Genomic DNA, 139590 nt, shown 5'->3' with positions numbered 1-139590 from the left:
AGCTTCCAAAAGCCCCACTGGTCACCTGTTCCCTGTCCTTCCTGGAAGCAGCCGCATTTCCCTGTATCCCTAGGGCTTCTCCTCCTCCAGGCCTGGCTGGCCAGGGAGATCCCCTCAACTGCTTTTCCCCCTAAATAACCTGGCAGGGTGCATTGGTTTATTGTTCATCGTGCCAGGGACAATCAGAACACAAGTATGGGCAAATGACCAAGTTTTGAGATTCTTAGATTCCCTGTGGGTCCGACTCCTTCTGGGGGTGGCAGCTCCTGGTCCTGACACTTGTGCCTGCGTGCTTTCCTTCCTCGGTGGGATCTCAGCCCAGCACACTCCTTTCCTTGTCCCTATTCCCTTCCAGGGAAAAGTGAGCTGTCCCCATCCTGCAGGAAGTCCTCCTGCCCTGGAAGCCTCCAACTGGGTACTGGGGCAGGACCTGGGTACCTTCTTGTTCTCAGGGAGGGGTTTGGGGTTCTGGTAACTCCTGGCCTAGGCCCCTCATCAACTTGACTTTGGGACAAATTCTCCTTCAAGTCTCTCCCAGTCCGTGGCAGGAAGGGAGGTAGATGGTTGGGTTGGGGAGTACGCTGAGAACCGCTCTAGTACCTGGGAAAACAGAGCAACTTCTCCCTTCCTCTCTCCTGTTCCCACCCCCCCCCCCACACACACACACCCAGCCAACTGCAGCTTCAGGCTGCGTGGGGTGACGCCTGCCCCTTTGCCCTTTCTCCAGGAGTAAATATTGGATCAGCTTCAGTCACCAGCTGTTTAAGAGAAGTCGTGAGTTCACAAAGGGCTGGGATCCTGGGGAAGAAGTGCTGAGCGGTATGAACACCCCAGAGGGACAGTGGGCAAGCTTATGGGGGCAAACAGGAGGCCTGGGGTGTTCAGACCGCTCACAATTCCTTTCCTTCCCCTGGCTCTGCCAGACACTGCTAGATACCAACCTGCAGGCAAGGCTGTCACCTGGAGCAGCTGGTCTGATGTGGGGCAGCCCGGGGTTTCCAGATAATGTACCTGGTCATACCTGTTCACTCGGTTAGACTTATCACCACTGCCTGGCCACTCAGGGAAATTTTTACCCGGTAGTACCTGACATAGTCAGATGCATTTTGATCGGACATACCTGTTCATTCAGGTATAGGGCCCCTGGACCTAGCCCATCATTCAGGTGTGTCTGACCAGAGCAGGCCTAGTGTCTGCTCCATCACTCAGACGGGCTGTGTTCCTGGGAGTCCCTGGTAATCCACACCACTCTGCTCACGGGCTCACCTCAGAGACAAAGGATTTTGAGTAAAACTCTCTACTTGTTTCTAGCTCCTGCACTTGTACCCTCAACCCTGGGCCTGTCCAGATTCCTTCTGCTTCCAGGAGCCCTCCTGACCCCTCCTATCTGCCTGGCCTCACTCACACCTGGCTGCCCCTCCCAGGCTGCAGGAAAAGGGGAAGTTGGTTTGGGAGGAGCCCCCAGGAAATTAGCTGTGACTCCAAGGCTTAGTTCACATGGTGCTGGTGTGGTGGCAAAGGGCTCCCTGCTGATCCCAGCAGGCCATAGGCATTTCTCAGGGCCCTGCTAGCCTCAGAGCCAGCGTGTGAGTCACCACTATAAGGCTGTCCTCTCCTCTCTTTCCTTCTCCAAATTGGGGGTGGCAGTGTTGACCTGAGGTCAACCACAGCCAGAATAACCACCAGGGGAGGTGGCAGGGGGACGAGGGGTTTCTGTGCACTTTTCTGACTGTGAGCAGGGTTAGTTCTCTGGGGTGCAGCTGGGCACTGGCCATCAACCCAGCTGCTCAGTTTTAACAATTAATGCCTTGCAAATGTATGCCAAACAGCATGCATGTTTTCTATCCATGCCCTGGTTTCAGAAGCTCTGGCCTCTGGGTCTCCTGGTCTCTGCTCCCAGTAAACTCGCCTTCTGGCTTGTGCAGAATGATTTGCTCTGTGGCTCTGTCCTCCATCAGGATCCAGCTGCTGGAGCCAGAGCTTGGAGCTTAGGGCATCGCGTCACTGAGGCACGAGCCACTCTGGCAGGGAACCAGATAACCCTGGAGGGGTGTAGGCACCTCATCCCCAGCCCCAGCCAGCTGCTTCTCTCTCACCTCCTTTCTCCTTTAGCTCTATCCTCACACTGCCCCTCCCACTCCCCCAGGGCAGCCTCACGTGGTCAGGTGCAGAAGCCCTGCGGCATCTTCTCTGCCCTTCAGATAGAGATCATGTTTGACAGCTGGAGACATATGGGTGCCCAGGATATCTCTTCAGTATTTGTTCAAAATGGATTTAGCAGAGAGGCCAAGAGCTTGGTGGGGGTGGGCACAGAAGACCCCTGTCTTTCCCAGTGTGTGCTCCCCATTGAGCAAAGCAAAAGCGCTACAGGTCACCAATCCCACAATCTTGTCACTAGAGCAGTGTTGACCATGAGGAGAGCTCACCTCTATCCTAAGAGGGCTTGTCACATGATTTCTCTTACACATGTCTTGTTATATTTCTTTTTTTAAAAAAATATTTTATTTATTTATTCATGAGAGACAGAGAGAGAGAGAGAGAGAGAGAGAGAGAGAGGCAGAGACACAGGCAGAGGGAGAAGCAGGCTCCATGCAGGAAGCCTGATGTGGGACTTGATTCCAGGACTCTGGGATCACACCCTGGGCCAAAGGCAGATGCTCAACTGCTGAGCTACCAGGCGTCCCACGTCTTGTTATATTTCCAGGGGGGGTCTGTGCGCCTGCCAGCTAGCCCACTCCCTCCTTTGGTTTTGGTTTTGGCTACAAAGGTCTCGGAGGCTGTCTTGTCAGACCCCTCCTCCCAGAATCCACCCCTGCCAGCCTCCTTCTGCTTAAGAACTAATAGTGTGTGTGTGTGTGTGTGTGTGTGTGTGTGTGTGTGTAGTGTATATGGTTTGTGTGTGTGATATGGATTGTGTGGTGGGGTGTGTGTATAGGTAGGGGTATGTGTATGTGGGGTGTGTGGGTGTGTGTGATGGGAGTGTGTGTACATGGGGGTGTGTATGTATGATGTGTGTGTATGTGTGTGTATGTGTGTGTATGTGGTGCGCATGTCTGTTTGCGATGGTGTGTGCATGTATATGTGGGGGTGTGTGGTAGGATGGATGTGTATGTGTGGCATGTGCGTATGGGTATGTGCCGTGCATGTCTATGTGTATGTGGGGTGTGTGTGTGTGTGTGTGTGTGTATGTGTGTGGTACGTGGGTGCTTAGATGTTCTCAGACAAACCTGGAGCAAAGACTTTCCACCACCTCTTTCTAGAACCTCACTTTCTAGGGCCCAGCTCAGAACCCCTGTAGAAGCCAGGGTGGTGCATTTGCCCTTCTGGGTCCTGGGGGTCAGGGTGGGGAGAAGGGGGGGTCCCTCCTCTCATTCCATGCGCTTTCACATCCTTTCCCTGAAAACTTCCCAAATCTCTCCGGCCTGGGGGAGGGTCCTGGGAGTCCCCACTCGGGGCTCACAGTCCTCTGTTTCCCCTCCCCCAGCAGGGTCAGAGCAAGGGCTCACCCTTGCCCAGCCCCTCCCCAACGCCTCCCTCCCCCCCCCCCCACAGGAGGGGCAGCCTGTGCCTTGCAGAGACGGGGATTTTGTGTTTAATTATGGAGCAGGCGCTTGGCAAGGCGGTGGCTCCGGGCGGGCGGCGGCGTCCAGCCACCCCCTGGCCCCAGCAGCCGCTCGGTGCCCGCCGCTGACAGAGGCAGCCTCTGCGGTCATTGCTGTGCAGGCTATTGCTTTTCCGGGCAATCAAGAGCAACGTCCTTCTTCCTCTTTTTCTCTCTAATCTTCCTAACTGGGAGGAATGGAGTTCTGGTCTCTCCCATCAACCGGGATCCTCCGTGGCTCCACCGCCTATGACGTCAGGGAGCTCAGCGACCCCAGAGGGCCTGCTGGACTCGGGGCTGCTCCAGGCCAGAACCCTCCAGGTGGAGGAGGCCTGAGCCCAGACACCTAAGGGGAGGAACTGCCTGTCACCTTGACCACCGGATACACAGTGCTTAATTAGTGTTTACTGAAGAAAGGGAAGACAGAAGCAAGGGATGCAGGGGGGGAGGGCATGACCCCAGCCTTTAAGAAGCTCAGAATCTAGCTGGTTGGACCAGAAACACAAACTGAAAGAGTTTAAATAACAGCTCTGAAGAAGAGTCCACCGGTAGTGGGAATCGTTGTGCTCGCTGGACAGACTGCGATGGGCACGGGGGACAGAAGGCCACCGGTGCTGTGGGCACTGGGGTGATGGGGACGGTCAGTCGGGTGATAGAGGCGGCAGCCTTGGAGCCCTTGGGGCTCATCAAGGTGTGCACGATGTTCTCGACGCCAGCCTTATTTGCTTTCTCTGCGGGGCAGTGGGGTCTGCACAGAGAGGCCGGCAGGCTGGTGCCATCAGTGGGGTCCTTCCTCCTGGTCTCCCACACCCATCCCCGCCCAGCCCCCCCCCCCCCCCCCCCCCCGTTCGGGCAAGAGTCACTCGTTCTCCCATTCGCCCCCCAGCCCAGTGCACGTAGGTTTCTCTGCCCCACTCCCGGGTCCAGAACTACCCTCATGAGGGTCAGTGGTCCAGGGTGACCAGCCAGCTCTGTTTGCCAGGGGCTTCCAATTCCAGAACTGCAAGAGCCCCAGGCAAACTGGGACAGTTGGTTACCCTATCAATGGCTTCCAAGTGCCAAATTCAGTGATGCTTCTCAGTCCTTAAGTATTTTTAGTATATGTGCTGCCGAAGCGAGCACTGCTTCTCAGTCCTTAAGTATTTTGACCCCCAGGCTTCTCCAGACACCTTGTTCCGCCTTGATACCCTCTTCTGCTGGCTCCTGTCCTAACCCCAGGACTGCGCATTCTCTTCCTCCTTTGTCAGCTGTTTCCTCTGCCAATTCAGTCCTGCCATTTGGGTTCTCCGGACCTATTAGATGCTAGGTACTAGGGATATAGAGACTAAAGATGTGGCATCTGGCCTCAGCAAAGCCCAGTAAAGAAGACAGATGTGGATCCTCCATGAATAGGAGACACGCAGTGGGAGGAGTTTTTCAGACTATGGAGTGATCAAGCCTGTCTGGCCAGCATCAAAGATTGTTGTGGGGTATTGACTCCTGAACAGGGTTTTGAAGAACGAACAGGGGTTTGTTAGGTAACAGGTGAAGGAAGAAGCCTCTCCAGTGGGTGGGAATAACATGCTCAAAGGCATGAAGCAGTGAGATATAGTGGTGGGTGCAGGGGAGTGCAGATCCCAACAGTGGGGGTGGGGGTGGGGAACCAAGTGAACTGATAAGGGAGGCAGAGGTCAGCCACATGGGGCTTTGTATGTCATGCCTCTCCAAGCGAGTCCATGGGTGAATTTGAAGAGGCTCATAGGTCCCTAAAATGAATGGGCATGTTATTTTATTTTATTTTATTTTACATGTTATGTTTTTGATTCTAGGCAGGGAATCTCTCAGCTTTTGTCACATTCTGAAGGAAGGGACGCTAGGCCACTGTTGGGGAGCTGTCAGAAGAAGCAGCTGGGTGGAGGAGCCCATCGTCAAATTTTCGTTTTGAATTAAGATCTCTCTGATAGCTGGCCAAGGGAGGATGATGAGGCATGGAAGCCAGAAGCCATTTTGCCAGGGAGGCCTGCAGGGTCTGAACTTCATTTGGCCCTCTTCCCTGGCCCTGAGCAAAGCCTCCTCAAGGCAGACTGTCACTCCCGTAGGCACCTGTCCCAGGTCCGTCCAACAGACCTCCCTGACGTTTTCAGAGATCTCCACTGACATGTCCACCTGGCCGCAGCTGACACCAGCATCGGCACCTGGCACACAGTAGATACCAAGGAAATGTTTTCACACTGAATTGGGGTCCACCCTTACAATGAGCTCATGAGCTGGGTTCTAGGGCCTTTCTGGGGATCAGCAACTTTCTTTTACCCAGAAGTCTCAAAATTCTTAAGGTTTTCTGAAAAGATAATCTATAGTTCCTATCTTTCTTCAGTAGTTGAAAAGGAATCACAATTCTGTAATACAAGTGCATTCTGTATACACACACTGAGCATGTACTATAATATAAGCAGGAGTCTTCGACCCCACCTACAAGCGAACAAACTGAGGCCCAGGACTACAAAGTGGACTTAGGAAGCCCAGATGAACCAACTCTCTTTTCCTTCCCTCCCTGCCTGGGGACCATCTCCCCATAGTGACTAGCCAGTGTGGCCTGCAGGCTCACCCCAATGGCTGGTCCGGTCTTGTTGCTAAGGGCCACTTTCCCATTTTCCCTGCTTTGTATGATGGTTTCGTTGCCATGGCAATGGAGGTTGTGTGTGTGCCTGTGGTGTGTTTGGGAGGCACTGCTGGACTTAGGGGTGGGGTTCTAATTGGTTTGATGGTTGCTAGGGTCAACAGGGCTGTGATTGGCTTATTCTGTTTATGTGTCCACCCTGTCCTAGGACCCTCTGGGGATGCAGCTGTTGCTCCATCTGAAGTCTGCAGTGCTTGTACATAGCCTCGGTGTGTGTGTGTATGTGTCTGTGTGTGTATTCACACATGCACAGGGACATACATTCCTGTACATTTAGCACAAGCAGCAAGGAGAGGATGTGACGCTCAGTGCAGTGACAATGTGGCAACTAGTGGAATCACACTAGAACCAGGTAAATAATATTTGTCGCCTAATCATCCCCACTCTCCATAAATCACTAGAAAACAATGGCTTGGATTTATTCAGAGGAGTAAGAATTGGCTGCATCCAGCCAAGTCCTGCTGTCCCTACTGACTAGTACACTTGTAAGGAGCTAGGCCACAGGGGTTTGGTCCACGGGCTAGGATCTCGGCTGCCATTCCCCTCCCAAGGTTCTTGGGGAGAGCTTCTTTTTGTTCTTACTTAGTTTCTCGTTTCTCTGGTCTTCACTTGTCTCCTAAGAACCCCAGAAAGGGGGGCACCTGGGTGGCTCAGTGGTTGAGCATCTGCCTTTGGCTCAGGTCATGAACACGAGGCCCTGGGATCAAGTTCTGCATCAGGGTCCCTGCGGCTCCCTTTGCCTATGTCCCTGTCTCTCCCTCTAAATGAATAAATAATGAATAATAAGTAAAATCTTAAAAAAAGAACCCCCAAGAAGGTCTCTTTAGCCAAACACCAATGATCTCATATACATACAGATCTTTTTAGAGTTTACAAAGTACCTTCACATTCACTCTCTCACTGACCCCTCCTGAGAGGCTGCATTCACATTATTCCCATTTTTCAGAGGAGGAAAACTGAGGCCCAGATAACTCCAATGGCTCTTGCACCTTCAGGGCAGAGTCAGATCTCCAGGCCTTTGAAGACTGTGCTGCCTGTGTGTGGGTAAGGTCAGAGGGAGGAGAGCCTGCAGCAATGTACAGAAAGAAGATTCTCTGTTGGCTGAACTCTCCCTGTCTGGATGCTGCACCTCCCAGGGAAAGTGGGGCGGGCTTGAACTTTGGTTTTTCAGAAGCTATTCGAGTCCACTGCCCACACAGTCTGTGAGGGAGAGCTGTTTCCAGCTTCCTCACTCAGCCCTCGGGCACCCAGGGACACCTGTCCTATCTGCAGAGCAATGGCATGTCATCAGCAGCAGGGAGGAGAGACAGGATCAGAGTGGGGGAGTGGGCTGGGCTGCAGCTGAGACCCCTATTGTCATCCTGCCAGCACTGCACTGCTAAGGTGACCAGGGTTACCCAGGGATGTCACTTAGGCTAGCAGAGGGGAAGGGGCCTACAGGGCCTATAGGGGAGGGGCCCCAGGAGCTGGTGTGCCAGGGGATATCCCTAGCTGAGAGTCTTAGGTCTGACCCTCTGCAAGTAGGCAGTTATCAGGCAGAGAAGAGAAACAAGCATTGAGTGGGTGCCAAGTTTACATCACATTGAAACCTCACAACAGCCCCCTGCGAAAGGGATTAGTACTATCTCCATGTTACCACAGGAAAATCAGAGAGGTAATAGTCTCTGTGGCTGTTAAGCCCAAGGTCTTGCTTGGTGGGGCAGCAGGGCAGGAGTCCTTCCTTCGTGGAGGACCTGGTAGGGCTGCTGCTTCTAAGCCGGGCTCGTTGAGAGATAGATGGAAAGAAAATTGGCATGGGAGGCAAGGCGGGGGACACCAAATGGTTTTGCAGGGAATTTTTAGAAGGACACAGACAGGGAGCAGAAACATTAGGATGGCCCAAAGAGCACACACATGTAGGCTGCATCTCCAGCCAGCAGGCTCTGCCCATGCGCGCTCTTTCCTGGTTCCCTTATTATTTTTTTTAAATCTTTTTTAAGCTTTATTTATTTATTAATGACAGAGAGAGAGAGAGAGAGAGAGAGACAGAAGCAGGCTCCATGCAGGGAGCCCGACGTGGGACTCGATCCCCGGTCTCCAGGATCACACCCTGGGCCGAAGGCGGCGCTAAACCGCTGGCCCACCGGGGCTGCCCTGGTTCCCTTCTTCTAACTAACTGCCCAGCTGCTCATGCCCTTCCTTGGGGCCGCCGAGGTTCTACACACCATGCCCTGGGTTCCATACAGATGCCCATCTGCAGTGCATCCCCTTCTCCCAACCCCAAGGAGCATGACAAATGCCTTCAAAATGAAACATTTCAGATTCTGAAACTCAATCCCATGTCAGGGAGTGGGGGAGGGAGGGCGTGATACGACAGTCTCTGAGCAGACAGCTGGCCCTACATTGTTTAAGCTGTCACCTCTCCTCTGTGAAGTTGTCCCTGATTTTTTGGGCACAGCTTCCTCCTCTGCCCCAGCCCAGATGGCTTTGTTATATGACTGTTCCTCTGCGTATCTCTTCCCTCCTGGATGGTGAGCTACATGAGAATAGGGGCTGAGACTTAAGTCCCAAAGATCTAGGACAGTCGGTGGCACGTATCAGATCTTTAACAAATGCTTGTAGAAAAGACAAACATCGGTAATTACATCTACTACTTATCGAATCCCTGTTAAGAGTTAAGCCCTATGCTTTGGCATATGTTATCTTTAATATATACAACCACACAAGACGGATTTTAGTATCTTTGTTTTACAGATTGCGAAACTAGGCTTAGAAAGGTTAGGTCGTTTACCCAAGGTCACACCACCAATCAAAGGAGGTTCAATGGATCAAAGCATCCCTAAGAAGCTTCCAGCTTGGTCTATCATCCCAGAGGTGCCAATCTTACCATTCTTTGCTCCCTTATCTTCTAGACTCAAACAGGCACAAAGCTCCCTGCTCCTGGCTCCTATCATGTCGGTTCCTTGCTCTTTCTCTGCTGCCACTGCCCCAGTCTAGGACTGCATCGTCCTTCACCAGGATCAGCCTATAGTTGGGGTTGCCATCTCCAGATGTGCCATCTCCTCTTGGCTGCCCAGAGATCATCCTACGTCACAGACCTGGTGATTTCTCTTTCTTTTGAAATGTCCCACATCACCCTCTAGTTTCAGGATACAGCAAATGTTAGAAGGGTCTTTAGAACAGCACCTGCCTCCCTCTATGATGTCACCTCTGGCCCCAGCCACTCTAAGCTCTGGCCTCTCACCCCTGATCTCTGCAAGGTGTTACCCTTCCTGGGAAAACAGAAGCCCCTTCCTGCCCTCCACTGTCCTCTCATACCGAGACCCTCAGCTCAAGCAGCAGAACACCGCCTCCAGGCAGCCACAGCCCTAACCTGGATCCTAGAACATCCTGACTCTTGTGCCCTATCCCATTAGACTGTGAGCTTCTTCTTTTTTTTTTTTTAAGATTTTATTTATTTATCCATGAGGGACAGAGAGAGAGAGAGAGGCAGAGACACAGGCAGAGGAGAAGCAGGCTCCATGCAGGGAGCCCGACGTGGGACCCGATCCCGGGTCTCCAGGATCAGGCCCAGGGCCGAAGGCAGCGCTAAACCGCTGAGCCCCCCGGGCTGCCCAGACTGTGAGCTTCTTGAGGGACTATGTTCCATCTAACTTTTGTGTCCAGCGTCCTGGCTATTGTTTGGGATGTAAGAGATGTTCAGAAAACTTTTGTTGAGACCTCTTGACCTCATCCATTGCCCTGGTTTCTTGAAACTCTACCATTTGGCCCTGTTCTCTCAAATCCTTTAGTACCCACAGTTCCTTAGCCATAACCCCCTCCCCCGCCCTCTCTGTCCCTTCCCTGCCTCTGTGTCCCCTGTGTTAATTATCATACACGTGGAGCTAGGCGTCTTGCTATCCTCAGAGCCTGGAGGCCCTGGATCCATCTACTCTTTGTAACTCTTCAACACTAGGCAGATTTCTTTTTCTAAAGTGCATGTGCCTGTATGCCCTAGCAGAGCAAACAGAGGTAGCGGAGTTGGGAGGCCCTTTGTATGGTGCCCCCACTGACTACCCACAAGTTGCACTCCTGCGAGGGCCCAAGGTCTTCCTTCTTTCGGCTATCTCCAGTCCTCCTGGAGTCTGGAGAGATCCTGTGTTGTAGGCTGGATGCAGGCTGGTGTCAGAGGACAGATGGTGGCCCTGAGAGTGGGACCTCAGGCCCAGGTCTTCCGGAAAGGAATCGCATCCACACCGTGGGCCACCCTCCTTAAAACACCCCCACCCACACAGACACCATGAGGGCCCCCAGCCTACAGAGGCATGCCCCATGGCAAGGCCGATGACACAGACCTCTCTGGTTTGATACCCATAGGATCAGAGATACCACCACCTGTCCTCATGGTCTTCACCAGGAGGCAGCGCTGGGCGGGGCCCAGATGGGGCCACTGTGCCCTTCACTGCTTCCCAATCTTCCTCGGATCCCTGAAGTTATAGGGTGTGACCATTGGCCTGGGTCCTAATCGTGGTTGGCCACTAACTCTTTGTGGGATGTTGGGCCAGTCCAGTCGCCTTCCTGGGCCTCAGTTTCCCCTTCTGTAAAATGAAAGCTGGACCAGCACTAGCTAATCTGTTAAGGCTTTTGTTGTTGTTTTATGATCCTCAGTTGGCCTGAGGGGTTGAATTCCAAAAGAACAAACTGAATTACCTTTCAGGGTAGTAAGTGGGGGTGATGGCTAAAAGTGAAGCTTCATGGAGGCCCCGAAGAGGTGGGGTCAACCAGGTGGGAGCTTTGTCCCAAAAGATAAGTGACAAGTCCCACCGGACAAGGCAGAGGGAGAGCCCCGGGGCTACTGTTGCCAAGAACCCTAAAGGGAAATATGGCCACAACAGGGCGAATCTGTGCGCATAAGCTCCTGGGGTGCCAGGTGCTGGGATCCAGGCTCAGACTCAGAAGGTGAGCAAGCTACCTTTGGAGAGAGGCACTGTCAGCGAATCACCCCTGGTGGTCTGGCTCCAGTCCTGGGGTGCTCCGATCCAGAGGGGCTCATCGCCTAGTCAAGGCTCTCCCGGCCAGCCCCACAAGGCTGGCAGAGGCCAGGCCTGGGAATGAAACCGGAAGAGGCACTTGGACCCTGGTTCCCAGAGTGGGAGAAAGGGGTGGGCACCCGGGCAGAGGGAGCCCTGGGGATTGGCAGCGGCTGTGGGCAGGGCTGGAGGGACGGGGGAGGAGTCAACTTGTACACGTGAAAAACTCTGGCGGGGGCCGGTTTTTCCCTTCCTCCTCCCCCTCCCTCCTCTTCCCCACCTTCTTGCACCCTCCCTTCCCCTCCTCCTCCTCCTCCTCCTCCTCCTCCTCCTCCTCCTCCTCCTCCTCCTCCCCTCCAGCTCAGGTTGCAGCTTCCCCGGGGAGCCGCTCACCTTTCCGGAGTGGGGGAGCCTCCCCGAGCCCCGGGCGCGGACCCGGCGCCCAGCCCCGCGGCCCCAGGACACGCGCGGTGAGTCCCGCGGGCGCCGGGCAGGGTCGGGAGGGCCGGGCGGGCGGCGCGCCCCGGGGAAGGGGCGGGGGGGCCGCGGCGCCGGGGAGCCCGAGCAAAGGTACGCGGGGCGGCTCTTAAAGGCGCCAGAGCGCTTGGCCCCGGGGCGGGCGGCTGGAGGGAAGAGCCGGGGCGCCGCGGGGAGACCCGGGACCCCGAGCCGCGTGGGCCCCCGCCGGGGGGATGCTCCGAGCGGCCCCTCGCGAGGTGCAGGTGCGCTGCTTTGCGTTCGCGCCCCCCCCCCCCGGGAGCCCCCGGGGGACTCCCTGGGCCCGCGGGCTCCGGCCTGAACCCCAGGAAGCAAAGTTTCCACCCAGGCTCCGGACGGGCGCGTTCTCATCGCCCTTCCTTCTGGGAAGGCCGAGGGTCGGGAGTCTCCGTGACAGCGGAACCCGCGCGAGCGTGGGGCGGGATCGCGCCCCCAGGGGCTCCCCGGGCTCCGGCGAACTTTGCGGAGCGGCGGGCGGGAGGGCGCGAGGCAGAGCCCGGGGTGGAGGGGGAAGGACACGTGAGCCGCGCCGCGCGGGCCGGGGCCTGGGGGTGGCAGCCGCCCCGGGCACCCCCTCCGGGACACGGGACCCCGCAGCAGCAGCAGCAGCAGCAGCGGGCAAAGGGTTAACCTGGCGCTGGGAGGCGGGCGGGGGCCTGTTGCGCCGTGTGGCTTGAGGATCCTGCTGTTTGGGGGGCGGGGGAAGGGGGAGAGGATCAGGAATCTGAAATCTGAAATCTGAAATCTGAAATCTGAAATGGGGTCTGGACCGGAGGCCTCTCCTCTCCCTCCCTGTTGGCTGCCGAGGCGGGGGTTCCCTGGAGCTGTCTGCAGGCCCTGTGGGCGTCGGGCTGTTGAGACAGTGCCTGATTTTCTGTGCTGTGGGGTCAGCACCCTCCTAGGCACCAGTGGCCTCTTTAATGCTCTCTGAACCCTTTCCTGACAGCAGGGGTAGGATAGTTAGGGCTGTGTTAGGGGTGGGGGTCAGCTCCCCAGGAATCTCCTTTCTACCCCCAGCCCAACCCTCAGCAGTTCCCCAGCTGCGGCCTGGGCACTGTGACTCACTCCCAGCACGAGCTTGCCCCTTATGGCCAGGACCTTATGAGATGGGCACACAGCACATTCCAGGCCACTGGGCTGGGGCAGCAGAATCCCGGAGGATGCTGACAGGCACCCTCACCCACGGAGATCCCCTACCTTTAGTCTGGCCTCGGGAGTGGGCTGGGAAACGTTGCTTAGCATTTGAGGGGAGGCAGGGATGGTCCCAGGCAACATTGGCTTCTGGGTTTGGGTCTGCATCTTGAAGGCGGTTTGGAGAGAGGGTCACCTTGCCACAGCAAAGCTACTGGCTCAGATTACTTTGCCCCAGCCGTCTCCCAGGCAGCCAGTGAGACTCGCCTCCCCTCAACCCTTGCAGCCTCACTGCCTGTTCGGTTCCTGGGACTCTCCCCGCTGGCTGCCCATGCCCCTCCAGGAGAATGGAGCCCTCGTTCTTCCCATATTTATGGGGGTTTCCAAAGTCAGAATAGACTTCAGTAAGTTACATCTGATTTCTGAATGCCTTAGTGGCTACCATTTATAGAATATCCACTGGGTGCCAAACAGTGGGTTACACTGCTTCATAAAGTGGGTATTACCATCCCGCTTGATAGGCAAGGAAAGAGAGACTCTGAGAGACCAACTTTCCCCAAGTCTCATATAAGTGGGATCTAGCCCACAGCTCCCTGCTCACAGTCCCTGCCCCATCAGGGGAGATCCTGGCCGGCTCTGGAGTTCTCTGGTTCAACATTGGTCCTCAGGAGAAAGGGGGATGGATGGGTGTGGTGCTCCACGTAAGGAGGCTCTCACTTGTTCTGTGCCAGGGTGGCAGGAGAGAAGACACCACATCCGAGGAACAAGTAGGTTCTTGGTCTGAGATCTCATCGGATCCAGCCGCCTCCTCTAAAGCCAACCCCTAGGTCCCAGGGGACATGATGCTGCCTTTAGGGCCGTACTTGTTTTCTCTATAGATCCAAACTCTGGCTTGGGGCCTTCCTGTTTCCCGGGGCAAACATGCCCTGTGCTGTAGCCCAGAGAGCCATGTTTGGTCTTCTCACCTTCTACCGCAACCATGCCTCTTCTTTCTGGGGTCACCCTGTTTAGGACTTTTATCCAGCATCTCTACCCATCCCTCCCAATTCCTTCCCTTCCCTGAGTTTGAGACCTAAAGAGGAGGGCAAACCAGGATCTTGTTGGAATCCAGGTCTAGAACATACTAGCTAACCCTCCTCTCCCCAGCAGACTTTCGAGCTTCTCTGAGCCTCAGTTTTGTGATCTGTGAAAGGGGGATCATTGTAGGTTGTTAGATGAACTAAATGAAATAACACCTAGCGCCTAGCATGTAGCAGATGCTCGATGACTGCTAGCTGAATTGTGCATGGTTATTTGGGAAGGAAATTTCCCAGTTATCACACTATGCCTGGCTCTGGGATAGAGACCGAGGCAAGCTTTCCTAATCCCAGCAGGCTGGGCCCTAAGCATCCTGGAAAGGATGGATGGAAACCTGCTAGAAGGGGACTAGGAATCTGTGCTGTGGGGACTCTGCCCTCTAGTTTCCAGCATGAGCCGGGTGGGCACTGGAAGTTGGAAAACCAACAGCCCTCGGCTCCTGGGGGCCTCCAGCAAGGCCTCTTTCCCCTGGGGGAAGAAGACCCTCACGGGCTACTTAATGAATTGCAGTTCCTGTTCTGCTCTGTCGTCTGTGAGGGAGTGGCTGGCCCCAGTCCAAACTCACCTGATTAGCTTCACCTTGTTCGTTCGTTGGGAACAAGTCACATTTCTCTTCTGTAGCCCTGTGTCCTGCCCTAACCCCTTCTCTCCCTGGCCCTGGACCCTGTCCCTTTGCCCTCCTGGCATTCGCTGCTGAGTGGGCGCTTTGCCATCCCCAGGGGGTGGGAGCTCCCTGTGGTTAGTCCCATCTTGTCCTGGTCCCCACGGCTACATGCATACCGGTGACCCCAGCTCTAAGGCCAGCTAACCGCGGTTCAGGCAGAGGGCCTGAGGCCCAGGATCACCGCAGAGCTAGGGCCGGGCCTGCCAAGAGCTGGCCAGTGGTGCCCCAGGAGATCAAGAAGAGGGAAAGCTGTAGGCAATTCTCAGCCAGGACTCCTGTTTGAAGGGAGCCCATCTGCTCCTGATATCTTACCAGTTTCATCTGCAGGGGAGGAGGGGTAGGGAAGCAAGTATGAGGTTTGGCTTGCAACCAAAAAGGGTCTTGAAGCTCCCTGTAGGCGTGAGTGTCCCTGGTAAGACAGGGTGCCCTGGTTTCAGACACATTGGCCAGAACTTATGAAGGGACGGGTGGGTGGTGAGACCCTCTTTCTTGGAACTGTGGATTGAGGTCTCACCCTGTGCCCCCACCCTACCTACTGACATTAAGTAAGTCTTCCCTGGAATTGAAAGCGAGGAGACAGACAAGGCAACTCTCTAATCAGCTGGTGCATTCATTCATTCTTCATATGCGAGCGCCTGTCCTCTGTTCAGCACAAGTGGGGGCAGTTTACCAACTTCAGGGTTGACTCTAATCCTGCCCCTGCTGGTGAGTAAATGCTGCCTCAGGCGCAGGACCCTGCTCACCCAAGCCTGTTTCCTCACTGAGACAATGGGGAGAGTGGGAGTATTATTTCTTGTGCTCGTGAGGATGTCAGGGAGACAGTGGCCGTGATACTCTTGGCTTTTTGCCTCACCTCATGTCATTAGCGAGGGGCAGTGGCCAATGGAGTCACTGGGCCACACTTGGTGGTTCTCAGTAGCCCGGCCTCTAGCCGGTCCCTGTAGAAACCACAATCAGGCCTCAGATGGGGAAGGGAGCTATTCCTAAAACGTTTCTACTCACCCTGGTTCCAAGGATCTTCTGCATTTTATTGTTATTATGGTAAGTTCTGAAAAAACTCCAGAATAATGTCTGCCCTTACACCTTTGCTTCCCTAAAGAAGCCTACCCTTTCTTGCCCATGGGGGTCCCTTCAGAAAGCAGGACTACTTATCTCCTCTAGCCCCTAAAGGAGATCCTTCCTGGGTGACCAGGCCCTGTTCTGTCTTTCCCCCATATCCTGGCAGGATTCGGTGCCTGAGAGCAGGTAGGAGATAAGTTCTGTGCCCAAGGGTATCCCTCATAATGTGAGCAGTGCTGGGTCTCCAGACCACCTCTGCCAGTAGGGCATGGGATGTAGGCCAGATGAGGGGTCCCAGAGCCCCCTGCCTGTACCTGGTGTGGAACCCAGCTGCCAGTACGCCCCACTGTGGCTAGGCTGGGTGCCATGTTCTGGGCTGAGGCCACACCCAACATTGGTTCTTCCCTAGGGCAGGGTGGTCCTTGAGTGGGCTGCCGATTGCCCGGTAACGCTGCCCCATGCAGGGACTGCTATCTTTGGGCAGGTCCTCGTAGCCCCCAGTGGAGCAAAAAGAGCATTGAAGTCACAGTCATTAGCCCTCACTTCTGATCTCAGCTCTGCTGCTCCAACCTGAGTGGCCTTGGGCAGGTCATTTCCCTTTCTGAGTCTTGAAAAATGAGGGCACAGACCAAGGGATTTCTAAAGCTCCATCCAAGACTACTGGTTTGTGGTTCCAGCTTTTGCCAATCCTGCTGCTAAGGTGAGCTGTGCTCTGAGACTGCAGGAAGGACCCCACCTCCATTCTTTCGAACTCCAGAGCACAGATGAGGGCTTTCCCCAGCTGAGGCCCGCAAAGCCAGTTCCTGCCACCTGGCTGGGGAAACCCTGGAAGGCCTCCCCACTGCCTGATAAGAGGAGAAAAAGCACCTCCCAAAGGAATGGGTGGGTGCTGGATTCAGATGCCCTTCAGGCAATGGATGCTCAGGGGCAAGTCTCAGTAAGGCAGGGCTCTCAGCCACATCCAGCCTGTTCTGATATAGCACGCAAGCTAAAAATGATCTTTACAGTTTTAAATGGTTGGGGAAAATTCAAAAGAAGAAAATGATACTCTGTGACATTGAAAATTACATGAAATTCAGATTTTAGCGTCCACGAGTAAAAGTTTACTGGAAGACAGCCTCACTCCCTTGTTTCCATCTTGTCCCTGGGTACCTGGGGGGTCATGTGATTGCAGCAGAGGCTGCATGACCCCCAAAGCTGAAAATATTGACTATCTGGCCTTTTACAGAAAAAGTTTGCCAATCCCTGTTTGAGATAATTATAGTTCTCCCAGGCTTGCACTAAAGAGTTTTGGAATCTCAATCTAAAAATACTTTCTTTTCATTTAAAAAGAAGTGTTACTTCTTTTAACATAAGCAACGAATGGCCATTATGGAAGTATTGGAGGATGCAAATTAGCAACAAGAAGATAGGAGAGTTTCTCACAGTATCTTGTATCTTTCTGGATTATCCGGGGTGTTCCTGTTTAATAAGTGCACGCATATAAGCGCATGTGTGTGGCATGTGTATGTGCAGCGCACATAGAGCTTGACAAGTTGTACACGTCTGTCTGCCCTTCTCACTTCAAAACACATGTCAAACGATTTGCTCCCTCCAGGCCCAGTGAGGTTTATTCTAGTGTGTGAGATGCCCCCCGCCCCGGGGCATCCAGAGGGCAGGGCCCTGCGGCAGGCAGTCGGACCCGCTCATTGAGATGCTGGGGCTTGCTGGGGCCAGAGCTGTGGGTCTGGAGTCATGGGCACGTGGCTGGTGGTTTCCACCACGGGAGAGGGTGAAATCACCAGGAAGAGTGTGTGGAGGGGAAGGACAGAGGGCTGGAGAGGGAACTCTGGAGAGGGCCAGCATTGAGTTGTCAGGTAGAGGAAGTGAGTCTGGCAGATGGGGGAGGGAGAGAGAAGCAGGAGGAGTCCAGCCAGGAGGCCAAGGGAGGGGAAGACAGGACGTGGAGCCTAGGATGGTGGCTGGCCCTGAGCAGGTACTCATGGAATGAGTGAGTGCCTAGGAGAAACCAGCACCAAAGATTTGGACCAGGTGAGATGTTCAGAGGTTTCTCAGAGGGGGCCCTGGAGGCAGGGAGGAGTGGGAGTGGTCTGGGCTGAGGGGCCTGCCTAGGCCCAACCTGGCGGGAGGGAAGCCATGGTGAGGTGAGGAGGCCAGCTTGCCTGAAGGTTGGAGAATATTGGCAGGGTGGGGGTCCTGTTGGAAGGTGGGCTCTACCGAAGGGGGCAGGGGAGGATGCTGGGAGTGGAATATAAATAGGAATACAGACTAGAGATGCTGGGAAAGCCTCCTGTCCTGCCCTCCCTGCTCCTGGGACTGAGAAGTCCCCAGGGATGCCACACTTGATGTTAACAAAGATCCCAAGACAGACCACCAGGAAAGCTGGGCTTCTTGTATGGACGAGGGAGATCTAGCAGGTGGGCAAACTTGATATGCCTTATTTCTCTTCTGTTTCATTGTTTGTTTGTTTTTTAAGATTTTTTTTTTTATTCATGAGAGACCGAGAGAGAGAGAGAGAGAGAGAGAGAGAGAGGCAGAGACACAGGCAGAGGGAGAAGCAGGCTCCATGCCAGGAGCCTGATGTGGGACTTGATCCCGGGTCTCCAGGATCATGCCCTGGGCTGAAGGCGGCGCTAAATCGCTGAGCCACTGGGGCTGCCCCTCCTCTGTTTCATTGTGTGGAAGATGGTGGGCACCAGCCTCTGCGCTTAAGCGCAGAGGAGAGGAGACAGGTGTGAGCTGGTTCCTTTGGGACTGAAGGAAGACCTCAGAAAAGGTTCCAGACTTTGGGGTTTTGAAAATGCTGGGCAAGGTGGCTGAGGGAACTTCCTTGAGGGTCTTATATGGAGCCTGCTAAAAGGAGCAGAGAAAGGGTCCCCTCTGCCTGGAAGGGGAGGCGCGCCTGGTCTGAAGGCAGGGCCATGTGGGGACAGGCCTTGCCTATACTGCCCCTTGCTGCAGCCTCTGGTCTGGGATGCTCTGCACGGCCAGGACCAGAGCTGGTGAAGGGCGCCTTGCTCAATCTTATCACTTTTGTAAATCCAGAGCCTCCCAAAAGGTCAAAAAGAAAAAGCAGAAGATGATACATGGGCCTCCATTCTTTGAGCCTTAGGAAGCCAAAAAGAGAGCAACAGAGTGAGCATCAGCAGGGTTGGTGTGGGGCTAGAGTGGGCAGTCAGGATGTGCAGGGGGGATCATCTGTAGGGGTCAAGGCCAAGGTCTAACCCACGTAGTGCACCTGACCTAGGAGGCCCTGGGAATCTGCCCCTGAGGGATGGGAGCCCATGAGGAAGGCCCTGACTCAACGGTGTTTGGTGGAAACCTAGCATTAGGACTTTCCCCATCCCCAGTCCATCCTCACTGTGGATCATCTGCCGTAGCAGAGATCTATGTAGACCTCGCTGAGAGAGTTGCTGCTGGGCAGGCAGCTTCCCCCTATGCCTCAGTGGCTCCCTGCTCCCCTACCGCCGTCAGAGCCGAGAGCTGGCCAGAGAAGGCAGGTTAGGTTAGAGCTGAGGCTTTGAGCCCAGTGGGTAACTGATCGTCTCCTGGCTGCTCTCTTGTCTCCACACAGGCCCTAGAACTCAGAACTCACAGCTTTCAGATATTCACTTGCTGTCCGTTTGAGGGTTCACTCAGGGCAAGGCCCTGGGGGTGTAATGATGAGTCAGACCCTGTCCTTGTTCTTAACAAGCTCACAGGCAAACCAGGGAGGAAGTAGACACATGAACAGGTACAGTCCAGGGAGCCAAACTCTCTGCTTGGGGATGTCCAGGATGCCATAGGCTGGGGCCAGTGGGCTTTCAGGCCAGAGGAGAAGTGGCAGTCATCACAGAAGGCCTCTTAGAAGACGTTATGCGTTTCTGAAGCCTTGAAGATGCGAGCACTAGGCTGGCTTCCCCTAGTCCCTGGCCCACCCATCCTGCTAATGTTCCTGCTCCCACCAAGAGTCAGGAGAACCAAGGAAGAACAATGTCTGGGGGCCTGGGGGCTGGTTGAGTAGACCACAGGCCTTGCTCTGGTGTGCCCAGAAAGAGGGCAGGGCCAGGCCCACCCCAGGTGTGCTCAAGACCTAGTACTCAGAGTGGAGCTGGCCTGGGGAGATAAACCTAAAAACACTGAGACCGTGTATGACAAGTGTACCTAGGCTGGTCTGGAAGCCACAAGGAGGAAGCCTCCCATTTTACCTATAGAAAGGAGGTGTGGTCATGTGTGGCTTTCCAGAGGAAGTGACACTTGAGTTTGGTAGTGGTCTTACCAATGAGGAAGGGCATCCCAGGCCAAATGAACGGCACATGCAAAGCCGTGGGGCACGAGTGTGGCTTACTCTGGGAATGCCAAGTACACCCCATAACACTGGACCCTCCAGGGAGGGAGGGGTGAGAGCCGAGACCCCAGAAGGAGACAGATCAAAATACAAGAGGCTCTGTCTGCTGAGCCCTGGAGTTTGGACTTTTGTCTGAGGGCAGTGTTCTATGGAAGGATTTTAAAGAGGGGAGTGACCCCATCAGAAAGTGACCAAGAAAGTTAAGTGTGGTAGCTTTTTGGCAGTTGGATCTGGGATTAGCTCTTATCCCCATCTAGCAGACAGGGAAATCAAGGCATGAGGTGTTTTCCCAGGTCACAGCGCTGGTAAGGGGGAGAGCTGGGATTTCTTCCATATTCCAAACAGCAGAGAATTTTGGGAAGCAGGCTTGGCCAGCATGTGGCCCTCATTATAGGACACTTCCATCAGGTGGCACTCTGCGGGGGTAAATGGCACATTTGCCCAAAGAGCAAGGGCAGCCCTGAGCCCCAGACAGTTCACCTCCCGACCACGCATCCTGCAGGTTAGCCCTGCAGGCTCCGGGAAGGCCATCCCCGCCTGCTTCCTGCATTCCAAAGAGAGGCTGTGGGAAGCATCTGCTTACTGGCAGGACGGCTGCAGGCCTCTGTGCTCCTAGGTTCTGGCCACCCAGAAGGCCCCAGGCTTGCAGCCTCTCATCCAGGCCGGAGCTGGGGCAGGGTGAGGTCAGTGATGAGGGCTCCGGGCTTCTGCTGACTGACTGCCCCTGAAGTTTGTCTCAAGGGAGGGAAATGGAAACCCCACGCTGTGGGCTGCTGTGCTGGGCAGGGTCAGCTGGAGGATGAAGGAAGAGATGGTATCTACAGGGCTCCCTGAGGCTCAGTCCTCACTGGGAGGAGGGAGTGTCTCTGAAGTCCCAGCTCATGACGTCTGCAAACTTGGTCAGCCGTGGCCTCTTGTTCTTTCGAATCCTGCCCAAAGGCCCAAAGTGGCAGAGTGACCGACGTGGTGGCAGGGAGCAGGCAACAGAGGGTGTCCTATGGTAAGGATCCTGGTCAGGGACTGGCCTTAGAGACGGAGGCTCAGACCCTCTGGGCTGCAGAGTGGGCAGCTGGGAGTTAGAGCCTTCACGTTCTACCCCTGGGCCCTGGGAGACAGATCTAAAAGAAAACAGTAAAAAAGCAGAAGAAGGACTCGGAAAAGTGGGTGACGTGTTCCTGGAACCCAGGAGGTGCTCACCACGTGCCTCTGCTGTATGTCCCCAGCACCAGGCAGAGGGAGCAGGGCACCCCCACCCCCCCTCCCAGAGACGTGCTTGAGAAGTCCTCCCTGTGGCCCTGTGAAATGATGCACTTCCTTGGACTGTGCCCGTTGGGGGGCCGCGCAGGGGCCCTGGGGGTTCAGGAAAGCCTTGGAAGACCCCAGGCCTGAGCTGGCCTGAACTGTGTGCAGGGATGCAAGTGCTGGAGCCGAGCTTGGGTTGTGGGGACTGGGGAGACCCAAGGCACTGGAGGTAGGGGGTTGGATCGAAGGACCTTGGGTGCAGGCTGTGAATTGAGGCTTTATTCAGGGAGAAGGCCAAAGGCTTGTCAGAGGGGTTTGCTGAGAAGCCTGGCTCCCTGGAGATTAAGGGAGGAAGCTGACCCCCGCCCTCTATACCAGTCTCACTTCTGTGGGGTGGAGGCTGCTGCCCTGCTTCCCTGGGTGCTCTGGCAACCTCCTTCTCTGCCTCTGTAGTCTCCCAGTCCGGGCCTGGCAGGTGGCCCAGACCCAGGGCAGGTGGCAGGTCTGGCACCTGGAGGAGGCTGTCCGGGCAGCAGGGAGGGGGCGTGCAGCAGGCTGTGTCTGTAGCTGGACACGGCGTGTGGGCTGACCTGGCCTGCCATGGGGGCTTTCTCCCCTCTGAGGACCGGGGCTGAGAGCAGTCAGCCAGGAGGCCGGGGGTCCCCGCCCTGTGTGGCCCCAGCAAGTCATGTCAGTCTGGTGGTGGTGGTGGGACCCTGCCCACCTAGTCTTTCCCTCTCAGTCAGGTGGTCAGGCCTGCTGGTGCCTGCCCCTTTTCCATCGGGGGTCTCAGAGCACTTCGTAGGCTGTAAGTGGAGCATGTTTGATGAGTTTTATCTGGGGCCTCTTTTCCGGTACATCTTTGCATCTGAGCAGGAGCTTGAGAGAGGAGGAGAGAAGGGCTAACATCTCTTGGCGCCGTCCTCGTGCTCCATGCATCGCATGAGCTTACCCAGTGTCTGCACCAAGACGTCTACTGGACGCCAAACACTTGCCCCAAACCTAGTTTCTGGTCTTCCCTCCCGGACCTCCGCTCCAGCGTTCCTCGTGCGGCCATCCTTCCAGCTGCTCCAGCCAAAGCGCTCCAGAGCCTGGCTTGACTCCTTTCTGACACCCCACATACAAATCCATCTCCATCTGCAAATCCCTTTGGCTTCTCCACCTGCAAAATATATCCCGAAACCAACCACCTCCACTGCTCCCACACGGTCTCGGCCACCACCATCTGTCACCTGGATCTCTACAGTAGCCTTCTGACTAGGCTTCCTTCCTTGCCCATACAGTCTGTTCTTAACACCATATCCAGAGGGAGCCTGTTAAAATCTAAGTGGGATCACATGACTCATCTGCTGAAACCCTCGTGTTCCCTGTGAGGGGCTGACACAGTCTCCTCTGGGTTCCCCTATGGCTGCCTCCACCGCCACACTGCTGTTCCCAGAGCATTCCAAACTCACTTCTGCCTCAGGACCTTTGCACCTCCCGTTCCTGCGCTGATCTGCTTCCCCTACATTCCGCATGACAAGCTCCCTTGCCTGCACCTTCTTGGAATTCTTCCTGAAATGTCACTTTCCCGTCCACCTGTTTAGGTGGTCCACTCCCTGACCACTCTGTTTATAATCGCAACATCCTGCCTTCCCACCCCACATTTTTCTTTGCTACTTTATTTTGCTCCATTGCACTTGGCACCACCTAACATCTTGTGCATTTTATATATTTATTTTCTTGTCTGTGCTGCTCCCCACCATTAAAATGTAAGTACCAGGAGGGCAGAAATCATGTCTGTTTTTTTTTTTTTTTAAAGATTTTCTTTATTTATTCATGAGAGACAGAGAGGCAGAGGCACAGGCAGAGGGAGAAGCAGGCTCCACGCAGGGAGCCCGATGTGGGATTCGATCCCGGGTCTCCAGGATCGCGCCCTGGGCCAAAGGCAGGTGCTAAACCGCTGCGCCACCGGGGCTGCCCACGTCTGTTTCTCTTGTCCGCGGGTTCCCGAGATCTACAGCAGTGCCCGCCCGGCATGTGTAGCTGTTAATAAATAATTGTCAAGTGAAGGATTCGAGCCGAAGCTAAGAGACATTATATAAGCCAAGTGGAACCTAAGTGTCACCATCCAGCCCTGCTACTGGTGGCACCAAAGTATGAATTTGGCTTTTTATTGGGGGTTCGGGGGGAAAGGCCTGGAACTGGAAATGGCTGTTGCAGCCAAGACCGGGGAGGGCAGGCTGGGGAGAGCGCGGTAGGAGAGGCAAGGAGGCATGTTTCGGTCCCCGAGGTCCCGGAGGTCCCGGAGGTCCCGGAGTTCGTGCGCTTGGTGACGCCCAGGAAATCGCTGCGGATGTTGAGCAGGTCAGGCGGTCCCTCGCGTCCCGTGGGCAGCAGGGGGCTGGAGGGCGGGTCTGTAAGGGCTTCTCCCGCTAACATTCCAGAAGTTCAGCCCTTCCCCACCGGGCACGCACGTAGTGGCCTCTGGGCAAGCGTGAGCTTCCTCCTGGCCTGGCTCCTCCCGCCGGCCCGCCCGCTCCTCTGGCACCAGCAGGAAGTTCTGGGCTGGTGGCCGTGTGCCCGGGAGGAAGCGGCAGGACGTGCGCTGAGACCTTCGGGCCTACCTGGCGGGGGCCGGGGCGGCAGGAGGGAAGGCCTGCCCATGGGGGACCTGCCCCCGGCTCCTGAGGGGCAGCCCTCTCGTCCAGCATCCCCCAGCCCGGCCTGGCCAGGCCAGTATCCCTGGATGCCCATCTCCTTCTTCCCCTGGCACCAGTTGCACGAGGACAGCCCCAGATGGCTCCCTGGCCCAGGGACAAAGGCCACACTGTGCCCAGCCTTGGGCTGGCCTCGGGCTGGGTCACACTGAGCCCTTCTGTCTCCAGATGGGGGTGAGGGGCAGACAGCAACAAGGTGACAGGCCTTTTTCCTGTCTCCCTTCTCCCTTGACCCCCAAATCTGAAGAGCTGATTCTCTCAAGAGAAAAGTGACAGAGCCATCTTATGTCTTGAGCTCGGGAACAACAGAGACCATTCACCACTCAGTCTGCCCTGTCACACCCAAGACCCTGGCGGGTTCAATGCCCCGATTGTCCCCAGCGGAGAGAGGCATCCACTCTCTGCTCTGGTCACCACCCCTGCCGCCTGCTCCTCTGTCACCATCAGAAAGTCCATCCTTACATCTGCCCTCCATCCCTCCTGCTACAGGGACAACCACTTCCTCTGGATTTCTTGAGTGGGTGGAGGACAGCTGGTCCCCATCCCTCCGCGTCGCTTGGCCCTACATTCCTGCTTGAGAAGCCGTCCTCAGCTTCAGCCTCCTTCCAGCTCCCCAGCCCACCCTCCATCTCACAGTAGGCCCAGGCTGGTGGCTTCTGGCTCCTAAGAGGAGCCAAGGGGACAGCAGGAGCAGGTGCCACTCAGGGCTGGTTCTCTTCTGTTTTGCAGAAACTGGGGGCTTCCCTCCTAGAAGGCTTTTAATGGGCCCCCCTCCCCCACAGGCAAGAGCAAGGATGTAAGATTTATGGCAGCTACTGGTGGATTCCTAAACACAAACCCAACATGCCATCCCATAAATCCTAGACTGCAGGATGGCTTTATGGGGGAGCCCTGTTTTTAGAAGGGGGCGTGACTAGTCCCTCTTGGCAGAGCTCAGACCCGAAGGAGCCAAGTGCCTGGCTCCCCTGCCTCCCCCCCCACCCCCCGCCACCCCCCACCCCCACCCCCGCCTTAGGAGAACCATGACCATGAGTCTGCAGGGCAGACATTTCTTCCCCTTCTGAGTGGTGGGGGTGGGGATGGGGGAGCTTCTGCTCCGCTCAGCATGCCTTCTCCCCTCCTGCATCTTCCCAGTTAGGAGGATTCCCCCTTTCAGCACAGGAGGGCAATCTGGAAACCTGGGTGGACTGTCATCCCTCACCTAGACCTCAGATGCTTCTCACCATGGCTCCAGGTCCAAATCACTGGGGATGCTTTTTTTAAAAATTCGTTTTCCCGGTCACCATCCTCAGTTCCAGAAACTGAGAGTGAGACCCAGGAATCTGAATTTTTAAAAATATTCCCTGGTGCTACGCATGTTCAGCCAACTTTGTAAACAACCGACCTGTCCAGTGGGGACATCTTCACTCTCTTGTCATGCTGGGAGATGTGAGGAACAGGTAAGGACATCTCTAGGTCCTCTTGTCCCTGGAACCCGTGTGCTGCCACTGTCACGAAGCTTCCATTATGGGATGCCCTCTGGCCTCTGGCTGGGTGCACACTACAGTGTTAGGCGGGGTGACTGCCCTCTGCGAGCTTCACGTCTATGAGTCCTACAGACATCAGGCCCGACCCCACAAAGGCCATGGAGGAGCCACTGAGGCTGGCTGGCAGGAATGAGCTTAGGGATGGAGAATCAGGAAAGTTGAAGGCTGCTGGGAAAGCCCAGCAAGGAAGCTGGAAGAAGAGCTTCTGATACCTTCTCATCAAAGGAGGCACCACCAGCCCCTGAGTTCCTGGAAAATAGGGAGTGCACTTCACTCCACTGTGAGTGCCTAGCACAGTGCTTGCCCCAGTAGCTACTTAGTCCTCACTTGCTGAGCTCAACTGACACTCCGGGGCCCACTGACAGAGATGGGTTCGGCTGGCAGTGCAGACCCGAGACCTCTACTCCGAGGGGCACTGGCCTGAGGAAGGAGGGCCTGGCCTTCCCCAGTCTCTGGCTCAGGGCCGCTGCAGGGCCCCAGCTCAGCTGCATTTGGGGGCAGCCGGGAGCCTGCAGGCCCAGGGAAGGGACCCTTTCCAGGCTGGCTGAGGACAGAAAGATGATCTTTAAGCAAAGCAAACATGTTCGCTGACCCATAATCCCTTCAGCTGGGAGGACTCAGGAGGGGTCTGGCGGCCCCCTCCTTTGGCAACAGGATACTGGCTAGTGATTGGGAATGGGCTGTGCCGGGGGTTCGGGTAAACGCTGGGAGAGGATGTAGGGTGGCCCCCTCACATCACAGGGCTGGCCCTGGATGCCTTCTGGGCTGGCGTCGGTGGGGCACTTGTGAGGCCTCTTGGTCTCTGCTCTCCTGGGAGCAGGGAGATATGGGCAGAGCAAGGTGAGGGGCTGCCATGGCGAGCTTACGAAATCATGGAGGGAGGTTGGGGGTGATTGGGGAAGGAGGTGGATTTTCAGGGCAAGATACAGAAGGAAGGGTCTGCGGGAAGAAGCAGTCTAACTGCGTGGCCAGCAGGGTATCCCCTCACTCAGAGGGCAAGGGGGCTGGGGGGCCTCAGGGAAGGAGCCCCTTCTGGCTAGGGAAGGGGCCTTGAGGGGACCAGAGTAGCCCACCCTTCTCCCTCACTGTGTACCCTGCCGACTGGACACCCTGCCCCATCAGGGCTCTGGCGTGAGAGGGGCTCGGCTTCCTGTCCCTGGGGCCCTCTTTTTCCAGCAAACTTCTGTGTTTCCCCTGAGACGAGCTCCCGACCTCCCATATTTCAGCTGGAGAGCTGGGGCTGGGCCAGCTCAGAGGCACACATCCCCTCCCTTTGTCCCCTCTCTTTTCCCGTCATCCAGGGACCTAGGGCCAGCCAGAGAGGGACCTCCAGGGGTCAGTATCAGGATGAAGTGGGGTTTGGACCAGATTACGTCAGAGGCTGTAGGCCAAGCTGATGCTCAGCTTCTGGGCGTCAATCAGTAAGGCTTACCAACTGTTGACATACTCAAGCTCTTACACACAAGTTAGTAAAGAGCTATTGGCCCAAGTTCTGGTCCACTCCCTGCCCCTCCAGGCCTCTTTTGAGAACTCTCTAGACCTCCAGCAGCTCACAGGTTACTGTCTAGTTTTGGTGAGGCCCTCAGGATGCTGCTGGCACATCATTATGAGCAGTACTTTGCTATACTGACCAATGCATAGTGTGACCACCTTCCCAGGGGCGGTGGAGGGGAGTGTCCGGGGGGAACGGGGTCCACAGGGAGGAGGAGGGCGAGGTCCTTGAACCTTGGTGAGGAAGATGCAACCCCAACTCCCGAATGCAGGGCCCCAGAGCTCAATGGGCGGTTGGAGACCAAGACCTCGGAATTCTCGCATCCAGTGTGGGCTGGCCTGACGCCTCGTTCTCACCTGCTCTTCTCTGCTCCCCCGCCTCAGGCCCCACTGCCTGGCCCCTGCTGACCATGAACAAGATGAAGAACTTCAAGCGCCGCCTCTCCCTGTCAGTGCCTCGCACCGAGACTATCGAGGAGTCCTTGACTGAGTTCACAGAGCAGTTCAACCAGCTACACAATCGACGCAATGAGGGTGAGGGTTCCGGCTGCCCCCCGCACCCCTTTGGCCGCCCCCTGCCCCTCTGGGCCCCCCCCCTGCCCTGCACAGGTCCCTGCCCCTTCCCTTCCCCCCCGGGGACAGAGGGGCTGGGTGGGCAGCTGACACCTGTCCCTCTCAGATCTGCAGCTCGGGCCTCTCAGCAGAGACCCCCAGCCAGAGACCAGCACCTTCTCCCCGACAGACAGCGGGGAGGACCCTGGGCAGCCGTCCCCTGGCATGCAGTACCGGCGGCAGAACCAGCGCCGCTTCTCCATGGAGGTGAGGGGCTCTGGGCTCTCCCCTGTGGGTGCAGCAGGACACGCCAGCCACGCGTGCCCAAGGAGGGCGGTGGCCTGCGAGCCAACTTCATGGGTTCAAATCCCAGCTCTGCTGTTGATCAGCTCTGTGACCTTGAGCAAGTTTCTCAACCTCCGCATACCAGTCTCGTTGTGTTAAAATGGTCATCATGAAGATTAAACAAGCTAATATACCCCAAGCACATAGAGCAGTCCTGGTATAGCGAGGGCTGGACAATTTGACCACTGTTCTTTTTTTTTTTTTAAACATTTTATTTATTTAATCATGAAAGACACACACAGAGACACAGGCAGAGGGAGAAGCAGGCTCCACGCAGGGAGCCCGACGTGGGACTCGATCCTGGGTCCTCAGCTAAACCGCTGAGCCACCCGGGCTGCCCTTGGCCACTGTTCTTATGGCTTGTAGGCATTGCCCATGTGTAAGAAAAATAGGCTCATGTCCGTAGGAATCTCATTCTATAGAGGGTTATACTGCAGCCCAGAGAGGGGAGGGGACCTCCTAAGGTCACACAGCAACTCCCGGGTGTTCACAGATGTCTCAGAATGTCTTTGAAGCAGCTGTGAGCCTAGGGTCTGGCCCTGCTAGGGTTGCTTCTATAGGGAATGCCAGCCCCAGGGTGAAAAGCAAGGGTCCTACAGCACCAGGTAACCCGGAGCAGACACTGGTGTCCCCGTCTCATCCCGGCTAATATAGGACATCAGTAAGAGGCTGTCTCTGCCCATGGACATCCGCCTACCCCAGGAATTCCTGCAGAAGCTACAGCTGGAGAGTCCAGACCTGCCCAAACCACTCAGCCGCATGTCCCGCCGAGCATCCCTGGTGAGTCCCAGGAGGGTCAGAGGTCACCAGGGTGGACCACCCTCTCTCCCCAGCATGGACACCTCAGTTTTGCCTGGTCCAGCTGAGGCCTGCAGCAGTTTGTGGGCCTCTGGTGCCACCTGCTGGCCTCAGCTGATTCACACGCTTGTGCTCCTTGGTCAACGTCCATTCCCTGGGTGAGCCCCCCCGCCCTCCCCAGGGCTGGAGCCCCACCGTGGTGAGACCCATAGAGCAGCTGGCATGTGCTTTCCGGTCGTGGCTGCTTATAATGTTTCCCTGGGAGCATCTTGCAGACATGGACTCTGGCTCCCACTCCAGATACCTACAGAATCAGAGTCCAGGTGGTGGGTCCCAGGAATCTGTATTGTTAAGGCTCGGGGACCACTTTTATCACGGGGTTAGGATTTGTGGCTGCCCTCATCCTTGCTAGCCTCTGTTGTTCCCTCCCCCTGACAGGGGGTCTCGTTCCCTTCCCTTCTGGAAGCTGATTGGGGGGTATCATGTATGTGGGGTTACTGGAGCCTTCCAGCTCATAGGACCCTATGTCTTTCCCTCTCAGTCAGATATTGGCTTTGGGAAACTGGAAACATACGTGAAGCTGGACAAACTGGGGGAGGTAAGAGACTGGGCAGGCCAGTTAGGAGCAGGGACAGGCTCTCCCCCTGCACACCCTGTCCTGTCTTCTCATTGCCCCCGCCCCGTATAGGCATACCATCTTGGCTGTCCAATCTGGCCCAGCCTTTTGCAGGTGTTGAGGGGTCTCAGGTCCTCAAGAAGGAGGACATGAGGATGGAATGGGGCCCGTGGGCTCTGGGGCATAATCCAGTCTTTTTTTTTTTTCTTTTTCTGCAAGTATTTCTCTGGATTCAAATCCCTACTTCACCATTTACTAGCACTGTGGCCTTGGGCAAGTTAGGTGACCTCTCTGTGCCTTAGTTTCTTCCTCTGTCAAATGGAGATGTAGTTGCTCTGCTTTCTGGAGTTGTCATGAGATCAGAATAGGTGACTATAATAACATTTATACATTTAGGCAGTGCCTGGCACATGGTAATAAACACTGTATGCCATTAGCGGTTTCTCTTACCACTGCACCCTGCTTCTGTGTTGGGGCCTTGGGGTGGGCAAAGGTTTATAGACAGGAGGAAGACACAGCCCTCTCCCTCTAGGAAGCCAGGAAGGAGACCTACCTGTAAACACCAACATGAGCAGAAACACAATGAGTGTTACAATAGAAGGGCACCTAGCCTGCTGGGGGCTCATGGGAAGGACAGTTCATTCTGAACAGGGAGGAGTGAAGGACAGAGTCACAGATGGGCCTTGGAGCAAACCCAGAATCTCCGTGAAAGGAGAAGAAGGGGGAAGGATACAGCCCAAGCAGAGGCCCAAGAGGAGGGCACTGGTTAGAGGAGCGTGGGCCCTGAGTGTGGCTGGTGCTGCTGGGGTTCTTGTCCCCAGGGTACCTATGCCACAGTCTTCAAAGGGCGCAGCAAACTGACGGAGAACCTGGTGGCCCTAAAGGAGATCCGGCTGGAGCATGAGGAGGGGGCGCCTTGCACTGCCATCCGAGAGGGTATAGCATCCCAGGGTCCTGCACCCCTGGGGGCTCCTGGGAGGAGGGCTTCATTAATCAGAGCCCCAGTGGGAGCCTGGGGGGCTGAGGGTCATTGCTGGCGTGGGGGCTCCTAGGACTGCTCCCAGGAGGAGAGTGTGTGAGGGGTATGTGGGGCCCCAGGGACCCAGGTGGGCCTGTCACCCCACAGTGTCTCTACTGAAGAACCTAAAGCACGCCAATATTGTGACTCTGCATGACCTCATCCATACGGAACGGTCTCTTACCCTGGTGTTTGAGTACCTGGTGAGTTGGGCTGGGACTAGCGGCTTCTCCCCTCTGTGGTGGGGGTGGGGGAAAAGGGTGGGGGCCGCCCAGGCCTTGTTTTAGAATCAGGTTCTCAGATGCTTCCATGGAAGAGTGGGCCAGGGAAGTTTAAGGACAGCTCAGAGCTTGGGCCCTGCCCAGGGAGGGGCTTCCGGCCAGGGGTCAGGACAGGTTAGGGCTGAGCCAGGCTCTGTGTTCCAGGATAGTGACCTGAAGCAGTATCTGGACCACTGCGGAAACCTCATGAGCATGCACAATGTCAAGGTGAGGGGCTCCGTAAGGGCCGCCTACCCTCAGGCGCCCCATCTCAGTACCCATCTGTTCTCAAGCTCAGCATGGGAACCCACTCTCACCACCAGGGTCCCAGCTGCTGAGGCTACTCAGACCTTCATGTGTATGAGGGCGTGCAAGGTCACTGCCATGCAGGGACTACCGGGAGCTGTGTTAAGCACCCTTCCCTATCAGTGCAGACACACACTCTCTTTCACCACCCAGCTGTTGATATAAAATCCCCTCAAAAAAGAAAATCCCCTCTCCAACTCTGAGCATCAGTTTTCCCATCTGTCAAATGGGCACAAGGATGACAGGAGGCTTCTGGAGAAGCTCGAAGGGATGAATGACCTCTTCTGGTCATTGTTAAAGAACCGAGTGCAGGGGCACCTGGGTGGCTCAGTGGTTAAGCATCTGCCTTTGGCTCAGGTCGTGATCCCAGGGTTCTGGGATCGAGTCCCGTGTCAGGCTCTCTGCATGGAGCCTGCTTCTCCCTCTGCCTGTGTCTCTGGCTCTCTCTCTGTGTCTCTCATGAATAAATAAAGTCTTAAAAAAAAAAAAAAAGAACCAAGTGCATAGCTCCACACACAGTAGGGCTTCCTGGCCCTTCCTGGCCCCCCCTCAGCTCCCGAGCTGGAGAGCTCTTCTCTACCACCCACCTGGTGCCCTCTCCTGTGAATGGGATTCCCTGGGATGGTTGGAGCCCATCCAGGATGGGGCACAGCGTGGGTGGAGAACCAAGGTAGCTCTCCAGGTACCCCACCACCCCTCCAAGCCATGGGCAGAGAGAAGGTCTCCCAGGTGGGACAAACTCACCTCTGCTCACCTTTCTCATCCCCTCCTCCCTCAGATTTTCATGTTCCAGCTGCTCCGGGGCCTTGCCTACTGCCACCGCCGCAAGATCCTGCACCGAGATCTGAAACCACAGAACCTGCTCATTAGTGAGAGGGGGGAGCTGAAGCTGGCTGACTTTGGTGAGAGCCAGAGCCCACCAGGGCTGGGGTGGGGGTGCGGCATCTCTGGCAGAGCCTCCTCAGGATATGGGTGCTGTGAGAGGGACATGGGAGGTTCAGTGGCATGTCTGTCCCCAGGACTGGCCCGGGCCAAGTCAGTACCCACGAAGACCTACTCCAATGAGGTGGTGACCCTGTGGTACAGGCCCCCGGATGTGCTGTTGGGGTCCACGGAGTACTCCACCCCCATTGACATGTGGTGAGTGAGCACCATGGGACCAAGGTGAGGGGGATTCCGTACCTTCCTAACCTCCTTTGACTAGAAGCCGTGTGACAACCTGCTGCAGGAACCGGATGTGAAAGAATTAAGTCTGAACTACGTTAGGGTTCTCCTGGCTCTAAACAGACCCCCCCCCCGAGGCTCTGCTTATGAAATATCCCCCCAGGGCTCCCCAGCAGGTTACGGGAGGGTCCAGGAGGGCTTCCACAGTAAATACGAGGAAGCATCGGTGCTACTGAGGATTTTGGAAAGGATAGACTGTATTTGTGTTACAACTGACGCGCCTATGATCTGGTATAGAACGAAAACGACGACAAATCAGCCCAATTTTAAAGCTAAAGCACAGGTTTCCGGTGAATGGCCAATGTGTTCTGTGCCAGGGGGTCCCCAAGGCCAGGGATTTCTGGACTTGGTCTTCCAGTTAGGGGGCACACAGGGACAGAGTTTGAGACAGCCTGGGTGCAGACCCAAACTCCACGGGGTGAGGAGGAGCTCAAGCGCCCTGGAGCCCAGAGAAAGCCCCAGAGAGAGAGGCCCTGTGGCCGACTGGGCCGCCCACCCCAGAGCCGGGACCCCTGGAGCCGCCAAGGCAGGGCATCCTGGGCGCCCCCCGGTAGAGCGCCCGAGGAAGGGCGGGTGCGGGGAGGCCCAGCCTGACGCCGCCCCTGCCCATTGCTCCCCGCAGGGGCGTGGGCTGCATCCACTACGAGATGGCCACGGGGAGGCCCCTCTTCCCCGGCTCCACGGTCAAGGAGGAGCTGCACCTCATCTTCCGACTCCTCGGTCAGTCTCCGGCCGCTCCCTCCCTCTCGCCACCACGGGGCGCCAGAACTCCGTCCAGCCCAGGCGCCCAACGGCCCGGGAAGAGGGGCTCCCCGTCCCCATCCCCGGTCCCCGCGGCCGCACCACGCTCCGCCCGCACCTCCTTCATTGCACCCCCCGAGTCCTCACTGTGCCCTTCCCACACGCTCTCCCCTCCCCAGGGACCCCGACGGAAGAGACGTGGCCCGGCGTGATGGCCCTGTCCGAGTTCAGAGCCTACAGCTTCCCTCAGTACCTGCCGCAGCCGCTCATCAGCCACGCTCCCAGGTAGCGCTGCCTCCCCGCGCCCTGGCGGCCCTGCTGCAGCTGGAGGTGCCCGCACTCGCCCTCCCCGAGCCCCCCCCCCCCCCCCCCCCGCCAGGCCCGGCCTGTGCCAGCTCCTTCCTCCTGCAGGTTGGACACTGACGGCCTCCACCTCCTGAGCAGCCTCCTCCTGGTGAGTGTGCTGGGCCCCCCACCCGGGCCGGCGCCGCCTCCCAATCACGGAGGCCTGAGACCCCGCCTGGGCCCTCCACCCGCCTGCCTCTGTGCTGCCCGCTCCCCCTCTCCCCGTGCCCCACCCTGCCACCCCACCCGCAGACCCAGGAGGAGCACTGCTTTGCACCCAGAGTGTGTCAGCGGACACACCCTGAACTCAATTCCCAGTTCAAACCCACGTGTGAGCTGCGTGGCCTTGGGCAAGTTGTAGAACTTTCCTGGGCTCCTGTTTCCTCGGTTGCAAAGAAGAATTAATGAATCTTGTTTCATAAGACGGTCATGAGGACACATTGAGATCGTGGCGCCTGGTATGGTGCCTGTCTTGAAGTGTGCGCACCGTAAAGGGTAGTTGTCGGCGTTACACGTTAATATTGCTGTCGTTAACGTTATGATCATGGTGGCTTTAGCCTCTCTATTTCCATCCCAAAAGGAGGTCACTCTCTGTAAGTCCCATTTCTGGTTTTCTCTGGGTGGCTGGAGGCCTGGGAGCTGAGCGGGGAGACGGCCTCAGGCTGGCTTGGAGGTGGAAGCTGGCAGCAGACCCTGGGGGCTCCTGGGTTAGACCTAGGCCCCTCTCATTCTGGCCATCTAACTTCATGTGGGAGTTGCACTGCGCAGAGGGGTCCCCAGGGTCCCCCAGCCAGGGCCCTATAGCCCACCCTGTGCCTTTCAGTACGAATCCAAGAGTCGCATGTCAGCCGAGGCGGCCCTGAGTCACCCCTACTTCCGGTCTCTGGGAGAGCGTGTGCACCAGCTTGAAGATAGTGAGTGTCTGCTGGAGGTTGGGGGAGGGGCCAGGGTCACCCCAGAACCAAAGAAAGGGGGCAGCAGGTGCGGGTGGCAGAGCGGGAACAAAGAGGCCAGTGGCCCTGGTCCGGCTGAGCAGCCTTGGGCACAGGACTTGCCTCCGTGTGTTCCCATCTGCAACAATGGGCAAAACTTGTAAGATCTAAGAAGCCTCCCGAAAGCCCAGTTAGGTGCTCCGGGGCCAGTCCTGAATGAAGGGGGTTGCCCGGCCAGGTGGGGTGCTCTGTGGGTGTGGGGGCACCCACCTGGCTCTCTGCCTGCCTGTCTCCTCTCTCACCACAGCGGCATCCATCTTCTCCCTGAAGGAGATCCAGCTCCAGAAGGACCCAGGCTACCGGGGCCTGGCCTTCCAGCAGCCAGGTAGGGGCTCGTGCCTTCCCCCTACATCCACCTCCCCCCCCCATGAGAGGAGCTAGGGCAGGCTGCTCCTCCCCCTTTAAGAACAGAGGTGGGGCCCCGCGGCCCCTCCTGCAGTGGGGAATCAGCAGGGCCTCCCCGACATTGGCCTCCCATGGGGCGCAGGGAAGGGGCTGGTTTCCCTATCTCCGACCCAGGCTTCCTCCTCCAGTGTGTCCCTCGTCAGCCCCCACCCTGACAAAGCCCTGGCGAAGGTGCATGCTCTCGTACATTCTCTCTGCAAACTCTGAATTCTCTCACATCCATCCTGGGAGAACCATACCTTGTCTCTAGAACAGCTGATGGCCTCAGATGTGACAAGTGCTTTATTTCATATAAAGTACCCTTGAAGTTGGTACTTTGTGTGTGTGTATGTGTGTGTGTGTGTGTGTGTGTGTATTTAAGTAATGTCTGCACCCAGCGTGGGGCTCAAACTCATGACCCCAAGATCAAGCATCACAGGCTCTCCTGATTGAGCCATCCAGGTGCCCTGAATAGGTACTATCGATGCTCCCCATTTCATAATCAGTGAGTCCGAGGTACAGGGGAGGTTAGGTCACAATTTCACACAGCTGGTAAGTAACAAAGATGGGATTTGAACCCAGGACCGACTGGCTTCCGAGAGCATACTTTCACTGGCCCTATCAGAATAGCACTGGAAAAAGCCCTTCCCTCCTGGCCCCCGGGGCACCGCCTGCCCAGCCTCCTCTCTGCAGCACACCCCCACCCCCACCCCTCTGTTCTCCAGGACGAGGGAAGAGCCGGAGGCAGAGCATCTTCTGAGCCGTGCCCACCCTGCTGCGGCCCCAGGGACGAGAGGTCACAGCAAGCACGACCGCAGGCAGGATGGGGTCTGCGTGGCTCTGGGCGGACAGAGGAGCCAGGGCTGGTGGCTGGCCCAGAAGACCTTTTGGCAGCTCTGCCGGCCACGGCTGTTTCTCTTCCACTTCGCACATGCCTCCCCTGCAGCCTTCACCCAGACATTAACCCCTCTGTCACCTGCCCTGGCACTGGGCATGAGCTGCTTTCCCAGGAGGAGAGAAGGGGGCAGGGAGGGACCTCAGACCCTTTCCCACCCTGAGGTGCTCGGGCAGCAGCGTGGGACCCACACAGACGGGAGAATCCAGGTGCCAGGCTGAGCACTGAGCCCTGAACATGGGCACCACCATGCCTCCCCACCCAGGAGCTGCCTGCCCACTCATCACTCACTTTCTTCCCCTCTGAGAGCAGGAAGTGACATGGCACCTTGTCCAGGACCCCGGAATCCTGGGTGCCAGTGTGTGTGCCAAAGCCCACCGCCCCACCCAAAGGGAGGGTGTCCCCAGAGCAACAGAGTAGGAGCCTATCCCTTCTTTGCCACTTCCTCATCCTGTCCCCAATTCCCCACTCTTGGCCAGAAGCCCCGTATGCTGCTGGGTACCCCACTGAGTCCAGATGTGGCTTGGTACCACCTGCTGCACTCCTGCCACCTCAGCTGGCTCCTGCCCATCTCCCCAGCGTGAACGGGATTGCCTTAAATTGACAGGTGGTAGATCACTCACTGACCCAAGCTCCTACCTGTCCACCCTTTCCCAAGAGTGGCCCTTGCTTATCTTGCCCAGGCACTGATAAGCCAGCCCTGGACTAGGGTCCTGGGGACAATGCCCAGATATGCAGGGTTACCCTGAAACTGGTGCCAGGCCAGCCTTGGCTCCTTGGGGCTAGCACAGCCTCCCCCCGCCCTTCCCTCTTTCTCAGCCACTATGGCCCAGTCCATGCTCTACCCAGTCCTGGCACCAGCCTCCCTGTGCCCCTGGCCTCCCCAGAGGGCAGGGTGTAAATGTCACAGTCTGAGGTAGAGGAAGGTGGGATAGGAGGCACAGGCTTTGATCCTGAGAACCCCGCCTTAGGGGGCTGGGAATATGAGGGCCGCAGCCCCAAAGAAGGCACCCCTCACCACCCCTGCCAAGCACGCCTGTTATATTCCCCAGGTCTCCTCAACACTTGGCTGAATCTCGAATGACAAGGCCAAGGGGAGGCCAGGCCCAGCTTTTCTACACAAGCCCCCTGCCCAGCCCAACCCCTCAGCCCCAGGAGCAGCCCTGGGGACTCTTGGTCTCCCTCAAGTCCCCCCCTTCCCCCACTGTACTGTGAATATCCCGTGACTCAGCACAAAGACAGATAATATATTTAATTCATGTACAGAAAAGAGTGAGCAGTCTGTACAGAAAAGCTGGTTTTGACAGATTGAGGCCAAAGAGGGAGGACCGAAGGCCCTTTCCCCGGCCTCATGAGTGCAGCTGGGGCTGCCTGTAGGTGTGTGTATATATGTAGAAAGAGGTCAGAGTTTGGTTTGTGTGTATCTCTGAATGCCCAGGGTGGCCTGGGCATGAGAGGGGCGCCCTGCACCCTTCCTGCTGTTTTCTGGATGTTGCTGCCTCCAGAGCCAGAAGTCAACCCTGGGTGTTGTGGGGAGGTGTGAAGGGGGCCTTCCCCCAGGATGGGGCCTGCGGGGTGGAGCCAGCCGGGAGAGCACAGAGGGAGTCCCGGGCGGAGTCTGGGGTGCTGGCTGATGTAGCTGCCCCACTTGCTCCCATAACCAAAGGCTCCCTGACTTCTTGGGAAGGAGGGCGGAGGGGTGTAGGTGTAGGAGAGGGCTGGCATGAGAGACGGCCACGGCCAGGTCATGGAACCAGGGTGCACGTGATCACACTGTGATCCAGCCCAGAAGCCATTTCTAAACCTTGAATCCACCTCCTGTGGCCCAACCTCCTCTTACCTGGGGGCCACACAGCCTCCTTACTCGCTTCCACAGCTCTCCGCATCATGCTCTGCTTTCCAATTCAGCGTCCAGGTTTGTTTTCCCAAGAGCCCTGTGAGAATGCCAGGCCCGAAACCTTACATACTTCCTGACCCTACCTGTCCAGCAGCTTCCCGGCTGGCCGTAAGAACTTTCCAATTTGAAGACATCCTTAGGTTGGCTGCTTTCAGAGAAGGAAGCTAACGCTGAGGTTGGGTGATGCCTTCCAAGCTCATGAAAGTAAAGGGCAGACCAGGGCTTGGTTCTCGGCTCAGCCACCTGTGAGACAGTTAGTGCTTGATGGGAAATGCAGTGGTGGGCGTCGGAGTCGGGCCTTTTAGGCAGGGTTTAGAAGGAGCTAGGACAGATTTGCTGTTTATGAGGCTTCCCTACCACGTGGCCAGCATAGTGCGTGGAAGCATCTCATTGACCCCTCACAGCAGCCCACTTTGCAGGTGAGGACACTGAGCTTGAGTGACTTCCCCAGGGTCCTAAAGCAAATAAGAATCCCAGGTCTGTCCGATGTGCCAGGCACTGGTCTTCCAGGGGAGTAAGAGCAGAGACAAGGGGGTGTGCAAAGCGGGGGGCGGGGGCTGGCCCTAAGAGCCAGGGAAACCAACACGAGGAAGAAGCCTGGGCAGAGGCTGCTTTGCAGGAGCACTGGGAGGGACCACTGTGTCCTAGGCAGTGGCAGCCGCCAGTTCGCAGAGGTGCCTGCCCCTTAAGGACAGGGCAGCCCCTCTGTCCTGGAGGCTCACCTGGGTGGCCAGATGTCAGACGTTGGAGGTCTTTGTGGATGCATCAAGGCTTTACAGCTGCCCTAGAAGGCCTGGGGCGCCCGCTGGACCCGCTCACAACAGGCCTTGGATGTAGTTAGCGCTCACAACCTTTCAGCAGAGACGTCCCGCAGGCCACCACTGCCTGCGCCCTGCCGGGCCGCCTGCCCAGCTACGTGGTACACACTGTGGCCAGATCTCTTGGTTTTCTTCCTTGAAGCAGCTCAGCCCCTTGCCACCCAGCTTTCCACTTCTCTCTGCTCTGGCTCCTCCTTCCGGTCTTGATGCTCCACAGCACCACCACCAGCCTTTCTGTCTCCAGGACAAATCATCAGCACTGTGAATTGGCCACAGACTGGCCCTGTGCAGGGCACTGGCACACCCCGATGCATGAGTCCACTTTCATCTTTCAGGGGCTCGGGCCTGCTGCAGAGAGGGCCTTTCTTTACACAGATTTTTGTCAGGCACCCATTGTGTGCTGGGCCCGGATGATGAGGCAGTGAAAAAACCAGCACGGCCCTGCTGTCATAGAACTTAGAAGAATGTCCCCTGAATAAATACATGGCACATCTTGGGGTCAGAAGTGTGGTAAAGCAAATCAAGCAGAGTCGGGGGAGGTGGGATAGCACGGGGTGGGGCTCGCTGATAAGATTAGGGGGTTCAGTGACTTGTGAGGGGGAGCCATGTGGACTCCAAGGACAGAGCCTTCCAGCAAAGGCCCTGAAGGACGTGTATGAGATGAGCAAGGAGGAGGCAGGCTGGGGCACCGCGGCGGGGCAGGCTGGCGAGGTCACCAAGGAGCACGTTGTAGGAGGTGCCGATGCCCGGCTCCAGCTCAGATCCATTGGCTCAGATCGTTCTGGTGGTGGGGCCAGGCATTTGTAGTTTTGAAAAGCTCCCAGATGACCCTATGTATAGTCAGGGTGTGAACCACAAATGATGGGGTGTTGCGGGGCATGAAGGGGAGAAACTCTGGGTTTCATTGGGAGATGGGAAGTCACTGATCTGTGTTTCTCAAGGCTCAGAGAGGCCAGTAGGGGACATCAGCCCTGTGAGGAGGATGCTGTGAGACCCGGAGGGGAAGGACCCCCCGCCCAGGTGTGGGGAGGAAGCGCAGAGCAAAGAGTGGGGGAGGAGCCTCTCCCCTGCGGAGTGCAGTGAGGTGGGGCTGCCATCATATCTCCCGGAGAAAGTGGCTGAGGCTTTGGGATGAGCCTGGCCTCGCGGAGAATAAGCAGCTGGTCCGTATTTGAACCCAGGTCTGCCCCCCTGGGCAGTGCCATGCTCTGTGCTACACCGCCTGCCTCTTGGTAGATGTGGGCGGCCGGCACCCGGGCTTTGCCTCTCTCTTCTACACCGAGGATCCACTTCTGGGATCTTGGGGACTGGGAGCAGCACCCTCGCCCTCCGGTCATCTACAAGCATCGGGGACCACAGACACCAGAGGGTTAGCCAACAGTCACTGTCCCTCCACCCCCACACGACCCCTGCCATCACCCAGCTCCTCCTCTGGACCCTCTGGGCCTCTCACCATCCACCAACTGGAAGGGCAGCTTAGGACCCCGGGCCGCTTCCTGCTCCAGCGCCCTGCTGGTGTCCTTTCCCACGGTCAGAGCTCGGCTCAGACAGAGGGACAGGGCTGAGGGCAGCTCCCGTGGCAGGTGGCGTCACCTCTGCCTTCCCTGCCCATCAGCATTTTCTCCTCTCCCTCCTCCCTCCATCTGGGTACCTCTCTCTAGCCCCTTTCCCTCCACCACCCCCTCTTTCTGCCCCTGCCCTCCTTCGTCTCCTCCGTGGGCAGGCAGGGTTCAGCCAGAGTGTGCGTGGCCCTCCTGGGGCTCGGCCCTCCTGGGGCTCGGCCCTCCTGGGTGCAGTCAGCGTCCTCCCCGCTTGGAGCTTCCAGCCCAGGTCCTTATCTTCCTGACTCCTCCCTCCCTCGTTCATTATTCATCTGAAGGTTTCTGACTCTGGGCTGGGCTCTGTTTCCAGTACTCGAGATACAAACTTGACCCTGGCTTAGACCCTACTTGGGGGAGCTCAGAGTCGCAGAGTCTGAGTCGGTTAGGATGTGGTCTTGGCTTCCTTTTGTGAGATCTAAGCTACTTGGGGGAAGGGAAGTTGTCTTTCAGTCATTCTTCTAAAATTTACCAAGTTCTTTTTTTGTTTTGTGTGTTTTACATTTCAGAGACGACAAAACCTTTTCTTATGCCACCTATGTTTTCCATGGAGGGGAGGTCAGCTGGGTCCTGGGTTCCTGGGAAGGAGCCTCGCACATCCAGGGCTCCAAAATACACGGACCTGGATTCAGATCCCATCTCTGCTGCTTGCTTGCTGGGTCACCTGGGCATGTTATTTAACCTCACTGTGCCTCGGTTTCCTTCTCTGTAAAACAGATAGCAGCAACACCCTTTTTCGCAGGATTTCTAGGATTCATGAGAGCATGCCAGCCTGGGGTTGGGCACCAAGTGCTCAGTAAACGGTGGTGTAGACGCATTGCACATGCCCACCCCCTTCTCCGACAGCAGGAATTCCAGCTCCCTCCCCCAGGGGGTCCCAGTCCTGGCATTAAAACTGGACACTTTTTCTTTTCTTGCTTTCCTCACCCTTGATAAGATCTCAATCATTAGTAAGGAGGTATTAAGCACATTCTACTTAGAAGATGACCTCAACTCCAGGTTTTGTCTCCATGGAGATTTAAATGCAGCTGGGGAAGTAATCATGGAAGAAAGTTTACAAGAAAAGCATTGGGTCAAAGTGTCACTCAATGTGGGTCGGCTTCCTTTGGAGGTAGTGAGTGCTCTGTCCCTAGAAGTACTGAAGCAGAGGCTGAGGGAGCACCTGTTGGGAACCCCAGGGTGTGTGCACTGCCTCTGATAAGTCTTACCAGTTGCAGGGGAAGGCACCACCTTGGGGTCAGCCAGGTCTCTGCCTGGCCTGGCCCTGTTCCCTGGGTCTCTACTTTGCCAAGCAGGGCAGCAAGGCACCGCCCATGGGGTGCGTGGATTCCAGGGGGTCAGGCCACCCTCCCAGTTGGACTGACTCTGGGGTTTGGTTAGTGAACAAACCTGGGATGCCAGGAGCTGGAGCTAATGACAGTGGGAGTGCTGCCTTGGGGAAGAGGGGATGGGCCCAGGTGGTTAGGGGCCAGTACTGTTTCCTGCCTTGGGCACATGCTTTGAGAGGTTATCCTCAGCCCCCCCATGATTGCACCTCTGACCAACAGTTCCACTTGGTGATGGAATTGACTGGCCAGCTCCACCATATGAGACCATGCAGAAGGTTGGCATTGATGAGCAACAGAGCAGTGCAGTGCAGAGGTCAAGAGTGGAGCTCTCATGCCTGGCTGCCTCCACTTGAATCCTGCTCCCCAACTTCCTGGTTGTTGGGACCACATCACATGGCTGCTCTGGGCCTCAGTTTCCCCATCTGTAAAATAGGGTGATCGTAGGACTGACGTGGGGATTAATGGCTAACACATGGAAAGCACTCAGAATGTATCGGCCACATAGAAAGAAGCGTTAGTGCTGTTCCCAGGATGGCAGCAGGTAGGCACCGCTCACCCCTCTGTTTGCACCGCGAGTTCGGTACCAGAGGCCAAAAGTTTCTTGCTAGAGGAGGCAGGGTTGTGTGGGGACACAGGAATGAGAAAAACCCCTCTGTCCGTGGGGAGCCACCCATCCTCCCAAACTGCCATCAGAGTTTGAGAATCGCCCTGTCCCTATCCTAATATATCTCTGTTACACAAAGTGTTGTAAGCTTAACAAACTACCTAAATTAAAAAAAAAAAAAAATGGGGGGGAGGGGCTACCTGGGTGGCTCAGTGGTTGAGTGTCTGCCTTTGGCTCAGGTCGTGATCCTGGGGTCCTGGGATGGAGTCCCACATTGGGCTCCCCGTAGGGAGCCTGCTTCTCTCTCTGCCTGTGTCTCTGCCTCTCTTTCTGTATCTCTGAGGAATAAATAAATACAATCTTTAAAATACACACACACACACACACACATACACACACACACATATATATATATATATTTTTTTTTTTCTTTAACAGACAGTTATTAAAAATCTCCTTGGCCCAAGCAAGTCTGTGAAACACTAAAGATTTAGAAATAAGTAAACAGTGCTCTCTCCTCAAGGAAGAGGCTTATCTCTCTGGTCACAGAGAGATAAGCCAATTGCATAAATTACAATAATGGCTTCGAAGTGGGCTTCGTTATCTGCACCTCACAGATGCCCCTGTGATAAGCCCGGAGGGTATGAGCAGCCTGCCTGGGGGGCCTCGCCCTGGAAGCCTCTCTCCCACCTCCTCCCCTCCCTCAGCCTCTGCAGTACCTGTGGGTTTTGCAAGCCATGAGTGGCACCTCCATCCTCTCCATCCCGCTCAAGGCGAATAAAAATGAATTAACATATGAGACTCCTGATACCAGAGGAAACTGCTGGAATCCCCTCTTCTCTAGTCCTCTCCTCCCCTTCCGGGCAGCAGGGAGCGCCCCCCAAGCTACCCCTGCCTTGAGCTTAGACCTCTAGGCATAAGTGCTCATTTACAGTGACAAGGTAAAGCCCATCTTGTTTCTAGGTGTTTCCAGACTCTAGTCCCTCTGTCTTCACCTCCAAGATGCTCAGAGGACCGTGGGCCCAGGGGTTGAGGGTTGGAGGGACGGACAGAGGGGCTCTAACATGCCCTGGACTGTCCTACTGTCATCTCCACGGCAGGGTTCCTAAGCCCCCATAGGCTGGGCTCTGACCCTCTTTCTCCAGCTAGTGTCTGAGCAACTACTGCATGCTCTGCACCCCTGCTGCGAGCCCGAGGATCCGCCTTTCCCTGCGGACCTTCCTCCCTCAAGCCTCTGAAACCCCAGAGTGTATCTGTCCCCGTTCCCTCTGTCTGGACTTCTTCTACCTCCTTCAGCAGCTCCAGCTCAGTCAGACTCACGGGACCGTGGGCAGGTGCCTTCCAATTGCTGGGGACTCAATATCCCCATCCTTATCTCAAGGGGGGTCCCGGATGCCCTAGAGTGTCCTCCCTGCTCCAGATTTTACACTGGACCTGTTTACACTCTGATGTTCTGTATGAGTCATTTCCCTCTCTCCTCCTTCAAGCTTGCCTCAAACTCTCCTTCCTCCAGGAAGCCCTCTTTGGTCAACCCTGTGAACACTTTTTATGTGCTCAGTTCTGTTGGCAACAAATAGGGCTACACCAGTGCTGATGCAAGGGTTTCAGGGGGCCTCAGTCCCTCACAAGCTCCATCACCCAAAAGGCCACCCAAATATATACACCCTGAGTAAGAACAGAGCTTCATATGGAAATGTGACCTCTAGGTTAAGTCCTCCAACACCCCCACCTTCCACCAGTCCTAGCCCCAAACTGACTATCTAGAAATTCTAACAGCCTGTATTATTGTTTTGTGTGCCACCTTCTTTTTTTTTTTTTTTTTAAGACTACTTATTTGAGAGAGAGCAGGGGCAGGAAGAAGGGGCAGAGGGAGAGGGAGAAGCAGACGCCCCGCTGAGCAGGGAGCCCGATGTGGGAATCAGGACCCAAGTGGATGGAGCAGAAGGCAGACACTAAACCACTCAACCCACTAAGCCACCCGGGCACCTCTGACAGCCTGTGTTCTGTACTCAGGTTTCCAATGTCTGTTAGGTGTCTTCCTAGGGTTCAGGTCCTAAACTCTCCGGGGTCTCCAGTGTGATCTCCCCCAGGCATGCCACCCCACCCCAACTGCTTTGTTCGGGCAAAGACACCCACTGGCGACCAATTAATCCCTTTGCGATGACTGTGGCACTTTCACGCATGGTAGTCCATTTTGCTCTGAAAACACCCTGTGAGGTCGACAGGGCAGGCACAATTACACCTGTTCCATGGATGTGGAAACTGAGGCCCTAGGAGGTTCAATACCTCGCACACGGTTAGTTACCTGACAAAGCAAGGCCTCCACAGGTCCAGCTACCTGCCTCACTACCCTCTGATCTGCTTTGTTAGCCAGCTAGGATTTTAATCCATTCCGTGGCGCTGTTGAGCCCTTGGCCCCAGCGCTGGAGAGGGATCCAGAACAAGCAGATCGGACTTCTAATCTGACTCGCCCAGCTGGTTCAGAATTCAGCTGCTCTTTACCTTCCCTCCTCCGCAGCTGCTGGGGGGGCGGCCTCCCGGCACCCCTCCTTCCCCTCCCGCCGCCTCCCTCCCCCACTAGCTCTGGGAGCCCTGGGGTGGGCGTGGGGTGGGGTCCCAGGAGGATGTGAGTCTGAGGACAGGCGGGATGTTTTCCTTCTCCACATTGTTCGGCCGTGCCCATTGTGTAGGCTGAGAGCTGGACGTCACTGAGTCGCCTGGCTGGCTTTCAGCAGAGCTGGGGAACATTTCCGGAGGGAACTGACCCGTTATGAATGACTGAAGCTTCTCAAAAGTGTTGGCATTTCTTTGGATCGGCCAGACTGGGGGAGCAAGGGCAAGGAAGACTAGAGGACTCCCTGCTCCTGGCAGCCGGCTGCCAGGCTTAAGGTCCCAGGGACCTCGGCTGACATGCTGGCTGCCAAGAGGGCCCTGTTGCCCCCCAGCACGAGGGGTTTGGGAGTGTCAGGTGGAACGGAAGCAGTGGGGTGGAGGTGGATGGAAGGCTTGGCCAGAGGAGCCAAAGTGAATGGTTATTTTGTTTACACCACCTGCCTCCAACTTGAGACCGCTCACATCTGAGGATGGGAACCATCTAGACACCTTTGAAAAGCTTTGTCGAGCTCACCCTACAGGAAACACAAGGTCAGAAATGCGTTAAAGCAGCGCAGTGTTTGCGGTGGATGAGTAATGCTGGGTATCCACTCCCAGGGAAGGTATTCATCGATGCCTCCCTCTCTCCACCATACCACTAGGCTGGGTGTGCCTCCAGAGAGTTCCGGCGTGTAGCTGCTCTGTAGCCATGTCCTCTCACAGGTTGACTTAATCCTCACAGTAAGACCCATGGGGCAGACGTGGTAATCCGCTTCTTATAGATAAGGAAATGGAGTCTTGCCAAGGTTAAGGAATTAGTTCTAGACGACACATACACACAAACACAGAGCTATTTCTTGGCAGAGCTGAGATTTGAACCCAGGTCTGTGACACTGCAAAGTCCATGTTCTATAGCAGGATTTCTCAAACATTTACATAAATGAGAATTGGCTGGGGTGTTAGCCAAGAATGCAGAGTTCTGTGTGCCCTGTGCCTGTGTGCCCTATCCCCATCCCACCCCGCCATCCTCCATTCTCATTCAATAAGGCAGGGTTGTGTGGCAAGAATCTGCATTTTTGCCAAATAACACAGGTGATTCTGAAGTGGTTGGGCCACTTCAGGTTGAGAAACACTGCGTTGGGGTCTGGCCTCCATTCTATGATTTTAGCCAAAGGGAGCCCCAGTCTGATCTGAAAATGTGGGCACAGCCTCAGGCCCCTGCCAAGTCCTCAGGGGGTGGCCCTCTCACCTCACGCGTCCCTTACCTGAGGAGTGAAACCCAGGGAGGCAGCCTGGAACCTAAGAAGACAACCAATCTGCAGCCTAGAAAAGTCTCCCATTGCTCTTTATAACATTTTAAACCCACAAGAGGAACCTGTGTGACAAAATCAGGGATAAAGGGGTCCTCGTTCATCCCTCTGATGTTCATGGACCCCTGCCATAGGAAAGAGCTTGCCCAGACACCTCGGAGATCCTGAGATGGCAAGTGGTACAGGTTTCTCAGAGCTGGGTGCAAGCAGGAATCTCCTCTGAGAATTATTTGGGCTTTGCTAAGAATACAGAGTCCTAAGCCCCAACCCAGACCTCCACAGTCAGAGTCTCTGTGGGGTGAACTCTAGGGATCTGTATCTAAAATACACTCCTCAAAAAAAAAAAAAAAAAAGAAAGAAAGAAAAAGAAAAACCACTCCTCAGGCAATTCTGAAGCAAATACGGGTTTGGGAAGTGGTGCCCAGTGTGTCTGGAAGGCAGGGAGGCTCAGGCAACCCGGGAAGGCCCCGAGGCTAGAGCATGGGCTGGGAACCCCGGGGTGCAGCTGTGGGTTAGCAGGAGTATTATACTCGGTGTGTAGCATTCTGGGTTTGAATCCTGGGTAAGTGACCACACCTCCCTGAGCTCAAGTCTTCACAGGCCAAATGAGGTTCATCTGGGCCACCTCCCCACATGGCTGTGAAGGCCCAGGGAGCATGCTATGGGCTCTGAATAGTCAGCAGCAGATGTGTGGTGGAAGGAGCTTCTTCTAGGTTTTTAGGCAATGCTAACAGAAGGCTCCTGGCAGCACCCAACATCGAGCATCCAGCTGGCACAGACCGACCTCATTCTTTCTTCTTTTTTAAAAAACTTAATATATTTATTTATTTGAGACAAAGAGTAAGTGAGCAACAGAAAACATCAGTGGGGGTGGGGAGAAGCAGTGGGAGAAGGAGGCCCCCCGCTGAGCAGGGAGCCCGATGGGGGACTCAATCCCAGGACTCTGGGATCATGACCTGAGCCCAAGGCAAATGCTTAACAGACTGAGCCACCCAGGTGCTCCAGACCCACTTCGTTCTGTTGCGGAGCTAAGAGCTGGGTTGGGTGTGGAGGGTTGGAGTTCAGAACCGTGACTCTGGACTCTGATGCAGTGGTCTGGGGCATCCTGGGAGGGTCAGGGCTCAGCCTACGGCTGAAGGACTATGAAGCCCTGGTCCGGCCGGTCCCTCGCCTTCACTGCTCTCCCCTGTCCGTCTGTCTACTCCCCTGTCCATCCATTCTCAAGCCCCTTCACTCCACTTTGGGAGGTCATACCAAAAGTGTGGGCTCTGAGGAGTCAGCTTGAGCCCTTCCCTGTTCTACCCCCACTTTTCCTCACCTTGTTTCCCTGCTGTTGTCCCTGCTGAGATGAGGGGCCTCAGTGCTCGCCCTCTCTTCCCCGCCACCCTCAGGCAGCTCGCAGGACTGATCCCCTCTTCCTTGACACTCATGACCTCTGTGGAGGCTCCATCGCTTGCCCAGCCCACACCCTTTGAGAGGCCCAGGGGCCATCCTCAGGCTGTAGCCAACACCTCCTCAGGGAAGGATCTGCTAAAGCCAATTCACAGGCAGAAGGTGAAAGAGGCATACTGGGCCCTCCCCAGGAATATCTGCACTTCACAGGAGTTGCAAATAAGAGGCACAGCCCGCCTGGAAGAGAACCTCTCCCCCTACAGTTTAGCCTTGTGGTTAGGGACGCAGGCCTCTGGAGCCAGAGGGTTCAAACCCTGGCTAAAACATTCACCAGCCAAGCGACCTGGAGACACCTGCTTCACCTCTCTGTGCCTCGGTTTCCCTATGTGCAGAACAGATGTAGTCACCGTACCTATTTCCTTAACACAGGGAAGGCACTCAGAACATGTCCTGCACCTACTAAGTTCTCAGTAAATATTAGCCATTAGTGCTTATTAATGGAAGGATTTTGAACACTGGGCTGCGTAGGTGACTGTCCGTGTCTGTCCAGGGCTGTGTGCCTACCACAGCCAGCCTTAGCCCTGGTGCTGTTATCGGAGGGCAGTGCTGCAAAGGGAGCCAGTGTCCAGGCTCTCAGGCTGGGACTCATCCTCTAGGGAAATCTCCTTGGGAATAAGGGTGAGAGCAGCAGTGGCTGGATTAGGGGTGAGTCTGTAAGAGTATCCCTTACTCCGGGGCATATATGGACAGGAAAGGAATTTGACATCTACCCTCTGCCATTTCCTTTATGTCCAGCTGTCCTGTGAGCTGGGGGTGGGCTCGGTGAGGGATGGGAGCACATGGGGGCCCTTTGTGAACCACTGGGTCTATGCACGCTGGGAAACAGGGAACTTTCTGCAAAACGGCAAGAGACTCAAGTTCTCCAGGTGATAAGATGGGCCCTGCTCCAGTCACTCTTCCTGCTCCCATCTCCTCCCTTCTGGCCAGTGTCCCTCCAGATAGAGGCAGGCAGGAAGACTGGAAGGCTCCTTGGGGGTGTGTGTGTGTAAGTCTCTGCCACACATGTTGCTTCATCTCCCAGCCCCACTTTCTCCAAGGACATGAGCAAGGGGCCTCCTCAGGCTCCTGAAGACCACTAAGCACCCTGGGAGAGCTCCTTCTCCTGACGTTGGACCACGGGGGATCGGGCCAGTAGTCATCATGGGTATGGAGGATGCGGCCCGACCTGAAGAATGCTGCTTATGTAGGTGACCCCACTAGGAGAGGAACCAGGACTGAGGCCAGATGAGGCTGAACACCACGTTCACATCCCGGAAACTCTGATACGCAGAAAGGAGACACCAACATGATGTGGGGACGGCAGCCAGCAGGTAACTCTCTCAGCACCTGCACCTTGCAGAAGGTGGAAGAAGCAAGCAGGGAATGGCTGTTAGGCCCACACGCTCCAGATGCCCACAGTGAGTCAGGGCTGGGCTACACCTGGAAGCCTGGTGACTCCTAGGACAAGAGCCACACGCATGACTAATGCAGTCCAGAGGCAGATGATGGATGGACCCAGGTCACAGAGGAGGGTACCACTGATTCTGTCTGGGAGGTGGGACATTTGAGCCGCATGGGCTGGGTCGCATTACTGAACCAGAGGAGAACAGTCAAGAACAGTCAAGAGGCCTTGTTTAGGGTTGACAAATCCTCGGTGGGGGGGAGGGGATCAGGGGAGGGATGGGGAGCAACAGAGGAAGATGGACATGCAGGCAGCAGCCTCGATAGCATATGGAAGGGGCCAGGCTTTACTCTGCAAAGAGTGAGGAGGAGGAACCGACATGACATTTTCCTGATTATTAGAAGCAATGTATCTTTATCACAAAAAACTGGGAGAGAAACAATAAATGGAAAAAGAAGAAATTGACAATCACTCATATGCCAACTACCCAGAAATAACCACTGTTAACATTGTGATGTTTTCCCTTCAGATTCTTATAAAGAGAAATTTAAAAAAATATTCTATTCATTTAGTTGAGAGAGAGTGAGAGAGAGAGAGAGAGAGAAAGAGAGAGCATAAGCAGGGGGAGGGGCAGAGGGAGCTGGAGAAGCAGACTCTCCACTGAGCAGAGAGCTGGATCCTGAGATCAGGATCTGAGCTAAAGGCAGACGCTTAACTGACCCAGCTACCCCGGGACCCCTAAAGAGAGCTTTAAGAAGGGGATATGCATGATAAGTATAATATGTAACATACAGGCATATTAATATAGCAAAATGCATATTTCATGTTAGATTGTTTTTTTTTTTTAGAAAGGGCTTTAAAATTTATTTATTTATTTATTTATTCATGAGAGACAAAGAGAGGCACAGACACAGGCAGAGGGAGAAGCAGGCTCCATGCAGGGAGCCCGATGTGGGACTCGATCCCAGGTTTCCAGGATGACTCCCAGGGCTGAAGGCGGCGCTAAACCACTGAGCCACATGGGCTGCCCCTCATGTTAGATTGTTAGAACATGTTCTGAATTCACAGAATATAGGTTAACATAAAAGCTATCTATAATAATGTATTTTAAGATTTTTTACTTCTTGGGCAGCCTGGGTGGCTCAGTGGTTGAGCATCTCCGTTTGGCTCAGGGTGTGATCCGGGGTCCAGGGATTGAGTCCGGCATTGGGCTCCCTGCAGGGAGTCTGCTTCTCCCTCTGCCTATGTCTCTGCCTCTGCCTCTCTCTGTGTGTCTCATGAATAAATAAATAAAATCTTTAAAAAAAGATTTTTTTATGTCTTTATTTAACAGAGAAAGAGAGAGAAAGAACATGCAAGCAGGAGGAGTGGCAGGCAGAGGGAGAGTCAGAAGCAGACTCTTCTTTGAGCAGGGAGCCCGACATGGGGCTCAATTCCAGGACCCTGGGATCATGACCTGAGCTAAAGCCAGTCGCTTAACCCACTGAGCAACCCAGCCACCCCCAATTTTTTGTTTTTTTTTTTAAACAATTTTTTAGTAATCTCTACACCCAACATGGGGCCCAAACTCATGACTGTGAGATCAAGAGTCACATGCTCCATCAACTGAGCCAGCCAGGTACTTTTTAAAAAACTAAACTGAGCCAGCCACTGTGACTTTTTAAAAAACTAAATTGAGATTACACAAAGGGAGAGTTTTAAATTTTATTTATTTATTTATTTATTTATTTATTTATTTATTTATTTATTTATTTTTAAAGATTTTATTTATTTATTCATGAGAGACACAGAGAGAGACAGAGTGAGGCAGAGACACAGGCAGAGGGAGAAGCAGGCCCCATGCAGAAGCCCGACGTGGGACTCGATCCCGGGACCCCAGGATCACGCCCTGGACCGAAGGCAGGCGCTAAACCGCTGAGCCACCCAGGGATCCCTTATTTATTTATTTTTAATAGATAACACTTTCATGTGTTCCATAGCTCAAAAGGTCCAAGAGCATATATAGTGAAAATGTCCCTTTCACCCCATCCCTCACCAGCTAGGTCCCCTCTTAGGAGTCAGTGAATGTTGTGGTAAACTTCCAGGGACTTTATGCATAGACAAGATAAACCTGTCTTATTTTCTCCTCCCTTACATAAATGTTACCCAAGTGTTAGCCACTTACTCTACATCCCCCAGTTTTTACTAAGTATATCTTTGATACTATTTTGTATCAATACATAAAGAGTTTTCTCATTTTTATGACTACACAATATCCTGTGATATGGATATACCTAATTTCTGCCTCCACTCAACCATTTGGGTGGTCCACAGTCTTCCACCCAGATAAACAGTGCTGCAGTAAATAACTTTGACCGTGTGTCATTTTGCATGAGAACACCTCTAGGGATGCCTGGGTGGCTCAGAGGTTAAGCCTCTATCTTTGGTCCAGGGCCTGATCCTGGAGTCCTGGGATGGAGTCCCACATTGGGCTCCCTGCATGGAGCCTGCTTCTCCCTCTGCCTGTGTCTTTGCCTCTCTCTCTGTGTGTCTCTCATGAATAAATAAATAAAATCTTAAAAAAAGGAGGGCCAGAAGCCTGGACCTGCTTTTGGGGAAGGCAGGGCAGGCTAGGAGGCTCTGCCATCAAGCAGGAAAAACCCATCCAGGACTAAACCGTGGTTTGGAACTGCCCAACAAAGACAGTGGATGGAGCTGGAGCTGCGGCTCCAACACCGTGCTGAACCTAGAATTATCAGGACAGAGACACGAGTGGGCATTTGGATGAGAGTATGCAGAGGTCTGTGATGGGGCGATAGGGTGACAGGATGATGGGGTGCTGGGGTAGGGGGAAAGCTGCATCTGACTTGAAGTGACAAATGGGACAGAAACAACCAAATGGGAGGAAGGAGGGACACCTGGATGGCTCAGCAGTTGAGTGTCGGCCTTTGGCTCAGGGTGTGATCCCGGGTCTGGGGATGGAGTCCCTCATTGGGCTCCCTGCAGGGAGCCTGCTTCTCCCTCTGCCTGTGTCTCTGTCTCTCTCTGTGTGTCTCTCATGAGTAAAAGAAGGAAGGAAGGAAGGAAGGAAGGAAGGAAGGAAGGAAGGAAGGAAGGAAGGAAGGAAGTGTCTCAGGTTTCAGGAACCTCCAGGTCCCAAAGTGTTGAGATATTTATTATGAGTATGAAACTGAATTTGGTTCATCCTCCTGTGTTAAAGAGTATGACCTTCAATCTGAAAAACAAAACAGACACATTAAGAAGGAGTTAAGGGGGCGCCTGGCTGGCTCAGTCAGGGGAGGGAACATGTGACTCTTGATCTCAGGATCGTGAGTTCGAGCCTCACATTGGGCATAGAGATTACTTAAAAAAATAAATAAGTAAAAACAAAACAAAAAAAGAGCAAGAAAATTGAAGATTTCTGTTTTAAGACAGACTACTGGCCACACGTTTGTCATCCCTCCTGTGACCCCCCCCCCAAACTGACAGTAAACCAATGAAGGAAAGTACATTTTCCTAACAAGGAAGAGAACAGGAGGGAGGCCAGCACAGATGCACATTTTCAGCAAGTATATAGGGGTGGACGTAGAGATGAGTGGTCCCTGATGAAGAGGGAGGACAGGGAGCCCAAAGTGGGAAGCAGCTGAGAAGGTTGCACATCATCCAGCAGAACCACAGCAGGGCTCAGGCCACAGTGAGGCCATGGGGTTGGACCGTGTGGAGGAAGGAGGCAGGAGATGCAGCCAGGGCTGAAGAGAGGAGGACTGGCTAACACACAGGGACGGAAGATCCCTAAGAAACACGTAGGGCAGCCAGCATCCATCCGCAGTTGGAAGGTTCAATGACCCCAAAGAAGGGGCTTCTACCTCTGTGACTTGGAGCCCCCCTTGTGACCCAGGCTCCATTCCTAAAGGAAATAAAGTCTGCCAACTGACCTACCAGCCTCACTCTTAAATATGGAAAGACAAAGACCATCAGACATTTAACAAAAGTCTCTGGTATGGGACGTCTGGGTGGCTCAGCAGTTGAGCATCTGCCTTTGACTCGGCGTGATCCTGGAGTCTGGGGATCAAGTCCCACATCAGGTTCCCTGCGGGAAGCCCGCTTCTCCCTCTGCCTATGTCTCTGCCCCTCTTTCTTTCTTTCTTTTTTTTTTTTTTAATATTTTACTTATTTATTTATTCAGGAGAGACACAGAGAGGGAGAGAGGCAGAGACACAGGCAGAGGAGAAGCAGGCTCCATGCAGGGAGCCTGATGTGGGACTCAATCCCGGGTCTCCAGGATCACGCCCTGGGCCAAAGGTAGGCACTAAACCGCTGCGCCACCCAGGGATCTCTCTGCCTCTCTTTCTGTGTTTCTCATGAATAAATAAATAAAATCTTAAAAAAGAAGCCTCTGGTATGAAAAGGAAACAAAGGTAAGGATAAGGACATAGGAGAGGATGCTCCACAAGAAAGAGAAATAACTTCAGACACAGAAGACACAAGAAAACTTTCAATAACTAATAGAAGGGATCCTGGGTGGCGCAGCGGTTTAGCGCCTGCCTTTGGCCCAGGGCGCGATCCTGGAGTCCCGGGATCGAATCCCACGTCGGGCTTCCAGTGCATGGAGCCTGCTTCTCCCTCTGCCTGTGTCTCTGCCTCTCTCTCTCTCTCTCTGTGACTATCATAAATAAATAAAAAAATAAAAAAAAATAACTAATAGATATTTTCAGGGAGATTTGTGGAGGTGCTGCATCCCCAGACAAGGACAAGATGCTATGAAAGAAGCAACCAGAAAATAGTGTGAGTGGGGCACCTGAGTGGCACAGTTGGTTAGCATCTGACTCTTGATTTCAGCTCAGGCCATGATTTCAGGGTCCTGGGATCAAGCCCTGCATTGGGCTCACAGGGAGTCTGCTTCTCTCTCTCTCCCTCTGCCCCTCCACCGACTCTTGTTCTCTCTCACTCACTCTCTCAAATAAATAAATAAAATCTTTTAAAAAATAAAATAAAGAAAGGGAAAAAAAGAAAATAGTATGAGCTACCAGAGATTAAAGATAGGATTGTAGAAATAAAGATTTCAATAAAAGATGTTGGAAGGTAGAGAATTACAGAATCATTCTGATGAAAGTCTATCCAGGAAAAATGTACAAAGAAAGTGAAAGGGATGACATTCTAAAATAAGGAAACAAAATAATTCCCCAAAGCCAAAGAACACAATTTTCAAATGTAAAGGAGACATCAAGAATCACAAGTGAATGAGAGATCCACACATAAGCACTGTCATGACAAACGTTTAAAATAGCAATGTTAAACACAAGATCCTAAAAGTTTCCCTAGAGGGGAAAAAGTTTACATCGAAAAATATTAAGAATTAGCGGTGCCTGGCTGGCTCAGTAGGTGAAGCATGCAACCCTTGATATAGGGGTTGTGAGTTCAAGCCCCACACTAGGTATAGAGATTACTTTAAAAACAAAATCTTAAAAAAAATGAAAGAATAAGACTGGCCTCAGGATTCCCATTAGCTAAGGCTTTGACATTGTGTGAAAAAAGCAATTTTTAATGCAGAAATCTATATCCATTCAAATGACCATTCAAGTATGAGGAGGCACCATGACACTTTCAGAAATGAGGGACTCAGAAAATCCATGTACCATAAGCCTCTTCTTAAGAAATTACTTGAAGATGGGGTGCCGGAAAATGATAGTGTAAACAAAGAAGAAAAAAAGAGGGAGGGAGAAAGAGAAGGGGGAAAGAAGGGGAAAACAGTGGGACCAGCCCAGGGCATCAGTGAAAGGAAGAAGTCCTAGGTGGACAACCATGTGACAGAAAACTCACCCAGGGTCACCTGCCTGGCTTGTTGGAAAAGCACAGGATTCTTTATTACAGGGTTGTGAGTTTGAGCTCCACATTGGGCATAGGGCTTACTAAAAAAAAAAAAAAAAAAGGTAAATAAACAATAAAAAAGACAACTTGCCCAAATTAGAGCATAAGAGAGAGGACTCTGTGTGAGGAGTTCCTGGGGTAGAGAAAGGGCGGGGCTTCATACACAGAATATTTAATAGGCTGAAAAGTTGGAAAACAAACTTGAAGAAATGGTTATGTAAAGTGAAGAGAAGAAAAGAGGAAGAGGAAGAGAGGCATCCAAACTCTAGGATAAACTAAAACAAATGAAAGGAAACGTTGTTATAGGACATTGCTGGCTCTGCCACAAACAAATTTTACCTTGCCTCAAATGTAAATGTTATTTACTGGATTTAAGCATCTAGAACCAACCTATAGGCAAAGCACGAAGACAATTATGGTTAGGAAATTAGAATATAGTGTTAGCAACATTGAGCATTTCGAGTAAATGCTCAGAAGACAAAGTTGGGAAGGAGAGCCCGAGGGGAAAGGTAGGAGTGATGGTATCCTTCGCCTACAAAATAGTGAGTCCAAACTAGCAAGAACGGACAGGATGGGAAATAAAGATATAAATATGTTACTTGAAACAGCAAGTAACGAACAAGTTTATTTTCATTTTACTGGAAGGAACTGAATAAAAACAGCTCTCTAACCGTGTTGGGAGGACAGTGGGGAGAGGGCTGTACAGATGATGTATGTGAACTAAATCCCTATCCTCCTCAGCTAAAAAATCAATGGAGGATGTCTACAATGGAGAAATACAGAAACAGCAGCATAAGCAGATTATTTAGAAACATGGAAGTCACTCCCAGAGTAACAGGTAGAAGTAGTTGCCTCCAAGGAGTGAGACTAGCAGGGTAGGAGGGATGAGGTAGTAGGGCTGTTTACTGTGGGCTTCTCTGTTCAACCGTAGTTAAAACCATGGGCAGGAAGTGCTTGGATATAAACATGTAATTGCATCACAAGGTAGACAAGAAGGCAGGTGATGGGAGCTCATGTGCCTCACACAAGTGCTAGAAGCCACACTTGAAGAAATTTGACACCCAAGTCATGAAATACCTTGCAGGTAGGAGGGAAAAACAACCCGGATTAATGATGAGGACATCGGAGATGAGAGAATGTTCTGATTTTCACAAAGAGACAGAAGGTATTTCTGGAAACTACGGGCCAAATGGCTCAATATAGAATCCTGGCAAAATTCTAGCACAGATTATTAAACAGATGGCTTGGGAGTGCTTCGGGATTTATTTATTTATTTATACTCTGCCTTGTTCCAAAAAAGAAGGATTTGTAGAGGCTTACAGAGAGGCATACAGTACAACAAGATAAAAAATAATTTTCCATGAGAAAAAGATTCTCAGGAAGTTAACCATAGAGTTGCTCTGTGACCCAGCCAATCCGCCGGTAGGTATGTGCCCAAGAGAACTGAATCCTGTTCACATGGAGACCTGCATGTGAATGTCCATAGCAACATGACTCATGATAGCCAAGAAGTGGAAACCCAAATGTCCATCAACGGGTGAATGGAAAACCAAAATGTAGTACAACCGTACAGTGGAATTTATTGTTCAGCCATAAAAAGGGGTGAAGTGGGGCACCTGGGTAGCTCAGTGGTTGAGCATCTGCCTTTGGCTCAGGTCATGATCCTGGGGTCCTGGGATCAAGTCCCACATCGGGCTCCCCACACGGAGCCTGCTTCTCCCTCTGCCTATGTCTCTGCCTCTCTCTGTGTATCTCTCATGAATAAATAAATAAAATCTTTTTTTTTTTTTAAAAGGGAGTGAAGTACTAAGGTGCCACAACATGTAGGAACCTTGGAAACATGCTAAATGAAGGAAGCCTGACCTAAAAGGCCACATATGATCTGATTCCATGTCTACGAATTGTCCAGAATAAGGAAATCTATAAGGAAAGAAAGTAGACAGTGATTGCCAAAGGCTGAGAAGGGGGGAGGGGACGTGGCTGCTAATGGGGATAGAGTTTCTTTTTGGAGTGATGAAAATGTTCTGGAATTAGGTAGTGGTGATGGTCACACAATCTTGTGAATATACTAAAAACCACAGATTCATACACTTTATTTTTTAAATTAATTTATTTAAGTAAACCCCCAGTGTGGGGCTTGGAACTCACAACCCCAAGACCAAGAGTCAAATACTCTTACAACTGAGCCGGCCAGGCGCCCCTGAATCACACACTTTAAAACAGAACTTTAGGGGCAGCCCCAGTGGCGCAGCGGTTTAGCGCCGCCTGCAGCCTAGGGCGGGATCCTGGAGACCTTGGATGAGTCCCACGTCAGACTCCCTTCATGGAGCCTGCTTCTCCCTCTGCCTGTGTCTCTGCCTCTCTCTCTCTCTCTGTCTCTATGAATAAATAAATAAATAAATCTTTAAAAAAAAAAAAAAAACCCCGGAACTTTAGGGATGCCTGGGTGGCTCAGCAGTTGAGCGTCTGCTTCAACTCAGGGCGTGATCCCAGGGTCCTGGGATCGAGTCCCATGTTGGGCTCCCCACAGGGAGCCTGCTTCTCCCTCTGCCTATGTCTCTGCTTCTCTGTGTGTGTCTCTTGTGAATAAATAAATAAAATCTTTTAAAAAAATAAACTAAAAGAGAGGATTTTAGTCCGGAAGACTCTACCAAGAAGGAGATAAGACAGCGTAGCCAGTCAGGGCAACACTTTTGTCTTATGGGGGGGACTGGGGGGTAACTTGCTCTTAGGAACCAGGATCATGGCGTCTGGCTGCAAGACTGGCTCATCCATCCTTAACAGCGATTTGGCCAATTTAGGGGCTGAGTGCCTCCAGATGCTGGACTCTGGGGCTGATTATGGATATGATGGACAGGCATTTTGTTCCCAGCATCACTTTGGACATCCTGTGGTAGAAAACCTCCAAAAGCAGCTAGGCCAGGACCGTTTCTTTGATATGCACATGATGGTATCCGGGCTGGAACAGTGGGTAAAACCAATGGCTGTAGCAGGAGCCAAGCAATATACATCTTGAGGCCACCGAGAACCCAGGGCTTCGATTAAAGACATTCAGGAGAATGGGATGAAGGTTGGCCTTGCCATCAAACCAAGAACTACAGTTGAGTATTTAGCATCATGGGCTAATCAGATAGATATGGCCTTGGTTATGACAGTGGAACTTGGGTTTGGAGGGCAGAAATTCATGGAAGATATGCTGTCAAAGGTTAATTGATTGAAGACTCAGTTCCTGTCCTTGGACATGGAAATCGGTGGTGGAGTAGGTTCTGACACTATCCGTAAATGTGCAGAGGCAGGACCTAACCTGATTGTGTCTGGCAGTACCATTATGAGGAGTGATGCCTCCAAGTCTGTGATCAACCTGTTAAGAAATGTTTGCTCAGAAGCTGCTCAGAACCATTCTCTCGATCGATGAAACCACAAGGAGTCCAATGTTTATGCTCATGAAATCTTTTACTGGAAGACAAGAATATGGACTACCAAATTCTATCACAGTTGAAACAGTGCTGTTTTCCTGAGCAGCTATTCATTCTAGTGGCTAAAATCTGTTCTGCAGAATGTTCCAAGAGATTAGGAATTGGTGTGTATTTTTAGTGATGGAATTTAAAGATTAGTGTGGTAAAATAACATTTTTACTGGGAGACTTGGTTTTTATAAAGTAAAAATATGGCTGTATTAAGTTTATAAACAAAAAATGTGTCTTAATGCCTAATGATGGCCTACTAGCTCCGATGAAAAAAATGTGTTTTTTCTGCATTTTAAATCTTCTCATTTCTTGATTGTTTTCCAAAGCAAAAGAAGCCCTTATTCCTGTTTTGTGTCCTTATTGATTTGAGTGTATGTGTGTGACAATATGACTAGAACGGAACTTGTGAAAAATCTAGGTTTGAATCAGGCTAAGATGGCATACTGTATTACTGCTTCTTAAACATCTATTTTTTACTTTGCACCTTGTATTTGATACATAAAAACTGTAAAAACAGTGTATGAAGCCCAGGGATTTCAGATGGCCTGTTTTAAAGTCCAAGTATAGATTTTATCAAGGTGTTTTCTTTGTTAGCTCTGCTGGAGGGACAGGTTATACACTGATCCCCATCTATCTCTCTTCTTACTCACTATTCTTAAGGATGTGAAATAATGTGCTCTCTCCAAGCCAAAAGGAAAAGAAAGCCTCTATTTGGAAGTAATATTGAGTTGAATCTGGACTCTTCTCTTTTCCAACTATTCAACTTTAGCAAATCAAATCAACTAGCCTCTTTGAGTATCTGTTAACTGATTTATACATTGAATATAATTATAATAACCATGCAGGGTTGTGTTGAGCATTAAGAGAGAGTGTGCTACATGTAAAGCTTCCACTACTATTCCCAGAATTGTAGGATAGTTGAACTGAGGATGCTCAATACAAAGTAGCTGTCGGTATAAAAGTTTATGTTTTGTAGCCTATATAGTACTTCGATATAATCTCATTAAATCCAGAATCACTCTTATGAGTGGTAGGACAGGTACTTTTGACCCCATGTAAAAAAAATGAAGAAACTAAAACTCAACAACAAACTGATACCAGGGAAAGAATCCCGTAAAGCACAGGATTTCTGGTTTGTACTCTTTATAAATGGAGCCCTTGGGAAATAGATTAGGCAAAGGAAACCTCTTTTATGTAACATTGTCTTATTTCCAGTCTAATTTTACCCTGTAGTGGAACCAGATGGCTGAGAACATTCTGGATACTATGGATTTTGACCCCAAGTATATGTATCATATCAATCCCACAAAAACCACATAGGCCAAAACATGACAAGGTACAAAGTTAATCTGTAAACTAAATATTTAAAATTGTGTCCCAAATTATACTTTGACAACAAATATGTATCCACTACTTCATTCTTGCAAATTCTCTTGTTATATATTACATATACTGAAAAAGAAACAGGAGACCAGTTTCATTAAACTTCTTTGGGCTACTATGAGTTTTGAGAAATAAGGTTTGAAAAATAAGAACATTAACACTTCTGCATAGACTAGAGCTTGCTTGTTTGTTTCTATACTACAATGTAAAAATTTGTTGGTTTCTGTTTTGACTTAGAAAAGCTTTGTGCCCTGAATAGGTGGTGTTTAATCACATCAGATAACATGAGGCATATAGAAATAACTTTAATTAAAAGACATACATAGAAGATTATAATGTCAGACATGACCAAAATATTTGAGCTTATTTGCCTAGACAACTTGGGTTTGTCTGGCTTTTGTTTTCTTAAAAAAAAAAAAATGTACAGGGATGCCTAGGTGGCTCTGTTAGTTGGGCAACTGCCTTCGGCGCAGGTCATGATCCTGGGGTCCAGGGATAGAGCCCCATATCAGGCTCCCTGCTAGGCAGGGAGTCTGCCCCTCACCTCATGCATGCTTGTTCTCTCTCTTGCTTTCTTTCTCTCTCAAATAAATAAATAGAATATTTTTTTAAAAAAACAAATGTACAATGAAACTACAAAAAAGAGTGAATTTTTTGGAATGAGGATTATATCTCAACTAAAAAAAATTAGAAAAAATGAGTAAAGGAGGATAAAAAGACAGAAAATAAAGTCAGCATAGGATACATATACTATAAAATTCTGTACAGGTGATAAAGGTGGACCATGACTTTGGCCATGAGCTTTCCAGCAGCTGCTATCAGCTTGGAAAGAGTGTTAATTAAATGATTCCCAGAATCCACAAGATGAAAAGGAACTTGATGCTCCGAAGAATTGCAGCTCTTCTTGGTACTAATGCCCAACAGAAATCTCTCCTGCGCATCTTCCTATAGGGGTCTAGCTCCACCGTAACTCCAGTAACATAGCATAGGGTCACTCAAGCTGGGCAGAAAGCCCCAGTAGAATTCAATAGGGGCATACTTTCTTGTGGGGCCGAAATGGTATACCAGGATATGTGAGCTATTCCCCGGTGGTAGAGTGTAGATTCTCTGGAGCAGTGGTTTCCAACCTCGGCTGCACATTAGAAAACTCTGGGGAACTTTTGCCAGATACCAATATAAGACCCCACCAACAGAGAGGCTGACTTTCTTCAGCTTCCAAATGATTCTAATATATAGCCAAGTCTGATAATTACTAAGAGAGGAACTGTACATTCCTCATGAAATCCTCCATGAATATTATTTCTTGCCTTGGAATTTATTCATAAATTCAAGCTTATAGTAATTAAACTTTAAATTTGTATACTAGTATTTTCCAAATGTCTACTATGTACCAGGTAGGTGCTGGGCTGTGTGCCTGAGACAGAAGGATTGTGTGACCCAATCTCCATCCTCAGGATGCTGACAGTTTATCTGCATCAAGGACACCCCAACTGGTGATCACAAGGAATTGTGGTATGTGGAGATGCAGGCACCTGGGGTAGCAATGATGAGGCGGGGGCTCCCCACAGGATGAAGAGCTCACCTGAGCCCTGAATGAAAGGTTCATTAGGAGGGTGGAGGATGGTGCATTGTGTTCAATATTTTTTCAATGAGTTGGATGACTGTTAGTAGCCATACATTATGAATGTAAGGTGCCGGGCAGCCCGGGTGGCTCAGCGGTTTAGTGCCGCCTTCGGCCCAGGGCATGATCTTGGGGTCCTGGGATTGAGTCCCGCGTCAGGCTCCCTGCATGGAGCCTGCTTCCCCCTCTGCCTGTGTCTCTCTCTCTGTGTCTCTCATGAATGAATAAATAAAATCTTAAAAAAAAAAAAAAAAGAATGTAAGGTGCCATCCTTACTTGGGAGCAGCTGGAGGAATAGCCAGCCCTTCCGTTGCATGGCTGATGAGACCCAAAGTGTGCTGGCAGGGAGGAGAAACCCAAATCGAAATTACATGAGGCTCAGGGTAGGAGAAGGTGACTTAGAGGCGTAGGCGGCGCCGTACTTGGTGTTCTCCCAGAGGCTCAAGTGTGCCTTCATTTCATCCCACCGCAACACTGTAAGGATGTGATGTTTTGCAGTTGAAGAAAATTGGGCTTACAGTGTCGAGCCCAGAGTTGACAGAGTCGAGTGCAGGACCAGAACCTAGTGCTGGTCTGTCCTGCTCCCGCGTCCATATTCTTCCCATTATTCCACATAGCCCAAGTCCTATACTGCATAGGACTTCAATAAATCAGGGTGTCTGGGTGGCTCAGTAAGTTAAGCATCTGCCTTTGGCTCAGGTCATGATCCTGGGTTCCTGGGACCCAGCCCCACTTTGGGCTCCCAGCTCAGCAGGGAGCCTGCTTCCCCTCTCTCTCTGCCCCTTCCCCTTGCTTGTGTTCTCTCTCACTATCTCTCTCTCTCTCTGGCATAAATAAATAAAATCCTTGTTTAAAAAAAAGGACTTCAATAAATCAACTGCACATAGACAAGACAGGAAGACTTGGTTCAATAGTAATTCTTGGGGGTGGGGGGCAATGTCACCAGCTATAAACCCATACACAAGTCTTGGGTGTGTGAGTAGGAGTTGAATGTGAGAGGCAGATGGCATCATGGGAAGGATCCAGACTTTGCAGTGGTCTCAAAATTCAGCTTCAATACTTTCCAGCTGGGTGACTTTGGGCTACTCTGTCTTCCTGAGCCTCGGTTTCCTCATCCATAAAAAAGGAATAATAATGCCTACCTCATAGGACCCCTCCATCGTGAGGCGCCCCCAGCACCAGGGCGTGATGGTGAGCATGGGCCAGAAGAACTCCTACGTGGGCGATGAGGCCCAGAGCAAGAGAGGCATCCTGACCCTCAAGTACCCCATCGAGCGCAGCATCATCACCAACTGGGACGACATGGCCCCATACCTTCTACAACGTGCTGCGCGTGACCCCGAGGAGCACCCGGTGCTGCTGACCGAGGCCCCCCGGAACCCCAAGGCCAACTGTGAGAAGATGATCCAGATCATGTTCGAGACTTTCAACACCCCAGGCATGTATGTGGCCAGCCAGGCTGTGCTGTCCCTGTACCCTCTGGCCACACCACTGGCATCGTGATGGACTCCGGTGACGGAGTCACCCACATGGTGCCCCCCACACAGTGCCCATCTATGAGGGGTACGCCCTCCCCCATGCCATCTTGCGCCTGGACCTGGCTGGCCGGGACCTGACGGGCGACCTCATGAAGATCCTCACGAAGCGTGGCTACAGCTTCACCACCACCACCGAGGGGAAATCGTGCGTGACATCAAGGAGAAGCTGTGTTATGTGGCCCTGGACTTCGAGCAGGAGATGGCCACCATGCCCTCCAGCTCCTCCTGGAGAAGAGCTATGAGCTGCCCGATGGGCTTTCTTCCAGCCTTCCTTCCGGGGCACGGAATCCTGCGGCATCGGTGAAACTACCTTCAACTCCATCATGAAGTGTGACGTCGACATCGCAAGGACCTCTATGCCAACACAGTGCTGCCTGGTGGGACCACCAGGTACCCGGCATTGCTGGCAGATGCAGAAGGAGATAACTGCCCGGGCACCCAGCACAATGAAGATCAAGATCATCGCACCCCCTGAGCGCAAGTACTCTGTGTGGGCTGGGGGCTCCATCCTGCCTCACTGTCCACCTTCCAGCAGGCAGGAGTACGACGAGTCCGGCCCCTCCATCGTCCACCGCAAATGCTTCCAGGCAGACTGCTAGTTAGTTGCGTTACACCCTTTCTTGACAAAACCTAACTTGTGCAGAAACCAAGATGAGATTGGCATGGCTTTATTTATTTAATTTTTGTTTTTGGATTTTTAATTTTTGTTTTGTTTTGGTTTTTTGGGCGCTTGACTCAGGATTTATTTATTTTTTATTTATTTTATTTATTTATTTTATTTTTTAAGATTTTACTTATTTATTCATGAGAGACACAGAGAGAGACAGAAGCAGAGACACAGGCAGAGGGAGAAGCAGGCTCCATGTAGGGAGCCCGACCTGGGACTCAATCCCAGGTCTCCAGGATCACGCCCTGGACTGAAGGCGGCGCTAAACCACTGTGCCACCCGGGCTGCCCTTGACTCAGGATTTAAAAACTGGAACAGTGAAGGTGACAGCAGTGGGTTGGAGCGAGCATACCCAAAGTTCTACAATGTGGCCAAGGACTTTGATTGTACATTGTTCTTTTTTTTTTTTTTTAATAGTCATTCCAAATATCATGAGATGCATTGTTACAGGAAGTCCTTTGCCTTCCCAAAAGCCACCCCGTTTCTCCCTGCAGAGAAGGGCCTGTCCTCCCCCGAGTTCACACAGGGGAGGGTGATAGAATTGCTTTTGTGTAAATTATGTAGTCCAAATTTTTTTAAATCTTTGCCTTAATACTTGTTCTTTTTGTTTTATTTTGAATGTTCTGCCGTCACGGCACCTGTTTTTTGTCCCCCCAGTTGAAGATTTATGAAGGCTTTTGGTCTCCCTGGGAGTGGGGCTGAGGCATGGAGGCATCCAGGGCTTACCTGTACACTGCCTTGAGACCAGTTCAATGAAGTGCACACCTTAAAGACAAAAAAAAAAAGATTCTCTGTCTCTCCCTTTGCCCTTGCCTGTCCCCCTACCCCACCCCAAGCTCTCTCACTCTCTCTCGCTCTCAAACAAATAAATACACCTTTTTTTTTTTTTTAAGTAGGCAGAAGACTTGAAGGGGCATTTCACAAAACAAGATGTACAGGTGGCCAATAAGTATGTAATAAGATACTGAACATTATCTGTTATTAGAGAAATGCAGATGAAAACCTCTAAGATGCAAACTTCCCAACATGAGGGTTAAAATGAACACGACTGGTGATAAGGATGTGGAGCAACTGGAACTCTAGCAGGAGTGTATACTGGTACAATCCCTTTGGGTAACTGTTTGGCAGCATCTCCTAAAGTTAAACCAATCCTGTGACCTCGCAACTTCACTTCTGGGCATATCCTCAATAGAATGAGTGGTTACGTCCCCCGAAAGACAAGTACATGAATGTTCACAGCAGCCTTATAGATAAATAGCTCCAAACTGGAAACCCACCTGTATGTCCATTAATAGCAGATGGGACAAATAAATGATGGTGTATATATGGTGGCATATACGCTCTCAGAGACATAATATTCAGCAAACACACTATTGTTTCTGGGGTGGGTACTGGAAATACTCTGTATCTTGATCTGGGTGGTGCTCAGCTGGGTAAGTACACATATAACAATTCAATTTATTCACTTAAGACTTTTACTTTTTAATCTATGTAAGTTTAACCTCAATTTTTAAAAAAAAGTAAGTAAGAGGTGCCTGGCTGACTCAGTCCATAGAGCATGTAAATCTTGATCTCAGGGTCGTAAGTTCGAGCCACATTTTGGGTGTGGTGTCTACTTTACAAAAAAATGTAAACAAAAAGTTACTGTATATCATGTGCTTGGCACAGAACAGGCACTCAGCAAATAGCTGTCAAAGTTTCTAGGGAAGAGGAGGCAGTGAACCCATTGCACCATGAGCTGCTTAGATCACTTGGGAGCACTGAGGGTAGTGCTGGGAGACCCCATTTTTGCGAGGGTCACTAACAATCAGAGCATGATGTGATTGGAGAGAAGTATGGCAAAAGGTCTGGAATACATGGCCAATGAGGGATGGCTGAAGGAAGTGAGGAGGATGTTGCTGGGGACAATGAAACTTAAGAAGAACATGAAGAATGTCTTCAAATAGTGAATGGCTCTCTGTAGGATGGGAACTAGACTTTTCCTTTCTGGCTCTAAAGCAATAATTCTCAAACTGTACTGCATCTGAGTATCCTGGAGGGCTTACTACCAGATTACTGGGGCACCTGGGTGGCTCAGAGGTTGAGAGTCTGCCTTTGGCTCAGGTCATCATTCCAGGGTCCTGGGATCGAGTCCTGGATCGGGCTTCCCGCAGGGAGCCTGCTTGTCCCTCTGCCTAAGTCTCTGCCTCTCTCTCTCTCTCTGTGTGTGTGTGTGTGTGTCTCATGAATAAATAAATAAAATCTTTAAAAAAAAAAGAATTATTCTTTAAAAAAATAAAAAGTAAAACAGATTACTGAGACACACCCCCAGAGTTTCTGATCCAGCAGGTCTGGGGCAGGACTGAGAATGTGCATTTCTTTCTCTCTTTCTTTCTTTCTTTTTTTAGGATTTTATTTTTAAGCAATCTTGCACCCAACATGGTGCTCAAATGTACAATCCTGAGACCAAGAGTCACATGCTCTACTGACTGAGCCAGCCAGGCACCCCTTCATTTCTTTTTTCTTTCTTTCTTTCTTTCTTTCTTTCTTTCTTTCTTTCTTTCTTTCTTTCTTTCTTGAGTGTGAGCAGTGGTAGCAGGAGGGGGAGGGGCAGAAGGAGAGAGAGAGAGAGAGAGAGAGAATCTTAAGCAAGCTCCACACCCAGCCTGGAGTCCAATGCAGGGCTCAGTCTCAAAACTCTGAGTTTATGACCTGAGCTGAGATCATAACCTGAGTCAAAATCAGGAGTCAGAGGCTTAACCAACCGAGCCACCCAGGCATCCGGAGAATCTTCATTTCTAACAAGTTTCCAGGATATACCCATGCTACCGGTCTAGGGACATACTTTGCTAGCCACTATATTAGTGTATAAAACCAGGAGAACAATTTGTGCTGTTGTGAAGGAGGAGGAGGAGGAAGAAGAGGATTTATTTAGAATCTGTATTTATGAGAATTTATGAGAATAAGCTCCTGTATTACACTCTGTCTACATTTTCTCCCAGCAAGGGAGGGATTATTCTCCCCATTTTATTTTTTTTTAAGCTCTACAGGGGACATGGGGCTTATATTCACGACCCTGAGATTAAGAGTCTCACGCTCTAGCGACTGAGCCAGCCAGGTGCCTCTATTCTTCCCATTTTAGAGAGGAGGAATTCAAGGCTGTTTTTCACACATCTCACAGCCTGCCCTCAGCCTGGCCATAATAAAGCTGAGGCTGAATGGCTACCTGCAGCAGCCTGTAACCAGGCTTCTGTTTCTGAGTGGAAGGATCATTTCAGAGGTTCCTTCCGACCCTTAAAGTTAGACTAGCTTTAACTAGCACTTTTATTTTTTTAAAAGATTTTATTTATTTATTCATGAAAGACAGAGAGAGAGAGGGGCGCAGAGACACAGGCAGAGGGAGAAGCAGGCTCCATGCAGAGAGCCTGATGTGGGACTCAATCCCGGGTCTCCAGGATCACATCCCAGGCAGAAGGTGGCACTAAACAGCTGAGCCACCAGAGCTGCCCCTAACTAGCACTTTTAAGTGCTAACATATCCTCAGCACCAGCTAAATGCTAGGTATTATGCAATATTCTCTCCAGGATGCATGTGGCCACTGGTCTACCTCTTAAGATGCTTCTGGGCCATCTCATCTGCTCCTGTCTCTCCTATCCCCCTTGGCACCTCAGTAACCATCCCCCACCTCTCCATGCCAGCTGATAACTAGGTTCATTCAGATATTTGGCAAAGGAGACTTTTTTGTACACATGCGCATCTCTGCTGTTTGCATTCATGTGGGGTAGGGTAGCTGGGTCATCTAGGTCCAGTCCTTGGCACCAGGTTGTCTGCCACTCACCCCATGCCAACCCCAGACAGAGCCTGCCAATCTATTCTCCAGACTCTGGCCAGCAGACAATGATGTGGGGGCTGTGAGGTAGGGGAAGGGCAGCCTCATTCACCAGAATGGCCAGAGGAACTGCAGATGTGCTTAATGACCTTGAACCAGAGATTTCTTCGACTGCTCCTGCCTGGTTTCCTCAGAGTCTGGGAAGCAGAGACCAGAGGGCCCTGGGGACCAAAGCAGGCCCACAGTTACTTAGAGGATTTTGCCAAACATGAAATCAAGCCCAAGCCCAAGTGGCCCCCTCTAGGCTGTGATAATCAAAACTCTTCTTTTAGTATATTTTTTAATATTTAAAGTTTTCAATTCTAACAAAAACAGGAACAAAGACAAAGAGTACTTGTGGTTCTACGCACTAAGGAGTTTGGGCATTTATTGCTTATCAACTTTGAGGAGCAAGTGGGAGTCAGTATAGTGCAAACACCTCTCACCAAGGAGCTGATCCTGGGACTTGGTGAAGAACAAACCCAATGGCCCCTGCCTTGGAGGAGAGGCAACACAACGGATGATTAGCAATGATTTAGGAAGGGCCCCCAAGGAGGGCCCCAAGGAAGTCAGGGGAAGCTTCCCAGAGGAGGCAACCCTTGAGGCAAATAAACAGATTCCAGTCAGCAAAAGCCTGAGGACCCTTCACTCCCATTGATCCTTTCTGCCAATCTAGTCCATCTGTCCTTATTTGGGGGCCTCAGACTGCTTTCCAGAGCTACTAGGGGAAAGGGATAATTTCCTTCCAATGTGCAAGGAGAGAAATCCGAGAGTGGCTAAGGGACCATCCAAGGTTTTGTTGTTAAAATTTAAGATTGACCAACCTTAGGGTGCCCAGCTAGGGCTAGACATTTGGATCCTCGACACAGAAGAAATACGGGAGAGCCCCCGTCCTTGGGAACTTATCATTGGGAGATAAGATATGTAAATGAAAAACCAAAAATAATTGTAAAGGCAATGTGCAAATAATTCAGTTCCCCAGCTATTTTTCCAGGACTTGCTATCTGCAAGGCATTCTGTGAGGCACACATATGGGGGTGGGGAGATTTAGTAAATATAATATAACGTGGTAAATATAGCCCTAGGCCTTAAGAACTCACCATTTAACTGGCTGCAGGGGAGGCAGGGGTGGCAGGAAGAGGAAGCTGACCATCCCTGGATATAACAGCTGACATGGAAGATTGTACGGGGCAAGGAGGGGATCAGAGGCTTGCTGGAATTTGGGGGTTGGATTGGATTGTTCCAGAAAAGGTTCCTGAAAGAGGTAGACAATGTGATGATATTGGAAAATAGAGGAGATGGAAAAGAAAAAGAAGAAAAAATGAGCAAAACCTTTTCACATACCCATCCTTCCACATCCAGTCCAGGAATGAAGCCTTCCCAGGCAAAATGACATACTTCCGCCTGCAGGACTCAAACCATCCCCATGACAGAAAGTACCTCATTGCTGTACTTGTTTCCCTGCCTGCTTGTCCCAGCTCAAGGGCCCTGAATGCCAGAAAGAAAGAAAGGAAGAAAAGAAGGCAGGCTTTCTGATCCTAAGGAGGCTGGGTATTGCATTCACAATAGTGTCTCACTTTGTTTTTGTTGTGTGGTTTTTTTTAAAAGATTTTATTTATTTATTCATGAGAGACACACAGAGAGAAGCAGAGACATAGGCAGAGGGAGAAGCGGGTTCCTCGCAGGGAGCCTGATCCGGGACACAATCCCCAGACCCGGGATCAGGACCTGAGCGGAAGGCAGATGCTCAACTGCTGAACCACCCCAGGCATCCCTCACTTTGTTTTTGTTTACTTATTTTTATTTTTTACTATTTTTTCAAACTGTAACCTGTGTACACTATAAGACATAAATCCTAGGTGTACATTTGTTTGTATGGAATGAATTTTTACACATGTTTATATCTGTGTAACCATCACCCAGATCAAGCTATAGGATGCTTGTAGCGCCCCTGACACTGTGGGCTGCCCCCACTGTACCAGGGTCACTGCCATTGTGGCTGGAGGAGCTGAACCAGTGGGGTGGTATATCTAGGGAATACCATCTAAGGAAATTATGAAAGAATTTCAGGTGTTTGGGCTGAAGAAGCCAAGTGTTAGGGCGGGGTCATGTGCTTGAAAGACTAACATGCCCAGAGCAATTAGCCTTGTCTTGTGGGTGGCTGTGGGGAGACATAGGGAGGGGCTTTTCAGTTGAGCCTGAAACCCTTCCTTACAGCTGGAGCTGACCCACATTGGAAGAAGACCCACAGGAAATGATAGGTAAGGTCCCCAACAGCAAGAGGTATCAGTCAAGAACAGGACTGACAAACATTTATCAGCAATGATGGAGAGGGAAGAGGGGGCTCCAGTTGGAGACGGTTCCTTCCAACTTTGAGCTTCTGTGGTTCTAGAATTCTGTGAGAACGGCATGAAGGATCCAGTCAAACGCTTGTAGTTATGATTTATTTTTTGTTTTTGTTTTCCAGAGGATAACTTTACACTGAATCACAAACACTGTGTAGACTCACCATTATCACCCCTGAATAAGTAATTGTTCTTACCTTCCAGCCCACTGAGCCAGAGAGACCCTGGGACTCTGCTCTCAGGTGCTCAGAGTCTGGGGGTGGGGGTGGGGGCAGGGGAGCAGCTGCTGGAGTGCCACTGGGAGATGAAGTCAGTCCCCCCAAGAGAAGTTAATTACCTCTGTTGATGCCAAGTTGTCATGAGAGCATCCACCCTCCTACGTCCTCAGCCTCTTCAGCTCTGGTCCCCCTGCAGGGCCGTGGGCACGATGTCCCGGCTCCCGCCGCTACTAGAACAGCTGAGCAGAGGGGACACTCTGCCTCCAGGGGCCGGTGCAGGAACCCTGGCTCCCTCCCAAGCAGGACCACACGGGACCCACCAGCTCCGCGGCCTCCTGGGAGGAGGGTCAGGCCCAGTCGGCCGCAGGCCCCAGCAAGAACTACCAGTCTGGGCACTGGCCCCTGTCACCCCGCAATCCCGTCCGAGGTTTTCCAGCAAAAAAAAGGAATTTTCCCCAGAAATCTTTTTACCCCTGGAGGCCTACCTCCGACCTCCTCCTGGGATTTCTCCGGACCGCTGCCTTTCCCTTCCCGCCGCCTCCTCCCCGCCCCGCCGGGAATAGAGACCCGCGGAGTCCGGGCGCGACACCTGCGGCTCCACGCGGGGCTTAGCGGGGGACCGCACGCTTCTGAGCTTTTCTCTCCAAAGCGCTTTCCCTCTTGAGGTTAGCGGGAGCCATGAATACAGTCTCCCAAGAAAAGGCCGTACGTAGGGGATCTTGTCACCTACTCAGAGGGAAGGTCCGACCCTCGAAGCCCACTGGGGCCCAGTGCCGCTCCTCCCCGCGAAGCCCAGGCCCGGCTGCAGTCTGGGGGACGGTCCCCCCGCCCTCCGGCTGCGCGAGCCCCGGGTCGCCTCGGGCTCGGGCCCCCCAACCCCCGGCGGCGCGCGGGCGCGGGCAGGGCGGGCTCGGGCGGCCCCGGGAGGCCGGCGCCCCGCAGACGCGCCCCCGCCGCTCCCCGGGCGCGAGGGCGGGGCCCCCCGCCAGGCCGCCCCTCCCCGCCCCTCCCCCGGCCGCCGGCCTCCCGGGCCCCGCGGGCGCTCCACTCGGGCTCGGGCTCGGGCGCGCGGAGCCAGCAGCCGCCAGCCCGCAGCGGGGCCATGGGCTGCGACGGCCGCGTGTCGGGGCTGCTCCGCCGCAACCTGCAGCCCACGCTCACCTACTGGAGCGTCTTCTTCAGCTTCGGCCTGTGCATCGCCTTCCTGGGGCCCACGCTGCTGGACCTGCGCTGCCAGACGCACAGCTCGCTGCCCCAGATCTCCTGGGTCTTCTTCTCGCAGCAGCTCTGCCTCCTGCTGGGCAGCGCCCTCGGGGGCGTCTTCAAGAGGACGTGAGTGCCCGGCGCGCCCCGAGCCCCCGCGCCCCGCGCCCCCGCGCCCCGCGCCCCGCGCCCCGCGCCCCCGCGCTCCTCGGCACGGCCGCGCCGACCCTTCCCTGCGCTTCCTCTCCCTTCCCTGCCTTCCCGCCTCTGGCGGCCGCCGAGCCCCTGCCCGCCCCCCTCCCTCCCCCTCCCCCTCCCCCGGGCTGAGGCTGCCCCGCGCCCCGACCCTCGGGCGGGCGGCGACCACCCGTCCCCGCGCCGCCGGCCGCGCCCCGCCGGAGCTGCAGGGCCGCCCCCTCCCCCACCGCAGCTCTCCCCGGAAAAGTCTCTCCGGAGACTGAAGGTGACTTGGGGATTATTCCTTTGCCCTCGCTCCCCGCTCGCGGAGCCCGGCGGGTGGGGGTGGGGGCGGGGTGATGGAGCTGGCGGCGGGGAGACCCCCGTGCGCGGCGGCTCCGAGCTCCGTGGGTGTCGCCCCTGCTGCCGGGGCGGAGTGGAAGTGAGGTGGAAGGAGAGTGGGAGTGTCCCCCCAGGGGCGTGCTGGGCGCCGGCGCGGGCTGCGGGGTCCACTCAGACCCTCAGCTCCACTTCAGCTGGCACACGCCGTCCCGCCCCCCGCCACCCGGGGTGGGCACGGGGCTGCCGGGTCCTGCGCCGCGCAGGTCCGGCCTCAGACGGTCAGGGCTCCCGCAGGGGCCCCGGAGGCCAAACCCTTCTGCCTCTGAGACACTCGGGACTCGCCGCGAGGGCCGCGTAGGGGAGGCGTGGGGTGTCTCAGGCTGAGCTTGCGCCCTCCATCTCTGGCGCCGGGGTCCCCCTCCACTCCTCCCACTCCGTGTTACTCCTCCTTGGCCTCTGCGCCAGGGTAGGGCCCCGGACTCTGCCTGCCACGGCCCCCAGAGGTCCCCTTGTATATACCATTGCGGAGCCCCGATCGCCAGGCTTAAATTGGATGGGGCCGCCCCCACAGAGCCCTCTGGAAAGGCAGCAGGATTGGCTGTCCTAGTGCAGCTGGGAAAACAGACCCAAAGCAGGGGATAGATGACTTGCAAGCTGGAGGCTGCTGGAGATTTCCCTGGTTCCAGCTCCCGGTTGGGTGGTTTTCTGGACTGCATGGACTCAAGTAAGCAGGCGGCCCAGGAACAAAACCAGAGCTAGGCGACCCCAGAGGAACATCTGGGGGTGGAGGGAGTGCATTCTGGGCCAATTGCTCTCCCCCTTCGGCTCACTCCTCCCCGTGTCCGTGCCCCTGTCGTGTGTCCGTGTCCCTGAGGAGAGGTTTTCCTATCCACCTTGCTTCTGGAGCTGATGGAGAGAGCACAGGTGTCATACAGGTAGACCCCACCTTACGGCACCCAGTGGACAAAACAGTACCAATTAAAGAGCGATTGTCTTCAGGGTCAAATTCTCTTGTAAATGGAAGAATCCTCTTAAGGAGCAAGTCTTGTGCACACTGGGTTTTCTCTGGGTTTTGTATAGGATTGGATGCATGGGGGATTCAGAAAGTCTTTCGCAAAAGTTCAAGATCCTTCCAGATTCTGCCTAGAGGTTTACTTAGAAATCTACCAGTGTGTTTTTCTGTTTGCTTTCTTTCTTTTTAAAAAGTATTTTGACTTACAAAAGCTCCCTTACCTTGAACTTTTTAAGAACACGTGCAGTGCAAAGAACAGGAAGGGGGAATGAGGATAATTCTAAATGGCAGATTGGTGTGCCAGGTTTTGTGAAAACAACAGAGATACACACCCAACTGGGCCATGTCTTCCTCGCTTGCTCCGCACCTCCGTCCAGGGTCCTTACCTAACCAGGAGCTATGAACAGGCAGTGGAAAGGGTCATGGGTGAGGAAGTGAGCTCACAGGAAAGAAAAATAATTTTGGGAACAGTAGTAACTAATTTCACTCAGTTCTTGCTCAGTGCCAGGCACTGTTCCCAGTACCTCACTTGTATCAATTCATTTATCTTCACCACAACCCTATGGAGTAGTACTAACTTATCTCTAGTTTGTGCCTAAGGAAGCTGAGGCACAGAGAGGTTAAGACACTCGCCCCACGTCATACCACACAGCTCCTAAGCTGGGATTTGAATCCAGGTATTTGTTTCTAGAATCAGGTACTTGGGAAATGACTCTTACTTTATGAGCAGTCAGCCTGAACTGTGCAGAGTACAAGTTATACCCTGTCCTCACCAGGCACAGGCCTATGGGCTGAGTATTCCTGAGCTGCCGCTCCTGGGAAGGAAACTGTGGGCCTCTGGGGCTTCCTGCTGGGATCTGAGGGTGGGGGTAGGGTGGGGTGGAAGGCATAAGTCCTATCAGTTCAGGTTCACATTTAGATGCTGAACCTCAGTCCTCCCGCCCACAAAACAAAATGCCATAAAGAAGCCTTTCCTTTGGCTAAGAGCAAAGTGGACTTCAGTGGGAATGAAGGATTTGTCACAGGGGTGGCTTGTGTGTCAACGGGAGTCACTGCCTAGCTAGGACAGGATAGCTTGTCACAATCCCCCATTTCTGAAAACAAACGGAACTGCCAGTAGCCCTGAAACCAGCCACTAAAGCTTGACACCTTGGGGCCTCACCACAAGTTCAAATGCAAATATTCCCAGCTCCTCACCCCCTAACCTCCCTTCCCCCACCCCAGTACTTTTCAGCTTAAGTGATTACTGGCTAGTGGGCCAGGCTGGTACTTGTGAGGGGGGTTGGGGGAGTTGGTTTAACAAATGGCAAGAGCCAGCTGTTGTGGACAGACTCGAGGGAGAGGCATGGGGCGGCCCAAGTCAAGTCCTGCCTAGTGCTTGGCCCAGACTGAGGACCAGGGCTGAAAAGGGTTTCTGGAAGCCTCCATAGGGACATGCATTGGAGGATCTGCATGCAGACAGCCTTGGCTGTTAGAAGAGGACAGGACAGGAGCTCTCTACTCAGGGTAGGATCAGCCCCCCACCTCCATTCCTTATGCCCCCCTCCCCCTGCCCCCAGCTTCTAGCACAGAGATCTTGAGGGAAGCAGCCACATGCAGCCTAAGAGGGAGATAGGTGCAACTGGGGTCAGAAGAATCTGGATTAAAACTTCCTTAGAAATATCTTGCTTACCGGGAGCAGGGAGCCATTCAGAGAGGAGAAGAACACAAAGTCACCTGGTTGGCAGGGTGTATGGGTATGTGCTTTGTCAGATAGGAAAGAGAAAGGGGTATTTAGATAAAAGGTTAGGGGTGTTTTTTTCCTGGTTCCTTGGGGACCTGTCTAACCACCTTGGGTAGTTCGGGAGACCCCTTTATCTCAAAGGCATCAGGGTAGGTAAATGGCTTTCAGACCTTCCTCAGCCTTCTCCCAGCCTCACCTTGGCTTCTCCCCTGCATGCGCCCTCTTAATTGAAGGCTTGAATTCTCCCCTGTCCTACTCACTGTCTCCTTCTCTGTCTCTAATTTTCCCCAAATTCCTACAAGTCCTGCCCTGCCCAAGACCCAGCTCTAACTCCCTCCTGCCTGTTACATGAAATCCAGTCTTCCACACAAGGTTTCCCAGGCCACTGTCAAACCTGGTTTTCTAAGATGCTGGCCCCTGAAGTCCCTGGAACACAACACAAAAGCCAGTTTTGTCCTCCGAGCTGGGTCCTTGGTTGGTCTCCCATCTAGAAAGCCTCTGTCTCTCCCTCCCAGCAGCTTGTCTACCTTTCAGCATGCAGCAAACTTGGGCTGAGAGCCTACTGGTGGTCTGGCCCCAGACATGATTCTTGCTTTAAAAACTCATCTCAACATGGGAGTTGCCACATGACCAGGAATGCCACTCCTAGGTATATACCTCAAAGAACCGAAACATGTCAATACGAAACCTTATACAGGAATGTTATCGCAGCATTATTCATAACGCCAAAAAGAAGGAGCAGACCAAATGTTCATCAGTAGACATATGGACAAACAAAATGTGGTACACCTATACAGTGGAATAGTATTCAGCCAGAAAGATCAGTGAGGTTCTTATGCAAGCTACAGCATGAGGGAGCCATGAAAACATCATGCTAGGTGGAAGGAGCCAGGCACAAAAGACCCCATGCTGTATGGTTCCATTTCTATGAAAGTCCAGAAGGGGACTGTAGATATAGGAAGCAGAGTGGTAGGTTCCTAGGATATGGAGCAGGAGTGGCGAGTGACTGCTAGCAGGTACAAGGTTTCTCTCTCGGGTGAGGGCAATGCTGTAAACTTAAGTTGTGGTGATGGTTCCCAGATCTGAACATGCTAAAAGCCATTGAATCACACACTTTCAATAGATGAATTTTATGGTATGTAAATTATCTAAAAAATTTTTTTGAGATAATTAAAATAATTTTTTAAAAAATTTTATTTATTTATTCATGATAGACACAGAAAGAGAGAGAGGCAGAGGCAGAAGCAGGCTCCATGCAGGGAGCCCGACGTGGGACTCGATCCGGGGTCTCCAAGATCACGCCCTGGGCTGAAGGCGGCACTAAACCGCTGAGCCACCCGGGCTGCCCTAATTTAAAAATTTTTTAAAAGTAACTTCTACACCAAGCATGACTTCCAAACCCACAACCTCAAGATCAAGAGTCTCACACTCCATTGACTGAGCCAGCTAGGTGCCCTTATCTCAATTTTTAAAAAAGATTTTGTTTATTTATTTGACAGAGAAAGAGAGAGAGCATACACAAGCAAGAGGAGCAGCAGCAGAGGGAGAGAGAGAAGGAGGCTCACAGCTGAATAGGGAGCCTGAGACGGGGCTTGATCTCAAGACCCTGAGATCATGACCTGAGCAGAAGGCAGATACTTAACCGACTGAGCCACCCAGGCGCCCTCAATTTTTTAAATAAAGAAAAATCTCAAAACCCCAAAATTTCTAAATTCATCCCACCCCTTAATTCACTCATCCAACACGTATCTTTTGAGCCAGACCCCATTCTCGGGGTGAATATGATGGACAAGGTCCATGTTCCCATGGAGCTTACGCTCTGGAGCACCATGTAAGTGAAATGAAGGACATAAATAAGGGTGAGGATGACAATACAGAGTTGGTCAGGGAAGGCTGCTCTGAGGAGGTAACATTTGAGCTGACACCTGAATGACAAGAGGGAGCCATGCATGCCAGTAATCGGAAAAGGGTTCTGGGCTGACCCATTTGCAAGTCCACCCAACATGCGGGGCTTGCACCCCAGCGGGCCAGAAATATCATCACACACAGGGCACAGCCCCAACCTAAGTCTAATAGGGCCTGAGTCCTGCCTTAGACTGGGATCTCCCCAAAGACAGGCTTTCCTCCTCCTCCCTCTGAGTCTCCCCAGGCTTAACACAGGGCCCTGAGCGAGCTGGGGCATCATTGTGGGGGTGACCAGTTCCGGGGGGCCTCTCCTGGCCTGCTCCGTCTAAGTTACCTCTTCCCAGTTGGCCATATGGAGCCGTAGTCTTCAGCCTGCCCTAGCTCTCAGGGCGTGCCCTGACCCCTGGTTTCTTGTCCCAAGCCCCCACTCCTCTCTTGCAAGCTGCCTACTCCTTTTGGGGTGGAGAGGGGGCAGGGATGCCTCTGACTTCTCCTGGGTTCAGGGCACCTCTCTTCCCTGGTCCCTCCAGGAAGAAGATTATCAGGATGGGCAGGGGGATGCCCCGAGGTAAGGATGGGAGAATGTCAGTGCCCATCCTGGGGTCCCCCCACATCGAGGTGGCAAGGGACTGGTCCTCAGCAGCGTTTTTCCCCACCCTGGGGTGTAGAGGGCGGGAAGGACTGGCTGACATCTTATTGCTTAAGCCCTTCCCCTGGTTTGGAGCCAGGCAGCCCCTCCTCTTATCACAGAAACAGGAGGGCCAGAGCCAGCACCCTGGCAAGGCCAGGTCAAGGTGATCACATGTACCCTCTGGGTAAAGCAGAGCACCTGAGCTGGCAGGGGGAGCAGCGTGCTCAAGGTCACTCAGCAAACTGGTGGTTCAGGCACCTACAGTGGAACCACTGCTAGGCTGGGGGAGGACCTGGCTCCCTGCTCTCCCTCCCCCACTTCACCTTCCACGTGGAGCCATCAATGAGTAACTTGGACATTTCTCAGGCTTCCAAGGAAGGGTTCCTTAGACTTTCCAAGCTGTCCCTGCATCTCCCCAGGCCTTGGGGGAGTGAGGTCCCCTCTCTAATTGGCCTTAATTAACCTCTGAACCTGGGACCAGGGGAGGGAAGATCAGTGACACGATGCTGGATTGAGAGTCAAAAAACTGGATCCTGGTTCTGTCCCCCCATCTGGGGACGGCTCCTGATCTATAAAATAAGGGGCAGGACTCTTAGGTCCTTGCTGCCACTATAGCAGCTCCCGGACCAACCTCCCATGGTCACCCCAGGCCAGCAGGCTCTGCAGCAGGAACAAAGAGGCAGAGCCTGGCTGGAGAATCTGGGAGCTGCTGAGGGTACTTCCCTGGGCCTGGCTGCTGGCAGAGAGGGGGTGAGCATCATCGAGGAAAGGGGCTGCCGATGGCTGATGGCCGGGGGAAGATCCCAGGGAGTGAGCAAAGGACTGTAACATCGCACTGACACCGCCTGGCAGCCTCAGAAGGCAGAGCTGCCGATCCCCATTCTAGCAAGGAGCTAGGTACTCACCTGTAAAGGCTCAGAGGGCCCATGTGTAGGTGCCTTGCCCCGAGCTTCCTGCTGGGAAGTGGCGAGTTAGGTCTAGGACCAGTCTTTTTTCTTTTGATTTTTAGTTTTCTATTGGAGTACAGTTGACATACGTGTTATATGAGTTTCAAGTGTACAACATAGTGATTTGACACTTTTTATACCGAGGACTGGTCTGATTACAAATCCTAGTACATCTGCGGTGCCAAAGCTGTTTTGACATCATTATTCCATAATTTTCAATTACCCACATTCCTGGAAGGGGCCATTGACCAAAACCATTAAGTGACCAAGCCAATTAGTGTATTTCAGTCTGGCTCTGGGATGTATCTGGGACTTCTTTTCTCTTGGCAGCCATATGCCATTCTGGAGAAATGTGCTCAGGCTGAGTTCTAGAAAGCCCAGGCACAGCTCTGCCGAAGCAAGCGGGGAGGCAGGCAGTTTGCTGGGATTAAAACACAAGCTTTCCTGTGCTGCAGCTGTCCCCAGGAAATGGGGACACATCTCCATCCCCCAGTGCCCAGGAATCGCAGGCCCAAGATGGGCTTCGCCCTCCCCAGCCGGAGCTGTAGGCGGCAGGCTCAAATCGCGCGCTAGGGGTTGGCAGGAGATGCAGGAAGGGCCTTCCCAGGCCAGTTTCCCTCCAGCCTCTCCTTTCTGTTGTCTCATCCTTTCCTGCCTGTCCCTGGGCCTGGGAACAAAAATCTTCCCTGGGGGCATTGAGTGTCCTCCAGAAAGACAAGGTGAAAAGGCACAAATGGGAGAGCGGAAAGGCCTATACAGGGCAGCCCACCGTGACCGTGACCGTGACCGTGGCCCTCCCCCTCCACCCCAACCTCCCCAGCCTCCTACTGCCCCCCTGGCATCCTGGCCCTAGCTAAGGCTTTATCTCTTGCCTCTGTCTCTCTGTCTCTGTCTTTGACTCCCTCTGTCTCTGTGTCACCCATCACAACTCCCACATCAGGCTCCTAAGGCTCCAGGCCATCCTGTGTGGGTGACAAGACAAGCCTTCCTCAAGCTTTTTGCTCATTTGACTAGCAACAGCCAGCAGCCCTAGATGGAGCACCAGCTCAGGGCCAAGCACGGTGCCAGGCACGGGGTTCCGCAGTGAGGCTGCGCAGACGCCTCGGGAAGCTTGCCACGGAGCCAGCAGTCAGAATATGAAGTGTTTGGAGCCTCCAGAACACCCGCAGAGGGACCACGGGGGCTCACGTTCTAGCCATGCCAGCTGTTCACTGCTCGCTAAGCCTGTCATTCAAGGCTCTGCAGACTCTGGCCTTCCACTCCCTCCTGGCCGCCCCTCTCTCGGGCCTGCCTGGGTCTGTGGCCCATCACCAGCCCTTTTATTCTCTCTCTCTCTCCTCCATGGAAAAGCAGCATGGTGTAGGGATTATCAAGACAGAAAACCTGGGTTTGAGTCCAGACTGTCAGCTTCTTTCTTAGCCTCTCCCAGCCTTAGTCTGCTTGTGGTTCAAACAGGCACAGTTGCAAAGCCTATTGCCTTGGGCCTGTACACAAATGTCAGTTGCTATTTTTTTTTCCGTAGTCTTCTTTCCACTCTCATTGACTGATCCCAGGTCCCATTCCCTCGGGACTTTGCTACAAGACTGATTTTTTTTTCAAAGATGTTATTTGTTTATTTGAGAGACAGCCTGAGCAGGGGTGGGGGGCAGGGGGCAGAGGAAGAGGAAGAAGCAGACTCCCCACTGAGCAGAGAGCCCGATGCAGGCTCTATCCCAGGACCCTGAGATCAGGACCTGAGCTGAAGGAAGACAGTTAACCCAGTTAACCGACTGAGGGCACCCCTACCGAGCTGATCATTAACCACGTTAATGAATCTAGGTTTTGCAGGGCAACGACGATGATGGGTTAATTCTTCAAGGGTCTGTGCACTTAGCTTGGGGCAGCCACACTTTACTGCAGACTGGTGAGCCAGGTGGTGGAAAGGTCACCCCATCCCATGTGCCAGTTCAACAGGGAGAATGGTTGAGGGGGAGACAGAGGACCCACTTGCTATCCTTGAAGTCCGGCCAGCCAGGAGGCAGGCTGCCTGAGGGAAAGAGAGAGTGAACGATCATGAGAAGCCAGCCAGTTTCATCACCTGTAGAAATGTGGGCATCCCCTCTGTGCTGGGTGCCAGGGAGCAGAGAGAGACTTGAGACCAGGTTGCAGGAGGCAGATATTCAGGAAGGTCAGCGCGCAGCCTGGGCGTTCAGCTCCAGGGGCCGGCGGAGCAGGGGTGCCAGGTAGAACTGGGGCCAGGAGAGACCTGAACAGGCCTCCCCACAACACCATCCTCCCTGTCCTCCTCCTAGTGGCTGGGGTGAAAGATCATGGGAGTCCCCCCTTCCTGCTCAGAGCTGGGAACAGACAGGGGTCATTCATGATCAGTGATCTCTCCAAGAGATCAGTCTGAGAATAAGAAAAAATAATGAACTAGTGCTATCAGCAGAGCCCTTCTGACAGAGGATTTGATCAAAGATGGGCCAAGCAGAGAACCAAAGGGGTCAGAGGCAAGAAAGGCAAGAACCTCTGGGGAAAGATGTAGCCTGGGAGCTCTCCTGAGGGCCTCTCTCTTTGCCCTAATGTGCTGGCAACAGACCAGTCTTCTTGCCACAGGCCCCTGCCCCGTTTTCAGGTCCAGCAGCCAGAACAACTGTTCATAATCTGAAAATTATAGCTCTCTCTTCCAGAAGTTTTTTTTTTTTTTTTTAAGTAAGCTCCAGGCCCAACATGGGGCTTGAACTCATAACTCTGAGATCAGGAGTAGTGTGTTCTGCCAATGACCCAGCCAGGTGTCCCCAGAACCTTCTTGCTATCCAATGTCCTTTACCCACATCAGTCTTTCAGAGTGGTTCCGGAAAATACAAGGCATCCTTCTTTCCTTAGAGTCTGGTTATTAGGTAGGGTGTACCAACAAGACCCTGATGGAGCCCCGGACGGTCCGTCTACTCGCCCACTTGTGCGGGAACAGGCCCTCAGCCTGCCTGTTGTGGGCTCCTCTGCGGGAAGGTCACCTACCAGACACCTCTCAGTGAGGACAGCCACCAGTCCTCCCTTCCAGAAACTTGCGGAGCCAAGATCTCTGCCCAAGGGCTGGAGGGAGGAAGGAAGGGTGCCAAATTACCCAAATTCCTTGGCTGAGAGCTTTGGTTCAGGTGGCTTAGTTGACATCTGTAAAGGGCCTGGCCGTTTTGCCCTTCCTGTGTGGGGAGAGCGCGTTGCAGCCCAGCTGGTGCGGGTGGGGGTGGGGGGTTCGGGTTCTTCCCCGTCCCACCTCCAGTTTGGTGCATATGGCACAGTACCCAGAGACACTCAAAGTAGATTCCCCTCGCACATCCATGAGAGGGACAGAAATATCTCTGTGTATTATAGTTTATAAGTAAAGTAAACTATTATTTTCCCTTTTTTTTAAGATTTTATTTGAGAGAGAAAAAAAAGAGAGAGAGAGAGAGAGAGAATAAACATAGGGAGGCAGGGAAGGAGTAGGCTCCCCACTCAATCCCAGAACGCTGGGATCATGACCTGAGCCAAAGGCAGACAGACGCCTAACAGACCTAGCCACCCAGGGGCCCCTTATTTATTATTTTAAAGACTTTCTTTATAAGTAATCTTTACGCCCAGCGTGGGACTCGAACTCACAACCCTAAGATCAAGAGTTACAGGCTCTATCAACTGAGCCAGCCAGACACCCCTGTCAGTAAACAATTTAAAATTGCTTGTAAGTAAAATAGTAGCAGTTACGCTTTGTTAAGTGTGCACTGTGTGCCACTTCACATGGTTGCTTGAGTTCTCACAGCCACCCTATGAGGAGGGATGGTTACCTGGGAAGACCAGGGCACAAGAAACGTCTCACCTGCAAACCTCTAGTGAGTGACAGAGCTTCTTCCACAGTCCCCTGCCCCCTCCCACCAGAGGCTTCTCCAAGGCTGTCCAGCCAAGGGAGGACATGGAGGAGGCTCTTGATTTGAAGGCTCTAGGCAGCCCCTTGACCTCACCCTTCTACTACTGCAGCCTGGCCCAGTCGCTATGGGCCCTCTTCACATCTTCCCTGGCCATCTCACTGGTGTTTGCCGTCATCCCCTTCTGTCGAGACGTGACGGTGCTGGCCTCTGTCATGGCGCTGGCGGGCCTCGCCATGGGCTGCATCGACACCGTGGCCAACATGCAACTGGTGAGGATCTACCAGAAGGATTCAGCCATCTTCCTTCAGGTGAGCCCACAGGCGGGCATGGGGCTGGGTGGTGGGGGGCTCCCTGGGTGCTCTCACCTCTCCCAGTCCCCTCCCTGGGGCTAGGTGTCTTTTCATATAGGCCAGGTGATGGTGCAAAAAGGGCACCAGGGACTCAGTTCAGTGTGGCTGCCACCAGCTGGGCCACACTGGGACCTTCTCTCTGGCCTTGAGTCTCGTTGTCTCTAAAATGAGGTCACGCTCCCTGTGCGCAGAGTGGTCGGTCACAGGAATCCAGGTGCTCCGGAGAGGAGGTTCTTTGTGAACTGGAGAGTGCCATGATGGCATGGTTTCTTGCTGCTTTCTTGGCTCCATCCCCCTCTCTGTCTTTCTCTTCCTGTCCAGTCCTTCCCTTTATCAAAAGCTCCCCTTCCCTCTGGGGTGGTAGCTGGTTGCGGTTAAGTTTTGGGAAAGAAGGAAGTGGGAGAGATGGGAATCGCCACTGTCACCACGTTATCCCAGGGCCAAGACAGTGGTTGAGAGGAACTTCTCTGCTCCCCCCTCTGGGGCCAGGCAGGGGCTCCCCAGATGGGGCACAGAGTGGGGGATGGGCTACGAAGCCTGGGCCATCCCCCACCCGTACCACTTCTCTTCTCTCCCCAGGTTCTCCATTTCTTTGTGGGCTTTGGTGCTCTGCTGAGCCCCCTTATTGCTGACCCCTTCCTGTCTGAGGCCAACTGCTTGCCCGCCAACGGCACAGCCAACAGCACCTCTGGCAGCCACCTCTTCCATGCGTCCAGGGTCCTGGGCCAGCACCACGCTGAGGCGTGGCGTTGGTCCAACCAGTCGCTCTCCAGGCTGCCTCCACAGGATGGAGCAGGGACCCGCGTGTCGTATGCCTTCTGGATCATGGCCCTGATCAACGTGAGTGCCTCTAGGGCAGGGCTGGGTGGGGACAAGTGGGCAACCACACATGCCAGTCCGCACCAGCTCCCAGCATAGGTTCTTCTGATTCTGAGCAACGTGCTGCTGGGCTGAATGTGCCCTCAGGAAGGCCAGAGCATGGGAAACTGACTCCCTTAGGGATGCATCTGAATGCGAAGGTCACAGGAGGACATCTTGAAGGTCCTCAGTTGTGACAATCTATGATTGTGATCTCAAAAAAAGGGAGGTAGAGCCGTGAGCAGGCTCAGGATGATGGAATCAGGGTTAACTTTCAAGCCATCTGAGACTCCAGGGGAAACCAGCTCTTTTCCTCTGAGGCCAAATGAAGTAGATCCTGGGACGGCGCACCATGGGACCTGTCAGGCTCTTCCCCGGGGTCCTGCATCGCCGCTAGGATTCTCCGGTGCCCTGCTGTGAGGTGGGCTCCTGTGAAGGCCAGGGGATGGACACGATAACTTCCGGGATCCTGCCTACACCAAGGCTGCCCTGGAGCAGAGCTGTCATCTTCCCCTGTCAGCCTGACTCTGTCTCTGGCTGGAAAGCTCTGGTGCTCTGCAACCCTAGAGAGGGCCCCCAGAGTAGCACAGGCTAGGGCCAGAGGCACAGGCAGGGAGACTCCCCTGCCCCCTCTCCAGCTTGGGAAGCACTTGTCAGGAACACCAGGGAGTGGCCCCGGCCTCCTGGCTTGGGCCCGCCTGGGCCGGAGGTGCGGAGTATTCCAGATGACCATTTCCCTGGGTGATGGAGGCACCTGATGGCTTGTCACGACTTGGGGCCTCGGTGTGCTCCGGGCAGACTCGCCACCCCTCCAGAGGCAGGCAGGCTAGGTTCGGGCACCCAGCTGCTGTCGGGCCTCAAAGCGATGGGGTGCATATCGCAATGAAAGGGGTCTTTGAGATCATCCAGTCCCACTGAGCACGAGGGCAGGGGTGTCATACTGTCCCTGGTGCAAGGGCCTGATAAGTGCTAGGAAAACGTTGGCTAGACTGGAGCCCTGACTCCCCGCACAAACCCCCTTCCTGTCTCTGTGCCTGGCGGTGCTTGTTTTCCCTTTCTTCTCCTTTGTAACTTCCCTCTCCTTGTACTAGAATCTTCACTCGGGGCTCTCAAAAACGCTCGCCCCTCTTTTGCTCTGTTTTCTGCCCATGCCAGTCATTGCTTTGAAAACGATACAGCTCTGGGCCTGTGGCTTCCAAGGGCGACCTGCAAGGGGAAGGAGTAATGGCCAGTACCATGTCGAAGCTGAGACTCCAGCACCAGGAAGCCAGAAGGTCCAGCTTAAGCTGAGGGATGTTTTTCTCTTGCCCCTCAAGGTGCAGACTGGAGGCACTTTGTTTGCTGCAGGATGTCCGGACTTTTTATATTGGTTTGTTTCTGAAGATAAACAGTCCACCACAGAAGAGAATGGGGCTGTGCATGTTCACACACACACACACACACACACGCACACGCACACGCACACGCACACAGCCCACCCAGCACTCTCTGACTCTTAAGGTGGAGCTTGCCTTCTCTGAATGGGCTACTTACAGAGACAGGGTGTGTTCTGAGCGGCCCACACCAGCCAATCCCCCGTGGAGCCCTTCCCACCACCCGCCTCCCTGGAAAGCCCCTCTGCAGTGACCAGGCTGTTGAACAGCTGCTTCCCCTTGGCCTTCACCCTGGCATCCAGCCATTGCAGGCCTCTGTGTGATGGTTTCCTGTTTCCCCCATCGGACTGGACTGGAAGGAGGGCTTGTCTCCCCCGTCAGACCCGGACTCCCGAGGGCAGGGCTTGTCTCCTCCCACTCGGGCCTGATTTGCTTTGCTGTCCGGGTGCTGCGTCTGACCCGGACTCATCTTTGAGTGTGGAGGGAGGCTCCCAACGTGTCTGCACCAGGGCGGTGTCCAGAATCCTGGGAAAACAAATCCCGCTGCCTCCTGCCTCCACAGGGGCTTCACTGGCAGGCCGGAGGGGGCCCCCCACAAGGCCTCTGAGGGAGCTTCTGCAGCTCCCCGGGCCGCCTCTCTTTCCTGAGCGAAAGCAATCGGGATGGGGCTGTGGCAGGAAGGGCAGAGGTCAGACTTGATGAAGCGCTTCCTGGCAGCCAGGTGGTTAGATGCGGGCAGGGCACCTGAGGGAGGCGGTGGAGGCTTCTCCAGGCAACGGCAGAGGCAGGAGACATTTCTCATTGCTCTGGGGGGTTCTCGAAACCCAAGCAGCTCCGTGTAAATAGCAGTGCACGGAACGCTGGGCTTGTGTGTGCGTGTTGCTCAGAGCACTCATCTGTCAATCAAAAGCTGTGCATGTCTCTGCTTTCCAGTTTGGACACGAAGCCCCTGCGGACAGCCTCCGTACCTCCAAGGGGGCAGATAACATCACCCAGATGAGCCCTGAGGTGGCGTCGGCCCCAGAGTCAGGGTGCCCGGGCTCCAACCTGGGGTGCCTGGGCTCTGCTGCACGTCAGCTGTGTGACCAGGCACCAACGCCCTCTGGGTCTGCAGCTTGCCTTCTGGTCTCTTCCCATTGTAACTGGTTATGACCGAGTGCTAACTCTGAGCCTCAGTCACCCCGCCTGGAAAATGGGGACAGTGACCAAAAGCAAGCTGTCTTTGTAAAGTGTCACATGATCTACCAGCACCAAGCAGCACGGGGGCCATGCTTTGGCACCATTCAGAATAAGGATCTTAGGAACGAGTTTCTCTCTGGCACCCCTCCTGTACCGGAGGCCTGCTGTGAGTCCAAGTTTTGCATGTGACAAGGAGCTGTCTTCAGGAAAACGGATGTGGTTTAGGTTGGGCGGCAATTAAAACAGCCTGCCCTGGGTCAACACACCTGGCGGCATGAGCCAGGGCCGGCCTGTGAGTGGACACTTGGAAAAGAGCCGCATTCCATCAGGACCGTGGGCGCACATGCCGCGAGGCCAGGTGGAGGCGTGTGCAGCGGGCCGGGCACGGGAAGGGGACAGCCTGATGGGACCAGGGCTCTCCTGACCCTCTGCCCACCCCTCAGCTCCCGGTGCCCCTGGCTGTGCTGTTTCTGCTGTCCAAAGAGCGGCTGCTGGCCTGCTGCCCTCAGAGGAGGCCCCTGCTCCTGTCTGCAGATGAGCTCGCCCTGGAGACACAGCCTCCTGAGAAGGAAGATGCCTCCTCCCTGCCCCCAAAGTTTCAGCCACACCCAGGTGGGGGCTCTAATGAACTTCCATGCCCACAGCCCCGCACCGAGGCTTCCCTTGCCCCGGAGGGTGAACACAGGTCACAGGGAATGATGGCTGGAGACGAACCGTGGCCACTGATGGTCTCGTGAGGTCATGGAGCAACCTGGTCGAGAGTAGGGGAAGCAGGCTTCTGGTTCCAGCCTCCCTTCTGCCTAAGCCTGCCTGTGTCACCCGGGGCAAGTTCCTGGCTCTCTTGGAGTCTTGCTTCCACCGGGACTGAGATGGACAGGGGCTGTTGGAAGGTGGTTGGAAGCCAGAGAAGGTGGGGGGCAGCGAGTGGTCCCCATTCTGCCGGGCTCTCTACCTCCCAGCCGCTCCCCCTGGGCCTGCAGAGGAAAGGGAGCAGAAACTAAGACTCACCCCTGTTCTTGTGTCCCATCCAGGGCACGAGGACCTGTTCAGCTGCTGCCAGAGAAAGAACTTCAAAGGAGCCCCTTATTCCTTCTTCGCCATCCACATCACAGCCGCCCTGGTCCTGTTCATGACCGATGGGATGACGGTGAGCTGGCCTGTCTGCCCTGAGACTCGAGCTGGGGGTGGCAAGAGAAAGGGGAGCACCAGGGTTTCCTGGGGACCAAACCTGTAGTACAGTCGAATCAAACATTGAAGCTAAGTAAAAGTTCTGGGGGAGACGGTCTGCAGAGTTGTTCGCAGCCCCTCGGTGCTGTGGTCTTCTGTCCCAGCCCTCTGTTAAAGACAGAAACTAAAGTTTTCCTTAACTCTCTGGATAGGGGCTTCTCTGGTTTGCTGCCAAGTGCGGGCTACCCACCTTTTTTTAAAGGGGCAGAGCCCAGGGGCACCTGCATGGCTAGTGTTGGTTGAGTGTGTCTGACTTTGGCGTTGGTCATGATCCCAGGGTCCTGGGATGGAGCCTCGAGTCTGGCTCTCTGCTCGGCGGGGAGTCTGCTTCTCCCTCTCCCTCTGCCCTCCCCACACACCCCACCCCCCTCACCCCACCCCTGCTCATGCATGTGCTCTAGCTCTCTCAATTAAATAATTAAATCTTTAAAAAAATAAACAAATAAAGGAGCAGAGCCCTGTTCCTCCAGGTAGAGGTCATGCCATGTAAACTTGAAGGCACTCTGCTTCCTGGAACACATTCCAAACCTGGACTTCTCAAGCCATGTTGTAAACAAGCTACAGGCAGGCTCTGGGCCCAGCTCTGTATTTTATTAGTGACCTCTGTTACACTATTGTGTCTTTCTCCAGAAGTCTCTTAGAATTAGATCAGATACCTTTGAATGGCTGATTGATTAATTGATTGCCGTATCAGGGACTCTCCAGAGAGAAGGTCCTAAGAAAGAGATGACCCAGTGGGAAATACTCATGCCAGTACTGGTTGACTTTCAACTCTGTGTGACCTTGGGCAGCTCACTTCTCTCTGCCCCCTCAGCTGTGAGATGAGACACTCTTACACACCTTATTTGCAGCTGTGGTACCCTTCCTTCGACAATAAACTTTCTGTGGGATCCTCCTAAATCAGGCCTGCGGTGGAACTCTGCTCTGGCTGAGGGGTGGGAGCAGTGCCCTGTAGGCCCTGACCTCTCAGGACCCCCTGTGGAGACCTGGAGACACCCACCTCCCTACCCCCCACATCCCCAGGCCTGACCCCCTGGGCAGGTGCAGTCTGTAAGCTGTGGCACCATAGGTCCTAGCCTCAGCTCCGGCCTGCGGGTGTCCTGGCTTCAAGTCCATCTTTCTTTTATTGAACCTCTAGAAGCAGGACCTGTCCTCCCTCAGCCCTCAGCACACCTGCCCCCAACCTAGGTTTCCTTTTTGGAGGGTCCGGATGCCCTGCAGGTGTGCTCAGCAGGGCCCGTCTCTCCACAGGGGGAGTATTCAGCATTTGTGTACAGCTATGCAGTGGAGAAACCGCTCTCTGTGGGGCACAAGGTGGCTGGTTACCTCCCCAGCCTCTTCTGGGGCTTCATCACCCTGGGTCGGCTCATCTCTATTCCCGTCTCCTCCAAAGTGAAGCCAGCCACCATGGTTTTCATCAATGTGGTAAGTGGCCTCCTTTTACTTCTTGGAGACGCAGGAGGACCATTCTGTCCTGGCCCTACCACAGCCCCAGGACATTTGCTCGGGACTAGAGTCTGCCAGCAGGATGGGAAGGTAGTAGAGGGAAGAAAGCAGAAGAGAGAGACACTGGTGAGGAGGGAACAGAAATCCTATCTGTGTGACCTTGGGAAAGAAAGTCCCTTTCCTTCTGTGAGTCTCTGATTTTGTACCATCAAGAAAGGGGCTGCAGGAGGTGATTACTACTGTGAGTGGAACAGATCCCAGTGGACAACCTGCCAAGAGTACAGGCAAAACATGTGCTGACTGGGGTCCTCCTGTGTCACCTTGAGGCTCCGTGGGTCAGAGCCCTCTGGCCAGTGGAGACCAGGGGCGCCCCCATCCTTCAGAAATCACCGTCTCTGGGCTGCATTTTGAAACTCTCCCAGGCACTTCTTCTTCTTCTTCTTCTTCTTTTTTCCAGGTGCTTCTTAAGTAGCCAGACTGGAATGTAGGATGGCAGGCAGGGAATTGGCCTGCCTGGAAGGCAGGGGTCCAGGCAAGGGGTAGGGTTAGACTATTGTCCTGAGATGTGTCCAGGTCACCGTCAATGACAAAGGGTCTAGATTATAGATTCCTGTAAGGCCATCTAGCCCAGACTCCCTCCAGAGCTCCAATCACCTCTCTAACATCCCCTCCAGGGAGTCCACGGTCTATTTAAACATCTCCAGTGACTGGGCAGTCGCTCCCTTTCTGTGTAGCCCAACCCACTGTCAAAAAGTACTTCCTTGACTTCTTCCGAGCATTCCTGTCATTTTTAAATTAATGGTCACCCCGCTCTCTGTTCTCCTGGGTCTCCACAATCACTTCCTGGTGAATGAATATGCAGTTTGTGCAGGGTCTGTGGGGAACTGCAGGCGTGCTGAGTTGCAGGCAATGGGTCTCTGCCTTGGGGATGCTTACAGTCAGCCTGGGAAGAAGATGGGCAGGGGAGGGCGTGAGTGTGCCCTGGCCTGGAGGGTCACGATGAGGTTGGCCGGCAGGTGGGAAGCAGGCTGAGTGCCACTGGCCCAGATGGGAGAGCCCCACTGACCGCGAGGAGAGCTGGTTGGTGGAGTTTGCTAGTTGGCCTTGGGCAGGCTCTGTCTTCTGTCACCCAGGCTAAATAAAAATAAGAGAGGTGTTCTTAAGATTCCCCCAGGCCTAGAGATTTTCAGGGTGACTCTTCAAGGCTTGCCTGGAAATGTATGGTTTGTAAGTGGGGTGGCCAGGCAGCAGGAGGGGGAGCAAGAGCACCACCATCAAAGCACTGGTCCCACCCCAGGCACACCCATTGCGAGCTGACTATCAAGAAGGTGCCAGCACCATGAGGGGTGGAGAGGTGAGTGTTCTGGGCAGAGGGCACTGCTGATTGAAAGGTCCCAACGGGGGAGCTAGCTGGGTGGGATTGTAGTGGGCAGGGTCGGCGATAGGATGCAGAGAGACAGCAGGTTGGGGAAGCAGACATGAGCTAGATCCTGTAAGGTCTTGTTTGGGGTTTTATTCAAAGTGGGAGAAAGGCCTTTAGACAGTGTTAAACAGGGAATGGACGTGATCTGCTTTGTATTTTAAGAGCACACTCCAGGGGGAGGGCCTGGGTGGCTCAGTCTGTTAGGTCAGGATTGAGCCCTGCACTGGGCTCCCTGCTCAGTGGGGAGCCTGCTTCTCCCTCTCCCTCTGCCTGCCACCCCCGCTGCTTGTGCTCTCTCTCTCTCTCTCTCTTTCTGTCAAATAAATACATTCATAAATAATGTTTTTTAAAAATTAAAAATAAATAAAAAATAAAAGCACACCCCCCTGTCGTGTGTGAGAGGAGATCTAGGAGGGGCAAGAGTAAATCACGGAGACAGCGAGGAGCCCCTCTTGCAGTCCAGGTGGTGGCAGCTGGATGAGGGTGGTCAGGATGGGTTTGGAGACACAAGAGTCTACAGCATTTTTTGGGTGGAGTTGATGGGACTTGCCCTTGGCCTGAATGGAGGCGGGGAGGGAATAAGGCCTTGAGGACTCCTGTAGTTACAGGGCTTTTGGCCACTGGGTGGATGGGCAGGCCATTCATGGACGTGGGCAGGAGGAGATCTGGGGGGAGGAAAAGCCACGTTCTGTCGAGACTACGTTGTTAGTCAGCCAGTCACCTGTCGGAGGGGCAGGAGGATGTGCAAGTCTGGAGCTCGGAGACAGGTCGTGGCTGGAAGGATGGATTTAAGAGGTTGGGCGTAGAGATATTTGGAACCATGCGCTGGACCAAAAGGGAATGCAGAGAAAGAAGAGCCAGGAGAGGCTGGGGCGGCGCCAACATGTAAAGATTGAGCAGAGGAGGAAGAAAGAGCAGCGAGGCAATGGGGCCATTTTCTGTGCCAAAGAAATACATTATATTTGGAACCTTAGCTCTGTCTACTTGTTCTCACATTTTTATCGCGCAAGAGATATCTTTCGCTTTGCTTCTCCATGGGGAGGAGAGTTTCCTCCAGCGTACCCCGCCTCGGGCAGCCTTCTGCTGGCAAGCCCTGAGTCTCCGTCTCAGACTGAGAGATCTCGCAGCAGAGACTGAAGGGCCCATGAAGACGGGGGAAGTGTAGGGGGCTCCGGGGTTGCAATTGCTTGGCTCTTCCTCTAGCTGCAGCGGGTCCCTGGGATCTACCTGCGGGGGTGATGGTCCCTTCACTCCTCTGGCTCAGCCAGGGTGCAGCTGGGGCTGGAGGTGGTTTCTGACACACCTTCAGGCCCTCTGCTCTATAATTTTATCTTGCTTGTTTCTAGAAACAGAGATACTCAGCCACGAGATTTTTACCTGAAAGCCATGATTTTCCATGGTCTTCCAGACCCTTATGATTGGAGACATTAAAGGAAGCTCACACACACAAATTCAAGACTGATAGTTGTCTAGAGCCATGGCCCCTGCGTTGCTTCATTTCTCCACGACTCTTCAGTGGAGCTTTGGTAACCCACTTTGCAGACTTGGGGGCTGGAGTCAGAGAGATCTAGGACTTCAAGCCCCAGACTTGGTACTTGCACCTAGGTCTTCTGCCTCCAGTACCGAGCTGCCTGACTTTCTTCCCAAAGGCATTTTGCATAGAAATTATTCAATATTGGGGCACCTGAGGTCATGATCTCAGGATCCTGGGATCGAGCCCCACATCAGGCTCCCTGCTCAGTTGTGTGTCTGCTTCTCCCTCCCTCTGCTGTCTGCCCCCCACCCCCGCACTTGTGCTGTCTCTCTCTCTCTCTCTCTCTCTCTCTCTCTCTGTGCGTGTCAAATAAATAAGATGTTTAAAAAAAAGAAAGTATTCAATGTTAACATAAAAACATTTTTAAGGAATTTAGGAAAAGCATGATCAAACAAAAATATTCCCCTGTGACAGAGACCCTTGCTGAACTAGAAAGATCTCTGGTCCCTGAGCTCATCCCAGGCGCCTCTAACCAGGGGGTGGAATCTGCTCAGGGCGGTCTGAGCTGGACCTGGGGGAGGCTGCCATAGCCACTGAGCCTCCCTCTGGGCAGTGTGCCTGGATTCTCTGAGGGTGGGGACCCCACCACCCACCCTCCCTACCACCCCCAGCCCTGCCAGCCTCTCCTGCTACCCCTGGGCTTCCTCTGGGAACTCATGGCTTTTAGGGCAAGAAAAGCAGCTCCTCTCGATGATAGTGGAGGGCAGAGAGCTGGTGCCTTGGCTGGAACTCCCCGTGCTCCCAGATAGGGCCTTGGGCCAGGCGGTACCCCTCGCCACGCTCCTCCACTTCTCCGCGTGGATGGCAGGCCATCTGCCCTGCGGTCTGGGTGGCTCCTCCTGAGCGGTCCTAGTTCCCAGGGCTTCCTTGGCGGCACCAGGAGCGAGGCTGCGAGGCGCAGTGCCCGTGGAGCCCACAGGGAGGCGTCCTGGTCACGCAGCGCTGCTCTGGGGTCAGGGAGGACCTTTCTGGAGCCTGAAGCCCTGCGATCCCCCCCGCCCCGCAGCCCCTTCGTTGCTAATCTCCTCCATCCCCGCGGTTACAGGTGGGCGTGGTGGTGACCTTCCTGGTGCTTCTTGTTTTCTCCTACAACGTCGCCTTCCTGTTCGTGGGGACAGCCAGCCTGGGCCTGTTCCTCAGCAGCACCTTCCCCAGCATGCTGGCCTACACCGAGGACATCCTGCAGTACAAAGGTAGGTGTGCAGGTGCGCAGAGCGGGGAGGTACCCCCACCCCAGTACCACTTGCTCCCACCACGCCCCATCTCTCCGTCGTATCCCGGCTCTGCCGCTGCCCCCCTCCTCCCAGCAAGGCTTGCTTCCCCTCCTGACTGGTGGGAACCGGTTCCCGGCTCCTGAGGGGGCTCATTCTATCCCACGTGGCTTTCCCCATTCGACACCGTACCTGTGTCATGTGACGTCAGGCCACGCAGAAGCAGTACACTTCTCTTTCCTGTTTTCGATTCCGGGTGGCGATGTCTGCTGGCCCACAGCTGGCATTTTGTGTGACAAAAATTCCAAGTTCAAAGACCAGCAGGTTGCACAGGGAGAGTTATGGTCTAGGAAAGGGGTTTATAACTTATCAGCAAGAGCACCTCCTTGCTTTGCTCTTCTTGTGGATATGTTTGGAGGCACGAAGGAGTAGGGCAGCGTCTCCACCCTGGGTTTGGGGTTGTGACAGTGGGGTTCTTTGATGTCGGAAGCCTCGGATTCTCTCCACGAATCTCCCTCCCCTTTCTGTAGCTTCCCAACTTCATATAGCAAAGGCCTTTTTAAAAAGTGAGTTAATTAAAAATAATTATGTTGTGAACATTTAGCATTGCCCTTAGAAGTAACTAGAGTGCCCTAGGGTGAAGGAAAACCAACGCTGAGGAGGAGTGATTTCTCTAGGGGAGGAGGGGGTGGTGGAAACGGGTGTAGGCGGCGTGGGGGTGGCCAGAGCAATTAGAGCTAAACCCACTAGGAGAGGTGGGAGCCTGAATCCTTGAAACCTAAGGATGATCTCCAAACCCCAAGCGACCAAGTGAAGCAGTGAATTAATGTTGGCATCACACGTCACGCAGAAGATCCCCGTGTTTTAAGCAGTCAGCCCGCGTTAGAGGATAGAGCTACTGGCTGCTCAGTCAGGAGAGAATGCAACTCCTGACCCTGGGGTTGTGAGTTCAAGTCCCACCTTGGGTGTGGAGCCTACTTAAAAATTAATTAATTAGCTAAGCCAAATGCTAGAGTGTAATAACAATAATTGGGATTGGTTGATTCTGCTCGCAGGTGATCACTCAGATCCACCCACTTCTCCTCTCTCACCATCTCGGCCTCCGTTCAGCCTTCCCCATCCCGTGCCTGCTTGGAACACTTCACGGTGCCCAGCTTCTAATCACCGACTTCCCTGCCTCGGCAGGTGCCCACCTGTCCCCTTCACGTTTGCCTGCCTTGGCGGTTCTCAGTGCCGGTGCCACATTAGAATCCCCTGGGACACTTGTCACACCTCCTCTCACCCTGCTCCCACCCAGGGCCTGCATCCTGGCCTTGTGAATCACTGCCGTTCCCTGCCTGCAGTGCCCGCTCCGCTCCATCCCGCCCCTGCACCTGCCTGCCTACTCCAGTCTCTCTCTCTCCACCCCTTCTGGAAGCTTCTCTAATCTCCCCTGGAAAGATGTGCCCCTCCCCTTTGTACTTGCCTCTCGTGTTTGACCTGCCTCATGACTTTTGTACCTGTTATCTGTGTCCTCTCCTCGATGACGTGTTCCCTGTGGGCACCAGCAGGGGACAAAGGCAAGAGCGTGTGCTTTGAGGTCATTGGCAGACCTGAACGCCAGTCCTGCCTGCACGCTTTCTGGCTTTGTGACCTCGTACGATTCCATTTTGTTCCCCTTTCTTAGCCTCGGTTTTCTCACCTACAAAATGGGGATGCACATACCCACCTACCCACCTATCGGATTGTGTGTGCATTTGAGGAGGAGACATAGAACACTTGGCTTAGCGGCTTAGTGGACTCCCAGGTGCTCAGCAGACATGTCAGCTCAGATCATCTGAGTACTCTTGGCATTTAGCTTCACACCCGTGCACAGAAAGTACTGGCGGGTTTTTGAATGAATGAGTGGACTAGACACGGGTGCTTCTGGAACTCAGAGAAGGGAACGACCAGTGTTCAATCCACATGTAGCTTCACAGAGGAGATAGGACGTGAACTGGCTCAGGATTTGGAAAGGCAAAAGGAAAAAGGAAAGGTGCTCCAGGGAAGGGCAGGGCAGGGGCAGGGGACACTGTGACAGCAGAGACATAGCGCTAGGTATAAATATAAGCCAGACCAAGAGAGTAACTTAAAGCACAAAGTAGGCAATGATGATCCTGTTTTATTCAAAAAACACAAGCACCTACCACAGGTTGGCCACTGGGCTAATAGTGTGTAGCCACTGAACGAAAATTCAAGGCACGGTGTGCTCTCATGGGCTTGCAGCCCCTCGGGGAAGGCTGCCTTGCAAACAGGCAGCCGGGTAAGGAGGAAAAGGTTGGAGGGGCCGAGGGAGACAGACAAAGAGCAACTTCATGCAGGTTTAGGGCCTGGGGGAGGTCTAAAGGAGGAACTTAAAAGGTGAACAGGAGCTTGGCAGATGGAGAGGAGGAGGAATAATGCTCAGAAGGCAGGGAACACACGTGTCAGAACCTGGCAGGAAGCAAGCTGGTTTCCCGGCGCTGGAGGGTATGGAGGGTAGACTGTGAGCAGGTTCAGAGGCGTCTGAGCTCTCAGCAGGGATGGGGTATAAAGGGCCCTGCAAACTACATGAATGGGTGTGGACTTTCTCCCCAAGGCAGTTTCCCGTGTGCCCACACAAGGCTGGGTACCACATGGCACTTCCTGCAGGGCCACGCTGTGGAGGAGTTCATGCCCATTTTACAGAAAGAGGGACAAGTGGCCTAATCTCATGGCTAGTAGCTAACACAGCTGGGCTCGGGACCCCAGACCATAGTCTGACCCTGAAGCTTGGACTCGGAGGGTCTGTGCCACGTTGCCGGAGCAAGCAGAGGTGTGGCCGGTCAGTGCAGCGCCAGGGCAGTGAGGACACAGGTCTGCCCAGAGCCAAGGGCTGGCCAGAGGAGGTCAGAAAAGCTTTCTGGAAAGGTCAGTGGCAGTCAGATTGGGAAGGACCCTTCCTAATGCCAGGCCGAGCAACTTGGAATTTACCCTGAAGACAACCCTGAGTACTTGAAGGTCCTAGGACAGTGAAAGCATAGTGACGGCAGGACCTACCATCCCCAAAGCAAAGTTAAGGACTAAAGTCTGAGAAATCTAAGGAACTCGAAGTAGTCCTCTTAGGCAGTCATACCATTTTCCAGAGTCTTCCCAGAAATAACTGGGCTCATACCAGCAGATTTCTGGCTCCTTACCTTGCTTTTACTAACCCAAATCCTTCTCTTTTGGTTAGGCTGTGCGACCACGGTGCTGGTGACAGGGGCAGGAATTGGTGAGATGGTCCTCCAGATGCTGGTTGGTTCGGTATGTGGGAGACCCTAGAGGAAGGGGCCAGTATTTGGGGAGCCCCCCTCTGAGCAGGTGGGAAGAAGCGGCCAGCCACCTTCTGAGCCCACCCTATCCCTTCCCTGAGGGTCCCACTCAGCAGGCAGGGCCCCCTCCGTCTGTTACCTGTTTCTGCTCCTGAGCCAGCCTTGCACACTGAACTTCCGAATGTGGGACCTGGAAATGTGAAGGGATGTGGGGTACAGTCCAATGCAAACACAAGGCCTCTCTGGGAGTGGGGCCAGCAGGGCCCCATGGGAATGTCACTTCGCTCCCAGAGCCTGGGACGGGATTCAGTGGAGTCGGGAGTTCATTTCCCACCCCTTCTCAACCTGCCGTCCCCACCCCACCTCTCCCAGCCTTGGCCGTCCTCCACGGGGCCCGCCGTCCTGCCCAAGTCTGCCCTGATCAACAGCCAGCTCACCCACTTCTCTTCAGACATCCCCACGTCTCCTCTGTTCACCAGGAAAAAAAAATACATCTGCTTTTTATTGAAGACTCTAAGGCATATATTGTTATCCCCCTTTTATAAAGGAGGATGCTGAAAGTCAGATAAATTAGCAACTTGCCCTTGGTCGGTCATGCTTCTAATAAGTGATGGGACATACAAACCTAGGTCTGTCGGTCTCTCCCAAATGTCCCTCATCACAAACCTCCTTCCTTCTTCTGGGGCCCTGCCAGGAGGGGGAAGAGCTGCACTGAAATGATGTGATGTCTGGGGTTTGCTTCAATGTAGGGGTACAGAGGAAATTGGTGCTAATCACTAAAGTCAGTTGATGGGTCCATGGGAGTTCCATAAGCTACTTTGGCCTGTGCTTTAAATTTTCCGGAGCACCTGGGTGGCTCAGTGGTTGACTGTCTGCCTTCAGCTCAGGGCATGATCCCAGGGTTCTGGGATCGAGTTCCATATTGGGCACCTCACAGGGCTCCTCTGCCTATGTCTCTGCCTCTCTCTGTGTGTCTCTCATGAATAAATAAGTGAAATCTTTAAAAAAAAATAAATTTTCCACGGTAAAAAAAAGATATATATACAAAATCCTTTGCAAAGTTCTGGTTAGGCCTTGTAGGCACAGAAACAGTATGATCAGAATTTAAAGAAAAATATGGAGATTTTCAGAAGGTTCCAGGGACTGCAGGGGCCATGAGGTCTCACCCCTGCCTCAGAGCAGGACTCCTGCCAAGCAGCCCCCCTACCTACCCATGATCCTGCCTATCGGCGTGATGGCCCTCCACCTGACTGAAAAACCTGCCAGAGGTCAGAGAAAGCTGCTTCCTCCGGTACACCTTCATGTGAGGTTTTGATGGTCTGTATTTGTGTTTTCCCCTTTGGCAGATATTCCAGGCTCAGGGCAGCTATAGTTTCCTGGTCTGTGGCGTGATCTTTGGTTGCTTGGCTTTTACCTTCTATATCTTGCTCCTGTTTTTCCACAGGATGCACCCTGGACTCTCATCAGGTAAGGAAAGAATCTGTTTCCCCACAGAGGAGGAAAACAGAGTGGGGTGAGGCTGTGGGAGATGCCATAGATCTTAGCACGCCACAAATGCCATTATGTTCCAAGTAAAATGCAAGGAAATGTTTATTTTTCTACAGCTTCCTTTCCCTCTCTTCCTGCTGTGCCATGCAATTGTCCGGGCTGGACTCTGAGGGCAGGAGGGAATGGGATAGGCTGACTCATGGCTTCTCCGTTAGGAGAGGGGCATGGATTGTGAGCTTGGCTTCCTGCATCCCACCATGCCATGGGACCACGGGCCAAGAATCTCTTTCCAGCTCATGTGGGGCCCTGAAGGGCAGAGTCTGCCTCCTTGGCTGGAATGCAGCCCAGAAGCCTAATTGGCCACCTCTTTGCAGTTTAGGATTTTGACTCCAGTCCAGATTTCTTTTTCAAAAAGAAATCCTTTAGGCCAAGTGGCAAAGGAAAGCTCTTTCAGGGCAGAGGCGCCTCCTAAGAATAGTCTCATTCCTGGAGACCCCAGGGAGGGGGAGTCCCAAAGCTGTTTTCATAACCCTGAGCCTCCCTGCCTTTGCCCAAAGATCCCAAAGTCCCAACAAGTATATCAGCTGTGCACGGAGCCGGTTCTTAAGGAGCCAGGCAGAACCCTCATCCTCTCCATAAACGCAAAAAAAATCACAAAAAAAGAGTGGAAGGGACAGGTATCTGTAATCCTATCTCTCAGGTGGCCACTCAGTGTAAAGGCCCAGAAGAATAATGGGGGCCCCGTAGTTAGCACACACTGTACCCTTACCCTGCACCCCTCTCAGGGGGCAGGTACCTAGCCTGGCACTCAGCATGGAGGCTTCACTTAGGTTCCAGAAGCGTTTGTTAAATATGCAATGAGTAACACCTAATGAGTTCCCTATTCGTGGGAGACAGAAAGAAACCTCTATACCCCAAGTCCTAGACACTAGTTTCAACAAACTTCCTCCACCAATGGATGGTTTGCCAGAACTAGTAAGTCTGACTTTCTACTTGGCTCCCGGAGAGCCATAGAATGGCAGAGAAACAAAAGCCTGGGTAAGCTCTCAGATGAATAATTGCTACAGCTCATACACGCCGCTACAACACGCTACCTGTTTTTCCTGTTGTAGTTCCTACCCAGGACAAAGCCCTAGGAATAGAAAGCCTGGAGTGCTACCAGAGGTAAAGCTGGGTGAAGGGGGCCGGCGAAGACTTCCGGCCTTTTGAGCACACCCGCACGGACTGAAGTGTTCAAGATGCTTGGGGGTGGCGGTGGAGGCCATCTCTCCACACCTTGGCTTGGATCTTCTCCGCTAATCCTTGCTTGGGTAGAAGAGATTGAATTGACTTCTGGTACCTGGATCCTCCCAGGGCAAATCATTAGAAGTTTACTGGATGGATGTTCAAGTTCCCTGGTTCGAACCTTTGGTCACAACTGTCCAGGATACCCAGATGGGAAGGAAGAAGACAGCCATACGCTTCACTCCGTTGGCCACCTCTTGCATGGACCACACCCTGCCTGGGTTTAAAAATCACTTTTCATTGAAGTTTGGAAGAATAGGTTGAAATTGTAAAGTTCAATGATCATTGCTAGATGTAGATATATTTTAAATTAGTCAAAAACAAACCCCAAGTTTATGCCCTGGCATGCTCAAAGGATTGATGTTGCTTTTTACCTTTTGAGAGTCCAAAGTCCTGCAAATTCCTGTCGCTGATATCAATAGTTCATTTAAAATCTATAGCATCAAAAGGAAAAGTTGAATCTTGCTGTCTTTGGGACCCTAATTCAGTGGTATGCTGGGCTAGCTCAGACTATAAAAAGCAGATTGCTAAAATTTCATTTTGAGAACTGGCTGTGAAACACGGCCGTTGTTCAAAATTAAATTATAGAAACTTACAATTAATTACATTAAAGACAAAGGTAGTGACCACTCAAAACCCATCACTTCCTTAAAGTTACTTATGTGTGTTGTATCTGCGTGGCGGAAAGGTATGCTTCTGTGCATCTCTTCCCAGCAGCACTTTCAGTGATCATGTGTTTGGTGGCTTGAGATCAGCCCTGGGGGTGGGGTATTCACCCCACAGGACCTGGCAAAAGCTGTCCATCCTGGCTTCCTCCCACCTCCAGCCGCTGGAGAGCCAGGTGTGAAACATCTGCCAGCATACCACTGCTAACAACAATGCTAACCGGCCCCAAAGTCATCTGGGAGAATGGGATGAAGATTCTGTTCTTTACTGACGCTGACAGTGCTTATAAAAGGTGTAGAAACGGCACTAAGGATTTCTCCAAAATATCGAATTTAAACTTGACATCTTTTATAGAGGGGCACAAAGCTCTTTACACCACGTCAAGTTGTTTTCTTTAACAAAAAGCTGGGGCTACCTAGTGATCCTGAGGAGGACAGACTCCTGCCCAGGGCAAATCCCCCAGCAGCACAGAGAGAGTCCAGAGCTGCCGCTTGGAGAGGGTAGGAGCACTGAGCGGTCCGGAAGCAGTGAAGTGGCTATCACAGTGACAGTACATGCATTTACCTGCAGTTTTCCTGTGTATGTACAGATGTACGTGGTCAAACAGAAAAAGTGGATCCAGGTTCTCAGGAGCTGGTCTAAGCGGTCTCGCAGATCAGTAGCATTGTCATGTAAGCCGCTCCACCTGCCAGCACCATGTGTGCCCGAGGGACTCCGGCAGCCCTGGGGTGAGCCCTGGCCTCTCCCTCTAGCTGCATGGCCCTGGGCAGATAGATCACTGATGCTCTTCCGGCTTGGTGGTTGTTGTTGTTTTTAAATCCAAGTGACATTTCTAAAGGAACTGACCCTACCTCAAAGGAATTCTGAAAGAATTAAGTAACTTTGTTTGAAGCAATTCTCATTTGCCTGACACAGAAACTGCTTAATAAATGTTAGCAATCTTTATTTTTAAAACCTCATTAGCAACTTCAAAATTGCTCATGTGTTTGGTACATATTTATTGTAAGTCAAGCAGATCCAAATTCTTTTGAAAGCCAATGGTCTAGGGGTGTAGTTTTAACTATATTTGTAAATACTTAAAAGTATTTGATGGCTGCCAGACTTAAATGTTCAATCTAACCGGAGTGAGTGACTGACCTGGACAAAAAGAAAGTGGTTGTATTTTTCTTGTGGTTTTTCAAAATTAAAACACACACACACACACACACACCATCCTTTTTATACAGATTTAGAAAGAAGAATCATTGGCTTTCTCTAAGATGTCATGATTAATTTAAGACTATAGGAAAACAAGATTGAAACAAATCTAAGTGTATCTTTCCTGAAATAAAATATTTTAAATTTAATAAGTGTGTTATCCATTATGGACAATTGAGCTTTTATATGAAGCTCAGAAACAAATGATCAGATATTTCCCAAAGAGTGGGCTCTCTCAAAGTCAGGCTCACGCGGCTGATATTTTAGGAGAAACAACTCTCAGGACTAAGAATCACTATTCCCTCTTAAATATAATCAGAATAGGAGAAGGCAGGTAGGTTTTAATGCGACGCTTCAGAATCAGTTACAGGGCAAGTAGGGCTTTTCACCTGATCTCCTCCTGCTAAGAGTGTTGACATTTCAGAGTGCGGCAGGAGCCTTCCATCCCCAGCTTGGAATCTAATCCATCTGGATGCCAGACTCACTAAAGGAAGACAGAGTGAGTGACTTCGAGGTCATTCAGAGGATTCGTCTATTCATTTTAAAAAGATTTATTGAGTACCCGCTGTGTTCAAGGCGCTGATTAGGTGCAGAGATACAGCAGAGAATGAGCTAGAAGTCCCTGCCTCGCAGAGATTACACTGCAGTAGAAAACAGATGGACGGTAAGAACTACATGCCACAGGATGAAGGATAATTGAGTGCCACCGAGGAAATACAGCAGGGGAAGGGGGTGGGAAGAGGACTGTCCAGAGATGTTCTGGAAAGCCTTCATAAGGAGGCACCATTTGTGCTGGGACCTAAACAATGCAGAAACAGCAACTCCCAAGGACCAGAGAAAGAGCCAACTGGGCAGGGGCCAGGGGGAGAGCAGCGCGTGCTGTCCCTGAGGAGCAGCAAGGGGACCAGTGGGGCTTCAGTGTGGTGAGGAAGGTGGGTCAGGAGTCGGAAACAGGTGGGAGTGGCAGCCGGGGGCCAGATCATACAAGCCAGGGCAGGAGTACAGATTCTGTGGTTTTTATGTGAGATCACCAGGAGTTACGAGCAGGCAGGGCGCGTGGTCTCATTTACACAAAGTAATACTGTGGTGGTTGTGTGGAGGAGAAACTGCAGGACAGACGTGAGACCGGGACACCAGCAAGGGCACGACTGCCTAGACCTCGTAGGACAGGACGGTGGCTTGGACAATGTTGGTAGCGTCAGAAATAGCGAATGTGATCAGATTCAAGCTATATTTTGAGAAGTCCAAATTTGCTGATGGATTGGGCATGGGTGTGAGAAAGACGGGAATCCAGGATGACCCAAGGCATGTGGCCTGAGTTACTGGCCCTGTGATGAGGCCATTGTCCACTGGCAGATGGAGGGGGTGGTGCTCAAGAGTTCTGTTTCGGACATGTTCATTTTTTGATGCTATCCTGGATATCAAGAAGGCTGGTAAGTACAAGAGTTTAGAGCTTAAAAGTCAAGCCCAACAATAAATTTCACAGTCACATACACTTAGCACTTAAAGCCCTGAGACTGAAGAAAGACTGCCTAGAGAGAGAACGTAGGGAGACTAGAAGTTTGGGCCTTGCCAACCTTCAAACCAAGGTTTGAAAAAAGAATATGATCCCAGCAGAGCACGTGAGAGAAGCCACGAAGTAGGAGGAAGTTCGGGAGGGGTGTGGTCTCCTGGAAGGCCTCATGAAGAGCATCTCAAGGAGGAGGAAGTAACCAATGCCACCATGAGAGCTAAACATCAACCACTGGACTGGGCAGCATGGACAGTGACCTTGATAAGAGCAGGGTTTCTGGCAGTGATGACGTCTTCAAAGCACATGGGAATCCCATCAGCTGTGATGCTCCAGCAACAACCTTGACACCAATGCTTTCCATCTGGCAGAAATTATCTTTCCTGTTTCATTTTTCATTATACACCATCCTCTTAAGATTATCCCAAAGGAAGTCACCCTCAGGGACTCCAGTAACAGGGCACATTGCCCTAAGCGCAGGGCTTTCTAGGGACCATCATTGTGAGAGCTCATAACTGGTAACACAAGTCCTGGGAAATTACCCAATGTTAGGCTATTATTTTGTCATTAGATGCATCTATGAAATACAGAAAGTTATTAAAAAATGGACATTATGCCCCTCAGGAGGATGTGTCAACAATCAGAAAGGTTAGAAAATGGTAGATCAGACAAGCTTTTTTACTGAAGGATTTTTTAAAAAGATTTTATTTATTTATTCATGAGAGAGAGAGAGAGAGAGAGAGAGAGGCAGAGACACAGGCAGTGGGAGAAGCAGGCTCCATGCAGTGAGCCTGATGGGGGACTCGATCCCAGGACTCCAGGATCACGCCCTGGGCTGAAGGCAGGTGCTAAACCACTGAGCCACCCAGGGATCCCCTACTGAAGGATTTCTTAGAGCTTTAATCTTCTAATATGCATTTTGAATCTCCAAGAGGTGGCGACCCCATTTCCCAAACTTAATCAATCTCATGAGACTATTGTTTCAGGTAATATTATTTTGACCACAGTGGTTTAGGAGGATCCAGCAGTCATCAGAAGTGGTTCCTATTCAACCACCTGAACACAGCTTACCCACCACCTGAAGGGATGCTTCACTGCTGTCCTCAAAGAACACTCTGACTCTATCTTGTCATCCACACCTGGAGATGGGAGACAGACCTCTGTGATGTCATGTGTGCCACCTGTTAACCCCACTTTCCCCATGGAGATTGTATCAACTCAGTTCTCAAAGTACCTCATTCCATTTACTTCATGAACTCAAGTCTCCAATTCCTTATGTTGAAAACTACACAATGAAACAATGCTTAGAGCAGAAATAGGCAAAACATGCTTCTCACAAGGGCTAGAATGAATCTGATTATATTTTTTAAAATTCAAAAGTAAAATAAAAAAGATTTCCCATTTCCCAAGATTTTTTCCCATAAATTCCTTTTTATGTCAACAATCATTTTACAGTCTCCCCTTTCCACCACCTATATCCCAACTCAGTCTTTAAATATTGTAATGTAGAGATGTATCAAATTGTTGAAGGCTGGGTTTTAATGATAACCACTGGGAAACTCAACTTTTACCTTACATTTATCTATTTAGCACGGATGAACACAGAATCCACAGAGGCCACCTCAATGGATGTGAGAAGAATAATCAATTCCAAAAGTCATTTTGTTAAAAATATTTATTTAAAAAAATACAATTGTTGTCCATATCTAGTTGCACATATATCTATTAACATATCTATAGAGTTTTGGACTTCAGTAAATTTGCTACAGTGCTTTCTTAAAGCTGGCTTGCCATTATACAAAGCAAATTCCTCTGTCAGTTTCTGCATAAAAATAGTTGTTTTTAACATATCATCTTTCTAAAAAGACGCACATCACCAATACAGAATTTAACAAAATTTTTGCATAAAACTTGAAGGGATACAAAAAACTATCACCTGATTGGTCATCAGAGCAACCCCTCACTATATCTGGAGATGCACTGAGTATTAGCTACACTTTTCTCTTTTAAAAGCAGCATATCACAAAGCCCTCAAAGTGCTAGCACATCCTCCTCCTCACCTCCCTATGCTCTGTGTGAAGGTTCTCGGCTGCATTCAAACAGAATCCGAGACTCTGGCTATAGTCAATCCTAATGGACCTTAAAACAGCACCCCTTTGTTCCCCGGATAGGCTAGGTCAGACGGCTGAGCTAGAAGACACAGCAGCTTCCCTCTGGCTGCAACACCAATCAGTACGATTTTAATAAATGTTAGCAGCTACCATCATTTTAGTTGTGGTTTTGGGAAAAAGAAGAAAAAAGTGATTTTAATACTTTGAAGGTCTCCTTAATGTAAATTACACCGAAACTAAGACAGGTTATTAGTGACACGTTACCTGTCCTTCATTCCTTTGGGCAAGTGTGCATCTGCATTACACATAAGCGTTCCACATACACAGGACCGGTGGATACTGGACATTGTGAGAGATAGAGTTCAACAAACAAGGGGAAAAATAAACAATGAAGGAACCGTCTTCTCAGTCAGGTTGATATAGGCTGGAGGAAAACACCCTGACAAGATCTTATTACCATATACCCTGAACTAAGACACAGACATAAAAGAATACTCGTCTCTGGTGTTAATGCCACAGCGGACTATGCTTTTCTTCTGCATCAGACACGGGGTGGATGAAAACCAAATGTTTACTATTTAATAACATTCAACTTTCAAGTGATAGCCACACCTGAAGATCCAGTAGGGCTCATAGAAAATTATTGGTTTGTTCTTCAAGATGCAAATTTATGCTTTTTTTTTTAAGCCAACTAGATTATCTGCTTTTTTATTTTTAAGCCAACTAGATTATCTGGTCAATTAAGTGTAAAATTCTAATTTTAGTCAAAAATTGTATTCACCTCAAACCAAAGCTACCAGTAGCAGAATGACTGGACTGTTTCATATTTAGTCTTCCCTACCCACAGAGGTCAGTGAAACTACATGAAGGCAAAAGTGCAGAAACCGGTATGACTGTGATTAGGAAAATCAAATGGCCAGACCAAATAAATAGGCCGCGAGTGATCAAAAAATGTAATTGTATTAATTTCTATCTTTACATATATGCGCATCAGTTAATTTCACTAATTGTGAACAGGGAAGTTCATAACACATTGCTACTTCTCACATAAGCACTGAATGTAATGTACATATAAAGGCCTTGGTAATACTGCCCTTGAAACCAGAAAGTATGACATGTCTTAGAAGGGACCATGTCCCTGGCCTAACAGACAATAAGCAACAAGGAGTAAACAGAAAAGAAACAGAAAAGTGGAGAGTTTACAAAGCTAAGTGTACTCCATTCAACTGCAAACCATTTAAAAAGCCATACATTTCTACAAAGCACAGTATTCAAAGCTTGTAAATGATTTTTAAACATCCTAGCCAATAGAGCACACCTTATAGAGAGCCTGAAACAATGGCTCATTAGGTAATCCATTTATCTCTTCTCCAAAGAGTCTTAATTCCAGAAAACATAAACGAGAAATAAACATTACTTCTCTGACCCTCAATAGCCTTAGGTCAAAATTAAACAAAATAATCATTAAGTGCTTCCAGTTATTAATAACAAAACAGTGCTAATAATGGTGCCCCCCAAAAGTGCCAAGTGATTTAATACCAGTCTGTGGCATTCCCACCCCTGAACTCTATTCTAGGCATACTTGAGTGATTCTACTGGCTAGAACTCTGGCCCGGCCACAGGGCACAATCACCCCTGTCCAGAAGATCCCAGGCCTGTCCTAGCACGGCTCATAATCCTTAAGAGGGACAAGAGTCAGAATGGGCCCTTATGAGATGGGAAACAAGGCAAAGCTGAGAAGATTCTGAGGTTTCTGCTAATGCTTCTTATGTACAATTTAGAAGGATAAACTAGGCTACAGTGCCAGAACTCCCCCACCATTTCATCAATTCACGGCCAAATCTGTACTTTAGAAATACTACTCTTAGTATAAAACTCTGTCTCTGAAAGTTAGACCTCAACATAATGAGGATTTTACACAAAAGTGCAAGTGTAGAAATGTTAGGAAATGAACTCCTCACTTGCGCAGGGATGTATGTGTGGGAGAGCAAGTCAACACGGCTTTGTTCAAGCACGTGTCATGTGCAGCCTTCTAGTTCTAAAATGGTGGCAAGCAACTTAGTCTTTCAGGTTTATGCTTCTAGGGATTTAAAAAAATGAAATGTGCAAGGCATTAATTTTTTAAAAGTGGCAACTGCAAAGTGCGGCCAATTTTTTTTTTAAGTTTTAGTATCAAATAGTCTATGAGCCATCCTAGAGGATGAAAACTGTATGTTCCCTCTGAAAGATCTATTTACACACACACACTCACACACATGCACACACTCAGTACATCAGCATAGCCACACATATACAGGTACTCAGCTGATACACCAGAATGACTTGGAAGGTAATGCTCTAGTCTCCCAATTACATACTTAAAATTTTAAACCTTACAAAACTTTCTGATGTGTATTATACTAAAAAAAAAAAAAAAAAAAACCAGAGTTCAAGAGTCTTACTATGTTTGGTTGTATCCCTCATGAGTTTTGTTAGGCGATTCATTTAAAATGATGTTAACAAAGGCTTGAATGTCCTGGTTTCTGCAGAAAGCCTGAAAGCCAACACTTCCCCACTCACACAAGCCACTCCGGGCTTCCAGCTTTCAGGATAAATGGCAGTATCCCAGCGACTGCCATTTTCTGGCAGGCTCTCTATCTATCACAATTTTTTTTTTTTTTTTTTTTTTTTTCAGAAAAGCCTGAAGAAACTGGCAGCTTCAAATGGAACATTTAAACCACATCAACAACTCACCTTTCAGACTGCTCTGTTTACAGGTCAAAACATGACTTTTGTGCTAACAGGTTCCACCAAGTACGAGAAATGAAATCAAACCGCCTTCTTTTCTTGCTTAATACACTACCGCCCACAAGAATTCTAGATTCTAAGATTAAAACTTAAACTTCAGTAAGCAGAATTCTGATGACCTAAGAGGAATAACAGGGCACCTTGTTTCAGGTTATGCCTGCAGCATTAAAAACAGTAACAATTATTTTTTGACCCCAAACCAAGAAGATAATTAGTAAAATGTTTTCCATAGAGCCCATTCTCTGGTCAGGGTACCTGCTAAAGAAAGATAATTAATGTTGACCTCCATTTCCCTACTGTGGGGCGAACAATTAACTTCTAAGCTCCACTTAGAAATAACATGTTCTATCATTCCCTCAGATAACATGGTGACTAGTGTTTTTCACTTTCCCATTGGTTTGGTGATTCATTCAGAGCTCCACGTTTCTGCACCGAGATACCTGCACTTGTCTCCACACTGGTCTACACACCTGAGAGCGGCACCTGAGCACAATTCTAGATTTCTGGCATGGATAACTAAAATACATACAAGTAAGTGAAGTGGTAAGTAGCACTGACCCACCAAGGAAAGTATTTCTTCAGATGCTGAAATGTTCCAACAAATAAAAAATCAAAACTTATAAATACAGCAAGAAAACAAAGGTGGTTATATATTTTAGGATAAAGCAACTTAATTCAGAATTTGTTGGTAAAATATAACATTAATAAGGCCAAAAGAAGTTTATAAGCAGAGTAGCAAAATAAAAATCAATTATAGGGTCATACCTAATTCGGAGAGAAAAGAGACAGTAGGCTGTCAAAAATAATATGCACAAACCTCTGGCAAACATTTGGGTAATGGGAAAAAGAATTAATAGGGACGCCTGGGTGGCTCAGTGGTTGAGCATCTGCCTTTGGCTCAGGGTGTGATCCCAGGTCCAGGGATCAAGTTCCACATCAGGTTCCCTGTGAGGAGTCTGCTTCTCCCTCTGCCTGTGTCCTGCCTCTGTGTGTCTCTCATGAATAAATAAATAAAATCTTTTTTTTTTTTTAAATATAGAATTTCAGGAAGTTGAAGACAACCTTTCCTGAAAATTTCCAAACTGAACTTCTAGAGATTTTACATGAAAATCAGATCAAACATGTAAAGGAATTTTCTAAATGTTATAACAAAAGCATCCACATTTTGTTTTCAAGATCAGACCATAAACAGTATCCTGAGTCAGTGGTCTTTAAGGTAGAGAGGCCATGCTGCCAGAGGGTGCACAAGACAGTGCCCTGGGCCAAGAAGAAAAGACAGAACTTCCAGTCAAGATTTCCTTTTTATATCATTCTTAATTCCTATTTCTGTGTATGTCTTATAATGTATGAAGGACTTTCACACATGGTTTACAACTTAATTTATACATGTATGATTTTACAATAGGAAACTGGTGCTGAAAAACTTCTGAGTAAGGTGTGTGTTCAGAAAGGCTGGAGACTGCTTTTCTAAAATGCCAGTGGGTGCTTCCAGGTGCTTATGCTCCCTAGGAACACACAACATTGCGTTTAGAACTTCATAGTCCTGACACACATTCTGAGATCAGAATGAAACAAGGTTATTAAGGCCAGACCTCACAAATGCCAGCTACGAATGGGCCTGCAGGGGTACTACCAACAGCCTGCTGTGGCGGCCACTGCCTCCCAAACCTCTGATGTCCTTTCCCCTCCAAGCCTGAGTGACACACAGTATGAAGAAAACTAGAAATTGTGCCAGGTGAATAGATTCAACAGACTTGACTTTTTGGTTTGTTTTTTTCAGACTTGTCTTTTTGGATCTCTAATACAGTGTGTATATTATCAAGGAATTCTTCCAGTTAATAAAAATCCAGTACCCTTTCACCATATATACATATGTTTATGTATACACAGGCTCATGGGCTTACTTTTCCCATCAAAATCTGAAGAAAAAATTTATACTCATATTTTAGCCATCAAAATGTGGAAAAATTAAAACTATATTTTAACCCCCAAAGCTTATGTTGACTTTTTAAGGATTTATGGATTATTCCCCTATGGATGTGTTTTTTTTTTTTTAATTAATGGAAGTTTCTACCTTTGTTAGAACACACAAAATACACCATGAGGAGTATCACATCACAAAAGCACTGACAAACCATTAAAAAAAAATTACTGAGGCTAGACATGTGATTTTAATTTTGTATCTTAAAAAATCAGCATATGAACAAGAAAAAAATTATTTTAGAAATTATGTGAAGATCCACCCTAGGATGGAAGAATGTGGCAGCTGCCGGCTGAGTGTGCGGCCCTGTGTTCGTTCCTTCTCAACTCTAAGGAAGTGGCTTATAATCAGGTGCGGTGGGAGGGTTGGTCATTTACATCATGGAAATCAGCAAATCCTACAATTTGAGGACTTTTTTTTTTCCCCTTCAGAGAGCCTGGTTGTTAAACATTCCCCAACATACAAACAAGTAGATATGAGCCAGAGCAGATGAAAAACTAAGACAATCACAGATGTCTCAAAAACTCATTCAACCGCTCCCTTACCTTAACTTAGATTGCTTTTACCCACCAGCAGTCATCCTGGCAAAGTGATTCGTGATAGATAACAGCTAATAGCAAACAGAAGTCTCCAGTGAATATTGATCTTAAGTGGTATGTCACCTTTTGATGCTAAGAACAACTCTGGATGTTCCAAAAACATGAAGCTGAGACTTTTCCAGGAAAGAGGTAGTTTACAAACAGAACGGTCTGCCTCATACACTTGAGCTAAGGTTGTAAACTTTCATTTAAAAAAGTAAATACATACACACACACACACAGAGCACACGTCTCAATGTCAATTGATCTCGAAGAGAAAGCAGATCATCAATATCCTGAGGCCCACACCTCTTGGAGGCTTCCAGGGTAGGTTTACAGACAGAGGACTCGGTAACACTGGTTCCTAGGAAGTTGCCAGTACTGAGTTTTAATGGTGTCCTTGGTCCCTAGGCACCTGTGCTGAGACAGTTAATCTTCAAAGATATTGTCTATGAAAACAACCAATGGCTTTGCTCCTTTACTTCAAAAAGATAAAATACTTTTGTGCTTTCAAAATTTTAAATATCTAGTTAAATCAAGCCATCGATACTTACATTTGAAGTACAAAATATTCATTAACCTAATAAAACTATCCCAAAATGCTGCTGAGAGGTCTGATTTCAAACAAGCATGCGAAGTAAATGACACAGTGTGGGAGACAAGGGCCATCATCCGTTCCCCATCACTATGGAACACTGCCCTCATCACTGCTACTGCGCACCTCAACAACAGATTTCTCAGCTGATAACCACAAATGAACCGTTAACAGGTCTCCAACACTACAAACATAAAGACAGCTCCCTGAATATTGTTCCTCCAAGGCTACTAACCTAGCATGGATGTCTCATGCTACAGCTTCTCTACACTGTACAGAAACATACTTAAAGTGAGTATTCTACATCTAAAAGAAGCTGGTTTGTCTCGGTGTCATTTTGAGCCCTCAGATCCTTACTCCTTCATTCCATTTAGTTTATGTGACTTGATTATAGAAATGTTTCTAGAGTTAAAAGGTAAGATAAATGGGCAGTGTTGTGGTGGTGGTATATAATCTAATCCTAGACTCTAAAAACCAAGTTTTTCAGAAGATTCCACTGTGACGTTGCTATCAATCACAAATCCGTCGGTATCTACCACTGATTACCATATGATAATATTTTATAAACGTGATGAAGAGATGAAGGCCTACATTTCTCACTACTGATGTGAACAATCCAATCCCTGTGTATGAGCACTTCCAAACAAATTCTGTTGCTAATTTAAAAAAAATTTTTTTTTCAAAGAAATAAGCACATCTTTACCTCACCGTAGATTTGGAGGTTTCACTTTGCTTTTCATTTTCCTAATTACATCTTTAAAACAGTCACAACCACTAACAACCTTAAATTTAAAAGAAGGTAAGTATGCGGTGGAAAACAGGGTAAAACGAACAGAAAAGAAAAAGTCTCTTCTAACTGGGAAAGCCCCACATGTTGTTTCAAGTCATTCAGTTGAATGTTTTACTCAGAGATGCCTCCAGACTTCAAAACCAGATTCATCCTAAAAGCTATCACTTACCATGCTGTGTACCATGGGGGTATAATCTAGGCAGTAGCCCAGAGAGCAGACGGCACTTCTGTGCTGGAGATGAGGTCCCCTATTCACTGCTTGTTGCAAACACTGTCTTAAACCCCAGGTTTAAAAAATCTTCCTATGTTGAAACAGAGTAGGCTCCATGCTCCATTCACAGGTTCAGACAAGATCACACAGACAGCTAAGAGATCCACCGTGATAAAGGTAAATAAGATGCCTTTTTGTGGAGTTGCTTACCTATGTTACGGTTCACAGCAAAAGAGAATCTAGTAATATTGCTCCAATCTTACTTTGTGTAAATAGGAATGACTCCTTTTCCTTCACTGCTTATACACAGCTCACTTTTCATTATTCCACAGAACACACTTGGTCCTGAAGATATGGCCACTGCATTTAACATTTCTTCAAATAATATGCTCCAAGCAGGACTGTTTTCCTGGCCAAAGGGTCTGAATAAGGCAGAAGGACTAACTTTGTTCTTAACTGCTCTTGCAAAGCATAGCTGGCTGCAAAACCCCACCAAAAATTTCTTTAACATGAAGCTCAAAATACTTAGAAAGGAAGGAAGGAAGGAGTGAAGGTAGGAAGGAAGAGGGAGGTGGAGTTTGGACTCCAATTAAGGCATTTTTATATACAGTCCAACTTGAGTCATATTCAAAGGGAATCTTAAAAAGGCATTTCAATGGGGAATGGCAAAAATCACAAAGTCTATTACTAGCATTGTAGAACTATTAACCGCTCACTTTCAATGTAATCATGTTGAATGTCTCTTTCTTTATTTCTTGGTTCTCTCATTCCGTAAGTGCATAGGTTATGTTTTCTGTAGATCTGGGGAAAATGGGCCAGGGGTGGGTGGTCCATCCAGGCCAGACACAGTGAACGGTCCATGACTGTTCAGTACAGAAGGAAACTGAGAAAGAAAATAAAACATATTATCATCCTATTACTCAACCCCAACTTTCACTTTCTGTCCCTGCGGCAGAACATGAAAGCTGCATGCAATGGCTCATGGTACAAAGGTAGTAACTATTTATCAGGGGAAAATGTGATGTCACAACAAAAACTTTAAAGAAAAAAACTGTCCTACATGTTAAATATTAACTCTCTGGCCTACCTTGATGGAAAGAACAAACCAAACCTTCCCTCAGAGCCTAAGGTATACAGCTTTACGTTTAACTTCACACAAATGTTTAGAAAGTTCATGCACTACAGAGTATAATTCAATTACAAAGCAAATCACAGACTGTCAAAAAGAGGTCCAGAAAGAGATGCCCATTCATTAACTCTATTTATAACTGATGCATAAATGCTCTGCTAGAACAGAACCCCCATCATGTGTTCTAAGATCAATTCTATAGGGAGAGTCCATGCTGAAACTGCATGAGCACTGTGCAGTTTAAGGTCTCAGATCACTCTAGAACTCAATTATCTGTGAGAAGCAAGGAAAAATGTAAAAAATAAACTATGAGACATTCTCAACACTATTCAATAATTCAGAACTTTTCGCAAAAAAAATGTAGAAGTAGAAAGATTTTTAATTTTTTCCTTCATTTTTTTTCCCAAAAGAACAAATAAAAAGTTAAATTGCAAGATATAAGGAAGTCTACCAGTAAGTGAATGAATCAACAAAACAAACTCTACAAGTTCTAAAGTCTAGATGCTTGGGCCAAAACACTGGTTAAAAGCTGTAAGACCTTCCCTATGATCTCGGTTAAAGGGTATACAATATCCTTTTTTAAATACATATTTAAAATGTTGATAAGGGCAGCCCCGGTGGCGCAGCGGTTTAGAGCCGCCTGCAGCCCAGGGTGTGATCCTGGGGACCCAGGATCAAGTCCCATGTCGGGCTCCCTGCATGGAGCCTGCTTCTCCCTCTGTCTGTGTCTCTGCCCCTCTCTCTCTCTGTGTCTCTATGAATAAATAAATAAAATCTTTAAAAATAAATAAATAAATAATACGTAAATAAAATCTTGATAAACATCAATTCTAAATGAGTGAGAAACAGAGTATTTGATATGCCATTCTCAAAAGTTTTCATTTTCAAAAATCCTCATGTAAAATAGACTTATAAAAGAGACTTATATGCACAAATTTTCACACACATATATGTATTTTTTTTTTCAAAAAAGAAAAAGAATTTCTAGCGTTTAAAATGACAAAGAAATCAGGTGGTTTCAAAATCTACTATAGTACTGAACAATTCTTGGTCTAACTGAAATGTATGTAACAGTAAAGAATGAAAAGGAAGCCGGGATCCCTGGGTGGCTCAGTGGTTTGGCACCTGCCTGGCTCAGAGCATGATCCTGGGGTCCCAGGATTGAGTCTCACATCGGGCTCCCTGAATGGAGCCTGCTTCTCCCTCTGCCTGTGTCTCTGCCTCTCTCTCTTTCTCTCTCTGTTTCTCATGAATAAATAAAATCTTAAAAAAAAAAAAAAAGGAAAAGGAAGCCTTGCTGTGAATATCTTTGGAACCGTCTGCTGACTGGAAAACTAACCAACTAACCCTTGGAAAGCATATTTATTAAACGCAAGTTTTATAATGATTAGACTAAAGAGTGAAGACACACTGCCTTTTGGCCTCTTTCTTCATGTGTCAGGCCCCAACTACAAGAGGCAAACTTAGAGGTGATTTACCTGGAAAAGTGTGTTAGCACCTTGCAGTCTGGCTGGACTCAGGGGAGCAACAGGGCTAAGAGTACTCCAGAAGTGGATGCTGGATAGCAGGGGGCTCGGCGTCAGTAAGATGGGAGTCTGCAATATGCAAAACAAAAATGATCACTAGGTGACTCGCCAGTTTTACATTTCAACCTCATAATAATATATCAATAGCCTTAAACCCAAATACTGTCCTCTTCTCCACTAAGGATCTCTGAAATTTTATCATGAGAAAAGTTCAGAAATTATTTTTACAACCTAAGAAATATAAATGGCAAAATATTTCTAATTTGTGTTTTGTAGGGTCTTTCCCAAATAGAGAAACCAATCTGGTCAAGGGCAGAGAAAGAACTGGTAACTAACTCACAAACACAGTTCTCCTTAGTAATGGGAGGTCTATTTAAATGTTATTGGGGTGAGGGGGAACACCTGAGTGGCTCAGCGGTTGAGCGTCTGGGCGTCTGCCTTCGGCTCAGGGCGTGACCCTGGAGTCCGGTCACTGAGTCCCACATCAGGCTCCCTGCATGGAGCCTGCTTTTCCCTCTGCCTGTGTCTCTGCCTCTTTGGGTCTCTCATGAATAAATAAATAAAGTCTTAAAAAAAAAAATGCTACGGGGAGGAGCCTACATGGCTCAGTCAATTAAGCATCCGACTCTTGATTTCAGCTCAGGTCATGACCTCAGGGTCCTGGGATCGAGCTCCATGCTGGACTCTGTGCTCAGCACTTTGGACTCTGCTCACTTTTTAAAAAGGGAGTGCACACCTTAGTTGGCTCAGTCAGTTAAGCGCCTGCCTTCAACTTGGGTCATGATCCTGGGGGGGCCTGGAATCAAGCCCTGCATCCCCTGCATCAGGCTCTCTGCTTGCATCAGGCTCTCTGCTTAGCAGGGAACCTGCTTCTCCCTCTTCCTCTGCCTGCTGCTCCCTCTGCTTTTGCTCTCTCTCTGTCAAATAAATAAAATATTAAAAAAAAAAAAAAAAGATTCCCTCCCCACCCCTTCTCCCCCTCTCTTATATAAATAAATAAATAAATATTATAGGAGATGAGTAAGTTAAGAAATAACTAATATAACTCTACGAACTTGCTACTCAACATCACACCAGGAGGTTTTCTTAGGTTCTTGGGATTGTTTTCTAGCTTTTGATGTTATCACTATTTTTTTATAAGATACCAATGAGTTTTATAAGACCAAAAAGAGAGAGAGAATAGTTGGCTTTAGGAGGAAGTTGAAAAATATTTATTTGCTTGTAGAGATAACAGATTCTTCTACGATGCTACTCCAAACCACTCACTGATTACGCAGGGAACTGGGTCACAGCCCACTTTTCTAAGACAGACCCAGGTAACAGCATGAGAACGTGAGGTTATAAATTCTGGATGTTTTAAAAGGTGAGTCAATGCAAACATCGGTGGCACTAAAAAGAAAGAGTCAGTTACCTGTGAGAAAAGCGCTGGTGTAAGAGAAGCTGTGGGGAGAGAGGGGCTCAGTATTCCCAGTGGACTTGGGTCACTACCGGTGATCACGAGGATGGGCGCCAGCTCTAACCCTTTGGGTTTCTTGGATCTTGAAGAATTGCTTGTTTTGTCCTTTTCCAGCAAGGCGGCATCCTGGTCTTTAGGCTCTAGTGACAAATTCTCTGGAAGCTCCATGGGCTGCGAAGCCACGGAATCGATGTCCGTGTCAACCTCGGGATTAGGACTCAGCGGCGGCGTGGGGGTCCTGGGGGGCTCCGGCACAGAGGGGGAAGCAGAGGAAATGGGGGGGGCGGCGAACGCGGCGGTGACACTGGCTGCAGAGGCCGGGGCTTCCAGGGAAGGCAGTTTGGGGGAAGCCAAAGTCTCCAATGCCTGGAGGGTTTCTTCTGAAGATGGAGAGATGCTGGGGCCGAGGGACGTGGCGGCAGCAAGAGGTTCACCCGGCAGCTTTTTGGAAGGGGTCGTTACGAATCTGATGACAGACGGAGTTGGCTCCGGAGGCGGCTTCTTCTCTGCCAGCTTCTCAGCTGGACTCTCAATCTTTATGGGTTTGAAAAGCTTCTTGTTGGAGGAGTTCAAAGAGTTGAGAGTGAAGGAAGAATACAAGCCGGAGTGTATATAGTCGTTGCGGCTGGAGGCCCTGGCGCCGGGCTGGGGGGGCTTCTCCCGGCCCCCACTCTCGGGGTCCCTGGCGCCGCCGCCCACCTCGCCGCAGCTCAGGGCTTCGCAGTCTCCCTCAGCCCGGCCCACGGTCAGGGGGTCCATTTTCAAAATCTCTGGGTACGACACAAACTTGTACACAAACTTCTGACCATTCACTTTTTTAATGATATTCTGTAGATAAACAAAACAAGCACCTTATACCTTCTGGTAAACGTGCCGCCCACAGCTCACAAACAAGCTGACCTAATACGGGGTCTCGATTTGGCAAGGAGTTCACTTAAGAGCTTCAGAATCACTTCCATTTATCTAGCCAGACCAAACCCAGGTCCTAGCGCCCTGGAGCATAAGCTGAGAACATTTAACTGTCTCACAAGTAGCTGAAATGATGTTGTGTAAGACAAATTTCAATTGCCTAACTCGCCCAGTCACATTATCTGTAGTAAGTCAAAAATCACTGAATTGCGATCTCAAACAATTCCAAAGGTACCAGCCATGCACATCCTGGGTAAGCACAAAGGAAGAGAATATTACTTCTGCTTGGGCTTCTACTTCCTCCCGGAGTTCCAGCTGTTTCTTACTTCACACCACACCCCCCACACCCCCACCCCCATTCTGGAAAGCTGGTAAAGGTTAAAGAAATTAAGATCTCAGCTTCTCATTCTAATTCTATCCATTTGAACCATTACTTTCACCTCAGAGCCCAAGAACATATCCAAAATAATAAGAAATTAAACAAAAAATAAATTTGAACCAAGCAATCAAATCTGTGTACTAACAGCTATTCTTCGAAGTATTAATTTGGGGGCGCCTGGGTGGCTCAGTGGTTGAGCACCTGACTTTGGCTCAGGTCATGATCCCGAGGTCCTGGGATAGAGTCCTACACTGGGCTCCCCACAGGGAGCCTGCTTCTCCCTCTGCCTGTGTCTCTGCCTCTCTTTGTGTCTCTCATGAATGAATGAATGAAATCTTTAAAAATAAGAATAATAATAATAAAGTATTAATTTGTGTTCTCTGGGTTAACCTCAAAAGTAAAAATTAAGTAAAGCCAAAAAACAAGCATACATGTGACAATTTTTAAATTATGATAGACACAAGAATGTTTATTTTATCCTCAACAATCTCAAATTTTCTTTTCCTTATTCCAACACTATACTCACTTTTTCTTTAAAGACAACAGCAATTAGGAATTATAAAATAGGATGAGGAGTGGGATTGCAGAAATAGAGCTGGAACAATTTACATGTTTCATCCTAATTCCAAACTGCTGAAGTTATAAAATAAACTAGATCAGAATAAACGAGGACAGTGATCATTTTGCAATGTATACAAATCCCAAATCATTATGCTGTACACCTGAAACTAATATAATGTTATATGTCAACTATGCCTCAATTAAAAAAGGCTTAAAAATAAACCAGAACATTAGTACGTCATAACCTCAACAGAAGAGAGAATTCTTGTTTTGAGGTGGATGTGAATTACCTTTACATAATAGTATCTGAGGGCTCGGCTGAGTTTGTCGTAATTCATATTAGGCTTGTTCTTCCGAATCCCCCAGAGACGAGCCACCTCTTCTGCCTGCAAAAGCTTGAACTCCCCATCATTAGAGGTCCAGCTGATCATGTGCTTGTTCTGAGGCTCCTGCAGGAGCTGAAGGAGGAACTGCCACAGGGTGATAGCACTGTCCATAGCAATGAGCTGAAAGAGGCACACAGATAAGACACACAATAATATTAACAGCCAGCACTTATGGAACACCACATGCCAGGCACTGTACTCCAAACAGTATTACTTCTTTTCATTCCCAGACAATCCTACAAAATAGGTAACTGTTGCAGCCTCATTTTGCATTTGAAAAAAACTGATCAGAAAAGAGATAAGCAAGCCACTTGTCTGAGGCTGAGCAAGTAAATGGTGGGGCTGACATTTAAACCCAGGCAATCTGGACCCAGAGTCCAAATCCTTAGGCAAGTCCAGTGCTTAAGAAAAGTCTTGTGGGGAGATAAAGTTAGTTCCATAAGTCACAGGAGCAGTCTGATGATTGCCGATCACCAGAGTACCACTGCTACTGAGTTTTATCTGAAAAGCTCATTGTCCTGTCCCCTGAGACCACCATTTTAGTATTTATTTAAATCAACCAACTTGGTTTATTTGCCAGGAGTATGTGTGTGTCTCACGGTGGCCCGAAGATATAGGGAATAATTTACTTCTGCTCCACTGGCATTTCTCCTCCGAATAGTTTCCGTTCTCATAAATTAATTTACATTTAAATTGGCAGCACTGAAAATTCAGTAAAATGCTCCCTGATTTAATTTACAAGTTCTGTCACCATTCTGCCCACAGGGATTCCATCTGCCTAGATACATTTTTTTTTTTTTTTTTTGAAGGAGGCTCCTCTGCCCAATGTGGGGCTTGAACTCAGGACACTGAGATCAATAGTCGCATGCTCTACCAACTGAGCCAAGCCAGGTGCCCCTAGAGACCCTCCTTTATTTGATGAGTGACCTTTGATTATCAAGACATGAAATGAAAAAATCATTCAATATCTCAGGTTTTAGGCTCTCCCTGTTGAGGCCAGAGTTTCTCAGTTTTGGCTCTATTGATATTTTGGGCCAGAAAATTCTTGGTTCTTGGAAGCTGTCCCGTGTATTTTACTTGCTTTGACCCACCAGATGCCAGTAGCACCTCCTGCCCCATTGTGACAATCAAACACGTCTCTAGACATCGTCAAATGTTCTGGGAGACAAAATCATCCCAGTTGATAACCATTGGTTTAGGGAACAGAGTAGCAAAGAAATGCTCTCACAAAGTTATTTTCCTCATAAAACTTCAAAACCATACCCCATTTATTAGGAAGAATTATTTAGGGCAAAAACTCTGGCCAAACATATATATAAACATCCTAAGAAGCCTATAAATGAACTATACACACACACAAGAGCAAAAAACCCTCCTTTTCTTATCTAGGAATGAGATCTCAATGGACCAGAATAGGACTTGTAAACAAATTAAATCAATTCCATTAAAATACTATAAAAATAGGTAAGTTGGGCTACATCAAAATTTTAAACTTTTCTGCTGTAATAATATCATTAAGTGAGAAGCAATATTTAGAATGGGAGAAAATATTTTCTTTTTTTTTAACACAACATTTTATTTATTCATGAGAGACAGAGAGAGAGAGACAGAGACAGAGAGGCAGAGAGGCAGACAGGCAGAGATCAGGCTCCATGCAGGGAGCCCAACGTGGGACTAGATCCCAGGTCTCCAGGATCACGCCCTGGGCCGAAGGCAGGCGCTAAACCTTTGAGCCACTCCGGCTACCCGAGAAAATATTTTCAAATATGGGACTGTCAGAAATACATGAAGGAATTTTTTTAAAGATTTATTTATTGGGACGCCTGGGTAGCTCAGCAGTTAAGTATCTGCCTTCGGCTCAGGACATGATCCAGGTCGTGATCCAGGTGGAGATATCGATTCCTGCATCGGACTCCCTGCAGGGAGCCTGCTTCTCTATCTACGTCTCTGTCTGTCTCTCTCTGGGTCTCTTGTGAATGAATAAATAAATAAAATCTTTAAAAAAAAAAAAGATTTATTTATTTGGGGGGGTGGTGAGCCAGGGGAGGGGAAGAGGAAGAAAAATCTTCAAGCAGACTCCCGCACAGGAGTCAATCCCAGGACCCTGAGATCATAACCTGAGCCGAAATCAAGAGTTGGACACACTCAACTGAATGAGCCATCCAGGTGCCCCAAGAATTCTTATAATTAGGGATACCTGGCTGGCTCAGTCAGTGGAACATGCAACTCTTGATCTTAGGGTTATGAGTTCAAGTCCCATGATGGTGTAGAGATTCCTTAAAAATAAAATCTTAAAAATAATTCTTATAATTAGAAAATAAGAATGTACAAAGACATTTCTTCAAAGAAGATACACAAACTGACAATAAGCTCATGAAAAGATACTCAACATTAATTATTAGGGAACTAAAAAGTAAAATCACGTAAAATAGCACTTCACGCTTACTAGGATGGCTATAAACAAAAAGACAGACAGTAGCAACAAGCGTTGGTTAGGATGTAAAGAAAGTGAATCCCTCATGCATTGTTGGTGGGAATATAAAATGGTATAACCACTTTGGAAAACAGTGTGACAGTTCCTCAAAAAGCTAACCAGCATATGAGTTACCATATGAGCCAGCAATTCCACTCCTAGGTATATACCCAAAAGAATTGAAAATACATGTCTACACAGACACCTGTACAGAAATGTTCACAGAAGCATTATTCCATAGTAATATCCAAAAAGTAGAAACTAAATGTCCACCAACCGATGAATGGACAAGCAAAATATGGTATAACTACACAGAATATTCAGCCAGAAATAGGACTAAAATACTGGTACACGCTACACCATGGACAGACCTCAACAACTTTAAGTGAGGGGATCGCTGGGGCTCAGCAGTTTAGCGCCTGCCTTTGGCCCAGGGCCTGATCCTGGAGTCCCTGGATTGAGTCCCGCATCGGGCTCCCTGCATGGGGCCGGCTTCTCCCTCTGCCTGTGTCTCTGCCTCTCTCTCTCTCTGTCTCTCATGAATAAATAAGTAAAATCTTAGAAAAAAAAAATTAAGTGAAAAATGCCAGCCACAAAAGACCACATATTGTACTTGTTTACATGAAATGTCCAGAACAGACAAATGTATTAGACACATTAGATCAGTGGTTGCTAGGGGCTGGGTAGAGAGAAGAATGGGGAGTGAATGCTTATGGGGTGATGTATATATTCTAAACTTAACATTGCTGTGGTGGAGGAGCACCTGAGTGGCTCAGTAGGTTAAGTGTCTGCTTTTGGCTCAGGTCATGATCCCAGGATTCTGGGATTGAGCTCCATGTTGCGCTGCCTGCTCAATGGAGAGTCTGCTTCTCCCTTTCTCTCTCCCTCTGTCTCTCCTCCTGCTCCTGCTCACTCTCTCTCAATTAAAAAAAAAAAAAAAAAAAAAAAGACTGTGGTGGTGGCTAGACAACTCTTTGAATATACTAAAACCACTGTATTGTACAACTCAAGTAGATGACTTTTATCATTAAAAACAAACTAACAGGCAGCCGGGGTGGCTCAGCGGTTTAGCGCCGCCTTCAGCCCAGGGTGTGATCCTGGAGACCTGGGATCGAGTCCTGCATCAGGCTCCCTGCGTGGAGCCTGCGTCTCCCTCTGCCTGTGCCTCTCTCTCTCTGTGTCTGTCATGAGTGAATAAATAAAATCTTTAAAATAAATAAATAAGCCAAGTCTCTTTCATCACAGTCATGTACTCCTTTCACCAGGAGAACCACTCCCTAGGTGGATAACTGCAATCACATTACCAGCTGGTTGCAAAAAAAGTATTACAATTAGATACTAAGTGATAATGGCCTACAAATAAGGTGTCACTTTAATACTGCGTAACAGTGCCCACTAATCTTTCCCACAGCCTCACTTAAACTGTGTTAAAAGAATAGTTTTAGGGGTTACCTGGCTGACTCAGTAGCTGGCTACCTGTGACTCTTGGGATTGTGAGTTCAAGCCCCACATTGACCACAGGGCTTACTTAAATAAAAAGAGTAGTTTTATGTTATGATCCATCAAGTATGGGAAGGGATCCATTTATCTCAATTTACCAGAGACCTTGTCTTCTAATGATGTCTGTTCATGCCTAGTTCCTTTTCATTACATATATTTTCCATCTAAATGATTATTCTTTTTTGGTCTAAACATGTCAAAACTACTCCCTAGTAAATTTTAGCTTAACCGAAGAAGTGTCTCCCTGTGTCCAGACATCATCTTCATATCAAGAATGCATGGGGGGGGGGGGGCGCCCCTGGGTGGCTTATTGGTTAAGTGTCCAACTCTTGATCTCAGAATCCTAAGTTTAAGCGCCAAATTGGGCTTCATGCAGGGTATGGAGCCTACTTTAAAAAAAAAAAAAAAAAAACCTTACAGAGATCAGGGTATCAGTGTGTGTAAGACAGAGGGAGAAAGATAAAAGGGGAAACCAAGGAAACCAAGAGGTTGGGGAGAGAGAGAGGGAGGGGAAAAGAGAAAGGACAAAGAACTGAAATCTCAAAACGACCACAAATGTGGTACCCGTAATTCCATTTCTTTTTTGGGAAAAATTCCCAAACGTAATCCTAGGGTCTTAATACCTATCATGTAGATAATGCTTGAGTCCCACAGGTTTATAATGGCTAAGGTATACATGTGGAGACAGAAACACGCATCAACATCTCCACAACGAGCACACAAGTGCCACACTGGGCAAAGGGAAGGGTCCCCAAAGAATGTGTGCTCCCATAGGGGTTCAGATTTCACCTTTCAGCTTCTATTTTCCCTTCTGGTTATTAGGGGAGCCTATGGAGTCAAATGCTGGTGAGCTGCTGCCGATACTTCAGGGCAAAACCTAACTGTTGTGGAAAATACTGATGCTTTTTTTGTACTTTACAGTGCCGCTGGGATAGAAGGTTGTTTAGAATCAAAGGGCATTGTGGTTTTGGAATGAAGCACTGGAAAAGAATGTTCTTTTGCAAAAACAAAACAAAACAAAACAAAAAACACTTCACAGAAAGATATAAAGTGGACATCTTCAATGGGTAGTATAAAGGAATATTTTATTCATTCAATTTTGATATCAGGCCATACTCTGAAAAGTTGGTGAATCTCTGGGTATACAGTCAAGTTGAATCTCTTCCTTTCAGTTCCTAAAAGTGTGCTATTAATACAAAATTCAATCATTTCCTCAGGCATAAAAGAGAATTAAAGAATAAATTCCAGAAAACAACTATTAAAAAGATGATGAATCAAAAAACACAAAAACTTTTATTCTAGCTACTTATTAATAGACCTTTACTTTCCTTCACAGAAAAACTCAAGTTTTCTAAAAGTATGCTTTTAGAAGAACTTTCCAGAAGTGTAATGAGGGAAATATTTAACTGTTGCAAAGAATGCGATTGAAGAGTTAAATGTTGAAAACATAACTGATTCTACCTTAATCCTTCAAAGGTAGATCAGTCCCAGAAGTAAACTGAAAGAAAGTATGTTGAAATAAGCTATTAGGGAAAGGAAGTCTCTAGTAAATGAAACTTTTTCCACCCTAAACATGTTTATAACACACATAGTCCAGTTGCTGTGGTGACCCAGAGCCCAACTATTTTTTCAGAAACAGCAGCTAAGACCAAAATACGAGGTCTCCAGATTCAGTGTGCTGCTTCAATAAGACAAAACCAAATCATGTATCAAGACTGCATTAGTTTTGAATTAAAGTTTTGAATTAAAATCATCTTCGTTTTCGGGGCACCCGGGTGGCTCAGCGGACGAGCCTCTGCCTTCAGCCCAGGGCCTGATCCCAGGGTCCTGGCATCGAGTCCCGCATCTGGCTCCCCGCAGGGAGCCTGCTTCTCCCTCTGCCTGTGTCTGTGTCTTTGCCTCTCCCCCTGTGTCTCTCATGAAAAAACTTTTAAAAACAAAAACAATAAAATCATCAACGTTCTCGGAAAGCGACCAGGAGTCTCTTACCTGTGCAGTACCCTACACTAAGAAAATATTGAAAGTACAGCCACACTGCAGGAAAACTTGAAGACAACATCTCCCCTAAGAGTGTAACAGATTTCACTTATGCAGGTTTTTAAAAAAAGATTTTATTTACTTGACAGAAAGAGCGTCAGAGAGCACAACTGGGGGGCGGGGGGGGGGGGGGGGAGCAGAGGGAGAGCGAGAGGGAGAAGCAGGCTTCCCGCTGAGCAGGGAGCCCGAGGACCCTGGGATCGAGGGCTGAGCCATCCAGGTGCCCTCACTTTAGCATTTTGATGTTCAAGTAAAATCAAAGAGAAGGGAATTCCCGACGGGGAGGCGGCGGGGCGGCGGGAGCGGGGGCTGAATCATACGTTTCGATGAAAGCATCACTAACGGTCCCGACTACGAAAGCACCAAGTCGTCCGCACCGTGGGGTGTGGGGTGGGGGCTGGGGGCTGGGGGCTGGGCGCCGGCAGGGGCAAGGGAGGACCCGGCCCGCCGGCGGGACGAGCAGGCGACTCCGGTGCTCGCGGCGACGCCCTGCACCTCGCAAAGCAACAGCCTGGGAAAAAGCCGACCGTGTCTCTTCCGCCCACTCCACCGAGCGGCAACACCGCGCGCGTCCCGCCGAGCCCCGCCACGACGCCGCCCCCCAGGGAGGCTTCCCGGCGGGCCTGCAGGAACCGAGAAGCGACCGGCCCCGCCGCAGCCGTGCAAGGAGCCCCAAGTCCGGAGAGGACGAGAACAAGGGACGAAACTCGACACCGATGAACAGCGCGCGTGGGGAGCGGAAGCAGCTCGGAGACCGCGCGCCCCGCGCAGATCAGAGTCCGGGGAAGAGCCGCGGCCCCCCGCGGCCCCCCGCGACCCCCCGCGGCCTCGGCTAGCACCGAGTTACTCTACTTTCGTTTTCCGACTTCCTGTCGCTACAAAGAAGCAGAATTCGTCGTCCCCCGCCCCCCGCCAAAGGCCCTGCCACCCCGAGCCCCTCGGGACGTCGCGGGGCGCAAGGAGGGGCGAGGCCGGGCCCGCGCGCTCCGCCGTCCACCTGCGCGCCGCGGCGCCGGGGGGAAGGGGGAGGGGAGGGGGAGGGGAGGGGAGGGGAGGGGGCGGGTCCCCGGGGAGCGCGCCCGCCCCGCCCCGCCCCGCCCCCGCCCCGCCCCGCCCCCGCCGCCACGCTCACTTCCTGTTGTGCCGCCTGCTCCCCCCACCCGGCCCGGCCCCAGGCCCCCAGCTCCTCGCGGCGGCGGCGGTGGGGGCGGCGGCGAGAGTCCGCGGGGACGCGGGGTGCACGGGCGCGCGAGGCCGGCCGCTCACCGAGGCCGCGCGCGGGGCTCCCTCTGGGTCTCTGCCTCGAGCGCGATGCTTCTCTCCGCCCGCCGCCTCCTCACGCTGGGACCTCGAGGGCGGCGCGGCGGCCGCTGCGACCCCCGCGGCGGAGCCGGAGAAGGCGGCGGCGGCCCAGCCGAGCCCGCCGGGGGCCCGCAGCCGCCCGCATCGCCAGCCGCCGCCGCGCCCGCCGCGGCTCCTCGCGCCCCGCCCTCCCCGCCCCCGCACGCGGCGGCGGCGGCGGCGGCAGCGGCAGCGGCAGCGGCGGCGCGGGTCTTAGGGCCGCTCCCCGCCGGGCGCGCGCTCGGGGCGTTCCTCGCCGGGCCCGGCCTGCCAGTCGCTCCGCGGCCGCCGCCACTCTCAAACCCCCCGGCTACGTCGGGGCCCCTCCCGGCGGCGCAGCCGCCACGCGTCACTTCCGGGGCGGGGCGGGGCGGGGCCGCGAGTCGGGGCCTCCGGAGGCGCGCGTGGGCGCGGCGGTACCTGCGGTTCTGCGCTCGGCCGCGGCCCCGGCGCCCAGGCTGCCGTCCGCGGGGCGGGGGCCCGGGACCGCCTCCGTCGGCGCTGAGCCGTCGCCCGAGGGCTTCTGCGTCCTGGGCCAGCAGTCGCGGCTTTTCCGTTGGCTCCTCCGAGCGCCCGCTCCCAGGAGCACCGAACCCCCCGCCCCGCCCCGCCCCCCCCCCGTGAATACTGTTAAACGGTCCCCGCAGCGCCGTGGCCCGGGGGCCGACGGGCGCAGTCAGACCTGGAATCCGGCCGCGGCTTTGCGCCTCGCCGTCCCGGAGACCTCAGCTTTGTTGACTCCCCAAAAGCTTCATCCTCTGTCAAACGGAGAGAAGCCGGGGGCCCAGCGTTGCGGTGGCAAAGCGGGCCGGGCGCCCGGGTCACCCAGCGGGGTTCCCAGCACGCGCGGTCTCTCTAAATGGGGTTCCCAAGCAGGCGAGGCGCACGGGGCCCCGAAGACCGTCGGCGGAGTCGAGCCGCGGAGGGATGCGCGGCCCGGAGCGGGAGCGCCCAGCGACGCCTCCGAGAACCAGGCGCCGCGTCGCCTTCAGCCCGAGACCAAAGGGCCGGGGTGCGAATCCCCCGCTCTCGGGCCATTTGCTCCCTGCAAGCCCCGCAGTGAGTGGCTGCTCCGCTCTGCACCTCGGTGCCTCGTGTAGAGGGAAGGTGACCGCGCTCAGCGCCGCTGGAACGAGATGAAAGCCCGCGGCGCACCTGGGGCGCTTCCGGACGCCCGGCAAGTGGTGACGTCATCGTTTTTGCCTCCGCCGCACCCCCCGCAACTGAATCCGAGGTGGGGTCAATTGAACTCCCTGAGTTGAGGTGCGACCGATCCTCTCTTCCTTGGGTGGGGGCTTCTGGGGGAGAATCGGCGCTTGGATTCATTTCCAACCCTCCTGCCCGCTAAATACAGGGTCATGACAACACCCAGGTAAAAGCGGCCCTACCGAAAGGTGTGACCTTCTTAAAAATGACTCTGCCAGAGGGTGCAAACATGCTTCCATTAAGAGGAAACGTGCAATAGCTGCAAAACCCTGGCACTCTCGGCCTCTGGTGTGAGATGTTTCCTCGCAACAGTTTCCATTTCAGAGACAGGAAAAAATAAGGATTAAGGTAGGCTGTTTAAGATGCACGCTTGGAAACATCTGTTCATAGAAATATTTCATTTTAAGCCTTAGACCAGACACAGGTAAGGGTTGTGGAGCTCTGCTAGACTACCCTGCTCTGCCCAAACTGGCAGCAGACCTCTCTGATGCGGCCCCACGGGCTATGGCGGCATCACCACTGCTTTAGAGGAGTTGACAGTCTTGTCGATTGCAGTTTATTTTTGGAAAAGAGCCCACTTTGGGAGTTCTTAAATTAGTCATAGCGAGCCTCTGTTTTTAGATTGACTTAAAAAAAAAAAAAAAACAGTGCATGTTGACAGCAGAGACACTAAAAGGAAAGTCAGTTTCGGATTAGTGAACTGGGGGAAAAAAGTTTATTAATGTGCCTGGTTTTCCCACTCAAGATTCTAAAAATATAGAATCTCTCTCCACCGTTCATCACACAACAGATGGTGGTTTTTGCAACCGCCATGGTGGTTATGTTGCTTTTTTGTTACCTTGTTTGGTCACTTTCTTGCTTGATAGATCTCGAATCCTAGTCTTAGCTACTCAGGGCTATCTCAAATAAAATTTGCAGATTTTATCTAAGTCTAATATATGTTTTTCTGCCTGACCTGCTCTCGATTGTGTTTTTCAACCATTTTGGTTATCCCAACCCTGCCACCCTTATTCCCCTAATGTAATTACATTTCCTTTTTTTTTTTTTAAGATGTTATTTATTCATAGGAGATAGAGAGAGGCAGAGACACAGGCAGAGGGAGAAGCAGGCTCCCTGCAGCCTGATGTGGGACTCGATCCCAGGGGGATCACGCCCTGAGCCAAAGGCAGATGCTCAACCGCTGAGCCACCCAGGCGCCCCTGTAATTACATTTCCTAACCCAGTAACACCTAGTTAGGATTATTTCTTCCTGAAGCAACTTCCCCTTGCCTCTCTTCAATGTTGCTGCCTCATCATTACCCCAAATTTGTGTCCCTTTTTCCTAAAGAAATATTTCATAGATTCTGAGCAAGCGTGGAACCATCCATCGGCTGTTCTTCCAGGCAGTATCTTACAGCACATGAAGTAAAGAAGAAATAACTAAGTCGGAGGAAACATCAACAGCCCCAGATCAGGACAGATGAGAAGCAGACGGCAGCATGTCTGACATGAAGGAATAAAACTCGGAGATTCCTGAATTCTAGCCTCTCAATTTCCCTAAACTCCAAGCTTGATCCTCCTGGGAAAATCCTCTCGATTTATCTCTTCTGGGCCTCACTTTCAATATCTTTAAAAATAAAAGCTATTCATACCTTTCACTTGTAGTCTGTGGTGGATGGAGGAAAAGAAAAAGATAGTTGATCAAAGTGGGCTTTGGGTTCTTGTTGAATGGCCCAATAGTTATTATGTTTGTGGGACTTGAAATGTCAAAGGAAAAGTTACCTTTGAAAATAAAATGCAGGCTAGCTGGATCCTGAATCTAGCAGCATTTCCTAACCCCATTACTTATTAAGACCCTAAAATTCACCTAAGACAACCAGTGGCATGATGGTTAGAAATATCTCTACACCAAGACTATTATTCTGGGCAAAGAAGTTTCATCCCCAAAAATAAGACTTATAATCAGAGGGTATTCAAGGTCCAGAGAAAAACTAATGAAAAAGTCAAAAAAAAAAAAAAAAGTCTTTGAACAATGTATTTGTGGCCTCTAAACCATGAGAAAAGCTCATGGAAACATCTTTCAACCCTATAGCTGTAAACTTCACACAACACCCTGTTTTCCCAGAGAGGACATGACAAGACATGACTTACTGCAGTTACCTGCCTGGGGCATATACTGATCTAAAACATTTCATGACCTGTTTCAAATACACCTAAGAAATAACTTCATATACTGTTCTTCTTTGGAATCTACACCCAATCTACTTCTTTTCTCCTCCACTAATTTTTTTTTTTTTTAAGATTTTCTTTATGGGGGAGGTGGCAAAAGGAGAGAGAGAATATTCACGCAGACTCCACATTTAACATGGAGCCAGACATGGGTTTCAGGCTCTCAACCCTGAGATCATGATCTGAGCCGAAATCAAGGGTTGGGTTGTGGGGCACCTGAGTGGCTCAGTCAGTTAAGCAACTGCCTTCAGCTCAGGTCAGGATCCCAGGGTTCTGGGATCAAGCCCCACATTGGGCTTCCGGCTCAGCAGAGAGCTTGCTTCTCCCTCTCCATCTGCTCTTCTTCTTGCTTGTGCTCTCTCTGTGTGTCAAATAGAATCATTTAAAAAAAAATAAAAAGAGTTGGATCTTAATTGATCCACCCAAGGTCCCTCCAGTAATATTTTTTAACCTAAAACAATTTTATTGCTCTTCCATGCATGTACTTTTCTTCACATCCATGCAGAATACGTGTTAGAGAAAGAGGACAGAACTGAATACTTCTTTCCTAACTGCCCTTTGGAAAAGATGTAACTTGATTGAAAATCCACCTTGTGGGTAACCATGTAAGATTCTGGGGGGTTTGACTAACTCATTGTAGGATATGTATTTCTCTAAATTTTAAGCTGGAAGTTTGCTTCCATTTTATGATAACTGGCTGGAATTTTTTTCCACTTAAAATTAATTCAGGAACAACAAAAAAAGATTAATTGAGGAACCACCACCAAAAAGGCTTTGTTCTTTTTTTGTTTTTTTTTTTGTTTTTTTTAGGTATTTTCAGTCATGGACCAGAGGCACTGACACCTCAGAGACCATCATTACTCTCCACGACTCCCATCAATTTTCCAGTTCTCACCCATTATTTCTTTTGATCCTATTGACATAGACAAAAAAAAAATTTTCAGCTAAGGATCCAGAGATGATGCAGAAGGAAAAATCAGGCTGACAAATTGAAGGGGTTAAGTGCGGCTCTTACAGCCTTGCAGTGTTGTGGCAAGAAGGGACAGGGAGCAGGAGGGGAGTATGACCACCTCCCACCGCATTCAGGAACATTTCCTGAGAGAGGTGGAGTTTTAAAGACGTGGTGCTAATTCAGAAACATGTAATGCCAGCTTTTTCCTGCCTCCCTTTATTTGTCCAACCGCGAAACGAAATGAATTTTGCCATGCTGAAGACCACGTAGCTGGCGAGTGGCAGACCCAATTCATAAGTGTGGCTCAGCCACCTGCTTCCCTCTTCCAGACTCTCAGGGGAAGGGAATTTAAATTCTGTCGAGGCTCACCTCGAAAATGGGGAAATCGTTGGGTCTGTAGGACTTTCCCCCACCTCTTGTCTCAGCCTCTCCCTGCTCCTCAGTAAATGCAGTGTGATGCATGTCACTGATTGAGAATGTCTAGAAATCAGACTCCAGTGGGAGAGCCCTGGAGTGAAGGGAGATAAGGGGTTCCTCCCACGAAGAAGAATCCCGCGACAAGGTTGCACAGAGCGCAGAGAGCTCTGGTTAGCTTTTGTTCGGATCTGCCTCCCTTCCCACAGTGTGTACACTTGTTTTCTTCCTGCCTGCCTGCCTGCCACCCCAGCCTTCTCCCTCATCCTTGTTTTTCTCTCTCTGCTTTTCCCTTTTAACTCTGCCAGTGGCCCCCTGGAGAATTTACTAAGAGATAGTGGTCCTCAAGCCCAAGAAAATTTCCTAGCAAAAAATATAGTCTGGGGAGTACCTGGCTGGTTTAGTCAGAGGAACGTGTAACTCTCCATCTCAGGGTTGTGAGTTCAAGCCCCACATTGGGGGTAATGTTTACTTCAAAAAAAAAAAAAAGAATTAAGCTATGCTTTATAAAAAATATATATAAGTTTTAAGCATTAAGCTGGTGCTGAGCACTGCACTGGATACTTCAGGAGATGCAAAGATGACCCAAGATCAGTTTTCTCTCCTGAGAAGTTTTCTTTTTTTTTTTTTCAAGATTTTATTTATTTATTCAAGAGAGACAGAGAGAGAGAGAGGCAGAGACACAGGCAGAGGGAGAAGCAGGCTCCATGCAGGGACCCTGATGTGGGACTCGATCCTGGATCTCCAGGATCACGACCTGGGCTGGAGGCGGCGCTAAACCACTGATCCACCTGGGCTGCCCTGGGAAGTTTTCTAAAAGATGAAGGGCTAAAACCCACTCTGACATGGGAGGGTGTGTTAGTTAAATATTTAGTTAAATATCGGTGAGGATGGTGCTGGGGGAAGGGAAAGAGGGGAGAGGATCCTCTGATTCCACAGAGCACATAAGGCCTTGGAGGAGAGCAGAGGGGGTTTGGGATATTCCTGCTCCCCTGCCTTGAGCAGCTCTGACTTCAGGTCTCAGCTCCAGTGTCACCTGCTCTGCTTGGTGAACCCCACCGTCTCCATCATGACCAGCACTGATCCTGCTTGTGGCGTTCACCATGCTCACCTCCAGTTTCTTCTTCTGTCTTTTCCATCTGTCAGACTGAGTCCTTGAGAGGAGAGCCTACGTCGCAGTCCGCATCACAGTCCAGCTCCCAGGACAGTCCCTCACCAGGAGCTGCTCAGTAAGTGCTCAAGTGGCTAGATCAGCGAGGCCAAGAGGGGCACCCAGCACAGCTCAGAGGTGCAGATGGGAGGTGCAGGGGTGCCCAAAGCTTGAGCCTGCCCCCTTCGCCTCCTATCGCTTCATCCCCTCTGGCCTGTCACCTCTCCATCCAGCCAGTCAACATGTTCAGTCTCACCCATCCTAAGAAAATTTTCCCCTTCAACCATCAGCCTATCCTCTCCTTCACTTTATTTTTTAAAAAGATTTTATGTATTTTTTCATGAGAGACACAGAGAGAGGCAGAGACACAGGCAGAGGGAGAAGCAGGCTCCCTGCAGGGAGCCCGATGCAGGACTCGATCCCAGGACTCCAGGATCACACCCTGAGCCAAAGACAGACGCCCAACCACTGAGCCACCCAGGCACCCCTGTCTTTCCCTTTAGTATCAAACTTCAAAAAATAATGTTTTTTCTTTGCTGCTTCCACTCAGCTCCCTCTCACTCTCCAGTCTCTAGAATCTGTCTGCTGTCCCCACGGGTGGCTCCCTCAGGCATCATCCCACCCACCCTCCCCTAGTCCTCCTCAAGCCCAGCTTAGACCTCCCGCTTCAGGTAAACATCCCCTGGCCTCCAAAGCAGGCTCGGATGTCCTTTCTCTGTCCCTTCCCCAAAATGCTGGCCTCCCTTGGCTTCTGTGATTTTCCCTCTCTCTGTTTTTGGTCTCTTTCTGGGCTTCTGTTCCACCAGCTCAGAAGAATGGGTCCTATCCTTGCCTTGGGCTTTTCTCCCTGGATTATGATCCTTCAATGAACTCCCCATGAGGGGCCTTATTCTCTCCAAGGCTTTGTTCACTACTCAAGTGTTAAGGCCCCAAACTTTTATTTCTTTTTTTTTTTTAAAGATTTAATTTATTCATAGAGACAGAGAGGGAGGGGCAGAGAAACAGGCAGAGGGAGAAGCAGGCTCCATACAGAAAGCCTGATGTGGGACTCGATCCTGGGTCTCCAGGATCACACCCCAGGCTGCAGGCAGCACTAAACTGCTGCGCCACCAGGGCTGCCCCAAACTTTTATTTCTGACCCAGAATTCTCCCCTGACCTCTGGATCCCTATCTCCAATTTCCTAAAGGGTTTCTCCTCCTGGATGTCCTCATAACCCCTCCACCTCAGAATATACAACTTGAACTCATTACCTATACCTGCCACCTGAACCAAATCCTCCTTCCCACCTGCAGTCGGAAGCATCACCTGGGCACCTCTGTCATCTCTAACGATGCCTTCCTTCTCATCCTCCAACACAATTGGTCACTATGATCTGTGTCTAATCTCCAGAATATCTCACACCCATCCCCTCTTCATGGCTGTCCCCAAGGCTCTCACTGTCTCTCACCAGGACTATTGCCGTGGTCTTCTGCTTTCTTTCCCCAGATCCAGGCATCCCAGCCCATCTCCACAAGGAAGCTTCAGAAACACGCACTTGACTGTGTCACTCGTCTGTTTTAGGGTGTTCAACAACTGATTCCTTGGCTGCTTCCAAGATAAAGTCCAAACTCCAACCTGACAGACCTGTGAAGGGCAAAGTTTAAAGACCGTATCACCCTTTGGTGTTCCCTGTTTTCATTAGTGACCCTTTCCAGTCTGGCCCCTTTTCTGCCTGACCTCCAGCCTCACAGACACATCCAGCACTGCCAGGGCTCCACCTTTGGTTAATGTGGCTCTCTCCACCTGGAATGTCATGGAATTCCTTGAAGGCACTGTGTTGGTCCTCTTTGCACAAGCTGGTGTCTCCTACCTAGCCTTGTGCCTGCCACATAACAGGGACCTAGTAAATACTGAGTGAAGAGTTCTCAGTTTTCAAATGTCACTACTTCACTGCTGCTCCTGACCACTTCCCATGTTCCATCCCAAAGAGATGTGATTGTTTCTTCGGGCTTTATTCACTTAGTATTTCATGAGTTCCTGCTCTGTCCCAGGCACTGTGCTAAGGGGGGGGGGGATACAAGAAAATTCATTCAAGGGCAATAGACTGTCAAGTAAACAATTCTAACCCCGAGAGAAGTGCTAAGATGGGGTAAGCTGTCGCATATCTTTCCTGTAGAGAATTTAATATGAAAAGCCAAAATATGACCATCATGCTAATTGGTGAGCGTGGTGTCTGGGCAGAGTTGGAGGAGGGCGAGGAGTTGGATGAATCAAATGTTCCATAATATCTCACTCCATTCAGGCTACTATAACAATGTACCATGGACAGCGTAGCTTCTAAACCACAGGAATATTATTTCTCGCAGTTCTGAAGGCTGGGAAGCCCCAGAACAAGGCACCAGTATAGTTGAATTCTGGTGAGAGCCTCCCTCTTGGTTCATAGCTGACAGCTCTCTCTCCCTCTGCGTCCTCACATGGTGGAAGGAGTGAGAAAACTCTGTGGAGTTGCTTTTACATGGGCACTAATCCCATCCTGGAAGGTTCCAGCCTCACAACTTAAGTGTTTTCAAAGGCCCCACATCCTAATACTATCATCCTTAGGGATTAAGATTTGCAATATGCATTGAGGAGGGAGGGGTGCCAACATTTGGACCATAGCATGGGATGACTACTGTGCTGGCTGCGGGACACGGGTGCACCTGCAGGAGGCACGAGAGTCCCTTCTTCCCCCCCAACAACATAGGGCCCGTCACTCCCAGCATCTTCCTCATCTAGTCCCCTCAGCCTGTCCTACCCACCGTCTCCCTCCTGCTGAGACATTCCCCTTAGCTGCCTGACAACAATCTCCCAGGTTCTAGCCAAACCTGCCACCTTACCCTAGTTCTGTATGGAACAGAGGAAGAAGAAGGCTGTACACCCGTTCATAGCCTCTATGATGTCCCATCTTCCTTACTGCCAACAGGTTTGGTTGGATGGATGGTCATACGTTCACCCCTTCAGACCCCGCGCTTTGTGGCGACTGACCATCCTCTACAGCTTCGCGTCAGAGAATCCCAGGGTTAGAGGCGCTTCAGAGCAGCGTGGATCAACCACTCCGTGTGCGTGACTCTCCTCCCTGATCCCAACCGTTCGCTGGTCCAGCTGGTGTTCTAGTACTTCCACTGCAGGGAACCCCGACCCCCGCAGTGACCCACTTCCCCTCTAACTTTCCAAGTCTGTGTTCCCAGAGCCCTTCCCAGCCCTGCCCTGTGTAGGACTTGGTACAACCCCATTCCCGGCCTCTCCGGGGCAGCCCTTCCGGAGCCTGCTCTCCTGCCTCCCCAGGGGCCTCCCGCCAAGCTGCTCACACCCTCCTTGCGCTCACCCCTCCCGCCCATGATGGGACTGCAGGCAGCCTCGCCATCTCGCCCCCTGCCCTTGCTCTAAATAGGAGGAGCAGTCACTGTACTGGCCAGACTGGGTGAACAAGGGCTTTGTCTTTCAAGCTCTTGACCCAAAGAGAAAATCAATCATAAGTATCATACAAGGAAGAACGCAAAAACATTGCACAGAAGGTTTGGAAGTAGGCTGCTGGTTGCCTCACTGCTCCAAACACCCTGCCACCCACTCTACCCACCACACATCCCGATGTAACTACGAAGGCAGACGGTACGCCTAAAAATGTTATCTCGGTAGAGATGCAAGGGCTACTGCTAGAAATCCATATTTTCAGAAGTTTTATGTGAGCTCACTGAAATTAAGGATGGGGCCAGCTGCATGCATGCATCCCCCAGATGTGCCCAGCTCCATGCATGCATCCCCCAGATGTGCCCAGCTCCATGCATGCATCCCCCAGATGTGTCCGGTCTCAGCCTCCCAGGATAGCCGAGCCAGCGCTGCTCTGAGCCAGCCCTCCACGAAGGAATAAGGAGGTGTGGTCTGTGGTCCTGCCCTGTCCTCCCTGGACCTTGTCTCCCATTGTCCTGAGTGTCTCCTCCTCTCACTTTTGAGGACCAGACCCCTCTGACTCTGCGTAGCTCTCTTTGGCACGTCTCCAAAGCTCTCACTGGTCAAGGACCTCCCAAAGGGTAGGAACTCTGTCTTTTCACCCTGTACCCCTGCACTCCCCCTTGAAAAAGTGCTCTTCAGAAAACATTGCGAGTCACTTACGTTCCATTATGAATTCACGTCAGTACCTTATCTTCCCAGGGATATTTGCATCTTAGGTCTTATTTCTTTTCAAAATTTTAAAAAGATTTTTAAAGATTTTACTTATTTATCTGAGAGAAAAAGAGGGCACACACAGCAGGGAGAGCAGCAGAGGGAAAGGAAGAAGCAGACTCCCCGCTGAGCAGGGAGCCTGATGGATGCAGGGCTGGATCCCAGGACCCTGAGATCCTGACCTGAGCTGAAGGCAGGTGCTTAACCCACTGAACCACCCAGGTGCCGCTTAAGTCTTATTTCTAATTATGGTCTCCAGTTAAGGGGATTTTGGAAGTGAACGTGATTGGTAAAATGTGCAGTGGGAAGAACCTTCCTTCTGCCGCTTCTGTGTTGTCACCTATAGGTGGGGGGGGTGGTGGATTTTTTTTTCAAGCTTTTTGATTTTTATTACTCAAAAAAATCCTCATTTTTAAATTTAGCTTTCTGACTCTGTGCTTGTGCCTTCAACACTTTCACAACGATTTTCTGCTCCTCAATAAGGAAAGCACGCTTGATTCTGTCACGAACACACTTGGCACACATGGAACCACCATAGGCCCTGCTGCCGTGTTTTTTCGTTTTAGACAATCTCATAAGGACTTTAGGTCTCACCGCACGAACTCCTCGAAGTCGGCCAGGACACACGCCACACGCAGACTTTGGCGCTTTCCCAACCTTCTCGGTATAAAGGTAAAGGATTCTATTGCCAGGAGTTCGGGACAGCCTAGTTTTGTTAGAGGCTGTATCGTAGGACAGCCTACGACAGTATGTCAAACGCTGAACCATTCTGAACGCCACTGAGTGGGGGGGGGGGTGCCAGATTTCCAGCTCTGGTATCTACGAGTCGCTGATTTGTCCGGTGGTAGTAAAACCTCCTTGTATTAGTTAACCTTCTCCGGAGAAACATGACCAGTAGGATGTATATCAAGAGGAAGACTTGTTACAAGGAACTGGCCCCCACGACTGCAGAGACTGACTACTCCCACCATGTGCAGGTGGAATCGGTGAGCTAGAGATGGAGAGAGCCAGCAGGTGGTTCCAGCCCAAGTCTGAGGGCCTGAGAACCAGAACCGTGGTATGGCTCCAGTCTGGAGGCCAGCAGACTCAGGGACCAGGAAAAGCCGATATTTTAGTTTGGGTCCAAAGGTAGGAAAATATTGATGTCCCAAATATGATGCAGTCCAGAAGAAGAACTCTGTTCTGCTCAGATGAAGGTCAGTTCTTTTGTTCTGTTCAGGCCTTCAACTGATTGGACAGGGCCCACCCACATTTGCTTTACTCAGTCTTCAAATTTAAATGCTAATCTCATCCAAAAACACCCTCACAAACACACCCAGAATAATGTTTGACCAAGCACCTGGGTATCCCAAAGCTTCACCAAATTGACACACAAAATTAATTGTGGAAGTAGATAATGGTCACCCAAAAGCCCTGGCCCTGGTTGTGATAAGAGACATCAGATGGGAAACTTTTTTGACCTTTTGGACATGAAGGCAGGGCCATCCTTGGTATTTAACTCCACCTTTCCCCTGACCCTCCATCTATCACCACCACAACTTCTTTCCACTTCCACTTCACAACTTTTTATTTTTCAAGTAAACTCTACGCCCAGTATGGGGCTCAAACTCGTGACCGAAAATCAAGAGTCACATGTTCTCCTGACCAGGTGCCAGCCAGGTGCCCCTTTTATTCTTTTTTCCCACTAAGAAGTTCTTAAAAGCATTTATTTTTATTTTTTTTTATTTTTTATTTTTTTCTTAAAAGCATTTTAAGAAAAATATTGTCCGTGAAATCCATAGACTTAATAAGTTAAGTGAAATACTTCTTTCTGTAGCATACTGCAACAAAAACCACAAACTCATTCAAAATCGTGTAAAGTTCCTCACCACTCACACAGTGTTACTAAATTGACTCTAAAGATCAATGGGGGTCCATGTGTGGCTCAGTCAGGTGTCTGCTTTCAGCTCAGGTCATGATCCTAGGGTCCTGGGATGGAGCCCCACGTCTGGCTCCCTGCTCAATGGGGAGTCTGCTTCTCCCTCTACCCCTTTACCCTGCTCGTGTTCTCTCTTTCACACACACTCTCTCAAATAAATAAAAGCTTAAAAAAAAAAAAAAAAGGTTGGGGCACCTAGGTGGCTCAGTGGTTGAGTGTCTTCCTTCAGCTCAGGTCATATCCCTGGGGTCCTGGGATCAGGAGTCCCACATCGGACACCCCCACAGGGAGCCTGCTTCCCCCTCTGCCTATGTCTCTGCTTCTTTCTGTGTCTCTCATGAATAAATAAAAATTTTAAAAATAAATAAAGGCCAACAGAAAGTGCAACAATAAACCACATGATCCAAAGAGACAGAACACAGCCTTGGTCTTCAGCCTGGGCTCTCGCTATACCTAGCAGAAGCAAGAGTAAGGTGAGGTTGTCCACTTGCTTAAAAGTAAGATGGTTTTCATTTGCCAATTCATTTTGTTTGTTCAGTTATTCATTTAATCAAGCAAGCAAATTTATTGAGCTCCTACTGTGTGGCTACCCATCTACATTTGGGGTGACACAACAAGGTAATGAGACACAGCCTTCTACCTGGAAGAACGTGGTAGGTAACAGATCCCTACTTTGACTTCAGCTTCTCCTGGGAAGCCTCTCTGATCCCCAGCACCAGGCCTCCTCCCGGACAGGGCTAGGACCCCACCGTGACTCCCTTGGCCCTGTCCCCTCCACACAGCACTGTCGCACACACTGTGATTGCCTCTGCATGTCTCTGAACCTCTCACTGGTCGGGGACCTCCAACGGTGGGGACTGCTCCTATCTCTCACCGTGCCACAGCCCTGGCCCATGCTAGTTGCTTAATAGATGTCAGTAGAAGGAATTAGCAGGTGAATATGTCACATAAGCTTTTGTCCAGCGTGCATGAGTGCCATAGGAGTAGTGTGCAGTGGGAAGCCAGAGGAGGAAGTGATCAAGCTCCGGGGATCAGGAAAGGAGATGTTTAACGCTGAGGGTTGGAGAAGCAGTACAATTTCAGTAGCAGAGAAGAGGCTTTCCATGAAGAGAGGGTAGCAGGGCAAGGGGACTCAGGCTGCAAGGAGCCAAGGTTGGCTGACCAGTGGGAAGAAGCTCACTGCAGCGGAGCAGGTTTGAGAGGCTGGGGTAGTCATGAAGGGGGTGAAGAGGTGGACGGAGCCACCCGTGAAGGAGCTTCCCTGCCACGTGCAGGTGAGTCACCCAAGGCTGCTGTGTCCCTCAGGTGTGGGCAGTGGTCCAGTGCACTGGGATCAATTCAGGCTGCAGTGGAAGGGAGGGGGGGTGGGTGTGGTTAATATCTCAGTCCCCCAGAGAGGTGACGGGACAGTGGCGGTGAGGCTAGCAATGAGGCAGTTGACATGAGGCATAGTACGGATCCAGAATCAAGAAGACTCCGCGGTTTTCTTTATGACTACTGCATGAAGGCCGAGCGACGGTGTATATATAAGTGATTAAAATGCTCATGTATTTCAAGTGTTCATTGGGCCAAAACCATATTGAACATGTTTCAAAGAAGGAAATGATCTTTGTCATTTTTTTAAAAACATTCTCCTGGGGCGCCTGGGTGGCTCAGCAGGTTAAGCATCTGCCTTCAGCTCAGGTCATGATCCCAGAGTCCTGAGATTGAGCCCCGCATTGGGCTCCCTGCTCAGCAGGGGTCCTGCTTTTCCCTATTCCTCTGTCTCCCTCTTTCTCTCCCTCTGCCTTCCTCTCCCCCTGCTTGTGCACTCTTTCTCTCTCTCTCTTTCTCTCTGAAATAAATAAATACAATCTTCAAAAAAAAAAAAAACCCACATTCTCCTGGTGGTGCTTTCTCTGCCTCCGCTTTACACTCCTGTGTGTCTGGCTGGTAGTTGTCAGACTGTTCGTACTGTTAGAAGTAACTTTTGCCCGAACCTGTCTCATTTTCCCATAGGGAAATTGGAGAACTCGGAGAGCAAGGAGCACACTTCATACACCTTCAGACCCCCCCGCCTTCATTGTATACACTGTGGTGTCTTCTCCTTCCCAGGGATATCTGTCAGGTAACAGGCATGGTTAATTAGCTGGCTGGTTGGTGCATATCAGGAGGTGATAAGACTGATCAAAAGTCCTCCACATTAAAAATAATAATAATAATAACCTTTTTATTTTGAAATACTATTAGATTTACAGGAAAGCTTCAGGGATAATGCAAAGGCTTCTTGTATACGCCTCACTTCCACCTTTTGCAATCAGTGATAGTACAAAACTGGCCCTGAATCAGTGTGCCCTTGGACAAGTCACCTCCTCTCAGTAGGCTTCTGCTGCTGTTAGCTAACAGTGTCTGCCCCCCAACGCTGTCCCTATGTCACTGGAATAAAGTCGCTGGGATGAGGCCAGCGCGTGGGGTGGTCCGTGGGTCTGGCCTGCTGCCTCCCCAGGACCCAGGGCTCCTGGCAACCAGAGGTAGCGCCCAGTGTGCCTCCTCACAGCCCCATCCCAGCTGCCATCGTGCTTTTCATCAGCACAGACCCAGGGCTAACATAGACTCCAGTACATGGGAAGGTAGACAAAAACTATTTGATGAAAAGGAGGAGAGAACGTTACCTGGGGACCGTAAAGTGCTCAGTGGTTTATGGGGGAGAGGGGGCACCAGGCACAGAAGGATGGAGAAGTCACATGCAGGTAAGGGGCAGACTGGGGTCAAGTGACCCGGTCACCAGGGCATGCCAAGCTGCCTCCCAATGTGTGCAGAGGTCCAGTGACAGTGTTGGGTGTCAGAAGGCCCCTGCCTCCAACAGGCCTCCAGCCAGTGTTGATAAGACTGGCCAGGTTGCTGTAATCAAATAGGACCCTGGAAACCAAGGGGTTTTTCCCCAACAGCACAAGAAGTAACCCGAGATCCAAGCTGCCCACCAGCTAATCCCCCCTCTACACCTCCTGCTCCCCATCCCACTGTAACTGGCCTTGCAACCACAGGCAACCCAGGCCAGAGAGAAGACCCGAGAAGATACAAAGGATGGAGCACCCCTCAGGAATCCCCATTCCTAGGCTCAGACCATAGGCTAGGGCCCAGGGCTCTACCTGTCTCTGGAAGATGGGCAGGGCCCTGCATGATGGGGCCAGAGCAGGCTGCAGAATAGTCCGACCCTTCCTCTTTCCGCCACAGAAAAATCTTATTTTTCTCTCCTCTAAACTCTAGTTTCTGCTCTGCATTTTCCACTCATACCCTGCCTCATACATATCTGTACATTTGATTCACTTAAATCCTCTCACACTCAGCGGTCTTTAAGGGCACGAGCCAGACTGCAGTTGTCTGAGACCTCATGTGGAGAGGACTCAGGAATGTTAGTTGTGAGATCTTTGAGGCCACTTGCATCTCCTCCTACACTCCAGAGTCCCCTTTCTTCCCTTCTCTCCTCCCCTGTCTTAGCAAATTGGTGGTGTTTCCAAGAGGAATGTAGTTTAAAAACTGAGGAGATACCAGTACAAGGCCCCAGTGTCTGTGAGTTGATGTAGCTGGTCCCAAATATTGAAAGCTTGTGCTAAAAGAGCGCCGTCGAG

General features: G+C 51.0%; 4 protein-coding genes, 3 long non-coding RNA genes and 2 pseudogenes across 11 annotated transcripts; 5 read left to right on the top strand and 4 right to left on the bottom strand.

The window, feature by feature from the left end:
• Window positions 1–11532: 11532 nt before the first annotated feature.
• Window positions 11533–36705, top strand: CDK18 (cyclin dependent kinase 18). 3 transcript variants are annotated; one of them, XM_072814983.1, is made up of 17 exons: window positions 11615–11715; window positions 23516–23589; window positions 27344–27493; window positions 27639–27778; window positions 28511–28636; window positions 29196–29252; window positions 30092–30206; window positions 30397–30491; window positions 30714–30776; window positions 31633–31756; window positions 31874–31994; window positions 32701–32798; window positions 32999–33104; window positions 33231–33273; window positions 33988–34078; window positions 34427–34481; window positions 35266–36705. In XM_072814983.1, the coding sequence occupies exons 3-17, from the start codon at window positions 27370–27372 to the stop codon at window positions 35654–35656; spliced, it is 1749 nt and encodes a 582-aa protein (XP_072671084.1). In that variant the 5' UTR covers window positions 11615–11715; window positions 23516–23589; window positions 27344–27369; the 3' UTR covers window positions 35657–36705. The 3 variants fall into 3 exon arrangements, with proteins under 3 accessions (XP_072671085.1, XP_072671083.1, XP_072671084.1); XM_072814984.1 differs by lacking the exon at window positions 23516–23589 and having other exon boundaries at window positions 11533–11715; window positions 34404–34481; window positions 35266–35439; XM_072814982.1 differs by lacking the exon at window positions 23516–23589 and having other exon boundaries at window positions 11606–11715.
• Window positions 36706–57005: 20300 nt separating this feature from the next.
• Window positions 57006–58717, top strand: LOC140626727 (ribulose-phosphate 3-epimerase-like; annotated as a pseudogene).
• A 3096-nt stretch (window positions 58718–61813) lies between these two features.
• Window positions 61814–62869, top strand: LOC140626773 (actin, cytoplasmic 2-like; annotated as a pseudogene).
• A 354-nt stretch (window positions 62870–63223) lies between these two features.
• On the bottom strand, window positions 63224–70228 carry LOC140626796 (uncharacterized). Of its 2 annotated transcripts, none has more exons than XR_012025804.1 (3): window positions 68129–70228; window positions 67885–68039; window positions 63224–63702 (listed from the first exon to the last, which is right to left on the bottom strand). It is a non-coding gene; the product is annotated as an uncharacterized lncRNA (long non-coding RNA). The 2 variants fall into 2 exon arrangements; XR_012025803.1 differs by lacking the exon at window positions 63224–63702 and adding an exon at window positions 66250–66966.
• Window positions 70229–70380: 152 nt separating this feature from the next.
• On the top strand, window positions 70381–99846 carry MFSD4A (major facilitator superfamily domain containing 4A). The gene is made up of 10 exons (XM_072814523.1): window positions 70381–70679; window positions 81278–81476; window positions 82098–82358; window positions 85372–85540; window positions 85960–86075; window positions 87407–87580; window positions 91604–91751; window positions 94981–95051; window positions 96406–96526; window positions 97660–99846. The coding sequence occupies exons 1-10, from the start codon at window positions 70450–70452 to the stop codon at window positions 97713–97715; spliced, it is 1545 nt and encodes a 514-aa protein (XP_072670624.1). The 5' UTR covers window positions 70381–70449; the 3' UTR covers window positions 97716–99846.
• On the bottom strand, window positions 91967–95405 carry LOC140626790 (uncharacterized). Its single transcript, XR_012025798.1, has 3 exons — window positions 95199–95405; window positions 94943–95065; window positions 91967–92115 (listed from the first exon to the last, which is right to left on the bottom strand). It is a non-coding gene; the product is annotated as an uncharacterized lncRNA (long non-coding RNA).
• A 3015-nt stretch (window positions 99847–102861) lies between the features above and the next one.
• On the bottom strand, window positions 102862–125128 carry ELK4 (ETS transcription factor ELK4). 2 transcript variants are annotated; one of them, XM_072814525.1, is made up of 5 exons: window positions 124637–125128; window positions 116508–116723; window positions 114324–115196; window positions 112865–112981; window positions 102862–111140 (listed from the first exon to the last, which is right to left on the bottom strand). In XM_072814525.1, the coding sequence occupies exons 2-5, from the start codon at window positions 116712–116714 to the stop codon at window positions 111042–111044; spliced, it is 1296 nt and encodes a 431-aa protein (XP_072670626.1). In that variant the 5' UTR covers window positions 116715–116723; window positions 124637–125128; the 3' UTR covers window positions 102862–111041. The 2 variants fall into 2 exon arrangements, with proteins under 2 accessions (XP_072670626.1, XP_072670625.1); XM_072814524.1 differs by lacking the exon at window positions 124637–125128 and adding an exon at window positions 123880–124036.
• Window positions 124321–126797, top strand: LOC140626789 (uncharacterized). The gene is made up of 2 exons (XR_012025797.1): window positions 124321–125188; window positions 126488–126797. It is a non-coding gene; the product is annotated as an uncharacterized lncRNA (long non-coding RNA).
• A 7630-nt stretch (window positions 126798–134427) lies between these two features.
• Window positions 134428–134842, bottom strand: LOC140626788 (large ribosomal subunit protein eL34-like). The gene has a single exon (XM_072814526.1). It carries the CDS (start codon window positions 134830–134832, stop codon window positions 134455–134457), a length of 378 nt encoding a protein of 125 aa, XP_072670627.1. The 5' UTR covers window positions 134833–134842; the 3' UTR covers window positions 134428–134454.
• Window positions 134843–139590: the final 4748 nt, after the last annotated feature.

Source organism: Canis lupus, chromosome 38 (assembly GCF_048164855.1).
Source record: "Canis lupus baileyi chromosome 38, mCanLup2.hap1, whole genome shotgun sequence".
NCBI lineage: Eukaryota > Metazoa > Chordata > Mammalia > Carnivora > Canidae > Canis > Canis lupus.
The sequence above is the reverse complement of the archived record's forward strand: the minus strand, read 5'-3'. Positions and strand labels throughout refer to the sequence as shown.

Excerpts from the sequence above, each read along its gene's own strand:
- ELK4 (XM_072814525.1), bottom strand. The coding sequence starts at position 116,714 with ATGGACAGTGCTATCACCCTGTGGCAGTTCCTCCTTCAGCTCCTGCAG. Across the intron at positions 115,197-116,507 it reads TCAGATACTATTATGTAAAG|AATATCATTAAAAAAGTGAA; the intron begins GTAATTCACATC and ends GTTTATCTACAG. Across the intron at positions 111,141-112,864 it reads GTGCTAACACACTTTTCCAG|TTTCCTTCTGTACTGAACAG; the intron begins GTAAATCACCTC and ends TTTCTTTCTCAG.
- CDK18 (XM_072814982.1), top strand. The coding sequence starts at position 27,370 with ATGAACAAGATGAAGAACTTCAAGCGCCGCCTCTCCCTGTCAGTGCCT. Across the intron at positions 28,637-29,195 it reads TGTCCCGCCGAGCATCCCTG|TCAGATATTGGCTTTGGGAA; the intron begins GTGAGTCCCAGG and ends TTTCCCTCTCAG. Across the intron at positions 30,777-31,632 it reads TGAGCATGCACAATGTCAAG|ATTTTCATGTTCCAGCTGCT; the intron begins GTGAGGGGCTCC and ends CTCCTCCCTCAG.
- MFSD4A (XM_072814523.1), top strand. The coding sequence starts at position 70,450 with ATGGGCTGCGACGGCCGCGTGTCGGGGCTGCTCCGCCGCAACCTGCAG. Across the intron at positions 70,680-81,277 it reads GGGGGCGTCTTCAAGAGGAC|CCTGGCCCAGTCGCTATGGG; the intron begins GTGAGTGCCCGG and ends CTACTACTGCAG. Across the intron at positions 82,359-85,371 it reads GGATCATGGCCCTGATCAAC|CTCCCGGTGCCCCTGGCTGT; the intron begins GTGAGTGCCTCT and ends CCCACCCCTCAG.
- LOC140626788 (XM_072814526.1), bottom strand. The coding sequence starts at position 134,832 with ATGGTTCAGCGTTTGACATACTGTCGTAGGCTGTCCTACGATACAGCC.